The sequence below is a fragment of the Pseudonaja textilis genome, chromosome 1 (assembly GCF_049901715.1).
Source record: "Pseudonaja textilis isolate UNSWEBS1 chromosome 1, rPseTex1.2, whole genome shotgun sequence".
Lineage (NCBI taxonomy): Eukaryota > Metazoa > Chordata > Lepidosauria > Squamata > Elapidae > Pseudonaja > Pseudonaja textilis.
Genome location: NC_141990.1, coordinates 138,769,607 through 138,913,785, shown reverse-complemented (window position 1 = coordinate 138,913,785; position 144,179 = coordinate 138,769,607). Strand labels below are relative to the sequence as shown.

General features: G+C 42.1%; 1 protein-coding gene and 1 long non-coding RNA gene across 2 annotated transcripts in view; one reads left to right on the top strand and one right to left on the bottom strand.

Annotated features, from left to right (window-relative positions):
• The window catches only part of SDC1 (syndecan 1), a 25,506-nt gene extending 3,483 nt beyond the window's left edge, over positions 1-22,023 (top strand). The window contains exons 2-5 of the mRNA XM_026695332.2: positions 16,786-16,873; positions 17,729-18,255; positions 18,643-18,778; positions 19,958-22,023. Coding sequence (XP_026551117.2) covers positions 16,786-16,873; positions 17,729-18,255; positions 18,643-18,778; positions 19,958-20,124 — 918 coding nt within the window. The 3' untranslated portion in view covers positions 20,125-22,023. The remainder of the gene's footprint in view (positions 1-16,785; positions 16,874-17,728; positions 18,256-18,642; positions 18,779-19,957) is intronic.
• A 62,673-nt stretch (positions 22,024-84,696) lies between these two features.
• Positions 84,697-143,785, bottom strand: LOC148127840 (uncharacterized). Its single transcript, XR_015741150.1, has 3 exons — positions 143,706-143,785; positions 126,139-126,255; positions 84,697-84,769 (listed from the first exon to the last, which is right to left on the bottom strand). It is a non-coding gene; the product is annotated as an uncharacterized LOC148127840 (long non-coding RNA).
• Positions 143,786-144,179: the final 394 nt, after the last annotated feature.

The window sequence follows — 144,179 nt, the reverse complement described above, 5'->3', positions numbered from 1 at the left end:
AAGGTAAAAAGAACAACCACAATACTTATTGTAACTTCTAAGCATCGGTAGTAGACAGCTGAGAGATAGGTGAATAAATTAAAGATCTCAGTTTTCCCCCCAAGTTACTGTGATTAGAGAAACTAATCAATCCTCAATGTAATTGTAGAGGTAACCTAAAGAAACATATTAATAATTCAGCCTATGTTGGATTCCTAGTACACTAGTACCTATAAGTGTTTTTTTAACAAATACAAATTTCAAAATAATTTCATGTGTTAAACACTTGACTGCTTTTAAAGCCTCCTTGATAACCTGTCCAGTTTCATCTGTGGTAAGATTGTGTACTCTTTTATCAAGGAAAAGTATGTGTTCTGTGGCAAATTTGGATTAAAAAGCTGCTTAAAGATTTATGCTGAAAATAGGTGTTTTTTTGGCTTTGCCACTGGAGAGAGGGTTAATTGTACAAGTAACTGAATGACTTAAATATTGCTGAACCAGTTAATTAGTACAGACTTTAGTTGACCAATAAATGTGTTACATTTATTTATATAGGTAAGGAAATACTGTGATCAAATTCATGACTTGTCTTAAAACAGAATTAAGTACAATGGAACAGAATTCTGGACTTTGATCTGACACTGATTTTGAACTTTGTATAATTTCTCTGTTAGGCTACTTAAGCAATGTAGTATATTACTTTAAAAGCTGCCACTCTGTTTCATATCTTTCTGTTTGAGGCTGTTCATTTAACAGTAAAGTAAAGGCAGTGCCAGCAAAGATTTTAAAAAGACCATAAAGACATTGTTCTGTAAGTACTTTGAAAACTATGTGATAACTGCCCGATATTAGCATGGCTTGGTTGAAAACAAATCTTGCAGACTAATCTTACTTTGGATAAGAAAAGTTGTCTGAAGGCTTGTCTGAAGTTATCTGAAGGGTTGCATCATTACACTGGACTAATTTTTAGTTTGAGAGACTTTTCACTGTCCATCCAGGCAGCTTCTTCAGTCAAAGCAAGTTAGGCAGAGAGTTGTTGGGATGTACCAACTCCTGCCACACATAGTTGAATCATTGCAGCTGTACACTCTGTGGAGGAAACCCCTGAGGTTGGTGTTGGCAGGAGTTGGTACATTCCAATAACGCACTGCCTAACTGTCTTGCTCTGACTGATGAAGCTGCCTGGATGGACAGCGAAATGTCTCTCAAACTAAAAATTAGTCCAGTTGCAATTATTCAAATTTCAGACAACCTTCTGTTAATTCTAACTGCATGATTGAGAATCTTCATCAAGTTATTTAGCAGCTTCTGGGAATGCTGTAAATGTAATTATGTCTTGATTTCCAGAAACCAATTGAGAAACTATTCCATAATCTAATTGGAAAGCTGCTTACATGTGGGCTGGTTAGCACAATAACTAAGTGAATGTACAATGCACCTGAACATAATATTCAAATAATGCAACTCAGTTGTAGGGCCTGTACTCTTCCCATTTTCATTAATTATTATCATAGTTACTTAGTTGGAATTGTTTGAGCCCACAGAAAATTATAACTTTCTGAGAATGTCAGTGTTATTTTTGTGATTGTACTGCACAGCAGGAACCTATCTCATCTTGCAACTTAGAGGTTTAGCTAGGAAGGAAAACTAGAGATTTCTAGTGGTTTTTGAGTAGCGTTATGTGCAGTACCTGATCAATCAAGTATTACTAGAAAATTCCAGTAGAAAAGCATTGCCAGGAATTGCAATGATTTGCTGTCATCAAATCTCAGCTATGTTAAGCAGGAGGGCCTTCACACAGAATCATTTTGTATACTAATTACATGCTTTTCTAGGCAAGCGGGCCATTTAGCCTGTCATTCAAACTAGAGTAGTCATCACAGGTGCAAACTATTGAAATGTCCTTGAAGGCCACTTGGAAGCTTAGAGCTCCTGCAGAATGAAGTGGCCTGAGAAGTTACAAGCATGGCATAGTGTGTAGTTAATTGAAGGGCTATCTGTGTCCCATAACATCTGCTTGTGCTGTGCAATGGACAGAATTGTCATTTGTCGGGGCTCAGGAAGCTCATCTTCGCTGTCCCTATTCTAACTCCATGGAATTGCATTCCCCCTGAGATTTGCATGGTCTCCACCTAGGCTCATTTTAAAAGGCCTTATATCCTGATTCATCTTCCGGCTCCTGGGCCAGTATGGGTCCTTAGCAGTGCTCTTTGCCATTGTGATTTTTCTAGGTCACTTATACTTGTTTATGAATTGCTGCTTTATTTTCTTTATCAGTTCTGAATCTTGTATGTATGCTCCAGAGTCATCCAGAAGTATTAGATCTTATAAATCAATTGACTTAAATTAACAGATTCATATTGACCCTACTAACCTGGCCTTGCCCCCCCACCCCCCAGGCCTTGGAATGGATGGGGTATTGGACCCTTGTCAGAAGCACCTTTTCTAACATGGTGCATTATTTAATTCTTTCCAAGTCTTCACTTGTTTCCTTTGTTGCACGTTGCTTAATCTGTTTGTCATGTTATACCCCAATCGCTGTCATTATGCAGTCAGGCAGACTTACAAATTTGATTGATAAACAGCTGTTCACGTCGGTAAAATTTCATCTGTAACTCTCAGGAAATATTTTAGTGAACTTCTGGAAGAAATATAAAACATAGTTATGTCCTTCTTAGTTTATTATTAGACTATTAGCGAATTAATCCTTTAGCAATGCAAGGGAGACTGTAGAATTATAAGTTGCATTTCCCAATTTGATGTGTTTTAAGGACGTTAAGCTGCAGTTCCCATTATAACTATAAGAAAGGCGAAGGAGGAGGGGGCAACTGAGAACGGGTGACTAAAGTATGAATGATAAATACTACTTAAGTATTGGAATCCTTTTAATGGGACCAGTCCCTCTCTCTCAGCCTTAGGAAGTTGGTAAGAGCAAAGCACTTCCAAATATTACCACAAAAACTCCAGCATTAGTTCAGGCAATCGCCAAGATTCAAAAACTGACTTGAGGGCACACATATACACAGGGTAATATAAATGCTGCCTGCTCAGAACCTGTGGACTAGAAACTTATATTTATAAATATGTGGACTGGAAACATATTTATACTTACAGAGAAATTGTTCTCTATTTTGCCATAATAGGTAATTTTCCGTGATAACATAGAAATTGAAGTAGAACATGTATCGCATTCAGTGTTATAGGAATGCTGAAAAACGTACAGTATATTTGAAATATAATTTTAAAAAAGCATACTAGCTCTAGTCATCAGAGTAATGTTTCCTTCTTCATAGACTCTAAAACGATGACTGGTTAATAGTTGATATCTTAGTTGGCAAAGGTCAATACAGGGACAGGGAAAAAAAGGCATAGGAAAAAAATTTGAGGAAGAAAACCTCCGTCAAGTAGATATAAATTGTAGAACTGTCTTGGCTTTGCTTACAGTAAATGACAAAGGGGAAATCTGAGCAGGAACAGAACAGTTAATTGTGAGGATGGAAACATTAAAGAATTAAACTTGATGCCAAATATAGATGAAGGCAGGAAGCAAAAGTATTCTCATTTTAGATGGCAAAATTTCATATGAAGACAGACATTCCTACATCTGAACGCAAACCCTGAGATGCAAGGAATGGTAGTGCTATGGTAGCAGTAGTAACTCTTATACATTAATATCCATTGTTAATCTGCAGTTAGATTCACAGTCTAAATCTAATAGAAACTTAATTCAAATCTTATCCTATCCAAGGATTTACTATTATTAAGGTGGCATCTAAGACTATAGCCAATTCCAATCAGGGTACTCTTCTAGGGTGGTGAGGTGTAATAAATTCAGTTGTGTCTAGATAATGGAGGAAATCCTTTGTTATTATTCAGAGTCTTAGACCAGAGCTAGCAATGTTAGCATTGCTGGCTGCATATGAAAGCAAGCATTACTATCAGTAGTTTCAAGTGAGCAAAGTTAACAGTTGGAGGAAAGAAAGTATCCATGTAGAACTTTATAATATCACGATGTTCTTTGTATATGATGTTTATTTGGAGTTTTCAAAAAGGTGTAGTTTCTTTAATAACAATAGCACTTAGACTTATATACCACTTTGCAGAACTTTACAGCCCTCTCTAAGCGGTTTAGAGAGTCAACATAATGGAGAACTTTGGGCTTTTAGAGTAATGAAAGAGAAGGATAGCAGTGCCAAGAAGTTTTAGTGATGGAATGTTAGCTTTATATGTGTGTAAAAATTAGCCAGTGACTAATGCTAACAGATTAAATAATTTGATAACACCACTTTCCCCTAAGAGTCAGTTCCATGATTCAAGCTGTGGAATTGATTGGCATTCTGGCATCACCTGGTATAGTTTGGCACAATATCAGGCTAGGTTGGTACTGGGTTACTTAAGTATTGGCTGGCAAGCAGGCAGGCAGTACAGTACTATTCCTTTTGTGGCCTACTGAAATTTGAAACCTAGGCGTCTTCCATGCCTATCTAAGAAACCCTTGAGTTAACTGAGGCGTTTAACAGTTCAGTACAAGATGACAAGCTGATGAAAGACCTGTATAATAAATTTATTTATTAGTAGATGGGATGACTACGAAGACCTGTTTGTTGCATTTTACATCTGTCCTTGATGTGTTCTTCACACATACATGTGATCTTCTTTTGAGTCATATGCTAATTGACAATATCTTTTTCTGGAGAAGGACGTAAATGGTAACCCATACTTGTTTTATTTAGGAATATTATTAAAGAAGGGAAACCACATTATTTCTTGTCCACTATCTGAGCTTCAGTTGCTAGTCACAGTAATTATTTTTCCATCCGTAAATGGACACTTTCTGATGCGCTGTCAGGAACTTCTAATTATTTTTGTGAAAAGCTGCTTTATGGCATAGGGAAATCCTCTTTTTAAATAGACTTCACGTAGGTGCTTTGTATCTTTGTAATCTTGTTGCTTAATTCCAGACACTTTCAGATGGACAAAACTGCTTGATCAGCTGTCATGGAGGTCATTTTAATTATACTGTCATAAAGATTGGATTGTGTAGGCAGATTGAAGTTCAACTAGCTTCACCTGTGTTCCTTACTTAGTAAATGATATGGGCAGATCCTTACATGTATGCTTGGAGCTGGCTTTCCTCTCTGTGAAGAATGAAATATTAATATTGAGGTCTTTACATGATTGAGGTCTTTATGTGACAGTGGATACACTGGGCTGTACATTGCTACAAGCCAAAGTCAAGTATACGTTCCTTACATTTCCAGCCAGTTCAAAGAGAGAAAACTCATTTCATGAAGTAAACGAGTTCCTTTCTTGCTTTCCCCCCTTCCCCTGTGCTCCTTCAGTTTCAAATGCTAAATGGTAATTTTGATTAAAATCTAGACATGTGGAAATAGCATTTGTGAAGGAAATTAATGATTGGAAGGAGAAAATAGAAATAACTGCCTGGTATTCAAGAGTCACCTGTTCAGTTTTTAAATGGCAGCCTCATAATTATTGCAAGAGGAAGACTATTGGCATGTACTGTATTGTAATTGAAGCAAGAAGAATGGTTAATAGCAATAGCACGTTGACATATACAGCTTTACAGCCCTCTCTAAACAGTTTACAGAGTCTGCATATTACCCCCAACAATCTGGGACCTCATTTTACCCACCTCGGAAGGATGAGTCAACCTTGGTGAGATTCGATCTGCCAAATTGCAGATAGCTGGCTGTCAGCAGAAGTAGCTTGTAGTACTGCACTCTAACCACTGCACCACCGAAGCACTTAGGTTAACTTAGAAAAGTCACATGAACTATTGTTTGAGCAAACAGTATTACAAAGTGACTGTGTGTGGGTGATACCACACATTAACAGCTATAATTTATGCTTGCCTGATTAAACAAGTTGTGAAAAATAGGGCATTTTATACAGGTACTACATGAGAAATTGGCACTATTGGCACTCCGTAAGCCACAAAGGAATATGTTTCTGCTGATTTCCTTGCTATATTCTGGCATTTGATTTAAGGTGCAAACCAATTGTACTACATGTAGCCCTCAACTTAACTGGGACTGGCCTTCCTGGCCTTCTCCTTTTCATCCCTAAAGAAGTTTGTTTACTAGATTGAAAAGCGTGTTTATTGTTGATTGTACAACTCTTGATCACTAATAGAGTTTCTCCTTTCTTCACAGTAAGTATTCATATGTCTTGTTCAATAAATGTTACTCAATAAACATTGTGTTATTATTCCTTGACGATATCTACCAAGTTTAGATGATGTGTGGTTGGCATCCAATTCGGGTTCATAACTGTAGCGCTGACTGTAGATTAGGGGAATGCTAAGAATCAGTCTTACACTTCAGCATTGTAAATTCGCTGCTTGTATAGATAACCTGAATGCTAATCCTTTAAAGACCAATGTCTAACATGCCTTGGGGTATGATAATTAGTGAGGAGACTTGGGTCTGTCTTCAACAGCCCCCTGTGGCCCTACAGGTCATTTCCTGTGGCCCACAATAGTATTTAGGAGAGAGAAAGTCCAGTGGCACAGACAATCCCTTGAGATCCTCCAAACTAGAACTACTCCTTGCCCAGTTCAAGGAGTGAAACACAATTGATAAAGCGTGTTGTGGGCTTCAGGAGATGCCTCAGAGAGCCTTTTATTTGATATTCCTGATATAAAATCAAATATTGATGTTCTGGTTAGTGAAAAATTGCTGGAAGTAAAAAAAAATAGCTTTGGTTTTTTTTTTTAATGACATGCTGTGATCGTTTTCTTTGTTTTTGGTTTTCAGTGGAATCAGTCTTCATATGGTGCTCACAACAATTTAACTTTGAGACCTCTGAATTAATACTTCTACCAAGAAACCACTAGTTTATAATTGACAAGGCACATGATAATATATTATTCTGTGGGTAGTTGCTGATTTGCTATGTGAAAGAGCTTCTGTTCTACCCTCCAGTTTAATTGAAACAATGCCAGTCAGGCATTCAGTATGGTTTTCTGTTGAATTAATAGTAATTCTAAAGAATTTTTTTGTTTAAAGATAGCCTATAACTATTGGAATAAAAAGTATTTTTTTTTAAAAAAAAGATGTGAGTTTTATTTTAAAGAAAGAGTAAGTTTGTTCTCTGTTAATTACTATTCCCTTTATATGTTTTCTAATTAGTGCAAAACATGCAATATACACTTAAATAATAAAAAGCTTTCATTTTTAATGTTAGAGATGGTTAAGACAAGAGGAATTAGGAATTTCAGACACGACCACAGCAAAAGGCTAAACTCAACATTGAGGCAATTGAAACAGCGGATAATGTAATAATGGAAGAGGAAAACTGGAAGTAAATAAAATATTTTAAATGTGCTGCTAAACATTGGTTAGTAAATTTCCAAATTAACCACAAATAATACAGGTAGTCCTCAACTTGCAGCCACTTGCTTAGTGACCATTCAAAGTTATAACAGCACTGAAAAAAGTGACTTACGACCATTTTTCACAGGTGGTTGGACTAAAGGACTTCTTAGCTTTCTTCCAGCCCTTTGATACTAGGATTCTATTGTGCTGTAAGAGTGGGAGAGAATATTCTTTTATATTGTACATTTCTGCAATGCTTCATTCTGCTGAAATGGAAGGAAGAATGAGAAGTGTAGCATACCCTGATGGTGGTAACCTGGGTTTTTTTTCCCAGGCATTGAGTAAAGGTGATAGAGGAGCCTATCTCAGGGATCCCCAAACTTGGCAACTTTAAGATTTCTGGACTTCAACTTCCAGAATTCTCCAGCCAGCCGAGTTGGTCCACAAATCTTAAAGTTGCCAAGTTTGGAGATCTCTGGCCTAACTGATGAATGATGGCCTAACTATTGAATGATTTCAGACTATCCCAGATTGCGTCTTGTTTCTACCATTGTTTTTATTCTGTTGGAATTGTACTTTATTGAGTTTTATCTTGTGTTAGTCCCCAGAATTTCGATTTTTGAATTGGGTGGCCAAATATATATTAACAGTGTGTAGGGGAGTTCCATAGCTTTTTTAAAAAAATCCTGTAATAAATATCAACTGCAGTTGTTGCACATTGGCTGGATTTACACATGCTGTATTTGTATAATGGTATAGTTAATATCAATTAAATTATGGTTTATTCATCAATTTTATATACTGTTAGTTTTAACCAGTTCTCATTGGCTTATAATCACAAAGTCAACATAATAAGAGAACAGTAACTTTGTAAAATTACAGTTTTTGACTTATAACCATTCGCTTAGCGGCTATTTGAGGTAACAACAGGGCTGGAAAAAATTGGCTGTCAAGCCAGTCGTGACACGATTGTCACAACCTCCCTACGATAACATGGTAGTGATAGGCAGTTGACTTGCAGTTACAACAGTTGTGGCAACCTCTGGATACATGATCATCATTTGTGACATTCCCAGCTGGCTTCTCACAAGCAGAGACAATGGGAAAAAGCTGGATTGAACGACTGTAGCCAAAAAAAAAAAAAAAAAAAGACCTAAAACCAGATGCAAAGATGTGATGACTTACTTGATCACAATGCTAAATGACAAATTTTCCATTCCCAATTATGGTCAAAAGTCAAGGGCTACCTTTACGATACACAAAATAAAGAGGAGGGAATCATGATATTGTACAACTGCCTAAACTGTCAGACTCTAAATCTCTGTAAAGGAGGTTCGTGGCCAAACTCTTCCTGAACAATGTCTCTGTGCACGCAACCCAAACCCTCCAGGTCTTTGTCCTGCAGTGTTTGTGTATGTGTGTGTGTATATGTGTCCACACCTCTCATCTTATGACAAATACCTCCAGCTTCTCCAGGTGGTACGAAAGCTCAGAAGACTGTTCCACCTGAAGGAGACACTCCTGAAAAAGTACCCTGCTAATAAGCTCTGGAGAGCTTTACGATGAGAGCGTTTTTGAGTTGCACTTGGAAGCCTCTCGACAGTTGATGCAGTACGCACAACTTGTGTTTATATGGCTGCAACGGATCTCATTTACCTGACCAACTGAGTTGATATTTCTCATCATCAACTTTACATTTCCAGGGGTAAGTTAGATTTTGAGAAAGGCACGACATAATTTTAATGCAGAGTGAGGTTTATTCCTCTGTTTATTCTTGGCATACACCCTCGAAAAGCAATTGAAGACACGGATGAGATCAGAATTGTTTTTGCAGATGGCAGTCCCCTATGACTTTATCAATAATCCTTGTGAAATTGGCTGGCTTTAATTGCAAACCTTGACAGCGGCTCGTGGAAATGGCAGGAAGAGGTCTAGGCACCGCTGTCTGTGCCAAAGCAAGAAGCTGGCTAGACTGCTCAAGGTCTTGCAGCTCAGCCACCTTGAGCTCAAATTAGTGACATCAGAAGATAACCTTCATGGCTCAGTACCCTTGCAGAGCTGAAAAGATCCCTAATTCGTTGTGATACCCAAGGCGCATTGGCATCCCCTTTTGTGAGGCCAGCTCAGAAAGATGTCTGTGTGCTCTCTGGATACAAATGAAACTCTGTGATCAGCTGCCAATTCTGTCTGCAGGGCCCTTGACAGAAAATGGATATGCACTTTGGGCATAATGCTTGCAATTCTTTTCCAGACATGGATAGCTAAAACAAACCATTGGTTATGCTCATTTATTATTCATTTAAAACATTTATATAGTTGCCCATATTATGCCCAATTCTGGGCAGCTCCCAATCAAGAAATTGAAATAACATAAAAAACCATATCAAAGCCAATTCTCCCTCATCCTAAAAGCCTCCAGGCACCTGACCAGCAATGCCACTGAATCACCTGTCCACTGGAGAAATATAACTGGCTATTACCAGCATACCAAATCCCATGCTGATGGATGGCATCCCCACCCCAAATCCTCCAAAGGTCATTTACAAGTACAACCAATGCCATTTCAGAACTGCGTCCCTGTGTGAAACCAGACTTAAAAGGTCCCAGCTTCATCCAGGACACTTGTAGTTGTGGGCCAACCACCTAAGTGTATGCAATAGTGATAGTCATGTTTTTTGCTTTTGCTTTATCAAATGTAGGAATAATAATGTCCTACCTTTCAGGATAGAGAAATATGCTTATTAGAGGATTGCAGAACATTTATATACAGAAACAGAATGGAGTTCTGAATATCTCTAAGGTTATTATTATTGGGTTTACGCTAGCCCTCTGCTTGAACTAATAGGTAATGCAGGATAATTTGATGAGGCAGATTATTAATGCCTTTTTATTAGCATGTGCATTGATTTGGGTCCAGATGCTATGTACCTTGATATCAAAATGTGGAGGTAACAGAATTGAACAATGGAGAATGGGAATTAAAGTTTGTAATCTGTCAAGGGCCAGGAAGAAGAGGAATCCTGTTAGCATTTGGATAGGGAGTTAGAGGACAAGTGAGAGGAAATAATGGTGCATTATTTGTCATATGATTCCGTACTTTGGTTTTATATACAGTGATAGTCCAAGTAGTGACCTTGCCAAGAAACTGGAGTTGATAGAATACATACTATGTATTTGGTGTCAAACTGTACAAAAATAGACCTTTTAAATACTGTACTGTGTAAAAAAAAAACATTTTCAGGGCCTATCCCATACTGTCCAAGTCTTCTGCCATCAGAATGCTGTTGTGCAGGGGGAATTTTAGAAATAAATCTGCGATCAGATATGGCTAAGTACTTTCTGCCACACTGTTTTGAAGGACATGTTCCTCATAATGTATTTTCTGCTGAAATGCTAAACTGCAATTTTATGGCCATGTTTACACTTATTTGGTAAGCTCAGAGGGAAAGAAGGGAACGTGCAGTTCTGCTCAATTTGTACTTCAGGCGAGACAATATGTATTGTTTTATTCAATAGGCTACAACTGGTGTTTAAGAGAAGGTGGGAAGTCTTCAAATATGAAGGACGTGCGTATGGCCATTCAGCCCGAGTTTTTGTGAACCAAACTCTTGAAACTGTTAACATTGTTATAGTAAGTTCTCTGTGGCATCTCTGAAACGTCATCTCTGACTTCGATGGGACGGGCAACTGTTCTTCTTAGAACTCAGGAGCCCTTAGACGTATTCCTGTAGGCCATGATTATATAAGTTTCAGAACAATTATTAGCCTTCTCATATGAAAGGGAAAAGCTTGCATTTCTAATTTTATGGTGTATTGGTGCAACCAGTCTTGTTAGCTCAGCAATGGTCAGTATTACTCAATAGCTCTGCTTTCTAGCACAATTCAAGTAACCTACATGTTTGTCATTTATTTTATGTTAACAGTTTGAATCAAATCATGTTTTTAACAGCCTGTGACAATTCAATGAAATATTATTTTAAAATGTCCTTTCCTTTTTTCTAAGGCAGAATTCCTTTCTTGTAGATTGGGGATTTCCTGTTGCTTCTAGCTTAATCAGTGAGGTTGTGTGCCTTCCTGTATAAAATAGCTGAAAATGTCATGGAAAGGCCTTGACTCCAATACGATGGTGTTGTCTGATTATTATAATTGTCTCCTTAATAAGACATTTATCATAATACCTCCCATTTACAAGCAGACGTTCTCCTATCAAGGATCCAGCCTTGCTTTGATATGGCTGAAAGAGGGAATCCTACCTCACACGATGATTCAACATGGAAATCCTATCGTGTCTGTCTCCTCCAAGGACAGCTTTCTGTCTGACTAGACCCATGCCAAAAGATGTGGGTGTTTGAAACAGAATAAGGAGAGTTGCCACAGGGAGTCTACAAAAACACACACAACTGAAATGAAAAAGCTGGAATAGAAAGCCAAGTGTTAAAGACACTGGCTTTTTTTCCAGATCCAACTCGTTCTAAGTCCTCTATCATACTAGAGGCAGTGCTGCCTTGACTCAGATGTGGTATTCAGCAGGTTCTGACCAGTTCTGGAGAACCGGTAGTGGAAATTTTGAGTAGTTCAGAGAACTGGCAAATACCTCCTCTGACTGGAGATTTTACAGTATCCTTGCCTTGCCACGCCCACCAAGCCACACCCACAGAACCGGTAGTAAAAAAATTGAATCCCACCACTGCCTTGACTATCCCTGTTCCTCATCCACATATGTTCCTCTCAAACACTAGTCCATTAACTATTTAAAATGTTAGCCATATCCTTAATGGGGATCACAGTATATATAGACTAGACTGGACTATCTAGACTAACATGAAGTCAACATTTTGGGTGAGTGGAATGTAGCACCTCACCCTTTGACGCTGAGAGATTTTGAATGATAAGGACATGCGATGTGAGCTCTTAAAAAATAGCTGCTGGGAGGTAGGGGGGCAGGCAGCTGATTTAAGACTATGTGATTCTAAGTTAATGTAGCCAGTCTCAAAATACCAATTGGCCAGGTGGTTTCCTACCCAATGCTATATTTGCCTTTGAGAGGGATGGGGAGGTAGACAATTTCCCAAACAAAGCATGATGTGGTCACTCGACGTTTTGATTTTTGAAGCGTGCCTCTTGGAGCCAGAGCAATTCAGGGAAACAATGACAGTGCCACAAGTCGTCTACTTAGCAGCATGGGAATTTCCCACAGAATTTTGTTTTAATTTAATGAATATTTTGAAAGTCAGCAGGAATAGGGGGCCTGGCAATTGCCCAGGGGGGTGTCTGTGGGCACACTGGGGCTCACAGACAACACACTGTTATCCTGGTGAAGACATTCAGGTTAGAATCCCAACAGGCAGGAGTTCATGCCTGTTTACTTACAGGCAAGCGACTACTTGACTGTATATATAAAATCCAATTAAAGAACTGTGGAATTTTTTTTAAACTAATCAGTTGGGAAGAATGTTTGAAATACAATTGGCAGTGGTTGAATGAATTATTAGTGCAGCTCATTAAGATTTTGCATTCAGGTAATTAGAATGCAGAACTTCCTGCCTCATTGAGCCGAAGTAATAAAACTTTTGCAGGATTTAAATACCCTTTTCTTTCTTTGGATTTCACAATTAAGACAAATGAAACTAAAGTGAGCTGACAGGAGTTGATGATGTACATCCAGCCATCTTAATTGGAGCTCAGAAAAAGAAAAGAAAAACTGACCTCCTTGTTATTCTTGCCTATGCTGCCAGGTGACAGGTTTATACTTGAATTGAGCAGAACATATTCTTCCCTTGCAATAATGGAATCCCTGCCAGCCAAAGACACCTTGCAAAGCCTCAAACCTTCCCACCCTTCCCCCTGCCCCACAGGCTAAAGCTGAGCGTTGCCTCCACCTCTCAGGCGCTGGTTCCTTCTTCACTGATTCCTCCTTCGCCCACTTGCAGGAATGGGCAGGAGCCCTGAATTGAGTACTGGTTGTCTCTGCCAACTGTAGGTGTGCCATTCTTCTTGAGGTGCGTGCATCGTTCGTTTCCTAAAATGGAGCAGATCAGACATTTTGGTTCCTTCTCTACCGTAGTCTTTGATGGAATGAATGGCCCAAAATATGTATTGAGTATCTGATTTCCTGCCTGAGAAATTGAAGATAGGTACCTGTGGCTTTTGGTTTACTCTGTTTAACGTAGTTGGCAAAAATAGCAGCCTATTATATTTCTGTTTCAGATATTCCTGGGAAGTTGCCCTTCCCACGTAAGTGCTTATGAACTGGAAAGGAAGAATAGAATTTACTGTATTTTTACCCCTCATTTGAATGCAACATGAGAAGAAAGGTGCTGGAGTCACTTGACCTCTTTTTAATTAATCGCTTCTCTAGAATTTTTGTGTGTACAAAGATGGGGTCACATTAACAGGATAAATACTTAGTTAAGCTAACATTTCTGTGGAGTCATTCTTACAATTAGGCCTCATATCAATTTGTCTTATAACAGAGTTTGAGGCTAAATATAGGAAACTTACAGTTTGAAATCTAATAGCTAATATGTGTGTGAGCAACTGACACTAAAATGTCTTGGCATGCAATAAAATCCAGTCTTTAAGAGCCAAGGGTTGAAAAATAACTTGTAGATCGTTGAAATTTAGGACCTGCTCTTTTATAATCTATAGTGTTGCCTTTTTTACCTACGTTGAAATTGCTTGGCGAAATAAAGTTACAAGCATGTCTGGCTACTTATGAGAAGATGGGTAAGCTCACTTTCTCTACCCAGAGGTCTCCCCTCTAGCTGTTTTCCATACTTCAGCTTCTTTTAACTAACTGCACACCTGTGTAGGACAAGCTTGTACAAGAAAAGATTCTGAATATACTTTGCACTGTGTGGATAGTAAAATTAAAATCGAATATTGTGTTTGCAGTTTCTTACTTTTAGTTAGGAGAGGGGCCGTTCAAAAGTAAATGGTTTCCTGTGCATTTTGTGCTGGGATTGGAATTGGTGGCACTCCAAATAATTCATTCAGATCTGCTTTTTTTTTCAAAGCTTCATTCTGTAGGTTTGTTTCTTGGATGAAAGAAGAAAAAAAACATGTCCATGCGTGATACATTGCCTAAAAATTAATCTTCTGGCTTCATTTAAGAGATGAAAATCTGATTAATGGCCATATCAGGTGGGGAAAGTCTGCTGTTGAATAAAACCACTGATAGGAGATAGATAGTTTTCCAGTTTTCCTATAGTTGAGAGTGGTATGATTTATAGCAGTGTTTCTCAACTGTGACAACTTTAAGACGTCTGGACTTCAACTCCCAGGATTCCCCAGTCAACCATGGAGGTCAGTCTAGTACCAGTATCCTCTATCTTCTGTGCCAAAGATGAATCTTTCAATCTTCCATTCAGTGTTCATAGCCAACCATGGTTTTACCTGTTCCTTGTATGCCTCTCTGTCAGAGTCACTACTACTGTTATTGTCCCATTAATTTTTACATATTTTACTTTAATCTTTAAATAGTGGGCAGACTATCAAGTACTGGAAGACTGCTATCATATCACCCCTAGACCTTCTCTTTGTTAGACTAGACCAGGGGTGACAAACTCACGTCCTCCCGGTAGTGTCATGTGACATATTGGGACTTAACCCCCAATTTCCTAAACCACGCATGGTCATGGCCAGCATATGACGCATCCAGCCCGAGGGCCAGGAGTTTGACCGCCCTGGACTAGACATACCTAATTCCCTCAGTGGTTCATCCTATAGTCCAGCCTTTTGTCATCTTCAGTGCTGTTCTCTGCACTCTCTCTGGGGTGCTTTCTGCACAGATAGCTTAGTGCAGAAAGCGCAAACGTGCTACTAGGAACACTTGCACTCCATTCCATCTCCAACTTTTCTTTCTTAATGGCAAGTAGGTAAATTATTAATGGCTGACTTGATTTCTCTGTGGAGGAAAGAAATTATTAATCCTGCTGTTCCTTTACAAGTGGAAAAACAATTTCAGTGACCTGCTGACATAACTAAAAGCAGAATGGAAATATACAATCAAGCAATATAGATAAGATGGCTCTGCACATGTGTTCCTCTGAAGAGCATTGTATGGAAAGGCCCAAAGGGAATATATAAAGCTAGCCAGAGTTGTGTTTATTTTTATTTATTAAATTTTTATGCCCCCCATTTCCCCAAAAGATGACTTTGGCCAATGTGGGTTGCATTGTGGCTGTTATCTCAAATTATTTGGGCATACCAGTTTATAAGCATTGATTCCTTCAGAGAGATCTGGGGGTATAAAATACTTTTGGTATAAAATACATGAGTGGAAGATACAATGGGGATTAGGCTTAATATTCTCAGTATGAGAGGAGCAAAAATATTGGGTATGTTCAAGTATGTTACTTTATTTGTAGGAATGTAATATTAAAGAACTTCAAATGGCTCTTTAGATTAGATTAGATTAGATTAGATTAAATTAGATTAGGACCCTTAGCAACTTTTAAGACTTGTGGACTTTATCTCCCAGAATCCCACAACTTGCAGTGGCTTATGTTTCTCAAAGGTGTTTTCATTCTTCCTAACATTTTCATCTTATGAAGGTGGTTGACCTCAGTAGAGATTTTAAGAGATATGCTGGTCATTTTATGAGGACTTTATTGTAATGATGCTGTTCCAATATGGACGAACTGGACTATATGGTTTTTAAGGCTCTGTGGCTTTATGTTTCATCTACAGTTGGGCTAATGCTGTTAAAAAAGTTCATCACACAAATATTTGAGGAAATAGAACACTGGCAAAAGTTTGCATGATATTTAATGGTAGCAGTATAGGAACAGCTTTCTGTGGGTTATCCCAGGGCCCTGTTGGAAGAGCCCATCTTCATCATAATTTAAGATCCATCAACGTGTAGAAGGGCTAATTGCTTAGATCCCTCCTCCAGAAACAAACCCATGAAAATTGATGCTGCATTGGTTAAAAGTGTGAGAACCAGTCATAGCTCACTTTTTTCAGTGCTGTTGTAACTTGAAATGGTCACTAAACCAATGTTTCTAAGTCAAGGACTAACTGTAGATATATCATCGAAAATCAAGTGTAAAAAAGTCTGTGCTATAGAATTTCTGCAAGTAGGATAATTTTAATTATTCTTCACTGTGGCCACGGATTAACTTTTCTCTTTATAGCCTATAGCATGCAAAGTGAAGTTTGAAAGGCTTGAGCCAAGTGTAGAGTTGATTTTTTAAAAAGGTTGGAATCATCATAGTATGGCCTTCGACTTATTTTCTTCTCCAAGCATTTATATTAGGTGCATTCACAATACAGGCAAGAACAATAGGCTTTCTTTCCAGAAAAAACACAGATGTGCTATGGGTCCATGCAAGCACCATGAGAGGGGCAGTATAAAATCTTGCATCCTAGCAAGCCTAATGATCAGCTTTTAATCAGTATGAATTAATTAAATCTGCTCAGTTAGCTAAATATATCCTAATATATATATTGATTTTCTATTCTAAAGCAACCAATGGACATCAGTCTACCCCCTGAAGACCAGGATTCATCTGGAGATGATGATGATTCATTTTCTGGTTTATCATCGGGTGCAGGTATGCTTAGTTCTCTTATTGCAAATAAAGCTCTTGCTTAAGTGTGTTAACGTAGGGAATTAACATTCGTTGCCATGAGAGCAATAATGATTCCTGCTTCAGAAAATTTGGAAAGGGGATTAAATAGATTCACACGAGATAAGGCTTCCAGTTGCTGAATTTCCCCATGGTTGTATGCTACCTTATAATATAAATCAGAGTTGTACAACCTGAAGCCACAAGGAGAATTGCATTAAACAAGAGGAAAGAGCTCTGCCAAGGAATGGTCAGATAAGAGGGACATCAGCCTGGGCTGAAAAACTAATTTCAGAAAACATCCCAGAAAAGCCCCTCCCCTAGTTTGCACAAAGATCAAATGAGGGAAGGGGAAGAGCACATTGCAGATTTGCAAGATTCTGCTCCTATAGCTGTTAAAGTAAAAGTAGTGCTGAACCTACATGGCATTTGTTTCTTAGTTTGGCCTACCGTGTAGAGTCAATAAATCAAAGGTGGCATTCCTTAAAATGGAACTGCTTAGGAAGGAGTAGTGGAGAAGGACTATCATCCTCATATCCTTTTTGTAAGCCTTTCGGAGGCATCTGGGCGGCCATTGTAACACAAAGGAGTGAGCTAGGTAGGTTTTGCTTAATCTGGCAGGTCTCATTTTAGCAAATGAATGTTGCAAAGGCTTGTAACATCTTAAAATACAGGGGAACCAAAGTGTTTTTGCAGCATTGGTAAGGAACATTATGATGACATCAAGTGGGATTATTATAAATGCAGGGTAGAATTCTTCAGACTATTTGGCCAAGCTTTCTCTTACTGTAGCATTATACTTTACTTTCAAACCCTGATTAAAATTAATTTTTATGTTAGGTTCTTCGATGGAGGATGAAGTGATTGCCTACAAGGTTCCATTACAAGGAAGCACAAATACTTCTCTGATGCCTGAAGTTTCTACCAGCTTGAGAGATACTCAAACAAAGGTTCAAGTAACAGATAGCCCTGCGGAAGATTATTCAAGGGCACCTGTCTCTACGGCAAGCATACCTGGGTTTCCAGATTCTGCTCTCCCATCCAAGGAACCACCAGTAACTCTGGAAGAGTTTGACTCGGTTACGGAGCCAGATACAACAAAACCTGCTGTGTTGACAACAAGCGTCCCAATAGCGCATCATGTTTCCACAGCCAGAATTACAACTTCTCATACTGCTAGCACAGTCAAATTCATTGATATTCCTGACCTATCTAATATTGATGAAACACACTCGTTTGGCATTGACCCAGAAAGTGAGAAAAATTTGAATAGTGCCCTACCCACTATAGTGTCGTCTACTGCTCCAATGGATAACTCTCCTCTGCCTGAAAATGAAATCTTCCCAGAATATAGTTCTGGTGATCAGGTAAGAATAAGATAAATTATTGACTGCAGTATGTTGGAATACAAGTGCTTTGGAATACTTTTGCTAGTACTTTTTGTCACTTCTTAGTTATCAGTTACTCCTGATACGTATTATAATTTAACTGTCCAAGGCAAAGGTCTTCAAACTTGGCAAGTTTTAAGATTTGTGGACTTCAACTCCCAGAATTTCTGAGCTAACATGACTGGAGGAGGAATTCTGGGAGTTGAAGTCCACAAGTCTTAAAGCTGTTAAGTTTGAAGACCCCTGGACTAAGATGTAGGCTTTGAAACATGTGACACTATGCTGGGTCCCTTGGGATACATGGGTGTGGGTGGCATATGGGTGCTTTAAAACACAACATAATTTATGCCTCTTTCTTCCAAACAGGGAGATTTTATATTTTCAACACATGAGGAAAATCAAATGAATGCAAAGGACCTTGAAACAGAAAATAGGAGGGCTGATACAGAAGCCAAGGATGCAAAATCTGAAGGATTAATGGACAGGAAAGAAGTACTAGGAGGTAGGCCTGTGTTTGTTTTGAGGTATATTAGGACTATGAAACACTTCAGATTTATTTCCAAAATATATTTGGAGCAGTGCATGAAGATAGATACACATAGGCCACTTATCTACAATTCTTTAAAAATCTTTCCCCCCAAGGTCAAGTAGTTGTCCCTATCCCCTCACACCTGCTACATATCCCGAAGAGAAAACACCATTGTTTTAAAGATCCGTAGATCTAAATTCATGCTCCTGCATGGCTGAACAGCCAACACTGTTTTCTGTATATTAATTGTTTTGTATTAATGTCTACGATGGACATTATTTCTGTCAGAATGTGACAGTTACTGCAGGGCATTAACAACAGAGCTAAAGAGGCTCACAGCTAGTTGGTCTTGGTCATGATTTTAAAGCCAAAATCTAGAATCAAATAGTTGAATGGCTCAGATAAAGGTGTGTGCAAAAGGAAATCACACACCTTTATGCAACTAGATTATTTCCACAGCTAATTAATTAAAATATAACTCTGATGTTGTGGGTGTCCTTTCCTTTTCCTTTCCTTCCCTTCCCTGCAATGACGAGGGAAAATCATTTCTTCCTGCTGCCCATCCATAGTTCTTTATATTGGTACATTTATCCTGCACGTTTCCTCGGAGAAGTCTGAATTTCCTTCATTCCACTAAATTTGTTCCATTGTGCACTATAGTCTCAAAGTTTCTTTTAGTGATTACTTCTAAGAATGTATCAAGCATTTTGAAATCATGACATTTTGCATTTGATTTTTCCGATGTTTTTAGGTGTTGGCACCCTTGAATACTTCAAAAGAGTATTGTCAGTCCAATGTGAACTTTCTCATAACAATATGTTTATACCTTTCCTAATACCTGGAGCATGGCAGATCATGAACCACAGAAGTCAGCTGTGGCAGGGAAACTAGTACCTGCTGAAGCAAATATTCATATGTTAAGGATCATAAAGATGTGCACAAAAGTCAATTGAAAATACTTTTACCATAAACAGGGGTTGCTTTTGAGGCTATGAAAAATAAAATAGATGGCTGTTTATTGCTTTATCTGTTTGAATCCAGTATACACAATTTCCTTGATGATGATCTCCTTTGGAACTCACAAAAGAGTCATCTCCCTCACTTTGGTTCTAGCTTGAAAATGTAAACGTTATCCTTTTCTTTTTCCCACAGGAGTCATCGCCGGTGGGCTCGTAGGCTTGCTATTTGCTGGATTCCTAGTTGCATTCATGCTATATAGAATGAAGAAAAAAGATGAAGGAAGTTATTCATTGGATGAGCCAAAGCAATCGAATGGAGGCTATCAAAAACCACACAAGCAAGAAGAATTCTATGCATGAACACACCGGGCGAAAACTAAAGAGGGTTTTCTTGTTCCTGGACATCTTGAGTTCTCGCTGCATTTTAAAAAGGGGGAAAACTAAAAGCCATAGGACTGAATCTAAGGCTCTTTCCTCCTTGCCATTGGGAACTATAATTTCTCCAAAGTCAATCGGGATTAATAAAAACCTTACCTGCTTTCTTGCACAAAAGATTACCTGTAAAGTGGGACCTTCCTATTGTCTGAAGACTCCTAGGGGAAGATAAGGAATCAACTGTATATATATATATATAGTCTTGATGTCTTACGAACGCACCGAGGAATTCGTATGGTACAATATGTGTGTTGTCAGAGATAACGCCCTCCCCGCCCCCCCAAAAGCAAAATTGGCTAGCCACATTTTAGAAAATAATCTTTTTAAAGACAACGGTGTGGCTTTCGGCAGTTATTTTCTCCATTTCAGCCATTAATGCTAAGTCCCTGAATAAATAAGTCAATAGCGTGTGGGAAGTCCACCTGAAAAGTTACAAATCTGACCAGAGAGGTGGAGTTCTCTAAACAGAAGTATGATTCCACTAGAGCTCAGTGGGAGAAATGGTGTTATCACCGATGCTTCAAATTCTGAAGCAACACCTAGGGAAGTAGATATTTAAGTCGTTCACCCTTTTCCTCTTCTTTTGATCTTACTGCAATATCTCTGCTGCTCGCTGCACATCAACCCCCACACCAGTCCTAGCATTGGGACCAGTACTTTTTCTCTACCTCTTCTGCGCTGAGTTTTTGATAATGGCTTCTCAACACTGCCGCCTTGAAACCTCTCTTGCATAGTACCTAGAATGCCAGGTGTGCCCTGCGACTTACAGGACAAAGCATGCCAAGGCTAATGAGGATTCCCATTCCTGCCCAAACCCAGGGATTAGAATCCTATTCGATTGGCGTTTGCAGTAGGAATTCAGGGAGCGCACCTTTTTTGGCATGCAGGGCCTAGGGGAATATGTACATGGGTGATGGACTTTTACCTCGGTCCAGCCGAGAACATTTAAAGAGATTTTGAAGTTCAAAGATCTTCAGAAATTATCCTGTGTAGAAGAGGGAGGTAAGAATGGATTGTGTGCCTTCATCCCCTTTGTGGTGCCCCCAATTTAATGCCGCGGGGTTATTGCTCGGTTTCGTATCACTGGGACCAAATCAATGAATGTTGGCACTTCTGAACCAGTATTTAAATGTGTTCACCATGTTTGGAGAAGACGATGATCTCTCCTAGCAGGCAAATTTCTGTTTAGAATAAAGAAGCGTAGACATATTATTTCCCTAACGCACATGGATATGGATGTGAATAATCTATACCGCAATGTTTTTGTAGAGGTTTGGGGTTTATAAGAAAACACTGGCATCCAATTTAGGCTCTTTGTTTCATCATTTTTTGGTTTGCAATATATTTTTCTGCTTCTAGCAAAGTTTAGATAAAAAGGATGGGGCTACACTAGTGCACTGTGAGGAAATGTGGAAGGTTAAGCCGGAGTAAATATTTCAGAAGGAGCATAATTGTGAGTTGTTGCCCACTGCACAGTTGGTGCCTTTCTTATCTCTTCCTGCTGAAAAGACCCTTGATGGGAACAAGCTTCAGTGAGTGAAAACAGGCTGCCAGCTTCTTATAGTACCAAGAAACTATATGGTGAAGTTTTTAAGTGATGTGTCCTTTTTATGTATGGAAAATATGATCATTGACTTTTTCAGGCATAGGAAACACTTCTCTTTTTTCAAGCAAAGAATAAAACTCGTGGGTTTTTTTTAAATGGTCAAGCTTGAAAATAGAATCTTGAAACTAAAAAGTACAATCAGTTGCTGATTTTTTTTTTGTTTTGTTTTGTATTCCACAACCATACACTTGCAATAAAAAGGCAGTCGGTCAAAATAAGTTTGTCTCATGTCATTTACCTGGAAAATATTTTTCTACTCATTTTCTACTTGATTCTTCCCTCCACATGTTTTGAATTGCAAGGTTATTTGGGAGAGGGTGGGGGTGGGGGGGGACTTAGAATACTGTAGGACCTGTGTTTGCTTGTTCCTGTTTAGCTTAGTTGACTGAAATGCATCTAAACGTGTATGCTTCCATTTAGTGGGAAAAGCAATGGCTTTCTCCTGATCTGTCTCCAGATGGATTGTTTAAGAAACGTTTAGAACAGTGATGGCTAACCTTTTCAGCTTGGTGTGTCGAAATCAGGAAAAAGTGTAGCCTTCCTCGGGTCGTGTGTCACTTCAAGAAATATCAATAATTTGGTAATATTTGCAGTCCCCCAATCATGCAGCCCAGAATTGCCTTCCCCTCAGGGGGCAGCAAAGATGCCTGGCGTTTCCCGAGACAAGAAGCTCCGCCGTGCGATGAAAGCGCCCTGGCTCTAGGCTTGCGGGCTCAGAAAACAATGCGAGCCGAGGTAGCTTCGGCTCTGCTTGGCTTCGTTTCCTTAGCCCCAGCTGCTTTCAGTCCACTCAGGAGGAGGGGGAGGAGGTGGTTGCGGTGGCTCGCGGGCTCAGAAAACAACGCGAGCCGAGGTGGCTTCGGCTCTGCTTGGCTTCGTTTCCTCATCCCCAGCTGCTTTCAATCCGCTCGGGAGGAGGAGGTGGTGGTGGCGGCTCACGTTTTCTGAGCCCGCGAGCCTACAGCCTAGAGCTCAGAAAACAACGCAAGCCGCCGCCACCACCACCTCCCGGGCGGACCAACAGGCATGTCAGTCAAAGTGCCTCGGCGTGTCACGAGTGACACGCGTGTCATAGGTTAGCCATCACTGGTTTAGAACTATTTGAAAAATGTACAATCCGAGCATTAAAAAAACCAAGATAGAATATTATCCCAACGTTCCTTTTCCAAAAGGTGGTAGAAGCTACCTTGGATGAGAAGTGAAATGTTTTCAAAGGAAAAAATAAATAAATAAACCAAGAAAGTTTTCAGTTGTCTTTTGGAAAAGTGTCTTTGGGACAACCATGATCTAGATCAGGGGTCTCCAACCTTGGCCGCTTTAAGAATTGTGGACTTCAACTCCCAGAATTCCTCAGCTTTGCTAAAGTGGCCAACATTGGAGACCCCTGACCTAGTTGATGGAGAATCTCCATAGACATAAAGGGTATAATATTGGTCAAAATGAGCCCACACATACCCTACCTTAGTCATACTCTGAAATCAATTGCCTGTTAAAGGCAGACAATTCGCAGAGAATTATTTTTAGTGTGAGGGAAGATGTGAAGGTCTATGAGGTAGACTTACTGGTCAGTTCAAATGTTTTTAAGGGAGGGTATAAACTCTTGAGTAGGGATGAAATCCTGTGCAAAAACAGCTGGTCCTCTGCCCTGGGAAAACTATGCTCTAGGAGCTAGGTAATTACTAACTTTCTAGATGGGGGCTTGTGTGGAGGTGAATAATAAACAAAATTCTTTATTGCAGTACAGTAGGGCTAGTCTGGTAGCAGTCTTCTGTAGAGGTGGTCAGATTGTCCATTTCTAGTCTGAAATTATCTTTAAGTACTTGATGAGAAATTGAAGTGATATAACAACTGTATGGGGCAGAATTTTTTTTTTTAAAAGAGGGTTCCTTCCATATTAGGATTTTGTTTTGGGTATGTGCTTGTCTGCAATCTTCCCACTTCAATTACTGGACTTTTCTGTGAAGTTTTCAGGGTTTTTTGCTTGCAATATTCCAGAGGTTTTACTCTATCTTTTCACAGCAATTCCAGAACATTTTTTCCTCCAATTCTTACCCAACATTCGTTCACTGGTACAGACTCGTACAGGGGCTACTATGCACACGGATAGTGATTGGAGAGCATTTCTGCCTGCAACAAAGATAAGATGTTAAGAGTAGCATTTCTAAAGTTGAAATGTTCTGTTTCATTTGCTCATACACAGAATTTAACTTTTCTCCTTGGAGTGATTTTTCAGAAGCTTACTGTCAAGATTGCTAAAAAAAGAATAAAAAATCTGCTTCCTCCCTAGTCATTGCTTTAAGATAAGGAGCAAAATGGCTATGTTTGTGTGGTCAACCTACCATACCGGAGGTTACGACTTCAAAGAATATGAAGTTCAGGAGAAAGCTGACTTGATTACTCCCATTAATATTTGATGGTGTTTGTGTGTTGGCCTTCCCCTTGCTCTGCTATTGTGATTTTTTTTGGGGGGGGCAGGAAGGAATCGTCCTGTACCCATAGCCGGCTGTCACAATTCATAGTAAAATATGCACAGAAAAAATAATAATTGGGGACATAATATTTAGATATTTGGAAGTTGCAAACTCCATCTATTCTTTTTATTCTATCTCTGCACTCATTAGTTTAATAAGTTGCACGATTTAAAGAGCAGTTACGGTTTTTTCACAAGTCAGCATTAGTCTGTCACATGTTAACCACAGCTATAAAATGAGTATGAGAAAATGGTACCCAAACTACAATGTTGAACATCATCAGTTTAAGAAGTAGTTTTCTGAATTAGAACTTTCTTCCCCATTCTTTTACATTACATACATCTTTGCTGTCATATACCTCTGTTTGCTATAGCAACCATTCCCAGCCAAAGGGTAAAACTTGCTAATGCATACAATATCTGAGATGTTTACTGATCTTTCAGAATGGAAAATAGGAAGCCTGATGCCCTCCGGTTGTTTTTGGACATCATTTCTTATCAGATCTGTGCAAGTCATAGTCCAAGTCACCATCACACCTGAGCTAGGCATTTTCTTTAACATTTCTTAATGATGAATGATGCTGTAAAACTGGGCTTACAGAATAAATCTAGAGAAATGTTGGACAGGGCTATGCTGAGCAAAAGTGTGTTCATCTTCTGTGTCTATTATTCTCATGTGGAGAAGAGCCAGGAAACCAAACTATAACACATAGCTTATTCCTCACTTGATTCGGTAATATAAATTTTTCAGAGGTGTATTTGCCCTAGCAAATGGCTCCTTGGCATCCCTGCAGCTGACATGTCAAAATAAAAATAAAAACACCAAGCCCTTAGAGAAGAAACTATGCCTATTTCTAGTTCCTAAGTAAGCATCTACAAAAAGGGGGCAGCTAATGATAAATGATTGTTGTCCTGGGTTGACTTCGTTGCAACCATGGGATCATAGCAATAACACCATTGCATTGCAACTGTATTGTAAAAACAATATCTTTATACGGTTTTGGAAGGGCTTCCTTGAAGCTATTCACAAACAGTTGACCTGAGTTCTGCATGGATTGCCACTATTCTCATCCTTGCATTGCCGATGAGTTTTGCCTTGGATCCTCCCAGAGAAGACCATTTGTTTCTACATGTATAGTAGCCAAGGTTGGAATTTTTGCAGCTTCCATCACAAAGCTTTTAATTATGGTATTTGCAGACTCCAAAACCAAGAAAATGTGCCAAGGTCCACCAGGTAAAGCTCATGCATATATTTATCGTTCCTCTTTGCTAAAGTTTTTAAATGGGGAATAAATGTTGAAAGTATGTGTGTACATTGGGCAGGCACCCATGTAGCAATAGCAGTTACACTTATCTACTGCTTTACAGTGCTTTACAGCCCTCTCTAAGCGGTTTGCAGAGTCAGCAATCTGTCCTTGACAATCTGGGTCCTCATTTTACCGACCTTGGGAGGATGGAAGGCTGAGTCAACCTTAAGCCTGGTGGGATTTGAACTGCCAAATTACAGTCAGTGGCAGTCAGCAAAAGTAGCCTGCAGTACTGCACTCTAACCACTGTGCCACTGTGGCTCATGGTACTTGCTGTACCAGTGCTGGTTAGTTAATCTTGGGGGTTTAATAACAATAACATATCTCAAATCCGTTTCTTTGTTTATCATTAGGTTTCTGAGGAAGATGGGGCTGTTGGAAATTATTTTATTTATTTGTTTGTTTAGAGAAAATGTGAGAAGTAGGCATGTGAAAGGAAAGCTACTTAGCTTTTTTCATGCTCCGCAAGAAATTAAACACCAGACAGAGTTTATATTTGTCCTCTCCATTTTTTTCCTCACCACAGCCTGATTGGTTAAGGTAAGGAAGAATGGCTGGTCCAGTGACTCAGTGACTTAGGTTGCTACGCTGAGATCTGAACTTTAATCTCCTTAATTTGTCTGGTCCTTGTCTTTGCACTGTAATCATGGCATAATGTAATTTCCCCCCTCTTTTAACCAAGTAAAATAAAGAGATAATAAACATGTCACACACAGCCTTGAGCCAACGAGATAAACTGCTTGAAAAAAGTTCTTTATGAAGTTGCCTACTTTATATATTTATGAAAAGGACAGGTGATAAATCTCTATGTAGCAATGGATTCTTTTCTAAAACATTGTTTCTGGATTAAAACAATAGCAACAACCAGAATGCATTTGATAAAATTCCTTTAGAGTTTGGCCGTGGGATGGGCAGGAGGAAGGAGGTATTTCAGTAACTGGAGAAAGGTGCGTCATCTCTCCAACAAGGCACAGGGGAAGACAAACAGGAAACATGAACTAAAATGAAATTTTAGTTTGAAATTTCTATTGAAAAGAGTTGGGTCCAGAATCACTTGTATTTATTTTCTTAGAAAATGTATATTACTTGCATAATCATAACTCTCATAACAACCAAAAAGGGATAAAAATATGTTTATGACTAAAACAATATCTAAAGAAACTCAATCCATTTCCGGACTATCAAACAACATATCGTGCAGCAGAAGTCAACCAGACATGTTAAAAGCCGAGTTCATCTAGGAAGCAGTGCAAATGCCCTCCTGATGATGGTGGGTACTACCTAGTCCTTGAGTAGGAGCCATGAGTCCAGGAGAACGTACAACTTGAAAACAAAGGGAAGAATGCAATTCCCTCCAGAACCGATTGTGGAGAATCCTGGGTACAGCTTCATAGAGATACATCTTGATCTTGTCAGGGTTAAGCTGATGTTTGTTCTTCCCTATCCAGACCCCTTTAGTCTCCAGACACCAGCAAATTATCTTGACAGCATCACTCGGTTGCCCAAGCACAGAGATGAACAACTGGGTATCATCCCATATTGTTGCTTCTTCACCCTGTGCTAATGAATGTCTGAATGAATATCTAAAATCTTGATGTAGATGTTAAGCAAAGGAATGGGTAGAACTCTGAGGTATTCTGCAAAGAAGCGGTTTAGGGGTCAGTGTTTCTCCCATCATAAATACTGACTAAAAGGAAGTGTTGATCATTGCAACACCATGCCTCCCACTCTCACGCCTGAGCTGGTCCACCATTCCAGTCCTGAAGACATCATCATGTAGTGTGACCGCAACCATCTATATTACAGTTTGAAAGAGGTCCACATCATCCAGTTCCTCAAGGGACCTTTGGAGTTGCAACCCAACCACCTCCTCAGCAACTTTCCTCCAAAAGAGCGGAGAGGGGATGACAATCGCCCAGTTCTGTTGGGACCAGTGGTGGCTTCTTGAGGAGAAGATGTACTGTTGCCTCTGACGAGGTGATGAGGAAACCCCCATATCTAAAAGATGCCTAAGACAGATGTAAAAAGGAACAGGGTTTCAATCACATGATCATGATTATTCAGTCTGATTTTTTTTTCAACCTCCCCCGATGAAACTCCTTTGACACCTTGTCTTAACTTGCTTATTTTATTTTTTATTTCTTATTTATAACATTTATTGGCCACCCATCTTACCATAAGGGTAACTCTGGGTGGCTTATACAGTTAAAACTGTATACACATATACAGTTAAAACATATAAAGTTAAAATCAGACATTAAAAGCAAGGACACATGGGGAGGACAGGGCTGGAGGGGAAGAGGGAGGGGGGGATCTGTAATCAACTACCTCCATTGTGCTGTCCCCCCACTGGGGCCCTGAGCTGACCAGCAAAGCCACGTCTTTAGGTCCTTCTGAAAAGATTAGTGCACATCAGGGGGTCAGATGTTCCAAAGAGCAGGAGCAACAGCCAGAGAAGATGGACTAATCGGGCTGTCACAACTGGTATGGGCCAATCCTGGTGGGGTGACACGGTCTTGTTTCCTTTTAAGAAAGGATGGGGCTGCTATTTAGTTAGACAAACCATGTTGCCTAACCAGACCTGGAGTCCTGGAGGAGATGCTGTTGTTGATGCTGGGTTAGATGTTGTTTTCTTCCCAATTTTAGTGACAGTTGTAGCGGTAGACATCCTAAAACTTCCAAATTTCTCTTAATTTCCTAAAAAAAAAAAAAAGCTTTCAATATTACCATCATTTTCATTTTCTAACAGGTTGCAGTGACCTCAGTTCTCTCATTTGTAGCAGCTGCCAGAGGATCAGCACCTCTGGAACAGCTTTCCTTTTTGAACCTTGGTGGAACATTGATCCTGGCCACGGTGCTTGTGGGCTTCCACGCAGATCCTGAAGAATAAAGGAGAAATTTCTCTGAAAGCCGTCAGTCGGCAGATGAAGCTTTTCTGCACAGATGTTTGTGAAAACTGAGAAGAGAGGGATGGATTTGCACTGTTGACTTCAAGCAGAAAGTGTGTGTGTGTGTGTGTGTGTGTGTGTGTGTGTCCATGGCTATGCATACATGTGTATGAACATTCTTTCCTCAAACCACTTATTAACATTCAGTCTCTCTTTGTCATCTACAGGCAAGCACTTGCCTTTAATCTGCCAGGCCTTCTGCCTCTTTGATGCTCCTTTCAAAAGGAAACAGAAGCATGCCTCAGCTGATCCTTCGGTGAAAAGAGAGCTTTGTTTCACTTGTCAGGATTCACATTAGCAAGATGCCCTCCCTCTTCCCCCTTTGACTTGCAAATGAATGAAACCTCCAGCTTTTTTTCTTTGGGTGTTTAAGTAGATTTGGAAACATTACAAAGCCCAGCCCTCTTGGTCATTAGTTATCGTAGTGCGGGTTTCCCCAACATGGTGCCATTGAACACCAAAGGGTCAGTGGACCTTCCCCTTGGTGCTTACTGGGTTTCCTGCCTGTCAGATTTCTAAAAATAAAAATAAAAATGTTTTTTTAAAGATGGATATTTCAGTGACAAGAACAAATGGAGTAGCATTTTGCAACACAAAGAACCATCCTCTAAGGCAGTAGCCCCCAACCTTTTTCGAACCAGGGACCGGTTTCACGATTATTTATTCTTCCACGGACCGGTACCTGAGTAACGCGAGACTCCACCGCCATTGGGACAGCTCTTCGTTCGAAGCCGCCCCCCCTTCGATGAAACTAAGGCGTGAACACCCCAAACACCGCTTTCCAACCGAAAACCCGGAAGCAACCGAAAACCCGGAAGTGCCATCAAAACAAGATGGCGGCGCCCAAGCTTTGCGGCCCGGTAAAAAATGATCCACGGACCGGTACCGGTCCAGGGACTGGTGGTCGGGGACCCCTGCTCTAAGGTCTGTAGGCATTCTTAGAAACAGGAAACAGTGGATGGTACTTTACTGCTATTATGGCACGTGTTTGGGTTTCAGGAGTGTTTGGTTTGTTTTTCCTTGTGGGGTGGGGTTCATTCTGTCCCTTGTAAACTGACTAGCCCTGAGTCGTATATGGAGTTTTGAATGAATGAATGGTTGCAGCCCAATAATTTGCATTCAAAACCGTCCACTTATCTAGAAAAAGATGACTATGTGAACTTTGAGAGAGAAGTCTTGACGGTGCACTGGACTGAGTAAACTGGGATTCTATGACTGGTTAGAGCCACGGTGGGGCAGTGGTCAGAATGCAACATGGCAGGCTAATTCAGTTCACTGCCACAAGTTGGATCCTGACAGGCTCAAGGTTGACTCAGCCTTCCATCCTTCCAAGGTTGATAAAATGCAGACCCAGATTTTTGAGAGGCAATATACTGACTTTGTAAACTGCTTAGAGAGAACCGTAAAGCACTATGAAGCGGTATATAAGTCTAAGTGCTATTGCTATACCCGCCATATTATTTATTTACACACACACACTACACACCAATACTGCCATAGCATATTGCTTACATTCCCTCTGAATGCTACTATAAGGGAACTCAGTTTTCTTCTTTCCTGATGTGTTCCAGATGAATGGATTTATGTTCTCCATCTTTTTACCAAGGAAGAAGTTAGGAGCTAGAACCCGAAGGGATCAGGAGAGAGAATTATGATCCTGAGCATTACCGTTTAGCATCCATAGTTCACCAAAGCCGCCTTCTCTGCAGGGTTATCTTATTTTCGGTGTTTATATAAACAGATTTTTTTTCCCACTCAGTGGAGATGGTACATCAAGCATGGCAGCAAAATGGTTGAGGTAATAACTCATATTAAAAGGCCATCGACTCACACGTAGCAGTGAGCAGCACCACTATATTCACAAACATGAGGCTTAGTGGTTGTGTTATCTAGTGGTTGTGTTATCAGAGTTCAAGGGTACTGTACCCCACCCCTTCTTATGTGAGATGCTCCAGGTGTGATTCTGGATACTTCTGGATATGTTGGCTGAGAAAAAAATGGATATGAAGCGAAAGTTAAGAAAAATGGTGTTATGTTGTTAATAATTAAATTAATGGATTTTTCATTCTGAATGTGCCTCATGTTTCACATCATTTGTCTCAGTATCTTATTATAAGGAAGGGAATGTGGCTCAATATGATGGAAGCATTTGATTCACATTGATTACTCCCCAAGAATATGAAACAATATCAAGCCACCCATTGACCGCGTTGAAGCAAGTCAACCCCACCGGTCTTTGTCTTTGAAACTTTATCCCAGAGGTTTGATGGATTTGTGTCTTCATCTTTAGATATAATACACCAGACTCTTGGGATTCCCGACATATATTTGTTGAGAGAAAATCTTTGTAGAGAAAATAAATTCATTTTATTCTCAACTATTCTCCTGGTTTTAATGGGGGCAAGGTCGGGGGGTGGGGGGTGGAAGGAACTCAGCAAAAACAGAGTGGAGAAAAAAAAGCCTTAGGGGACTAATTATCTCTGGGCAGCAGATAAGAAAATCTATGGTTATTCAATAAGGCAAAGTCTGGAGTTGATCTGATGAAGAAGTAAGAGATAAAAGGAAATATTAATCGGTAATTTAAAAATGCTCTCTGGTACCCTGAAGCAAAGAGTTTATATTTCTGAGCTTTTTTTAAAAAAAAAAATCTGTCTTTATTAGTACTTGTAGGATTGGAAATATTCGTGGACTGTGCAACCAGACTAGCAGAATCAGTAGAGGCCCTGTGTCTTGAATATTAACAAGTCCTCCGAGTTGCAATCTGGAGATGATGCTTCGGTTTTTAATGATCCACAGGCATCAGGAGAGGGACTACTGTTGCATCTCTTACCCTATTTGGATCCAGGCCGAGGCCCTTAAGTCCCTGGGCCTTCCATATGCTTCAGAGCAGATGAGGAAGAACATGACTTAGGCTGGAAAGAACTGGCCAAGAGAGGCACCAGTGATACATCTTTCGGAGACACATTCAAGGTTATTTATACAATGGGAAAAAACCCCACTAGATATAATAGCTACAGTGCCTGGGGGGAAAATATACATTAACAGTATGAAAGGCAGAACTTCATTTAGACTCACTGTGGAATGATTCTGTGGTGGGTCATTGACACAGTCACTCTTGAGTGTTCGCTCCGACCTTGTGAAGTACAAGTTGCTATTGAGTTCACCAGAGAAGGTTGAACAGGGAAGCAGATGGGACAATTACCTCACCACCATTGGAGAAATAAATGTGAAGCTAACTGGACATGTATTAGGGTTCATAATTGTGCCTGGTATGAGGCAGTGGGAACCATTTTTGGAGGCCTACAGTCATTTTGAAAATCAAATTGTATATTTTCCTAGTGCTGCACCAGTTAGTTTCAAATACAGATAATCCTCAACTTACAACACTTCACTTAGTGATGGTTCAAAATTACAATATCACACTGAAAAAAGTGACTTATGACCATTTTTCACACTTATGACCGTTGCAGCATCCTGATGGTCACATGATCAAAATTCAGGTGCCTTGGCCACTGATTCATATTTATGACGGTTGCAGTGTCCCGGGGTGATGTGATCCCCTTTTGTGACCTTCTGACAAGCAAAGTCAGTGGGGAAGCTAGATTCACTTAATAACCACTTTACCAACTTGACATCTGCAATGATTCACTTAACAACTGTGGCAAATAAGTTTGTAAAATGGGGCAAAACTCCCTTAACAAATGTCTCACTTAGCCACAGAAATTTTGGGCTCAATGGTGGTTGTAAATCGAGGACCACCATAAATTGTCCCTCACACTGCCTTGTTCAGTTCTGTGGCACAGTTACAGCTTTTGAGGTTCTGAAATGTGGACAAGACACTTGTAGCAGTAGAATACTTGAGCATGGTGATCTACTTGATCTCATTCATTCTGGATTCTGTCAGCCACAGTGTGGAGGACAGGGCTGTCCTGAAAGCTTATAGGTGTCTTTGATGGTGGATTCTGATCTATAGATAAAGCTGGTTTTGGTGGCCTGATGAAGTCCAATTCTGCAATTTTTATCAATATAGCTGTCCATGATATCATTTTTTTTTTTGAGTTAGTTGAAAGGTTTAGGAATTGGGGGCACCATCATCTAGTGGTTCTGCTCCTATTTGTGGAATAGGTTCCTGAAAACATTTGGAAATGGCTGACAGTCTTGCCGTAGCATCACCTTCAATCAATGGGATTCAGCTGATTCGCACCGGTTCAAGCGAACCGGTTGTTAAATTACCCACCCCCTACTCTCAAAGTGGATCCTGGGTGCTGCACTGCACTACAATGGAGAAATGGGCAACGGAGTGACTGGTGTGAGGGAAGAAGGCTGCTTTCCCTCTTTCTTCTCCCTCTTCCTCCTCCTTCCTTCATGCTGGCCTCTCCATTGCCTGTTTCTTCATTGCAGTGCAGCACTCAGGATCCACTTTGATAGAGGTGTGTGTGTGTTAATCTAACAACTGGTTCGCTCAGGGTCAGGTTGACCATCGCGAGGGGCTTATTCCACATATGCAGTGGAGCTGGAGGATGGGGATGGGCCATGCCTCCCATGACAGCCAACCTGACCCTGGGCAAACCAGTTGTTAAATTATTTGAATCCCACCATTGCCTTCAATGCTCTCTGATAGCTATCTAAAAGCCATTGAATATGGTGACCAGGAGATTTGGGATGAGGTGTCACAAATAGGCTGTCAACATTTAGGTCTGTAAGATGAGAAACAGAAGGGGCCATGGGGAATTTAACCAGTGCTGGAGTACAGTAGTGAACTGAATGAAGAATTGAATGAAGATCTGAATGAAGATCTCTAAGTTGAAAAAAATCCTGAAAAGAAGTTCAGGGTCTCAGTAGTTCCTGGAATTGAAAATTAGGGGAATTGCCTGGGCTGGGCAGAATTGTATTCCCCATGAAGGAAGAGGTGTGCAATCTGTAAATCCTTGGATCCATCATTGTTTACTGGAGTCCCACGTGAATTCCATGATTAGGAGCACTTATTGTCAGCTGAGTTTGATTCATCAACTCTGCTTTGGCTGCTGGCTTTAGTTCATATATGAGTTTTTTACAATGGATACACCAGTTTTTCTCACCTTAATGCTTCCAAACAGGGGTGGGATTCTACCAGTTCGCACCTATTCTCTAGAACCGGTTGTTAACATTCTAAGCAGTTCGGAGAACTGGTTGTTAGAAGAAATTACTGGCCTAATCCTGTAAGGAAGGCAGGAAGGAAACATTCTGGTGTTGCTTACAGAAACTGCCTCTCCGTTAATCCTTATTACATTCTTGGCAGGACTAGACTTCCTGTCTCAGGAACTTCTCTGGAGTTTTTTTTCCTCCTTTGCTGGTACTTTGCTTGTGTGGAGTGACCATTCAAAGTTACAATGGCACTGAAAAAAGTGACTTATGACCATTTTTCACACTTACGACTGTGGCAGCATCCCCACAGTCATGAGAGGCCAGGAGAGGAGATGCGTGCCTTGATGTGAGTGATATTGAGTTGGCCACACCCAGCCAATAACATGACCACCAAGCCATGTCCACCCAATCACATGACCACGCCCACCAACTAAGCCACACCCACAGAACTGGTTGTTAAAAAATTTGAATCCCACCCCTGCTTCCGAACATGATGAGTTTGTGCATCTAAATCTCCTCTTTCGGGATACCATGCAGAAAGGCTGTAGCAATACCTCTGTGCCCACGCACAATTCTCTAAATGCTGCTATACTTAGTACAATTGTGATGCTTGCATGTATAACCACTGGCTCAACAAGTTCATCATAATCTTCCCTGGTGTCTACTAATTTGCTCCTAATCTTGCCTTATGGGCTTGCACATTTCCATGAACATCGTGCTTTGTTTTGAAGACCCATTTAGAGCTTACGAGGCTTTCTTAAGTTTGGTTGTTCTATCAGAATTCCTGTTTCCTTTTCTGAAGGATCCCGTTCTCCCTGACCAACTCCATCAATTTCTGCTGGCAGTCCCTGTTACTTCTTTACATTCATACTTTTTTAGATCTTTGGGATTTTCTTCATTCTGATTCTTGGTCTGGTTGATATTGAATATCAGGAACCTCTTCTGATACTCTTTCAGATTGGAATAGGAATAATAGGGTAATCTATTCTCCAAAGCACCTGAGGGCAGGACAAGAAGCAATGGGTGGACAATAATCAAGGAGAGAAGCAACCTAGAACTAAGGAGAAATTTCCTGAAAAATTAATTAGTGGAATGACATGTCTCCAGAAGTTGTGGGTGCTTCAACACTGGAGATTTATTTTTTTTCATGTGAGATTGGACAATCACATGTTTGAAATAGTATAAGGTCTTCTGTTAAGGAAAGAGGTTAGATTAGAAGACCTCCAAGGTTCCTTCCACCTCTGCTAGTCTATATTCTACATTTTTCTCACTTAGTTTCAGGAACTCCTTCTGACCATGCAACCCAGTGTTCATGTTCAGGACTTGTGTTATTTGTTGCTTCCCTTTGTGACTCCTTGGATAGATCCAGGTGTGTTACTGGGAAAACTAGTATAATTTTGCTGAGAACGCAGCATCAGGAGTAAACCAAGCCATTGCCAGTATATGAGACTCCCGGCTTCACATACGAGCAGTGGGGACGGTCTCTCCTGCAGACTTGGTTCCTCTGCATCATCATTTGCATGAATCAATCATATGAAAGTGAGTCAGGTAATTTTTCCTAAATCCACTGCTGGGTTTGTGAGAGACCTACTTAAAATACAGCTGAGTCAAGTGAAATAAAATTACAGCAGGCTTTAGTTCTCCATTTCTTGGAGAGCTAAAAGGAACACAAGGAAATCTTATATCGTCCTGATGTTTTCTCTCAAAAAAATGTGCTGGATGGAGAAGCCATGCAAACAAATTGGATTGGAAGCCACTGAAGAGATCACTATGGGTCAAACTGAACTGGCCACTGGCTGTACAACTGACACAGACTCTCTTAAAGATTTGGGTGGACATTTTATTCATCTCAGGATTGTATGGTATTTCTTGATCCGTCTTACATCCCTAGTAGATATGACTACATCTGCTTTAATCTTCCACTTTTGTTGAGTGGATGTTTAAAAATGATTTCTTAATGGATTTTGTCCATCTTTGGCATAATTTGTATTCAGGGTTCTTCTGAACCAGGTGATAGATTCTACCCCCACTTCTAGTTGGAAAAATAACACATGGCTTACTTTTATTCTCTCTTCAACTTGATGGCAGCCAAAAATGTTGGAATGTAACCCTTTCAATCACAACCGGCATATGGCTTGATGGAAACAGGAGTTCAACACATCCTAGCATCCTTTTAGATTTTATTTATTTATTGGACTTATAGAATGCTCCAATCAAAACTGATTTCTGGGCAGCATAGAATTCCCTCTCTCTTAAATCAAGGTAGAAAACATATAAAGGAAAACAAAATTTCACTGTTCTTTGGCTGTTTCCCCCCCGTCCCCATTTCTCCTAGAAAGTTCAATGAAATAGCAATCACACTTAGACTTACATACTGCTTCATAGTGCTTTACAGCACTCTCTAAGCAGTTTACAGTTAGCATATTGCCCCCCCCAACAATCTGGGCCCTCATTTTAGGTATCAGATGGGTACATTTCAGGTTTCTGTTCTCAGGATAAGGACAGGAGGAGTGGTAGTCATTTGGAGATCAATCATCTATTGCCGTCTTCTCCCAAATCTCTTCTGTGTCTGATCTGACCCATTTTAACTCCATTTTAACTAAAAAGCTCTTCCCTGTTTTCCCCATATTGTCCTGCTCTGGTTTTTCTTATCCCACATTTGAAAGTTCTAAAGAGCATTGTGCTAAGGAGCAGGGATGGGATTCAATTATTTAAACAACCAGTTCTGTGGGTGTGGCTTAGTTGGTGAGCATGGCTTGGTGGTAATGTGACTGGCAGGGTGTGGCCAACTCAACATTACTCACATCGAGGCACACATTTCCTTGCCTGGCTTCTCATGACTGTGGGGATGCTGCAATAGTTGAAAGTGTGAAAAATGATCATAAGTCACTTTTTTCAGTGCCATTGTAACTTTGAATGGTCACTCCACACAAGCAAAGTACCAGCAAAGGAGGGGAAAAAACTCCAGAGAAGTTCCTGAGACAGGAGGTCTAGTCCTGCCAAGAATGTAATAAGGGTTAACAGAGAGGCAGTTTCTGTAAGCAACACCATAATGTTTCCTTCCTGTCTTCCTTACAGGATTAGGCCAGTAATTTCTTCTAACAACCGGTTCTCTGAACTGCTTAGAATGTTAACAACCAGTTCTAGCGAATAGGTGCGAACCCATAGAATCCCACCCCTGCTAAGGAGTAAGTGTTGCATTATTCCAAGAAGCATGACATAGGTGGATTTGAACCCAACCCCATTCCCTTGAAGCAGCAGGACTCCTGATACCATCTTTTTTATTTTATTTTATTTATTTTTATTTGTCAATTGCTTACAAGATAATAGGTATAAGTAAAAACATAGTTATGAATACATGGATACATATAAGAAAAAATATATACAAAAGAAACAATAGGACAGGGATGGTAGGCACGTTGGTGCGCTTATGCACGCCCCCTACAGACCTCTTAGGAAAGGGGTGAGGTCAATAGTAGAAAGTCTAAGGTTAAAGTTTTTGGGGTTTGGGGAAGAAACCACAGAGTCAGGTAGAGTATTCCAGACATTGACCACTCTGTTGCTGAAGTCGTACTTCTTGCAATCAAATTTGGTGCGGTTTACCTTGAGTTTGTATCTATTGTGTGCTCTTGTGTTGTTATGGTTGAAGCTGAAGTATTCATTGACAGGTAGGACATTGAAATGTATGATTTTATATACTATACTTAGATTGGACCGAAGACGGCGTAGTTCTAGGTTTTCTAGGTCTTCTGGTTGCTGTGAGAGATGTGAGTGATAGTGACAAGTTACAATCGCACAATGAAGCAATAGCTTGTGATGTATTTCATTGTATCACCATGGTGGTACAGTGGTTAGAATGCAGCAAGGTGGATGGATATTCCCAGCAGTTTTTCCTTCACCCACTGCAGTTTTCCCTAGCTGTCCAACTCCATTCTAAACAAGCAGCCAGAGCAGCCTTCAAACTGCTTCACTTTTAGCTCTGGATTTTACAAAGCAAATAAACAAATGAAAACCCATTAAAAGATAAATGTAACGTCTATGGTAAGTCTATAAAAATGATAAAGGTAACTTCTCTTTTACTTTTGGTTCTGCTGGCCATGCAGACACATCTAAGTAATTTTTTAGCAATAATATGGAAGACGTTTGCCACTGCCTTCATCCAAAATGTTTCCTCAACCATTTTGGCATATCTGGTGGACTCCCAACCAACTGCTAACCAGGTCCAATCCTGCTTAACTTTGCAAGATCAAGCAAAGGTATTTCTATCTAGCTGGGCATTTATTATGCTATAAACACCCCAAAGAGCAAACTTGTTCAACTTTCAAAATAATGCTTAAGGAAAAAGAAACTGTTTATGGGCTCTTTTGTTTGGCTTGTGGTCAATTTTTTCTCTCTCCTCCTTGTAAGCTGATGAGCAATCACTTCCAAGAGCTTCCCTTGACCTCTGGGACAGTTACTGCTGAATTAAAGTGAAATGATTATAGTGTCTCACTTGAACCCATTAAAGATTCAGCACTGTCTGGAGTGAATTGCAAGACTCACTGTCAGGAGGGTTTAACCCTAATGCACAAATTGTGGTGTGGTTATTTTCAGGTGCTGGCAATGCTGTGGGTACTCGTACAAGCATGTCTTTAAGATAGAAGCACCAAAACACATTGCTCCAGTTCAACAAAACCCAAAACTAGAACTACTTTGGCCAAGGGCAGTAAGTTAGGACTACTTCAGGAGACTGGATTTCATGACATTCATGACACCTTTTCTTGTATAGTTGGCCAACTCTCAACCATAACATCTCAGAGTTGGGGCTGAAGGGGAGCTTCTCTTTCAGATTTCAACAGATGGGCAGGAGTCACTGGGAGAAGGTAGTCCTACAGAGGCTCAGGTCCATCACCTGGATGGGCTTTAAAGATGATAAATGACATCTTTAATTGCCCCTAGAATCGAACTGGCAGTTTTCAGAGCAGAGATGTCAACTTTGTGAGTGGGGCAAAGGAACATTGTTCCCTTCCTGGTGCTGTGTTGTGGCTATGTGATAACAACAGTAGGACAATTAATGCAGAAGTCTGTAGAGATTTTCAGTCATCCAGGTCATTGTTGTCCCAAAGGTGCCTTTTCAGGAGACAACTGGACTTTCTTATTTTTTTTCTTTGAAGATGTTTCGCTTCTCATCCAAAGAGCTTCTTCAGCTCTGACAGAATAGTGGGGAACAGAAGGATTTATATACCTTACAGACAGGTGGTTTGGAATGCAAATGATCAGCTGTCTGCAAGGAGTATAAATCCTTCCGTTTCCCACTATCCAGTCAGAACTAAAGAAGCTTCTTGGATGAGAAGTGAAATGCCTTCAAAGAAAAAAACAAGAAAGACCAGTTGCCTCCTGAAAAAAGCACCTTGGGACAACTAATGGAGAGCTGTAGAAGAATTTTTAATCTGATTTGTGTAAGCAGAATCCAATATTTTTGAGGTGATACTTGTACAGAAATGAAACAAAGATTTCCTGTACTGTACTGGTTAAAAGTGTGCATCACTAGAGGGATACTTTTAAATGCTTTGCAGATACAAAGATCCAATAAAGAAGAATATTTATAGCTCAGAAACATTCCAAATGTTTCTTTTACACCCCACCCCCCACAATGTTCTATTCTCTTTCTCCTCTCCAAATTATTTTTGCACTGTTTACAATTTACAGTGGTTCTGCAACACTGCCTACAAGGCACATCAGATCTGTTTAACTGATCTCTTATAACCGCACAATGTAGAAAATAGTTCAAGTAGATGAATGAATACATCAATCTTTCTGCTTTTCTTTTCTCTTTTCTTGTACTTGCAGAAGCTGGATTGAGTCTGAAAGGCTATTTCAGGCAGGAACTAATTTGGTTGTCATACTGCTGCACTCAGTGACCTTCTGGGGCAGGAAAGCCAGAGGTAGAAGGGTGCAGAAATCATACAAAACTCAGCCACCTAGCGCAGCAAAATAATTTCCCTGCCTTTATCTGATGGAGACGAAGTGCTGATTCTTTGTCATTGAAAAGGTATTTGCAGAATTATTTGAGTAAGAAAGCAACAGACATTACTAGACCACAATTTGCTGCAAGGAGATATGTATAAGATTTTGATGATTATTTTAAGGTTTGTGTCATACGCAAGCTTTCTAAATAAATTACTGCAGCCATTAAAAAAAAAAGGAATCAATGACAGCAATAAATAGAAGGATGTACATTTCAAGCGAATGTATGTCTTCCTTCTAACAGTCCTGCAATATTCAGTCATTGTGTATTTGGAATGTGGTTATATGTTTTTTGACTGCTCGAAGGCTCCAATTACATAGATTGGCTGCATAGTAATTTGTGTATTCCTACAACAGGTCATGTAACTATCCCCATTTAAACAAACCAAAAGCTAAGATTGTAATAAAAGGTGACCAAGTTTGCAGACAAAGGGGAATTTTCTTGAGAGTTTTTGTACTGCCTACTCAAGGCCCTTTTGCCCTGAGGATGAAAACCCCTTGCAACAATTGCTACTTTTGATAGACCTATTAGCCAAACTTTTCTGTGTAATGGCTGCCATTCCTTGAAGATCTGCCACCTCAAGTGTGGGAAATCTGGGCTCTGTGCAGGTGTTGTTGGGCTACAACTCCCAGCACTTCTCATTATTGACCAAGTTGGCCCAAGCTCTTCCATTGAGGAACCAAGTTTCCTGCATTTTGATATGAAATTGCAAGACTTTGAGGTCAATTGGAATCCGTGTTTGAGAAAGGCTTTAGTTTAATATGATAACCAATTTTACCTCTCAGCATTGGTTACCATGTGTCCAAGACATTTTCCCCCCGTCATACAATTCTATTAGAAGCACCCAACACTTCTTCTTAGTAGAGCATATCTGCTCCAAGTGGACACCAATGACCTACCCTGTTAGGCTGGGCCCCATTTTCTGGATCTGTCTGTCCAAACGGCTGTGTGTTAGTCCTTTGGGAGGATAGGTTGCATCTGACCATATCGTGCTGGCTGAATAGTGTAATTAGAACCACTTTTGTTAACTTTCCATTTAGGGGTTGGAGGCCACCCAGAAGTAGAAGGGATTTCATTGACATACAGTTTCTGTGATTAGGTTAAGAATTGATTATCCTTGGACCACACCATTTTTATAGTATAAAATTGCACAACATAGGGAAAAAATTCTTTAAAATGCTTAAAATATTATGGTTTGGCTTCAAATTAAATGTACAGTTTCTCAGACCAAGACAATGCTAATAAGAAGCGGGACTCCAGCCATCTAGGATGAATAGCAATACCAATAGCACTTAGACTTATATACCGCTTCATAGTGCTTTACAGCCTTCTTTAAGCAATTTATAGAGTCAGCATATTGCCCTCATCTGGGCCTTCATTTTACCAATTTGGAAGGATGGAAGGCTGAATGTTATCTTGGGTAAAATTGGTGGTTTTAACTTCTCCCTGTCAGGGAGAAGAGTTCAGGATTGGAAGGCTGAAGACTCATCCTTGACCTGCTCATCTGTCAGATATCCAAGAACCCTTGCTTGCCATTCAAAACAGGTTATTAATGAAGACCAACCTAGACATTTGTGTGATATGATTGGTAGGATTCAATTTTTTTTACTACCAGTTCTGTGGGTGTGGCTTGGTGGGTGTGGTGTGACTTAGTGGCATGGCAAGGGAAGGATACTGTAAAATCCCCATTCCCTCCCCCTCCTGGGGGAAGGATACTGCAAAATCCCATTTCCTCCCTATCCCACTAACCTGCTTTCCAGCTCCATTCTCCTGTGCAGGGCAACCAAAGGAGACCCAGCCGATCAGCTGGGACTCAGGAGGCAGAGAATAGATGGGGACAGAGCCAGTCAGAGGTGGTATTTGCCGGTTCTCTGAACTACTCAAAATTTCTGCTACCGGTTCTTCAGAACTGGTCAGAACCTGCTGAATGCCATTTCTGGATTATGGCTTCAATGGTTCTCTCCTCTCATCCTTTGTAAACCCAAGGAAGGGTCTTTCTTTATCTCTCTCGAACGATGTGCTCTGCTTTGGGAGACAATAACTGTGCAGTAAATGGAATAAAGGTCTAACAGAAGTCATATAGGAAAATCACACAACAGCGTGCATTCTTGCAGGTAAGTTCCAGTGAAATGAATGTAACTTAGCTTAGCAATGATTCACTCTTCCCGAGTATGACTAATTTTGGATGCAACCCAACAGGTCTTATCTAAAATCCTGTGCAAATAAAGGCTGCCATTGCATAAGCCAGAAAACATGAGTGTGACAATTATATTCTAAAAGTCATCCCCATCCCCAGCTAAGGTCATCCCCATTGGCAGCTAAGGTAAGCGCTCTGGATCCCAGCATTACTGTACAAAGTTGATTATTTCACAGATTGTACCTTCCATGTAAATGTGGCTAGTCCTTAGCTTTCCCGGATTCTGTGAGGCCATATGCAGGTGTAAGACAGGGGTGGGGAGAAAGAAGCATCTTTCATTGTTTTATGAAACAACGAATCCAAAACATAAGAAGCAGCAAAGAAAGTGGAAATATCCCTTTAAGAATACAAGAGGTTTCAACCAGAGAAAGAATTGTTAATATATCTTAGGTGTAGCACAGACTTTGCTCTGTGGGAAACAGCTTGTGTTAGCAGACACATTTGGAACTGGAGAAGAACAAATCACTTGAAAACAAAGTGTCTTGGACCAATAATCTTTTACAATTTTTGCTACCTTCAAAATGAAAAAAAGACCTTTTGATTTTTTTTTAGGGATGTCTTTTTTATATGATAATATTGAAAAGGTTATGTCTATGAGTGCAATAAAGATTTGACTGGACGATTTTCATGGGCCAAATTCTGATTTTTGAAATGTTGCCTTTAAAACAACATAATAACCTTTTGAAAGATGATAACTTCACCCAAAATGACATGAAATACCTTTGGTTTTTTAAAAATTTATTATTTTTTTAAAAAAACAATATAAACCATGAGTACATCAGAAAAGTTGCAGCAATTCTGTAGAGAGTGGAGTGGCTGTTTGGGAATTTGAGACTTTCCATTATCACATTCAAGCTTTTATGAAGACATACATACATTTCAAGCATGTTTCCTATACGTATTATCTATTTATATGCTCTTTCCTTAATATTTAATAGCTTCTCATATACAACATTTTATTCTTTTTTTATAACCACCCTGTGAAATAAGCTGGTGTCTTGTTTTCCAGCTGGTAAATTATGGTTCAGCCCACAAGCAAATCAGCTGCTTTTATCCTGATAAGATTTAGTTCATCCTGGACCTTCTCTTGCATATAGTTTACATGAACTTCACATTCCTATCAATCTGAGTTATCAACCTGTGGCTTCCCTGAAGTGTGACTGCCAGCTGTTTCAGGTAGCATGGCCAATCTTCAGAGTGAGGTGAGGGGGAAAGATCAGAAACTTCAGGAAGTTGCTCACTCTTGCAAAGCAGTGAAGAAAATGTGGACAGTAGACTGATATTCCAGGTGGATAGGATTCTTTTTGAACAACCTTATTAGTGAATGAATCAGCTGTGATACGAAAAGAAAGGGGATCCTGGAACTATTTATTTACCTATTCTTTTTTTTAAAACCCAAATTTAATCTGCTTTTTTGTAATTGTAATGTAACAAACTGTCCAAAATGCCCAAAATCTATATATATATAAAAGCGAATCATCACAAAATCACATGCATCATCACAAAATCCCCAGAACCGTAAAGCCTACAAACTTGAAATTTGGCACGTATGTTCCTCTTGGCTTCTAGGTGCTCACGAAGAAAAGATTTTTCCAAATGATCATCAGAGCATTAGTATTTCATATATTATTATTAACACGCTCTGATGCTAAGGAGTTCTACTCCCCTGCCCACCTGAAAAGAAATCTCTTCCGAATGCAAAACAAAAGCAGAGGAGAGGAGTTGCAATTTCAGTTTTAGCTTCACAGCACCAAGCAGCTTTAGTACAGAACAGCCGAGCTAAGCCACACCCAGTTTCCTTGCTTTCTCCTTGCTCACACAGCAAATACGATTTCAGTTTCCAAACAGCCCTCAATTCTCTCACACACTGACAGGACGCTGGCCAGATGAATACTGATGGATGCTAATAGGCAGAGGCAGAATTTTTCCCCCTTATTTTCCTCCCCCAAAACTAAGCCCAACCACATAGTTTTGTAGCGAAGCACGGGTATCAAGCTAGTCTTTAATAATCTAAAACCTTTGACCATTCAGAATAATAATAAACAGTCATTAGCAAATCGAGCTCATGAAAAATCTGGATTATGTGCTACGTCCTGAGTTGAGGTGAAAATCGTAAAAGGTTCAGTACTAGTGGTAACTAAACACAGAGGGAGTCCCACAGCTGGAATTTCCACTGACCACTGCAAATACTATATTTACCACATTTGCAGCATTGTGATGGGGGCGAGGGAAGGAAGTAATTGCATCCCTCTGCAATTCAAGGAATTTCTACTCTGGCCTGCTGCCTCTCTCTCTCCCTGCCATGCGTTGGATTCCACCCATCCAATTAAAATCCTTCCAATTTGTCATGTGATGTATTGGATGAACAGTTAGGTCATTCTACCACCTGGACAGAGTCATCTTATGGAGTGGCAGGGACAGGGCCATCTTAAGAGCATTATGGGCCCCGGTCAAAGCAGTGTGCCTGGGCCCCCTATGATAACTATTCACAGGAATAAAACTGTAAACGGTCGATAAAATTAAACATATATTTATTTTATTGGCACTTCCAACAAATAAATATGTAATAAATATGCTGCTGTGTTTATACGATTCAAGGTGCACTGAAGGGTTAACACACATGGGGCCCCTTTGCTCGTGGGGCCCAGGAGCAAGTGCCCATCAGGTCCATGTGTTAAGACAGCCCTGGGCAGGGAGGCTCCCTGATTTGGAAGTAAGGGAGTAAGGGGCTAGTTTGCTGCAGAAAAAGATAATGTGTGTTTAAAGAAAATCTGATGAACCGAGCAGAAAGGGGGCGCGGGGAGTTGCAAGAAGTAAGTCCCACATACTTATGCCAACCTTGATAGAGGTAGTCCTGGACTTACAACAGCTCATGTAATGACCGTTCAAAGTCACAACAGCCCTAAAAAAAAAGTGACTGGTGACCATTTTTCACACTTGCGACCATTGCAACGTCACATGATCAAAATTCAGACACTTGGCAACTGACTTATATTCACAACAGTGTCAGTGTTTCAGGATCATGTGGTTCCCTTTTGCGACCATCTGACAAGCACAGTCAATGGGAAAAACCAGGTTCACTTAACAACTGTATCACTAACTTAACAACTGCCGTGATTCACTTAAGAACGGTGGCAAGAAAGGTCGTAAAATGGGGCCAAATTTACACATTAACAAATGTCCCACTTAGCAACAGGAATGTGAGGCCCAGTTGTGGTTGTAAGTCAAAGACTACCTGCATGGATAATCTGGACCGCTTCTGTTTGTTGCCCTATCCCCAAGCACTCTTTCCAAGGGGCCATTTTAGAGGTCCTTTGGTTCTGGGGTCCTGGATTGTGACTTGAGGTCCCCCCTTAACTTCATTTCATGCTTTAGTTCTTCTGCTGTGTTTGTCTCCTGTTGAAAGGCAACAAAAAAGAGACACACTAGTATTTGCTTGCAGGGGTGGGATTCAAATAATTTCACAACCGGTTCTCTGCCCTGATGATTTCTTCCAACAACCAGTTCACCAAACTGCTCAGAAAGTTAACAACCGGTTCTCCAGAAGTGATAGGAACTGGCCGAATACCACCAATGCTTGCTTGTTGGTTGAAATGCTAAAGTAAATCTGGTGCAGCCAGGAGAGTGCTAACAGGGATTCCCCACATCAAGTCACAATAATTGAGGATTTGGGGATTCGAAGAAAGGGTGGGGTTTTTTTGGTAGAAGTACACTACGCCTTCAGAGACTTCACGAGGGGACGAGATCTGCAAATTCTTTTACTTCCTTTAAGGTCATGAGAGGAAAATCAGCTGTGCCTTTCCTTGGGGGAGCGTGACTCATTATGAGATAATTGCACCTCAATGGGATGCCTTTCCCCCTGTAATTTTCCCACTTTAATTCAGAGGGCTTCTTTAGGGCTCAGGGAAAAAGGGCAGGGCACTTCCCAACAGCTGTCCAGTTGCAACTCTGTCCTTTCATTTCAGCACTTTGGGAGTGTACAAACTGAGGCTGAAGCATCACCTCTTCTTAATTAGGGCTGCTTCAGGTTTCTACCTAGCTTCTTTGAAAGGGCCAAACTGGTCTTGCCAGTGCGAAACTCAAGAAAAGACGTTCACACATCACACTGGTGTATCGGTTCAGGTCAGAAAGCCAAGGATTCACAACTTTTTTTTTTTCCCTGATTGTCCTTTCAGAACAACTCCCAATTTCTGGTTGTCCTTTCCCTTTCCCTTGTTTTTTGTCTTTCACCTTTTCTCCCGCACATGTAGAACGGAGACATCTGTAACGTATCTGTTAAGTTTGAGCAATGAGAGGCTGAACCAGAGCATGAGTGCAACAATACTTTATTATAACAATAAAGGGCTGACCGTTCTTGCCACGCCTGGAACTGGCTCGCAGCAATCAGCGACTGGTTGGACCCCGCAGCCTGCTTTTATAGCTGGCTGCTGGGGAGAACCAACCAATGAGGAAAGGGGGAGGAACGCCCACACAAGTGCATGGACCTGAGTGAGAACTCCTAGAGTTCTCAGGACATAACACCCCTTCCCCCCAGATGCGAACATGCATAGTCTTTGAGGTAGGCAGGAGGTTTATGTTGGCGCCCGGAACGGCGTAACTCTGGAACATCGTCTGTCCGTCCGGGATCTGCCTGTGAAGGCAGAGTCGGCAAAGTGTCCCCAGTGTGCTCCTCGGTTTGGGCCTGCCCGGGGCTCGTAGGGTTGATCACTGGGGGTGTGCTCCTGTAGACTGGATCGGGCTGGTCAACTGTCTGGGCGCCGCTGTCTGTGTTCGGGCTTTCGGAACCGGCTGTAGGTGTGAACTGATCGCCGGGCGTGATGTGGATGTGAGGCTGAGGATGAAGCCTCCCCTCGTCTTGTGCCTCTGGGTCTCTGCTGGCGATGGTGCTGAGGCGTCTACGCAGTTGGTCTATGTGCCTTCTCCAGGCGCGCCATCCTCCAGTCTGACCCGATACGACCGCGGCCCGGTGATGGCTACGATCTCGCCCAGGATCCACAGGGGTCTCCAGCGAAGTTCCTCGCGAAAACTGGTTCCTGTAAGATAAAATGTCTAACCCCGATGTGGAAGCGAGGGGAGAGTCAGGGCAGTACTGTGGTGTAGTCTGTCCAATACAGTCCTCAGGCGCCTGCCCATCAGTAACTCAGCTGGGGACTTATTGGTGACTGAACAAGGAGTTGAGTGCTGGCTCATCAGGAACCGCGAGAGTTTGTGGTGCCAGTCATCCTTGTTGAACCTTGCCAGGGCTTCTTTAGTGGTCCTGACGGCCCTTTCAGCCAATCCGTTACTGGCAGGGTGAAACGGGGCTGTGAAAATGTGGCGGATACCCAGGTTGGCAGCGAAACGGCTGAACTCAGTAGATGCAAACTGTGGGCCATTATCGGAGACAATGGAGTCGGGTAGCCCGTGCGTAACGGAACAGGCGTGTTAACACGTTGGTGATTGCTAGTGTGGTGGTCGTGGATAGCTGTGCTACGTCAATCCATTTGGAATAGGCGTCCACGACCACTAGGGAACATCTTCCCGTGCAGAGGGCCGGCTAGGTCGATGTGGATTCTGGACCACGGAGCGCTGGCGTTTTCCCATCTAGTAGGGGTGGCTATGGGGGAGCAGGACGGGATTCCTGGCAATTGTTGCAGGAACTTACCCAATTGACAATGTCCTCGTCTAGACCCGGCCACCACACGTAGGCTGCGTGCTAACGCCTTCATTCTCACAATGCCAGGATGTCCCTCGTGCAATGCTTCCAGAACTCGGGTACGCAGTGAGGCCGGGATGACCACTCGAGTGCCCCATAGTAGACAGCCCTGCAGACTTGACAATTCCTGCATGCGAGTCTTAAAGGTGTGAATTTGTTATCAACATTGCCACCCGGCCACCCCTCCTCACCCAGTCGAGCACCTGGGCGGTGTTTGGTCTGCCTTGGTTTTAGCAGCAATGTCCAGGGCAGTGATGGGTAGGTCCAACTGGGTGATCTCGAAAATAGCGTGGACAGGAGCAGGGTCTTCAGCCGGGGCAGGCAAGGGGCAGCGACTGAGTGCGTCGGCGTGGGACAGTGTTTTACCCGGGCGGTGTATAAGTCTGTAGGAGTAGGCTGCTAGGAAGAGAGTCCACCTTGTCATCCTAGGGGAGAGGACTTGAGGGGTCTGCTTGTCCCCAGCTAGGAGGCCCAGGAGGGGTTTGTGGTCCGTGACCAGCTCGAAAAAATGGCCGAAAAGGAATTCGTGAAATTTTTTCACGGCTGCAACAGCTGCTAGGGCTTCCTTATCAATCTGGCTGTAATTGCGCTCCGTAGCAGAGAGCGTCCTTGAGAAAAAGGCGATGGGAGCCTCGGCGCCATTGGGAAGCCTGTGACTTAGTACCGCCCCAATCCCAAAAGGGGAGGCGTCTGCTGCCAGTACTAAAGGGAGGTTAGGGTCGAATTGAATAAGCACCGCCTCTGACGTGAGTAGTGATTTGACGGCGTGAAAGGCATGGTCTTCTTTGTGCCCCCAGTGCCAGGGTGACTTTTTATCCAGTAATCTGTGTAGGGGTTCAGCCACTGATGCCTTATGGGGCAAAAAGGATGCGTAAAAGTTCAAAAGCCCCAAGAACGCCTGTAGTTCAGTTTTGGAGGTTGGAGTGGGTGCCTCGTGGATTGCCTTAACCTTGGACTCCAGGGGTGAATGCCAGAGGCATCAATTTTATAACCCAGAAAGTCCACCTGTCTAGTGGCAATGGCACATTTTTCTTTTTCAACTTGAGGCCATGCTGTCTGAACCTCTCTAACACAGCTCGAACTCTTTGGAAGAGTTGGGGTCTGTCCCTGGCCGAGACTAAGATGTCGTCAGTAGGGTACTACACCAGGGAGGCCCTGCAAAATCCGCTCCATGAGGGATTGAAAAATACCAGGGCAACACTTACGCCAAATTGGAGACGCTTGCATCGGAAAGCACCCTGTGAGTGACAATTGTCTGAAGTTCCGCTGTTTGGTTATCTACAGGGAACTGTTGATATGCTTGAGAGACATGTCCAATTTAGCAAAAATGCTGCCTGGTTCGAATGTGTGTAATAAGTGCTGGATGACGGGCACCGGATAAGCGCTAACTTGTAGAAATTTATTGATTGTCGTCTTGTAGTCCGAGCAAATTCTCAGGCTACCGTCTTTTTGAGGGTGTGACAATGGGCGTCTCCCACTTGGCGAAATCTGTTGGCTCAATGACCCCTTGTTTTAACAGTTTATCCAATTCCGCATCTAGTTTTGGCCGAATAGCAAATGGGACCCTCACGCGGTTTTAGCCTAATTGGGACTGCTTGGGGTCAACTGAGAATGAGATGGGGGTACCGTTATAACACCCCAGCTCTTCGCTGAATACATCTGAGTAATCAGCGAATAAGGAGTCAGTGTCTGAGGTTGAGACAGCATGGACTCCTGTTAGCCCTAGGCCGAGATGGGGAAACCAATCGAGCCCCAATAAGGTGGGTAGATTGCCGTTAACTACCACTAGAGGTAGGTGACCTTTAAAAGTTCTAAAACTGACAAGAAACTTGCCTCTGCCGATTACAGGAATGTCCTTCCCCTGGTAGTCCTTCAGGCCAAACTGGCATCTCTGGAGCCGGCTAGTGGATAGGCTTGGTTGGAGCCTCTTAAGGGTGTTCCACAAGATAATTGAGAGCGCTGACCCTGTGTCAACCTCCATGCGGCACGGTTTACCTTCTAGGGAAACGGAGAGAGAAATTTTACTAACAGTGTGGCAAGTGCGCTTGGCAAGGTGGTGCGTGCGACAGTTCAATACTTGCCTCTGTGGTCCCGAGTGCGAGGAGGGTGTCTTTGTGCTGCGCTTTGGGGGCTTGGCAGACTCTCGCGATGTGCCCCCTTTTATGGCAGTTATTGCAGGTGGCTCCTTTAAACTTGCAGGTGGCCCTCTGATGAGATCCCCCACAGGCTAGGCACAAGGTGAAGTGCTTGGGTGGACCGATGTTTTCTTGTTTGGCTCCTACCTGTGGCCGTCTGTCGTTGGATAGGCGGTGGACTTCGTTTTCATCACTGATGGTTTCCTCTGCTACCACCTCCTCGGAGTGGACTGGGAGTGATGTTGGGCCCTGGATTTCGGTGGCTGAGTTTGTTGCCAGCTCAGCTGCCAAGGCTTCCTTGACTGCTTGTGCGAGGTTGAGGTCTTTTTTTGCGAGAAGGCGCCTTTGCAGGTGGAGGTCCTTGACCCCGCAGACTAATTGATCGAGGAGCATGTCCTCCAGGTAGGTTCCAAACCCACAATGCAGTGCTGCTGTTCTGAGAGCGGCCATATATTGATTGATGGTCTCCTTGCTTGATTGCTTCCTCATACGGAAGGTGAATCTCCTGGCAATCTGTGAGGGCCTGGGGGAATAGTGGTTAGTGAGAATTTCAAGTAACTCAGACCACGGGCGTTTTTCAACTCACGAGGAGCCACGAGCGCTGCGGCAGTATCGTAGACGGTGGCTCCGCAGTAGATTAGGAAATATGATTTTTTCCGATGCTCCCCGCATCCGCCAGGCCAACTGCATCGATATAATGATTAAAGCGGTTCTTATACGATTCCCACTTCTCCTCGTCTGGTTTGAACGCCGGGAAGACTGGATTGGAGCTCATGGTGCTGGGACCGGTTGAACAACCTGAGAAAAAATCTCTCTGGGGCAGCAGACAATGTTTTAGTGCCCGTGGTGGGCAAGTGATTTCAGCTCAGGAGAGGCTGTTTGCAATCCTCTCTTTCTCTCTGGGTTAACCACGTTAGGCTGTTAGCCGTTGATGGCGTTTGGATTCGCGCCTGAGTGGGCGTCAGTGACTGGCTACAGCGCTGTGCTGTACCTTTTAGGTTTGAAATTCAAATGACAACCGTTTGAATTTCGCGCCTGATACTGAGCGGCTGCGGCTCGCAGCGCTTCACTTTCCCTGTAGCTGGGCTAACAAGCGGCTACAGACGCTTCTAACTTTCGATTCTGACCGCTCTCTCTGGCTGCGGATCAGCGTTCGCTTCTCATCGCTTGCTGGCCGCTTTCTCTGTCAGCGGATCAGCGTTGCTCTTTTTGTTTGCTCTTTTTGTTGGCTGACCGCTCTCTCTGGCTGCGGATCAGCGTTTCTCTTCGCCGCCGATCGCTCTCTCTGGGCTGCGGATCGGCGGCTAGTGACTCAGCGGTTGCATGGTGCTTCTGGTAGCCATCCCATCCTCGTCGCCAGTGTTAAGTTTGAGCAATGAGAGGCTGAACCAGAGCATGAGTGCAACAATACTTTATTATAACAATAAAGGGCTGACCGTGCTTGCCACGCCTGGAACTGGCTCGCAGCAATCAGCGACTGGTTGGACCCCGCAGCCTGCTTTTATAGCTGGCTGCTGGGGAGAACCAACCAATGAGGAAAGGGGGAGGAACGCCCACACAAGTGCGTGGACCTGAGTGAGAACTCCTAGAGTTCTCAGGACATAACAGTATCTATGGCAACGATGACAACAAATCTAAGGCACTGTTCAACAAATAGAAAGGGATAATATAACATGTCTAATAGATAACATAACATGTCTAATATTAATGGATAATTTTAGAATTTTGTTCACCCAGTAGCATGAAAAATCATATCTATTTTTATTTATTTATTTATTTATTTTGTCAAACGCTTACAATATAATAGAAATAAGAATAAACATAAGTTTAAATACATGAAATAGGAACTAATAATTGGGGGCAATAGGACAAGGACGGTAGGGACAATTGTGCGCTTTTGCACGCCCCTTACAGGCCTCTTAGGAATGGGGTGAGGTTGATAGAGGTTAGTTGAGGGTAAGGGAGTGGGGGTTTGACAACAGAATCAGATAGTGAGTTCCAGACATTACTGAAATCGTACTTCCTGCAATCAAGTTTGGAGTGGTTTACATTTAGTTTACATCTGTTGTGTGCTCTTGTGTTGTTCTGGTTAAAGCTGAAATATTCATTAACCGGTAAGACGTTGTAACATATGATTTTATGTACTATGCTTAAGTCCAATCTTAGCCAGAATAGTTCAAAGTTGTCTAAGTCTAGAATCTCAAGTCTGATGGTGTAGGGCAGGGGTAGGGAAACTTGGCTCTTTTATCATTTATGGACTTCAACTCCCAGAATTCCTGAGTGAGCCATAAAAGGTTCCCCATCCCTGGCCTACTGGTTTTTCAGTTGTGGGGGAAATCAATTTTTCACTTGAATGGGACTGTTTAATATACAAATGTAGGACATATTTTAATATACAAATGTAAGACATATTCTTTATATGTCCTACATTTGTATATTAAACAGTCCCATTCAAATCAAAAAGTGATTTCCCCCACAACTGAAAAACCAGTAGGCCAGGGATGGAGAACCTTTTATGGCTCACTCAGGAATTCTGGGAGTTGAAGTCCATAAGTGATTGAAGAGCCAAGTTTCCCTACCCCTGGTGTAGGGTATTCTGTTGCGAACAGAGAAGTGTAATATGCTGTATTCAAGTATTAGTCTAGCAAAGGTTTTGAATGCCCTAGTTAGCAAAACAGTATTACCAGAGGAGAAGCCTCGTAAAATTATATTGACAACTCTTAAAGCCTTTCTGGCAATACTGTTGCAGTGAGCTCTGGCGCTTAGGTTATATCGCTAGGAATGGATGATTTGCCATTAAATGTCAGTTGAATGGGGACGGGGGATGCTGGCAACCAAAAACATGGATCTGGGGGCGTGGGGGCATCTGGTATGTGAACTATGGGTTGCACTGTGTACTAACTCAGGATGTTTGACTTACAACCTGGGAAGCTGATCTGGGAAACTGTAACCCAAAATGAGCTCTCCTTTGACTGAATCCCATTGCATTTATTATTATTTACTTCTGTCTAACTACGCATAGGATAATGCTGTAATTTTCAAAGCAACTGGCTCCAGGTTTTTAGTAGAATTCCATCTTCTTCAGAAAATTATAGTGTTCATTAAGCCATTTTCAACCATTAAACCAATTCTGAATTTGACATAATTATACAATGCAGAGATTCATTCTTAAACCCTGGATTTCCCACAGTAGAACTCTGTCCTGAAACTAAGACAAATTGCTTTGAGAGGGAAACAACTTGTGTTAGACACGAAATAGAGTATACGTGCAAACTGCCAGACGTGAGTAGGAGTGGAAAATACAGACATACCCTCAAGTGGTGATTAATGCATTAATAAACAATAGGGCTTGTTAACTGGATGCAAAATTGGGAGTGAAGAAATCAATGGTGAGTCAACAAGCTTTTTTCCCCTGGGTTAAGTACCTTGGAGTTATCTGCAAAGCTCTAGATGTTTGGCTACCATGGAAACCACTCACTGCATTCCATCATACAAGGTAGTCTGGGATGAAAGAGACATCTCTTACCTTTGCAGTTTGTACAAGTGGGCCTTCTCTGCTGAATGGGGTGATGATGCAGCAAGCTACCATAACAAATCATGCACTTTAAAAATGTTATTTCAACTCAGAGAAAACAAACTGCTTTTGAGATGGCATATTCCAAGTTGGTCTGTCACTCTTTTCCCTCCTTCCTAGTAATTGCGTTAATTTGGAAACTCCATCTTCAGAGGACAGAAGACATTAGCTAGTATGGCACTTCTCATAGTGTGGTTTGCCTTGTTTTGATTTAGCATGCTTCATAATCTAGTCACTGTAGACCAAAAACTAGGGTTTATGGCTCGTCATAAAGCCTTGCCCTTGTGGCTTATTTAACAAAATGTGGTCAAGAAAACAAAGTATAGACAGAGATGGCACCTAGCCAGTAAAGAAACCAAGTAGGCTTGTGCAAGGCAACCATCCTTTGACTTTGCAAGATACTTTGTGCTGCATCAGAGGCCTCCTGTGACACAACCAACAGCTATCTGGAAGAAGTAACAGAAGGCCTTGGATGGTTTTTTTTTTTTAAGAGGCAGAGATCACGGACTTCCCCAAATCATTTCAAAGAGGGATCTCAAAGATGCTTTCTTTTTCTTCCTTGAGGAAGAAGAAGAAAACGTTTCGCTTCTCATCCAAGAAGCTTCAACAGTTCTTTTTATATATATATATATATATATAAAATTGTATTGAATAAACATTAAAAAAAAATTGAACACAGTGCGACTTTCTTGGCCATCATTTTGGCCATACAAGCTATATTATAGAGATACAAATAACAGTTAATTTCCTTTTTCCCTTATGTTATTAGTATAGTGCTAGCTGCATATTATTTCTATTTACATTTATCCACATTTATCTACAATTATCTCCATATTTATACCCATATTTTATACTCATGCATTCGTATCATCTCATATTTACCCATTATATTCCATTCTCTTTGGTTTAAAAAACTTTAACTTTCATTCTTATAAAGTGTCAACCCTTTCTTTCTTTTTCTTTGACTCAGCCATTGATATATTTTACTCCAGACTTCATAATACTCTGTCTCACCCTTATCTTTGATTTCTGAAGTTATTCTGTCCATCTCTGCATAGACTAATATTTTCCTTATTTTTTCATTTTCTGTAGGGGTATCTTCATTCTTCCAGTTTTGGGCATACACCAATCTCGCAGCTTTTATTATATGTATCGTTAAATATATTGTTCCTGTACTGTATTTCTCATTAATAATTCCCAGTAAGGTTTCTGCTCTGAACTCTACTTTCTGGTTAACCATCTCTTCTATCCAAACCTTTATTTTCCACCAGTAAAAGCTTCTTCAGTTCTGATGGTAAGGGGATAGAAAGATAGGTACTGACAATTGAGAAGAATGGTGGGGAGGTGGAAGGATAGACTTTGATATGGTGGTAGGGGAGAGATGGAAGGAGTGTACTCCTTTGCAGTCATCTGGTCATTGGCACTCTCTCTGAGAGCTCTTGATGCCACTTAGGGGTTAATCTTTGCCCTAAGGGTGCAATTGGTTATGGAACTGCAAGGGCTGAAAACTGGAGATAGGTGGTGTCTTATTCCTCCCTCTCTGTTGAGGGAGGGGTGTTCAATTCTAGCATAGATGGATTCTCTTACCCCTCTTTGAAACCAATCATCCTCTGAGACCACTCTGACTTGGATTGAGAATCTCCAAAGACATTCAAAGAGGGATATTGTAAAAGTGAAGCAGAGCCACCTGTTTGGCAATTCTCTTAGCTACACACACACAAATACACACAAACACACACACCAGCCACCCATTCTTTAGCAAGTCAACTGCAATATAAAAAGGTGGGAGGAGCATGGGAAAACAAAAAAACAAAACAAAACTAGAAACACAGTGGCTGGGGATGACTTCATACCTATCTGGGTTACACACATCTTCAAAGGGATGCTCTGGTTTGACAAACTTTCAAGGGAAACACCCTTTTGAAACACCTCTGCGAAGCATCATATTCCCTTGATTCTGAGCATAGCAGGGGTAGGCCCTTTGCTCAGCCAAAGTGGCTTGTGTCTATGCTCAGAGGTTAGGCCCTCCGCTCCCCATGCTTCTTCAGTTTGAGGCAGAACAATATGCCTCCTTGAAGTAGATTGTCTTCTATTTACAAAAGCTTAATGTAAGCGCCCCAGCAAAAGGGAGAAAACAAAGCTAGGCTCTTCCCAGGCCTATTTCTGGAAATAGGCTTAACAACTCTAGTCAATCTCAAAAAACACAGATGTGGTAAATGGTGAGTTAAAATGTATGATGTCATGCTAGAGTTATTTTAGAATCTTCTCCATCAAAAACAAATTCTTCCCAAATCGTGTTTTCCTAGGGAGCAGCCTGACAAGGCATTTATTTGGTTTTCATGGGAGTGTCAAAATAATGCTGTGAATTCTTTCTGTTGAAAATAGAAATTCATACTCCTGAGGGAAGATGAAATAACATCTTCATATAAGAGAATTCTTAAGTGTAAAATGGAGAATGAGCCTCAGCTACTCTTTCCCTGTATAGGACAAGGATTATTGCTCTTCCACTGTAACTCATGCTGGTTGGCTTTTAACTAGCCTAAATAGATGCTTCCAATTCACACCTTGATTCTGTGACTAAGATGAATCTCTGAACTGCCAGGAGAAGCCAACATTCCCAGGGTTTGCAGGATTTTGACTCACCAACATTCTGCTTGTGAGACAAAAATTAAACCTTTGAGCTACGATGGCACTTCAACTAAAAAGACAGCTTTAACAGGCATTAGAAAACCCGGTGAGTGCTGCACACAGTCGAAAGGGCATTTGCTCTTCTGCAAAAGAGGCAAATAAATTGCTCAGATTAGCCTGTAACAGATTGAAATGCTTTCTCCCAAACTGACAGAAATATTTGAGGAAAAATATTTTTGGGGAACTGGAGGAGAAAAAAAAAATGCACCCAAAGGTTGCTTTGAAGGAGAATGGGGGATTAATAGAGACAGAGGTAGTATTCAGCAGGTTCTGACCAGTTCCGAAGAACCGGTAGCAGAGATTTTGAGTAGTTCAGAGAACTGGCAAATATCACCTCTGACTGGCCCCATCCCCATCTATTCTCTGCCTCCCGAGTCCCAGCTGATTGTCTGGGTCTTCTTTTGTTGCCCTGCACAGGAGAACGGAGCTGGAAAGCAGGTTAGTAGGGGAGGGAGGGAATGGCATTTTGCAGTAACTGTCCCCCAGGAGTGGGGTGGAAATGGAGATTTTGCAGTATTCTTCCTCTGCCACGCCCACCAAACCATGCCCACCAAGCCAAGCCACGTCCACCAAGCCATGCCTACAGAACCGGTAGTAATTTCGTTCAAATCCTATCACTGAATAGAGGGCAGAATTATTTGTTTCTGCCCTCCAGGGAAAAAAAAATAGTTTGCTTGTTTTGGCAACAAGGCAATTGGGTAGAGCAAATAAGCCCTTAGGTTCTTAAGCTAGGTGAGGGTCAAGCTGGCATGAGTGTGGGACAGAACCAAAAAGGGAAGGTATGCTCTCAGATATCACACAGTTCGACTTTCGCACGCATGCTTTCTGAATAATCCTATTTGTTTCTTCCATTTAAAAAAAAAAAACTGGTTTCCATAAATCTCTTCTTTTGAGTTGCAGTCTGGAGGGGTTTTCTTGCCGGTTTCAGGAAATAGTCTTCCTAAGCTTAGCCTAGCATTCTGCCCATGCTACGGGCCATGAGGAAGTAATCCTGGAAATTACAGACTGCGTTAATGCCTCTCATCCAGGTGTGAGTTTGTTGAGGGCAGTCATTCCCTCTCAAATCCCGATTATTACCTGCCATTGTTTTTCTACCCCGAGCCAAGGGATATTCTTAAAATGTCTCCCAAGAGTAATGGAAGGAGTAAAAGAAAAACCAGGACACTTTGCCCTATTTAACAAGGAGGTAAATACGTTTGTTCCTGGTTTTAAAAAAGCAGGGGTTACTCTTGTTCAAAGGCAATATAAAAACATTTTAGTACGTACTGCACACTTGGGGGAGATGGAGAGAAAGGGCTCATTTCAGTGTAGTTTAGCCAATGTTTGGCAGTACCTTTTCAAAATCTCTTTATTGGGTATGATTTTTTTTTTAAATAAAGTTTTATTTGGGTTTTCACACATACAAGTAAAACATCTTTTTTTGAAAATAGCATGGTCCTGGGTTCAACTTCTTTATAGACACAAAACTCAACTTCATGCTCCTTTTTGTATTCTATTCCATATCTTATACTATTCTACATTTTCTATATAGTTTTTCCTTTTAATTTTCTCAATTTTATTTTGATTATCTCATCTCAATTAAAATCATTATATTTATACTTTTGTCTGTTCTGTTTCAATTTCATATTATCTTTTCTCATTAAACAAATTTTCTCCTGTAGTACTAATTGGAGTATGACATCGTTATATCTTTTAATTACATCCATTCAACTCTTATTTAAACTTCAATATATACCTTAAGGTTATGACCTTCAATATAATACATAATATATAACTTCCAGTTGAATTCTGCTTGGTACATTCTTATAATACACACTATATTCTTTAAAAAAAAAGATTTTAAATATATGTAATTATAAACCCTCATTCCATTCCAGTTCAGTTCTATCATTAATAATCATTAAAATCTTAACATCTTTAACACTTCTTTTCAATTAAATATCATACTTCCTTAAAAACACATATAATCTCCAGAATTATTTTTTTCCCTTATTTCTCTTCACATATGTTTTATAAATCATTAAATATACCTTTTATTACATTTAGTTATCGACAAGCATTCCACTGAATTACAATAGCATTTTATCAGACATTTTAATCATACATTGTTTTATATTTTCTAAAATTATTTCTGTTTCTAATATAACCATACTATCTTATGTACCTTTGCAGAATCCCCTTTTCCATTAAATTTTCACCCATTATCTTTAAATAGGCCCTGTTTCTCTATATTTTGTTTCTGTCCTTTATGACTTCTTTTCCTTCCTTTATGATTGACAGAAGGATCAGAAGCCTCTGCAGTGAACCACATCACAGTGATGCCAAAATGACAACCGTGAGATAGCCTCATTCTGCAAATGCAATCTGGACATATTTGTGTGCAGACACAAATGCATAAATTCCAACAGCGTTTGTGTGATGATACAATCGATCATATGCTATCCTCTTCAGTTTCACCTCTCCCAGCAGATGCTTATGAGAATAACACTGGAAAATGTGGCTCTGTTTGCACTCCATCTGTAACACTGTCTTCATTAACTATCATACTGGCAGTGTAAAAATCTTAATTTGGGGGATTTCCTGAGCCTTTTTCCCAGGAAGTGCTTGATATCCCATGAGCCTTTGCCCCAGAGGAATATTAGCAAGTACTGCATCATTAGCAATTTCCTTGGAGGCCATGAACTGACAGTAAGTAAGGCTTTGTTGAACAGGCAGAGTTTCAGAGCTATATTCTGTGCTATTCTGCTCCACTTTTACCAATGAGGCCTAAAAGGCCTTTTCCAACTCCAGTTCTTTTTCTTGGAGGACTAGGAAATAAATTAGGGTGATAGACAGTCTTGGTGTTCTCACAGCATGGCTGATGGGTAGAATTAATTTAATCATGTTGTCCGCACTGGGCTAAATCTAATTCCTTTGGGATTAGTTGTTGGTGTTAATTGGCCCTTCTTTCATGTTCCTGCAATGCACTAATTACCCCCACCCCCACCGACCCAATTAAGCATGTTGTTGGGACACAAGTTATGTGGCTTTGAAGGAATCTCCATATGATTCAAGTTATTTTTTTTTACCACACTTCCAAAAATTTTGTTGGCAATCAATTTTTCTGAGTGGCTTAAAAATAACTCAAACTATCTGAATGTTTCCCCATTGGTTAACATGAAGGTCCATCATTTCCTGAACACATTTTAGTAAAATTTATTATTATTTTTTAAAAAATGCAGATTATGGAAGACCATGCCTTTGGGATTCTCAAGCCTTTTTTGGCCAACAGATGGAAGTTATCTTTTGGTCAACCATCCGACTGTTTTAACTTCAGGTTTTGCAAAAGTGTTGAACTAAGATAATGAAAGAAAGAAAAAAGATGAGTAGAAAAGTTCAGTCCTGTTTTGCCAAAATAATGCATTCAAGATAAATGTCCGTGGATATTTTCAGTCATCCAGGTCATTTTTTTTCCCCAAAGGTGCTTTTACAAGAAGCAACTGGACTTTCTGGTTTTTCTTTGAAGACGTTTCACTTCTCATCCAAGAAGCTTCTCCAGCTCTGACTGCATGGTGGGGAATGGAAGGATTTATACTCCTTGCAAACAGCTGGACATTTGCATTCTTTTAGCAGAACATTAAGGTCTCCTGGAGGTTTATCTGTGCCATCAGGGTCACTTGAGTAGTGAAAATTGGTGTGGAGCCTTCTTGGAACTGTTGAAAAGACTGTTTTATAGACTGAAGATAGATGTTGTATCTCTCCCCTCTGTTGAGAGAGGGCTGTTCAGTGGTTTCAACTTTCTCTAAAAGAATGCAAATGACCAGCTGTCTGCAAGGAGTATAAATCTTTCCATTCCCCACCATCTAGTCAGAGCTGAAAAAGCTTCTTGGATGAGAAGTGAAATGTCTTCAAAGAATAAACAAGGAAGTCCAGTTGCCTCTTGAAAAAAGCACCTTTAGGACATTCAATATAAATTTACCCATATAAATAACCAGAAGCAAAGAGAGAGGAGGAAACTTGTCCTTTTGAAAATCAAGTTAAACATGGAGCTTTTCTTAGTTTTGCATACCAAGGGTATCGTGGTTAAAGGGTTTGACTTAAAAAAAAAAAACAGGTTCAAGTTCATCTTCACTCGGAAAATTATTGGGAGACCTTGATTTGGTTATTATCTCTGAGTCCAATCCACCCTACCTTATAGTGTTGTTGCAGAGAAAAATAATGGAGAAAGAGAAGCCTATAGAAGAGATATGAGCTAGGAACTGAATGAAAATCTAACTCATATCATTATGCTATTTATGGAGCAGGCTCATAGATGGAGTTTGTAACTGATTCATACTATTGCTATGCTAATTGCTATTTTCTGGTCCTGTTATAATGTTGGTTATTTTGTTCTCCTGATTAGCAATGAGTTGGCAACGGTAGTTTTGTATTAGGTTTTAAGGTACTTTTAAAAGGTGCTGAAACTGGATTTTATCAGTTTGATAAGCCAGTTAATGAAATTAAATATAAATTTTTTTACAGGCAATGTTAAACTAAGGAGAGGAAGGCTCCACTCAGCTCATAGCTATAAACTTTGACCTGCCTAGCTTCCTGTTGAAAGCCTGGCTTATTCAGACAATTCAATTTTATCCTTTCAACAGCTGATTTCTGGAGTCTCTAGATTTTCAGGCATAGTACAAATAGTTCTCATTTAACAACCACAGTTGGGACCCCACAATTTGGTCCTTAAGCAAAGCAGGTTGTCAAGTCTCCAACAAATCCACCCTCATCGAAATCTATAGTCTCTAGCCACTAAGTGAAACCAAAACTGTGCTTATGATCTTATTTCAGGTTTCCTTTGCAAAGGTTCATTTAAGGATTGATTGCAAAGTTACTTTTTCATCACTGCTGTAAATGAGGCAGTCACTAAACCAGGATTACCTCTAGTGGAACTTGACAATCCTGATAGTCTTCTAAATGACTGGTGGCATCATGTCCTTTCAGTTTCTGCCCTGCCTTTTCTAATTTAAAAGGCAGCTGGAGACTCCAACATCTCTTACGTATTAACTTCTTTTGTGGAAGCTATTAGGATGGGAGATGATGGCTGCCAAATGCAATTGGTTTCTTTGAGAAGTGAATGATGGTTATCTCTCTCTCTCTGTGTGTGTCCATGTGTAAAAGAGAGAGGGAACTTGGTATGGTCCAGCAGGTTAGAAAACTATGGGAGATAGAAAATTCAGCCCTGTGCAGCTGATACATCCAGAAGGAAGCTGAAATGGGTGACATGATAGCAGTGTTCCAATATCTCAGGGGCTGCCACAAAGAAGAGAGAGTCAAGTTATGCTCCAAGCACCTGAGGGCAGGACAAGAAGCAATGGGTGGAAACTAATCAAGGAGAGAAGCAACTTTGAACTAAGGAGAAATTTCCTGACAGTAAGAGCAATTAATCAGTGGAACAACTTGCCTCCAAAAGTTGTGAATGCTCCAACACTGGAGGCTTTTAAGAAGAGATTGGACAACCATTTGTCTGAAATGCTATAGGGTTTTCTGCCTAGGCAGAGGGTTGGACTACAAGACCTCCAAGGTCCCTTCCAACTCTTGTTATTCTGTTCTGTTATTCCGAAATGGTACTAAAGATGTTAAATGTACATATCTCAGGTTACTTTTCACACATGTTGCAAAATATGTGTGTGAATGTTTTTATCCATTTTACATCTTTTTACAAAGAAAAAAATAGGTGGGGGAGGAGGGAGGGAGGGAGAGAGAGAGAGAGATGTGAAATGCCTATTTCCTCTGCCAAAACGAGAAATTCGGTAAAACGTATTGACTTAACCTGGGCACCAGACAAGCTCACCTAATGCAGAACTGACAGTAGATGGGTGAGATTTGTCAGATTCTTCCACTTCTCACTTTCCTCTTTCCTTGCTGGAGAGAAAAATAGACTGGCAAGTGCAGGAGACACTTATCTTTAACTTGAGCTTTCGCTGGTGAACCTAAGCACAGAGCGGGAGAGGTTAAGAGGAGGGCACCCACTGTTTCGTAATGCGAATACCCAATGGGTGCTTTGCCAAGTGGGTGGAGGCTATAGCTGAGCTTATGGTGTGACTGGAGCCAAGGTGCACAGCAAGAGAGAGGGTGTCTATTTCAGTCTCCAGCTGCCAGGATCACGCAGGGCAAAGTCTGGGCCATAGGCCGGATTGCCAATGGCTAGTGCTAAGTATGCTTTCTCTCAGCCCTTTTCCACCCAGTACTTCTCACAGGAGGGAGGCCTCCTCCTGCTCTCTAAGCTTGTGGCCTGGCACTGAGCCAAGCTTGCCTGTTAATTCTCACTGAAGTCTCCTCCCCCCCCCCCAACCTGTGTTTTTCTGAAGTCAGGTCTATGTTACACCGAGAGAGGCTGGGATGATAGTGGAAGAGGGGCAGAAGGTGGAGGAAAGGTGTGATTGTGGTTTGTGTGGGTTGAGATGTGGAATGTTGGCATAAAACTACCAAGGGGGGCGGGTCACCTGAGCTACATGTTCTGCCTTTGTTACTAAACTTTGCTAGCATGATGGAACCCAGGATTTTTCAAATTGCAAAATGCACTTAGCGTTGTTTAAAAACAAAGACTATATATAAGTCCATATTTGGCTCTAAAGCTACAAATCTTGCCTGCCCCTGTCATATGAATTTGATAGTTAGCCTAACTGTGGTGAGGGAGAATCTATGATATGCATGTTAGAGGTGATAGGCCACATTGTTTATAATGACAAGCCAGGCCTCCAGAGTCCAGACCCTCTAGAAGTTGCACAAGAATGTTTCTTGTGTGATTTTTTTCAGAGGCTGCAAGAGAACACGGCCTTCTCACACAACTTCTAGAGGCCTCATAAGAGCACAATGGATTCTTATGTGGCCTTTGCAGCCTCCCAAAAGTGTGAGAAGTTCTCATGTAGTCTTCAGAGGCTCCACGGGTCACATGAGAATGTGGGGTGCTCTCATGCAGCCAGATCCTCTAGAACAGGAGTCTCCAACCTTGGCAACTTTAAGACTTGTGGACTTCAACTCCCTGAATTCCTCAGCCAGACCCCTGCTCTAGAAATCATGTGGGAGGGCTTGGCTTTTGCATGGCCTCTGGACCCTCCCCAAAATGCACGAGAATCAGGGCGTGCTTTCCCGCTCTTTTTGGAGGCTGCAAGTGCACAGCCACCCAAGAGCACTCTCCAAAGTTTCCAGAGTGAAGGCCTCGCGTGAGCCAGAGTTGCCTTAAATAAACATTGTTTTTCTGAGAGTTACCTGGGGCTGGGGCAGAATGTTTATTTCACAAAGTACAGTACTGTACCATTGCAAACAGTAATGAATACTTTGGAAGTGATCATTTCAAATAATAATGAATACATTAGAAGTATGTTCCCTTTGCTGCCTTTTCCAAACTCTCAACAAACCATTGTCCTTTTAAATGTTTGATTGAAAGTTATATCCACCACAGCTAATTGACCTGGCATTGCTTTAAATCAGGCAGTGACATGAAAGACACTCTAGCCACTTTCAGCTGTATCTTTCCTTTCAGCCTCACCCTACCTCAGTTTCTTAAAGCGTTACTTATACTTGTCGGGGGTAGGGGGGAGCTGTGATGCTCCAGGAGTGTCCAGTTTGGCATTTTCTGAAGTATTGACATGTTGAACCCAAAAGGTCCATCATCACTATTAATGCTTCCCAGAAAACTCCCCCCGCTGCAGTGTAAAACAGGCAATGTAACAGAAGATTGTTCCTGGTCCCACATTACCGTGTTCTTTGATGGCCTGTTTTCCTTTTAATGCTAACTCTTCCAAACCTGGGTTGATTTTAAAAACCTAACCAGAATCGGTCTGTTAGTAACTGGTTAGGAGGCCACTTAGAAATCAGGATTGTAGGCTAAGCTGAAAGGTTGAAAAAAAAATATCCTGGAAGGAGGTGGTGGCAAACCACTTTTCTATTGTGATCAAGAAAACTGATGACAGAAGTAATAACTCCAACTTCTTTATGACACACAGCAATTGTCAGTTGATAGAAGGTGTTTATCTGTTTTCATGAAGAGAATACTAATAATCTGCTGAGGAGCATGATGTAATCCATGTTCACCATATTTTCGCAGAATAGCTCTTCGTTATAGATTTTTTTATTTAGCTTAGAGTAACATATATTAATGGATATATTTTATATTCTTTAAAAAACAAAACTTCTGCCTTTAATTCTTTCTTTTGCCACACTGAAATGTTCTTGATTTTAGTGAAGTTATGAGTTTGAGCAAAGGAAACAGTGAACAAGGGAAGTAATGGACAGTTGTTTATTTGTACTTAGCACATTTCTTCGTTGTTGTCAGCCATTCAGTCGTGCCTGACCCTTGATAACCCTATGGATCAGCACTCTTTATGTCTCTGTCTTGCACTGCCTCCTTCAGATCCTCCATAGTCATCCCAGCGTCATCCTTTATAGTGTCCAGCCATTACGTAATAGAGTCTCTTGTGAAAAGGAAATAATTACAGCTAATGGAAACAACTTAGCACTTACACTTGGAAGAGCCTTTTGTATTTAGCTTGCATGCACACAGAAGAAAACCCTTTATCCTATCGTTAGAAACTTACAGGCATCTGGTTATCAAGTCAAAAAGCTTCTGTGTTTCCTTCTACATTACAAGACAATGATTAAAAAAAATAAAGGAAAGCCCATGAAATAGTTTTATCTTCAAATTTAAGCTCCTTGACCCTTAGTGGCTCCGCCTCTGAAGGAGAAGACATGGCGTTCTTTTACATTCATGGGTACTACTCAAATGGGCAGGTGGAGGCTGTGGCTTCTTTACCCAGCTTTGGCACTAGCCAAAGTGGTGTGGTTCTTTCAGGAGTCAGAGAACATAGCAACATTATCTCATCATTATCATCATTTCTGCAGTGGTATTTGGGTGTGTGTGTGTGTGTGTGTTGCTTTTCAAAACCATTTGAAATTGCAAATGGTTCAAAACACAGCAGACTTTCTTCTGACTGGATGTTCTGACCAAGGCTTCCTGAGACACCAACAAACACATATAAAATCCAAAACGCTTTTATTTTAATTCAATAGCTGTGAATTATCGTCATTCACAGCCTGGAATGAGTCTTAACCGGTTATAATTAGTCCCAGGGACATCTGCCAAAGTTCTTCGGAAGACGTCTGATAAGAACCACCTTATCTTACTTGAAGTGCTTCCAAAGTCACAATTAGTCTTTCCAAAACCAAACAGAGAACAAATTTGCCACAGAGCTTTCAGAGTCCAAACCAATCAGAGCGAACGACTTTGCTTCCTGCAAAGATTTTCCTACCTTTGCACTTCCTTTATACCTTATGGGAGGGGCAATAACCTCCAAGCCTTACTCCCAAGCTCCCCCTTTTGTCTTAGCTGCTCTTGCCTTCTGGCAGCTCTGCGCACACACGCACTGGAAACAGGCTCCCTGTTATGTCTGTGGAACTGGTTGGAGTTCCCAACCAGGTCCGCTGTTTGAGCGGGAGCATCAGCCGCTCCCATTGGCTGGCTCCGTTTGACAGTAGGCTATAAAAGCCGGCTGTCGAGCAGAGCCAGCCCCGTTGTCGCCAGCTAGTCTGCTAGTTAGCAAGCAGACGCGACAACCCTTTATTCTCTGCAATAAAGCCTTGTTTGTTGTACGCTCTGGTTTCTGCCTCTTCCTTACCATCGCTCTACAACACTGGCGACGAGGATGGGATGCGGTCGAAGGCTAGACAGACGCATCTGCTTCAAAGAGCTGTAGTCACTGAGAGCGAAGCCACGAGCGCTGAAGCCGCAGCCGCCAACGCTCACAAAGAGCGCGAAATTCAAAAAACCGCCATTGCTTTGAGATGTACTTACTGAAGCGAGCCACGGGCGCTGTAGCCGCAGCCGCCGGCGCTCACAAAGAGCGCGAAATTCAAAAAGAGCTCCGTAGCCTAGAGAGACAGTCACAGCCTGCGCTCTTTAAGAGCGCGAGTTCAAAGACGACTGAAAAAGACGAACCCTGCATTTTCACAATGAATGCTAATCCAGCATTCCCACCATTCAAGCCAAACGAGGAAACGTGGGACTCCTACAAAATCGCTTTCAGCCATTTCCTCGATGTCATCGGGTTAGCTGACGCTGCTGAACATAGGAGGAAGTCCTATTTCCTCAGCTATTGTGGGGCTGCAGTTTTTGACACCGCTACAGCGTTAGTCGCCCCACGCGCTATCAGAAGCGTCCCATGGGATGAACTACAAGAAATTCTCTCCAACCACTACGCCAAAACCATCCCAGATAGCCAGGAGGTACGCCTTCAGAATTAGAAAACAGGCAGAGGGGGAGTCAATCAACGAGTATATGGCAGCCCTGAGGACAGCTGCCTTGCAGTGCGGGTTCAAAGACTACTTAGAAGACATGTTGTTGGACCAGATCGTCTGTGGGGTTAGAGACCTGAGACTCCAAAGACGTTTGCTGGCAAAAAAGGACTTGAATCTATCCCTAGCCATGGAGGAAGCCCTAGCTGCTGAGCTCTCTGCCCAATCAGCAGCTGAGATTCAAGGCACTCCATTAAAGCCCAGCAGTTCCACCATCCATTCAGAAGAAGTGCTCAGTGAAGAAGACCCCACAGACTCATCAGACATTAACCGCCTTAAGCATCAGAAACCTTCACAGGTAGGAGCGGGACAGAGAAACAACTTCGCCCCCAAACAACCTCCCATTTGCCTAACCTGCGGAGGCTCCCACTCTAGGGCATCCTGCAGGTTTAGAAACGCCATCTGCCTGAATTGCCAAAAGAAGGGTCACCTCGCTAGAGTCTGCCTAGCAGGGCGCATTTGCCCAAAGACCTCCACCACCTTCTAATTCCCAAAGGCAAGTGGAGGACTGCTATACCTGCTACCACGCTAACCATACTTCCCAAACCCCTGATAAAATCAAAATTTCTGTTTTCCTAGAAGGTAAACCCTGCAGGATGGAGGTAGACACGGGATCTGCGATCTCAATCATCTCCTGGGAAACCCTGAAGAAGATCCAGCCCAGACTGTCAAAGAAGCAGCTACAAAGATGCCACCTGACACTGCGGACTACCAGGGCAAGAACATCCCTGTCCTCGGGAAAGGCAAGTTTTTCATTCAATTCCAAGCCTTTAAAGGCCATTTGCCTTTAGTGGTTGTTAATGGTGCCCTCCCCAGCCTGTTGGGGCTAGATTGGTTTCCTCCCTCGGCCTTAGTGTAACTGGAATCCATGCTGTCTCAACTTCTGACGTAGATGCATTATTTTCAGATTATTCTGATGTGTTTAGTAGCGAGCTGGGTTGCTACTCTGGCACCCCCATCTCATTCTCTGTAGACCCCCAGGCAATCCCTCTTCGCCTAAAGCCACGCAGGGTGCCTTTCGCCATCCGTCCCAAATTGGACGCAGAATTAGATAAGCTACTTAAGCAAGGGGTGTTAGAACCTACTGATTTTGCCAAATGGGAGACCCCCATAGTCACCCCACTCAAGAAGGATGGCAGTTTAAGAATCTCGCGAGACTACAAAACCACCCTCAACCGTTACCTACAGGTCAGCGCATACCCTGTCCCTGTTATTCAGCACCTGTTACACACCTTCGAACCCGGCACCATTTTCGCCAAGTTAGATATGTCCCAGGCATACCAACAGTTCCCTGTGGATGATCAGACAGCTGAATTACAAACCATAGTCACTCATAGAGGGGCATTCAAATGTAAACGCCTCCAATTCGGTGTAAGTGTGGCCCGGTATATTCCAATCACTCATGGAAAGGATTCTCCAAGGTCTTCCAGGGGTTGTTCCTTATTTCATGACATCTTAGTCTCAGCTATTGACCGACCTCAACTCATACAGAGGGTCAGGGCGGTTCTAGAGAAGTTTAGGCAGCATGGCCTCAAACTTAAAAGGGAGAAGTGCGCCATCGCCACTAGGCAAGTGGACTTTCTGGGTTATAGGATAGACGCCTCTGGCATCCACCCAATTGAGTCCAAGGTAAAGGCCATCCATGAGGCACCCACACCAACTAACAAGACGGAGCTCCAAGCTTTTCTGGGGCTACTAAACTTTTACGCCTCATTTCTCCCGCACAAAGCATCAGTCGCTGAACCCTTACATAGACTGTTAGATAAAGACTCACCCTGGCATTGGGGACCCAAAGAAGCCCATGCTTTCAAGTCAGTCAAATCCTTACTCATATCGGAGGCAGTCTTAATTCAGTTTGATCAACCATGTCCCCTGGTCCTAGCTGCTGACGCATCCCCTTTTGGGATTGGGGCTGTCCTAAGCCACAGACTTCCCAACGGCTCCGAGGCACCAATTGCCTTCTTCTCTAGGACCTTCTCTACGGCAGAAAGGAACTACAGTCAAATAGATAAAGAGGCCCTGGCTGCGGTTGCTGCAGTTAAAAAGTTCCATGAATTTTTGTTTGGGCACCATTTTGAACTTGTAACTGACCATAAACCTCTCCTGGGACTCTTATCTGGAGATAAGCAAACCCCAGGTACTCTCACCCAGAATGACCAGATGGACCTTGTTTCTGGCCGCTTACTCATTCAAGTTGGTGCATCGACCTGGCAAGAACTTGAGTCACGCCGATGCCCTTAGTCGCTGCCCCCTACCAGTCCCAGTCGAAGACCCAGCACCGATTCACGCTATTTTTGAGGTCAACGAACTTAAACTGCCAGTGACTGCCGAGGACATTGCTGCGCACTCAAAAAAAGACAAGATAATTGCCCAGGTTCTGGACTGGGTGGGAAGGGGGTGGCCGGAAACTCAATGTACAGTTGACTTAGCTCCTTTTAAAACCCGTCAGCAGGAACTGTCGAAGCTACAGGGATGTCTATTGTGGGGTACAAGAGTAGTCATTCCAGCCACCCTGCGTGTACCCATCCTGAAGGTGCTTCACGAGGGCCACCCGGGCATCGTAAGGATGAAGGCTTTGGCCCGCAGCTACGCTTTGGTGGCCCGGCATGGATGCCCAAATCGCCAGCTGGGTAAGCTCATGCCAACCTTGCCAAGAAACCAGGGCTGCCCCACCAGCTGCCACGCCCACCAGGTGGGAAAGTGCTAGTGCCCCTTGGTCTCGCCTGCACATTGACCTGGCTGGACCGGTGCATGGCAGGACCTTCTTGGTGGTCGTGGACTCCTACTCCAAGTGGATAGACTTGACCCTGCTTCCCACAACCACCACCCAAGCAATAGTTAAAGCCCTGACCCATTTATTTGCCACCCATGGACTCCCTGACATGCTGGTGTCAGACAATGGCCCGCAGTTCACATCATGTGAGTTCAGTATGTATGTTGCTAACTTGGGCATCAGACACATCCTTACAGCTCCCTTTCACCCCGCTAGCAACGGGATGGCTGAGAGAGCAGTCAGGTCAGCCAAGGAGGCACTCGCCAGGTTTGGCCAGGAAAACTGGCACTCTAAACTGTCTCGTTACCTTCTCAGCCAACATACGACGCCTTGCACCACTACTAACAAATCCCCTGCCGAACTCTTGATGGGGAGACACCTTAGGACCACCCTGGACAGGTTACACCCCACTACTGCCCAGACACCCTTTAGGGTCTGATAGTCTGGTCAGAGACTTTGCCTTGCATGACCTGGTGTACGCCAGGAACTATGCGGGGATCCTTTGTGGGTACCAGGTCAAGTCGTGTCAGTCACAGGTCCAAGATCCTACAGGGTCCTCCTGGAAGATGGACGCCAGGCGGAGACACGTAGACCAACTCAGAAGGCGACGGAGAAGTGCGGCGATACCGACCCAACCCAACCTGCCAGCGCCAAAATCTCCTGCCGGTGCCAGACGGAAGCTCCTGCGGGACCCGGTCTTCCCTGGTCGATCAGGAGAGTTGGCTGGAGGACCCAAGTTTCCGGCCAGAATCACCGAACCAACAGCCGAGCGAGCCAGTTTGCCAACCGGACCTAGCGACCCGCCCAGGTCAGCCCGAACAGGGGGAATCACCGAACTCTCAGAACACTACGCCAGGTCAAGCCCATGCCCCAACGACCGTCGAGGCGTGTCCCGAGGGCCTGGACTTGACACCAGCCAACAGTTTACCCGAGCTGCGACGTTCTGGTCGCCAGCGCAGACAACCTACTTACCTACAGGACTACGCATGTTCCCAGCTGGGGGAAAGGAGTGTTATGTCTGTGGAACTGGTTGGAGTCCCCAACCAGGTCCGCTGTTTGAGCGGGAGCATCAGCCGCTCCCATTGGCTGGCTCCGCTTGACAGTCGGCTATAAAAGCCGGCTGTCGAGCAGAGCCAGCCCCGTTGTCGCCAGCTAGTCTGCTAGTTAGCAAGCAGACGCGACAACCCTTTATTCTCTGCAATAAAGCCTTGTTTGTTGTACGCTCTGGTTTCTGCCTCTTCCTTACCATCGCTCTACAACACTCCCCTTGTTCCTCTGCCTTGCTGCTGTCAGATTCTGGAGGCTCCAGAGTCAGCACATAATTCCAGATGGTTCTGGTCCCATCTATGTATCAGATGCAGGATCCTCGTCCAAGTCCTCCCCAGACTCCCGGAATGGTCCCTGTTCTTCCCCACTATGTGATTCTGCTGCCATCTGCACAGGCTGCTGGCAAACCACAACGCTGGCACTAGTTTCTATGATTATATTACACCTATCTTGAAGCTATGCATTGGCTACCAATTGATTTCCAAATGCAATTCTGATTTTGACTTATAAAAACAAACAAACTCTTGACGCCTATCAGGGGAAGTTGCAGTTTCGTAAGGAGATGGGATAAGGGTGCAATGTGTATGCTGGAGCCAAGAAATACTCTTTTTTCCAATGTTGTGGAACTGATTGATTATGTGAAGTTCGTCCCAATTCTTACTGACCATATAAATAGATAGATTTTCTCTACGACGCTCTGTCTCTAACTTGGTCTTTTCTGGTGGCGTACCCATTGCCACTGTGTAACTGAGTCCAACTGTCTTGCTGCTGCTAATCTTCTTCTCTATTTTTTTCCACCTTTCACAGCATTAGAGCCTTTTCCAGAGAGCTGGATCTTTGCATAATGTGTCTGAAACAAGAAAATTGGATCCTGGTCATTTATGTCTTGAGTGATGATTGATTTGTTGATTTGTTTTGATGAACCATATGGGGTTTTCTTTGGCTGTCCATGATATCCTCAGATGCCTTCTCCATTACCCAAATTCAGAACTGTCAATACTCTTCCTAACCTGCTTCTTCAAAGCCCACCTTTCTTCTTCTGACTTTTAAATGGCTTCCTTTAATAGTTGGGCTTTTCCTCTTGCTATACACTACCTAAAGCTGGATTTTATTAGGTAATGTATGCATTTTATACTATATTTTATTTTGTACACCAATGTGAACTGATTACGGTTTAGTGGCGTCTGAGTTTGACCAATGAATTTTTAAAAATGGCAAATTAATTATTTTGCTCTAAGTAAGGAATGGGGTGACTTCCATGCAAGCCCCAGTGCTTTATTTCTGCTCCCCCAATGCTCCAAGATTCAAATGTTCCTCCAATTTGACAAGAAAGTTGATGCTCATTCGGAGGCAAGGTTTTTTTTTTCCCCCTGCAAAATAAATCTAGGAATAGGATTAATGTTAAACTTGTTTTTCTATAAAATACCATTTGAAATCCCTACATCTACACCCCAAATAGCTCAAAGCACTCAATTGAAGCATTATGAGCTTTGACAATTTTTTAAAAAGCAAGAAATTAGAGGTGGTTGACCGTCCTATGATCAAAAATCTTAGCTTGGTCTCCCACCCTTAAAAATCAGTAAAAAAAACCATACATACAAAACATACAAAACCCACAACATTGGGTTTTGCTCTTCTGGTGCTATTACCATTTTACTAGAAGGCTTCTTGTAGCTCTTAGGCTGATCAGGAGAAAGAATTGAGGTCCCTGAACTCATTTCCTACCTCAGCTGTAAGTACACATGCAAGGGGTACAGTGGATATGATTCTCCTACATTTTTATTAAGAGCAAGAAAGGGAAAGAAAGGCATCAGCTCAGAGACAGAACTTTTGCTTTGTATGTAGGGATCTCAATTTCCATTCTTGGCATCCTTAGATAGAAGAGCCCTTTTCTAATCCACTGTAATTAGAAGGCAGCCAAACTCCTTGGGCTTCTGATTGTTTTACCCTTTACCCTCATGGCTTTTGGCCTAAGCTTTTGATCATGTAGCGTGGGCATATAAAACTTGAAGTATGAGAAATCTGAAGGGAAAGGTTGGGAAAGTCTGGTGATATTATTCCTGGTTATTCCTGAGATAGGTGGCCAAAGGTCTGGTTCAACTTCATATGTTTCTTCCTTACTGCCATTTTTGCATTTCACTGACTGACCTTTTCTCAAAATAGCATATTATGGAGTTCCTTGCTTGAAAAAAAATATATATATATAAAAATCAATAACAATTATAAGGAACATTTTGCTTAGCTTATGCAATAGAATGAGAAGGAAAGGCTATATTAAATGGGTTTTTATTGCACTGTCAAGGAGAAATATGGTTAACACCTGTAGAAAACAAATCAATTTTAAAAAAGGAAGTAGTAGAAAGTCACCATTCATCCAGGAACAATGTAAGTGAATAAATCAAATTGCCTTTTGGCTGTAATAGATTTATTTCCTCCTCTTGACTGAATAGAGTTTTTCTCCCGCTGTCTGAAAAGGAAACACAAGTGCAACAGGCATTCCGAAGTAAGAATCCATGGGAATCATTCCACAGATAGGCAGAATTTCATTAATAAGGATTAACTATACTTTGCAAAGCTTCTGCTTTAATTTGATTTCTAATGAGAGAAGCAATTGCTAAATCTTATTTAGATTAGAATTTATTTAGATTGAAAACTCTTATGCCCCCTGACATGGGAGTAAGGCTCACTAAATTCAACAGGTCCTACTTCTGAGTAGACATAGGCTGTCCATGACAGCCTGCGGAAGTCTGTAAATATGATCTGAATTCTAGAGATAATCAATATGTGGAAGGCAGGAACTGAAATATCATCTTCTGGCCTCATTGTGTATTTTGCCCTATAATTATAAAAAAAACATGTTTTCTCTCCTCTTGTTAGTATTTTTACATTAAGACCACAAGGTTGCATATATTAGGGATTTCTGTGTAGAATATAATAATAGGACTTCGACTTATATACCGCTTCACAGTGCTTTACAGCCCTCTCTAAGCACTTTACAAAGTCAGCATATTGCCCCCAACAATCTGGGTCCTCATTTTACCCACGTTGCGAAGGATGGAAAGCTGAATCAACCTTGAGCCAGTGACATTTGAACTGCTGGCAATTGGTAGTCAGCAGAAGTAGCCTGCAGTACTGCATTCTAACCACTGCGCCACCATGGCTCTATAGTCAAGTTTTTGTGAATTACTATTTTAGTAATAAAAATATCCATAATGCTTTCTGAAGCGATAAGGAAGAAACTCACCTCTATATAATATAAATTGCCTGGGGAATTTACATATTTATCTTATACTGCAGTTCCTTATCCCATTCCTATTTATATCACATATATGTAGTATATTCATAATGTTCATGAGGGACTACTCTAGTTTGGAATGGGTTAGGCTTATGAATAAAGATCAATTTCAACCACAGAGAGCCAGGATGATGTAGAGGTGAAGGTTTCTTTCTTTCTTTCTTTCTTTCTTTAGGCAAAGTTAGGCAAAGTTACATTAGCCAGCAGACTAAAATGCTAATACAGAATAGTAGCTTGGCTGCCGAAAACTACTAGCCCTGTTTGGCTCACACTCTCATGCCTTCCAAGGTGCATCCCAACGGGCTAGCTAGCTCTGGATCAAAAGAAAAGAAAAGAAAAAGATGAGTTTGAAAAGAAAAAGATGAGTTTGAAAAGAAAAAGATGAGTTTGAAGCTTTATTTTAGTTTGAGGCCCTCTCACTCCATCAAAGCCGCCTCACAAATGAGTATTGCAAGTTTTGCAACCAGGAAGGTATTGGACTAAACTCAGGTTCTTGAACTATGCAAATCCATTGGCCAATCATTCTCTTTCAGCTCCCACATCCCAAAGAGTTGTTCTTGTGGGGGGGGGGAGGGAACAGGAAATGGAGCATAGTGTAGACTTGAGGAAAGGCAGTCTACAGTACCTGCCTAGGCAGTTAAGGCTATCATGATGTCCCTTCTCCTTGGATTTAAACTTCTTGTTGTTTTTGCCCCCGAGTTGTCACTTGTGCAATATTGCATGCAGAATCTCTGATCAGCAAGGAATCAGGAAATTCCTCCAATATACTGGCTAACATCCGAGCAAAGATTACGGGAAAACCAACTGTTTACATTTCATTGTCGACTGAAAGTGAGTCTAGCTCTCCAGTGACTCATTTGTAAACTGAAGGGCATAGTTCTGAAATCAGTCTGGGACTCTCGCTGGAGAAGGAAAGGCCACTGGCTTCAACTTCTGTGGGAGGAAAGGAAACAAGACATTGGGCTGAGGATGAGGAGGATTAAGCCCACTTCCATCCTGGGTAGCTTTGATGAGACACATTCCCTCCCCACCACCACCAAAAAAAAAACCCCAGGACGAATTTTAGCTTTGTTTTCCTGTCCTTTTCCCTCCCTTCTCCCTTCCTTTTGCGCCATAAGCTCGAGGGCAGGGGTTGTCTAGTTTTTGTCATCCCATAAGCTGTTTGAGGAGCCTTTTAGACTGGAAAGTAAGGTGTCAGTGAGTAAAACAAAGAAACCAACTGCGTCAAAAGGCTTTGGGCCCTCTATTAGGAATATAACTTGACTGCCTAGTTTCTAATCCATCCTTACTAATCTGAAAGTGTTTTTATACTGCTTCCCTCCCTCTGACCCATCTCCCAAGGGGGAGAAGACAAACAAGGCTGGTGTTTTTTCTGCCCAAAGTTCAGAGGCCTGCAATTTCCCAGCTGCCTGTAAAGACACAATTCCTCTGGCTATCAGGGTTTCAGGAGGGAAGGAAGGAAGGAAGGAAGGAAGGAAGGAAGGAAGGAGATGGATAGATGGATAATCATCCATCTATTTATTTCTAGGTCATCCAACCCAAATGACTCTGAGCAAACAGCAATGCAAAGAAGGATTGTCTGAAGACTATAGCAAGCAAACTCACCTGCCATGGGGTTTTGGGGAGCCATTGCTAATCTCCCACTGCTAGAAGAGGAGGGGGTGTTTTGTTACATGAGTGTCCTCCCTTGTCCAATGAGCTCAAGAGAGAATCCTCCCATCTCAACTTCGGAACAAATTGGAGTGGTAAGTTATGAGAGAGGATGCTTAAAGCCTTCTTAGTTTAAAGAGGTTTTGAATGCTAGTCTCTTCAGGCCCAGTACCATCTTGAAATTTAGGAAGGTAAAACTTGGGATCCCAAGGCCCCTTACATCCTCCAAAATGTGGCCGCCAGAGCACATTTAAACTTTGCTATCCAATTGCAGCTTTGAACATGGCAAGGAGGATAAACTGTGTAAAGGTTTGAACCAATTGCACACAAGTTACATTCAACTTTTATCTTAATTTTAATCTAATTTAAAAAAACACATGGAGTTAACTCTGAGGCTATCTCCTGCTTTGTCACACCTCCATCAAACCCCGTCATCATGATATTTGGAGAGCAAGTGTGGCCCTCAGCTCCTCCTTTTGTTAATCCATTATTCTGGCTCTCTTGTTGTTAGTGGGTAAATGTGAGTCCTGGGAAACATTTTCTTTTCTTTTTTTAAAGTTTTTTTTAAAGAACAAACATAGGCAAACATGAACATAAAAACAACAAATAAAACCTTCTTTCAATTACGCAGTGTGTCAGCTGGCACATATTTACTGTGCACAAAATCTATAGTCTTTTCCTCTTAAATTTAAGTTTACATTCATATTACATTAGTCAACTTTCCATATCATATTATATTATTGTTACATCATCATTAGACTTTTAATTTCAAATCCACATTATCCTTTAGAGCAAATCTCGATTCTTACTGATTTTAATACATATTATAATTCATTCTATAATAAATTATAACATATTATTGTTATATTATACTTCAATTTCCTCCTTTTCTATCTAACTGGGAAACATTTTCAATGCTTTGAGGTAAGAGAAGTGTTACACTGAGACATCCCTTGATTCTACAGACCATCATTGAAGATGGAGTCTGTACCTGTCAACAGTGGTGTTCCCCAAAGCAGTGTTCTAGGACCAACTCTCTTTATACTTTACATAAATGACCTCTTTGATCATATTAAGAGCAACTGCATTCTCTTCGCTGACGGTCTAAAGCTATTCAACACCACAGAAAATACTGCTACCCTTCAAAAAGACCTTGACTATGTATCAGAATGGTCAAACAAATGGCAACTTCAAATCTCAACAAATAAATGCTCTGTCTTACATATTGGCAAAAAAATATATCCGAAAATAAAATACAAGCTGAATAGTCAAGACCTTGTTGATGATCCAAACTCTGTCAAGGACCTTGGAGTACTCATCTCTAATGATCTAAGTCAGGGGTGTCCAACCTTTCACCTTCCCTGGGCCACATTAGAAGATGAAAATTTGGTTTGGGCCGCACATAAAATAAAATAACAGTAACGATACCCAATCATCCCCAAAAACCATAGAAAACATAGTTAACATATTAAATTTATTTGGAAATAAAGTTAGTGAGATGTTTTTATTATTTATTATTAATTATTTATTTAAAATTATTTATTTTTATCACCGTTTTTTTATCACAGTTTATTTTCCGGCCAAATTTTGCGGGGAGCTCGCCTGCCTCACGCCTACCTCTCCTCCTGCAAATAGCCGGGCTGGATGAGGCAGGACTGGAAGGCAGAAGCAGCAGCAGCGGCGGCGGGGGCAGAAGCAGCGGCGGGGAAGGCCGCCGCTGCTGCCCCCGCCGCCGCTTCTTCCCCGCCCCGCTGCTGCTTCTGCCGCCGCCGTTTCTGCCCCCGCCACCATCCCCGCCGCCGCCGCCGCTTCTTCCCCCCCCCCGCTGCTGCTTCTGCCACCGCCGTTTCTGCCCCCGCCACCATCCCCACTGCTTCTGCCGCCGCCGCCGCTTCTTCCCCACCTCCGCTGCTGCTTCTGCCACCGCCGTTTCTGCCCCCGCCACCATCCCCACTGCTTCTGCCGCCGCCGCTTCTTCCCCCACCTCCGCTGCTGCTTCTGCCGCCGCCGTTTCTGCCCCTGCCACCATCCCGCCGCCGCCGCCGCTTCTTCCCCCCACCCCCGCTGCTGCTTCTGCCGCCGCCATTTCTGCCGCCGCCACCATCCCCGCTGCCACCACCTCTTCTTCCCCCGCCACGGGGGAAGCGGCAGCGGGGTGGCGGCGGGGGCAGAAGCGGCGGGGGTGGCGGCGGGGCAGAAGCAGCAGCAGTGGCGGGGGCAGAAGCAGCAGCAGTGGCAGGGCAGAAGCGGCGGGGGTGGCGGTGGGGCAGAAGCGGCAGGGGTGGCGGCGGGGCAGAAGCGGCGGTGGCGGGGCAGAAGCGGCGGCGGCGGGGGCAGCAGCGGCGGCGGTAACAGCAGGAGGTGGCGTTCTGACGGCGCCCGCCTTTTCTCTTGCTGCTTGGCCTGGCGCTCGCCTCGCCCCGCCTCGCGCCTGCCTCTCTTCCTCCTTCTCGCTGGCTGTGGCACGATGGTTGGGGTGGGCATTGGGCCGCATTACGAGGCGACCTGGGCCGCATGCGGCCCGTGGGCCGCGGGTTGGACAAGCCTGATCTAAGTGCTAGAGCACACTGTAACTACATAGCCAAAAAGGCATTAAGAATTGTTAACCTAATCCTATGTAGCTTTTTCTCTGGTAATATCACACTACAAACTAGAGCATACGAAACATTTGCTAGACCAATACTTGAATACAGCTCATCAATCTGGAACCCACATTATGTATCTGATATTAACACAATTGAGAAAGTCCAGAAATATTTCACAAGAAGAGTTCTCCACTCCTGTACTCATTGCATAATACCTTATGACACCAGACTGGAAATTCTAGACCTAGAAAACCTAGAACTATGCCATGTTCCGTCCAATCTAAGTATAGTATATAAAATCATACATTGCAATGTCCTATCTGTCAATGAATACTTCAGCTTCAACCATAACAATACAAGAGCACACAATAGGTACAAACTCAAGGTTAACCGCACCAAACTTGACTGCAGAAAATACGACTTCAGCAACAGAGTGGTCAATGTCTGGAATACTCTACCTGACTCTGTGGTTTCTTCTCCAAACCCCCAAAACTTTAACCTTAGACTGTCTACTATTGACCTCACCCCTTTCCTAAGAGTTCTGCAGGGGGCATGCCTAAGTGCACCAACGTTCCTACCATCCCTGTCCTATTTATTTTAATTTTTCTGTATTCATAACTATGTTTATACTTATAGCTATTATCTTCTAAGTGATTGACAAATCAAAAAAATAAATAAACATGACTGGAGGAGAAATTCTGAGAGTTGAAGTCCACAAGTCTTAAAGCTGTCAAGTTTGAAGACTCATATTTAGCTGGTTGTCCACTAAGACTCCAAGACCCCTGCCTTAAAAGAAGAACAATTTAATTCTTTGACAGAGTATATCCCTATCTTCCTGAAAACAACTCAAAAATCAAAATGCTGATATATTTTTTTTGTGACTATGAAGCTGGCTAGTGTGATGTTACAGTCACATTTTCATTAAGGTTCAGAAGAGACACAGACTAAAATTCTGAGATTTTTGGCTGACCTTCATTCCTCTCCCCTCATCTCCAAAGCCCCGGGGAGTCAAGTTACTTTAGGGGAAGATGACGGGGCAAGGCGAGCTTGTTTAATCTTTCCCTCCAGTTGTTTTTCAGCTCAGAAAATCACCTTGCCGACCTGTTTTTTTACCCAGGAGTGGAAAGAAGCACGGAAACTATGGGAATTCCACAGGTGAACGAGCAAGCCGGGCAAGCATGAGATGGCTGAAGATGGCTCAGAGGGAAAGAGGTTATTTATCCTCCGCTATCGTTTGTGCCCTCTACAGTGACAGGCAACCCAAATAAAGCAACATATTGGTAGAGCCAGCGAACAAGCAAATACTTATTTTGAGAGATTATTACTTTACAGGTTTTTTTTAAAAAAATTATCTCTTTGATTTGGGCCTCACTGAAGGTGAAAGCTGAGCAGAGAGGACTGAAATGCCATTTTAGTCACAGGGGTTGAAATGAGTAGTCCTGCAGCAGAATTACAAGGTATATTTGAGCTGCGTCTATAAGCAACGTTTGTGTACGAGGAGCTCTCACCCGCAATAACAAGTAGGTACCCCAAAATGGCCTCCCAGATATTGATGATGTCCCTTGTATTTTAGATCTTTATTGAGGTCAGTTGGTGGTTAAGTAATAGGTATTTATCTATGAAGCTGCCCATATAAATATGAAATAGGGGGAAAGGCCGTAAAATAAAAATAACATTTTAAAAAAACAAGTAGTCTTCACTGTCATTGTCACAGCATATAGTGCTTTAGGGCAAGTTAAGAATTGGGGAGAATTTTGTTTTTCTCTTCACTCTTACACAATTTTGAAGGGTGGAGATATTATTTTTTTGGCTGAAGTCATTCAAGTTGACTTGAAAGTTTGCTTGACAAACAAACTGCCCAGATGGGAAATCCCTTTTCCAGATCTTGTTGTGGTTGGGTTCCAGAAGGAAATAATCCTTAGGCAAACAGTATGGCTGCACCAGATTAACAGGAAAAACCAGACTGTACAGGAGCAGATAAACACTTTGAAGTGCATCCTAATTAAAACCAATTTAGAGCTAGTATCGTTGTTGATTTCCCACAAAACTAAAGAATTAAAAACCCCAAGTATTGGGTAAAGGTATCCTAATACTGGAGTAGACAACTAGTTGATTGGAAGGACGGGGGGGGGGAGTTAGAATTTCCTTCCCAGAAGTTGGTTGTGGATGCTGGGTCTGGAGATACATCTCCCCACCCCCCCTTTTTTTTGCCTAACTGGGTTACCTGTGTGCGATTATTCTTTGAAGAAAGGATGGGCCTATGAGGGCGTGTTCGGGACATGTTACAACTTTGTGCTTTGCAATGAGAGCGCCTAAGGAAGGACAAGCATGTCTTGAATAATCTACATTATTACGATTTTTATCTTTCTATGATCCCTTCGAAAGTACTGAGTGCAACAGCTGAACACCTTTTAAAATTATTACCCGACTCATTCTCACAACAGTCTTTCGGATAATAAGGTGAACTCAGTCTCTTCCAGTATCCCCATCGTAGCTCCACGATACTGCAGGGAAGCTGGGTAAACCAAACTGAACCAAATCATCAAATTCCACGCCCAAAGCCACAGAATGTGTGTGGCCCAGTAGGAAACTTAACAGAAGTTCCCTGCCCTTCATTGTTATTGCTGCAATCTTATTTTAACACAACTCTTGTCAGTTTGATCCACCCTAGCATGTTACATTTTTTTCTTCCTTCTTTTCATGAGATTATATCTTCTATTGTGGGGGAAAGAGAAATTAAAAAAAAAAACCCACTATGCTTCACCTATATCAAGCATGTTAATGAACTTAAATCAAGGGATTCTCTCCCTACCCCTTGTTTCCCAGAGTACTCTGCAGTAATTATAGCCTGTCATTCCGAAGAATGTGACCAAAGCTGAAAAGTATTGTTGTATAAGCACACTGGAAAAGCCACACTCTATTTCTTATGGGTCATCCTTGACATGCAATTTGATTGTCAATTGTGAGATGATCAAGATTCATTTTTCTGCCATACAGTCTCTGAACCCTTTGTGGTGTTGCTTTTAGCACTCTGTGCTAGAGTTAATACAGGATACCTTTTTTTGCCTGGAGCAAATCCTCCAACCCTTCCCATCAACAGAACCCCCTAGTTGAGAAAGTGAATCTTACTTCTCAATTGTTCCTGAGAATAACAGGATAGTTTATGGATCCCGGGTCAAGGGCATGGCGTGCCCAGCTCCATAAAGCAATATTATATTTCAACATCTGCCCTGTGTGATAATTGGCAGCCACCTCCTTATGCCACATTGTTGTAAGGCCAGCCCTAACTGACATTTACAATGGCACCAACCTCAAACTGGTGATTCTGTAGGGCTAAACTATGGTAGCGGTAGGTTTGGTCCTAAGTTGATTGCATTTATGACTAAATCTACATAATTATTCCCCATTGGTGACTAGGGAGACATCATGTTGTTGGAAGTTTTCATAAGGAACTAAGGTTCAGTTGAAAATGGGTCCAAACAATAGTTCTGTGAGGAGAAGCAGTGGCTATATTTTCATCATATTTTAATTTCATTTCTGTGCTGTAAAGTAGTATATACAGTATAATAGCTATTTCTATTTTGCATGGGGGAGAACTGCATCTCCCAGATTTTATGAATGCTGTATGGTCTTATGACAAATTCCGGTCACATTTCTTTAAACGTATTATATTAGAAGTTCAATACCTTCAGTCGAGAAATCACGACAACCATTTTCAGTCACAATTGTTTTCAAAGCAGTATAGTTACACTGGGTATATTAATTTCCCGAGTTGCAATCCCTATAATTAGTTAAGAAAAACATAGGAACTCATCCAAAATTGTTTCCAGTTGGGCTTGTAGCATATAATATCCTGATCAAAGATGATTAGTGAAACATTAGAAACAATAATTCTAATTAAATTGAAATTTCAAATCTCGGGCATTTACAATGGAGGCCTTATAGCCATTCTATTATTTAGTGTTTGTGGAGAGCTTGACTAAAATGTGCCTCTTGTGACTTAGAGCACCCAGATGTATCCCTTGGCTATAGACAAGAGAGAAAAGGTGAAGACACTTTTTTTCTTCTCTCTCAAGAGCGCTCCACTATTCCGTTGATCCCAGGTAATTTGAGAATGCAAAGCCACTATGGAAGAAAAATCAAAATGCAATTGAACTCATTTCTGATATTATTCTTTATCTTATTTAAAGTATCTTACTGTATTATTCAGACCAAAGTATTTCCCAAAGCAGTTTTCATACTTACCTCAATCAGGCAAGCCCTGCCTGTATTCTTACAGTCTAAATATATGCAATTCTTCAGGAAATCTATGACAGGGTGGCATAAGAGAAATCAATCCGTCAATCAATGTGAAATGCAATGTTTTCCAATAATGTAACTGACATCACAAATAAGGGAATATTGGGTATTTTTGGCAGGGTGCCATTAGCCCAGGAGGTCTCATTTCTTTTAGACTAGAACTGAATTTGGCTTTTTCAGATACATGGCTGGGACCATCCAGAAGGGTGGGTAAGAAACACTAAATTTGATTCCATGTTAATGTACTTAAAATTTAATTAATCTGCTTAAAAAGATGACTCGGTGTGTCTTAAAAACCATTTCTTCCTTCAGCTCTATTAAAAGCTACATCTGCATTTTTGGCGGCATTCTGGAGAGGCTGCCTGAGGCCTTGAGGAGCTCCTAATTTAGGTGTTTCATATCATTTTTCCTAAATCTGGTACTCTCCCAATACATCAGGATCATGGCTGGCAGAATTCTTGATCTGCGCAGCCAATTGGCTGAGACTTCTGAGAGACAGCACCAATATATTGTGTGTGTGTGTGTGTGTGTGTGTGTGTGTGTGTGTGTGTGTGTGATGCTAGATTGGGAAAGAGCACTCAGAAACTCAGAAAGAAAAAAAATAAAAAGTGAATGAGGCTTCACATAGGGGAAATGGCCCCCGGCTGTCATTATTGACACCAGTTTTGTTTTGCACCAGTGTGAACAAATTCATTTAAGAATCTCTCTTTGGATGGTTGTGCTGTGGATGTGGCAACTCAGAATAGTCTATGGGAGATGTTTGGAGCAGAGCCGGTGCTTATGGCCCTCCATTGTATTCAGGCATTTTTTTGAAGTAATGCCCGAACAAGGCTTTGGGTCCCTAGAGAAACAATTGACTTTTATGCCATTCAGTAGCAGACATGAAATTTCCCTACAGTACTTCAAAAAGTTGTAAGTGCATGTGAATCAAGGTTAAATGCTACCAAAGCAATACTCTATTGTAATGTGAAACCATTATTTTCTATTTAAACTAATTATCAGGTTCCTCTTTCCTGTGTTTAGTTTTGGATAAATTTATTGCTCTTAAGCATCCGGTTAATACAGAGGTAAACCGTTCAAAGTCACAACGGCATTGAAAAAAGTGATTTATGACTGTTTTTCACACTTACGACCATTGCAGTATCCTCGTGGTCACGTGATCAAAATTCAGATGTTTGGCAACTGATTCATAGTTATGACGGTTGCAGTGTCCCGGGGTCATGTGATTCCCTTTTACAACCTTCTGTCAAGCAAAGTCAATGGAGAAGCCCCTTAACTTAACAACTGCAGTGGTTCACTTAAGAACTGTACCAAGAAAGATTATAAAATGGAGCAAAATTCATTTAACAATTGTTTTCGTTTAGCAACAGAAATTCTGGGCTCAATTCTGGTCGTAAGTCAAAGACTACCTGTACTTTGGCTTTGAGGGGGAACTGGCAACCCATGAAGCAAAGGCTGGAGAATAAACTCAGTCTTATCCATGAGGTCTGCTGAGAAGTCCAAAATGGTCTTAGTTCTGGGCAGGAGCATCTTTAACGAACCACAATGATGCCAAAATGATGACATGTGCAATGATGTCATGGCACAAATGCCAATATACCCTGACATCTGCCATAAGCATATATGCTGCAACATTCATATGAAGATGGTGACACATTCCTTATTACAGTTCCCGCCTGATTCAGCAGATACTACTAGTAAGCACATCAAGATACTGTGCCTTTGTATTGCATATTGGGATTTTTTTATAGTTTTGAGTAAAATAGTTCTTTTTCCATATTAAGATTATATGTTACACTGAAATTGTTGGAGGAAAAGGATTTCTAGTGTGTTGGAGGAAAACAATTTACATAAACACACACACACAAACACACACACACACACACAGAGGGAGTCTCCGGCTTATGACCACAAATTTCTGTTGTTAAGTGAGACATATGTTTGCTGAATTTTGCCCCATTTTATAACCTTTCTTGCTTCTATTGTTAAGTGAATCATCAGCTGTTGATAAGGTAGCAGCCTGGTTGTTAAGTGAAACTGACTTTGCTTGTCAGAAGATTGCAAAAAAGGGATCATGTGATCTTGGGACACAGCGACAGTCAGAAATATGAACCCGTTGCCAAGCATCTGAATTTTGATCCCATGACCATGGGGTTGCTGGAATGGTCATATCTGTGAAAAATGGTCATAAATCATTTTTTCCCCAGTGCCGCTGTAGGCTGAAAAACTGTTAGGCTGAAAAACAGCTTCTATCCCAGGGCCGTAGCTCTTTTGAATTCTGCTGTATAGTGCAGTGTTGGTATGGTGTCAGGGGTTTCCGGTTCAATGTGTGGAGGGTGAAGGATGTGTGTTTGTGTTTATTTTCATGGTCATGGTCATGATGGGTACTGAAGATGGTGTTTGATTTCGTTGTACGGGGTGCAATGACAATAAAGTAAACTAAACTAAACTAAGTTGAGGACTACGTTGTATTCCTTTAAAATGTTCTGCAGCTCTAGACTACCGTTCCTTTTGGTTTGGCCATGGACCCAAGCGGTCAGGATGAAGCGTGTGTTGAGTTTTTGAAGGAGAAAATACAGCATCATCAAACAGTCCTACAATCAATCAAGAGTCTCGAGCGGTAGACATGAACTGTGGCTCACCAACTGGACTGAAGCGAAGGATGGTATTACTTAAGTCAATAACTGAGCTGACCCTGGGAGAAAACAGAGAGTGATTAAGAACTTCCTGACTGACCAGGCAGCGCAAGTTGCACATATTACACATCTGAAGTTTTTGTGGTCATATGGTTGTGACCAAAAAGTCCACTCTAGTCTGAGCAGATGGCGACGCAGATGGATGCCGTCAAATCTGGTGACCCTGCAAACACAAAGGTTTGTTTTTCAGCGACTGATCTTTCTAGACCACGTCTGCTCTTAATCATACCTTGGTGTACCCGGCTGACTATTTCGGTGTCTTCAGTCAGAAATGGCCTGAATGATTACTCTCAGGAATTTCCTGCTTCCCATTAAGGCATATCCTGGTGGATCAGAGAGTTTGGTGACCTTGGTTCTTTTAGCTTGATTGCAAGCAGGCCTCATTATTCTACAGCCTGATCCTCCAGCTTGGATAAGTTCGCTTGTTATGAGCCTGCGTTGTTGCGTACAGCAATATAAGTGTACAATTAACTAGCTGTAGAGGCTCGGATAATTACGGGAGCAACAGTTTGCAGGTCAAACAATGTCCTTGTCGTGATCTGGATGGGAGTAATCACCTCCCTACCATCACCCCTCTAGTTTTAAGATGTCAGAACAGTGATGGGATTCAAATTTTTTTTACTACTGGTTCTGTTTATTGAACTTCACTTGCCATGCTCAAAGCATGTGTTATAAAAGCACAGTAAAGATAGACTGATTGCTTTTGCAGACTGTGCAACTTCATGAGACCAGCAAGACGGAAAGGCCTTGTGATAACATCCTTGTCTTCACACCTAGGATCATTGCTTGATTACCTTCCTCTTTATCTCCATTACATCAGTGCAAAACATTTGGGCCACATTAAATCACTATTTTCTGAGTGACTGCTAGCTATATGTAACTATCACTTCCTGCATTTATTTTTACCATTCCCTGTCCTACTTATTCACATGTGTGTTCATGCTTCTACCTTGGGATAATAGTTCATATCCGGAGGTGGTATTCAGCAGGTTCTGACCAGTTCTGGAGAACCGGTAGTGGAAATTTTGAGTAGTTTGGAGAACCACCAAATCCACCTCTGACTGGCCCCTCCCCCACCTATTCTCTGCCTCCCGAGTCCAAGCTGATTGGCTGGGTCTTCTTTTGTTTCCCTGCACAGGAGAACAGAGCTGGAAAGCAGGTTAGTGGGGTGAGGAGGGAATGGGATTTTGTAGTAACCTTCTCCTGACATGCCCACCAAGCCACATCCACAGAATCAGTAGTAAAAAATGTTGAATCCCATCATTGCATACATCTAATTAAGTTGGCTATAAGCCATGAAAATCTATACAGCGTTGTATTTCTTCCCTTTTCTTTAAAACATGCCGTACTGTTGTTTTTCTTCCTAACAATCTGATAAAGCTGTTTTTGAGAGGGGTGGAGGATATAGTGTTGATGTATTTTTCCTCTGCTTATTATAAAATTTTCTGTCCTGGCCTTTTCAGTCTTCTATTATACTAGAACATTAATAGCTAACCAGGATTGTTTTATGTATATTCTTTGTTTTAAAAAATTGTGGATGCTACTTTTTGACTTTTTCTTAAATGGAAGAATATAAAAATAGTCCAAAACAAATAAAAACTGCTGTGAAGTGAGGAATCGTATCTTCTTGATTATTTCTAGCTGCTAAGAATTGTATCATCAGCATAATAGCCAATATTGCTAGCAGTCACTACTGTGATACGATAATATTGTATGTGGTCTTGTATTTCTAATGTTTCATGTTTTCTTATCATCATCATCTTAAAAATTGCCTATCCACTGCAAGAAGACGGCCTCTTCCACACGTTTCCAATCAATATGGTCCTGAGCCAGTGGTGGTATTCTACTGGTTTGGCCCGGTTTGGCTGAACGGAGGATCATCTGTGAGTGAACCGGTTCACTCCAACAATCAGCTGCTGGGCCCTCCCACCCTCCCACCCGTTTCAGCTCTCTATGACCTTTATTTCCTGCTTTTCAACCTCAGCTCAGAGGTGGCATTCAGCAGGTTCTGACCAGTTCTGCAGAACCGGTAGCGCAAACTTTGAGTAGTTCGGAGAACCGGCAAACGCCACCTCTGACTGGAGATTTTACAGTATCCTTCCCCTGCCACGCCCACCAAGCCACGCCCACAGAACTGGTAGTAAAAAAATTTTAAATCCCACCACTGCCTCAGCTGCTTCATGCGGCACAGCCGATTGTCGCGCATCAGCTGTTTTACACACAGGCCGTGCAGCAGAAGGTGAGTTGCAAATGCTGCGCACGTGCAAAGCATGCGTTTGGTGTACACACATTCACACTGAACAGGTAGGAAATTTTTTTGAAAACCACCACTGTCCTGAGCTTTCTTTTGCCAGTTAGGCCCACAATACTTGCTGATGTCATCGATCCATCCCGTTTTAGGTGTCTTTCGTGATCGCTTTTTATCAAGTGGGATCCATTCTATGACTGCTTTGCCTGTCCACCTGCCATCAGTCCTTCTTGTTCATTTATTTATTTATTTTTATTGGGTTTGTCAATTGCTTACAAGATAATAGGAATAAGTAAAAACATAGTTATGAATACATGGATACATATAAGAAAAATAAAAGAAACAATAGGACAGGGACGGTAGGAATGTTGGTGCGCTTATGCACGTCCCCTACAGACCTCTTAGGAAAGGAGTGAGGTCAATAATAGACAGTCTAAGGTTAAAGTTTTGGGGGTTTGGGGAAGAAACCACAGAGTCAGGTAGAGTATTCCAGACATTGACCACTCTGTTGCTGAAGTCGTATTTCTTGCAATCAAGTTTGGTGTGGTTAACCTTGAGTTTGTATCTATTGTGTGCTCTTGTATTATTATGGTTGAAGCTGAAGTATTCATTGACAGGTAGGACATTGCAATGTATGATTTAGTGGGATCCATTCTATGACTGCTTTGCCTGTCCACCTGCCATCAGTTTTTCTTGTTATGTGCCCATTTCCCATTTCCACTTCAATTCTTTTATTTTCTTGCCGATATTGTATTCTTACATTTGATCTTTAATCCATGTGCAGGTTTTCCTATCTTGTCTTTACTATCTATGAAATAAGATAATTTTATATTCCAATGAATAATTGGAATGTCATTTACACCACAAAGAGAATTTTGTAGTATGAGAATCCTGTCTATTTTTCTAATCAAACACTATATTCCACTTAGATCAGGGCTATGCAAATCTAGGCAACCATTAGATGTTAATAAAGAGATTTTAAAATGCCACTTTTTTACTGCAATTTAGTGATCATCTGGATGGTTGCAGTCTATTCATGGTTGCCTTATCCTTTAATTCATCAAGACATTCCCTACATAACCTACAGACTATGATATTCTTGAGAATATTTTGAAGTTACAGCTGCCATATGAAAATCCCTAATCTCCTTTTTGCTATCTTGAAGGCTACTGAAAATCTCTTTCCCCATCCCATCAGTTGTTTTCATAATCTTCCATATAAGTATGGTTAATAAAAAGCATTATTTACCTTTGGATTTGGTTTAGATAGATGACAAATAGGTGATAGATGGTTTACTACTGCAATTGCTTTTGATGCAGTCTTGTCATAATTAAACCAATTTTTAAAATATATTTTGTTGATATGTTTTTTGAAATTTAGAGATAGAAAGATCCCTATCTATCCCCCAAACAATAGTGAGGATTCAGTATTCTTTTTCTTTATTGTGTGAAATGTTTACCACAAAAGAAGTGGACTTCTGTATTACATGAATAAACCAAGTGCATCATTTAGAGTACGGATGCCCAGTATTAGAATGACTGAAAATGAATGCACTGCAATTTAAAAGCAAACAACAATGATTGATCCAATCTGGGTCAGTCACAGAGACCAGAGGTTTAGTCTTCCAAGCTTTTGGACTTGTGCTGGAGCCCAATGGGTCCTCCAGCACAAATCCAAAAGCTTGGAAGACTAAACCTCTGGTCCCGGTGACTGACCCAGATTGGATCCTGCAACATTATCCTGGGACATTTTCCTTCATTCATAACAGTGATTGAATCCTGCAAAACTGCAGTAATGTGAAGACATTTTAATAACTAAAACTCCTCTATATAGGTTCTTATCCTTCATATCAGATAGTATGAAGAACTGGTCTACACCAGAACCTTGAATGATTAAATTGTTCTTACATAATGATATTAGTTTATTATTTCAAAACTTAATGAATCCAGCCTCACTTGCCTAAAAGACATCCCTATTCACTGGCAGCTTAGGGTTAATCCATTCAAGTCCACCACAAATGTACTCAGTACTTGGTGGCTTGCAGGCAAAACTATAGACTCCTATGAAAACCATGATGCTTACATGGGAGGCAACCGCTTCTAATGTATTGCAAACGTTACTGCAAAATAAAATAATTTCAAATGATGAAAAATTAATGGTTGAACTCATCTTCGTATCCACATCTTTTAGACTACAACTAATGAGCCAATCCATTATGGCCAGCTAGACACTTCCACCCAAAAGTTAAGCTGCCCATACGAGCCCCTCCAGTCTTCCTCTTTCTTTTCAACCTCCCAATCCACATCTTATTGTTGACTGCCAGCTCCTTCTTAAGACTTATGTTTATGGAATTCAGCAGGAAAGGACTTCCTACAAAGACTCATGGACACACAAATGACTTTTTTTTTTTAATTCAAAGGTATGGACGAGAGGCAGAGCTTATTTTTATCCATGAAGAACCAGAAAAAGAGGGGGATCAATGGAAGAAGGGACAAGGCCTTGCTGAAGATATTCATATATCAAAGAGAGCAACAAAATTCTCTGGAAAAACCCCAAAAATTAGAGGTAGGCAACCTAGAGAAGGTATGCTCCATTTTCTTTGCATGCCCCTAAGAGCTGGAGTGCTGGCCAGTTTGTTGTGGCCGGTTCCTAACCTATAATCACATTCTAGAGGAGACAGTGCCAAAGGAGCTAATGACACCTATTCAGAGTCTTTGAATACTATTTTTCTAACCTCAGAAAAATCACACAAAATACAGACAGGGATAAATATCAAGCGTTGTATGTTTTAAATTTTAGAAACTATTTTCCCCTTTCATAAAAGAAAAAAAAGTCAAGTTCTGTCCAAATTCCTTTATTAACTGGAAACTAGGAATGATATTCTTTCTGGTTTGGGCCTTTCTCCCTTCACTTTTAAAGATGAGAGAAAGATCAAAGTAGCTGTCATTGAGTGCTTCCTACCCAGTGATGTAATTCAAATTTTTTTACTACTGGTTCTATGGGTGTGGCTTGGTGGGCGTGGCAGGGGAAAGGATACTGTAAAACCTCCAGTCAGAGGTGGTATTTGCCAGTTCTCTGAACTACTCAAAATTTCCGCTACCGGTTCTCCAGAACTGGTCAGAACCTGCTGAATACCACCTCTGCTCCTACCCATTAATGAAAAAGACAGAAACCATTAATCCATATACCAGGAGATTGAGAAAAAGACAAACCATCTAGCTGTCCCAAAGACGATGCTCTGTGTATGTTTGTGTGTGACATGCAATTTGGTTATATGAACTGAATCTTTTTCGGAACACTTTCTTGTGCCTAAGTCTTCCTTTTTTTTAATCCTAGGACAGCAAGTGTGACTGGCTGGAAAGAGGGGGCACTTTTATTGTCCTCTCGTAGAATAAAGTAGGATAATAAATAGAACCGTAGGACCATTGAAAGACAGTCTTTTTAAATTTTATGAATTTACACTAGAGTCACGGTTAAGGAGGAGGAGGGGAACCAAACTACATCAAGTTGGCCTTGCTTCCTTACCTCTGATCTGTCTGTCTCAGTGACCCCAGTAAATTCAACCCCGGGGTCTCATTTAGACTGATTTATAGTGGGATTTAGGAGGGCTTATTTCTAAGGGGGCTGGTTCTTTTTATTGCAAATCAGAGACACCACTTCCTGCTCTGGTAGTAGAATGTTTTGGTGGCCTATCAGGTAATCCATAGGCAGATGGAAGAAAAATAATATCTTGGATGAAGGTTTGCATGAAAAAGAACAGTAACAGGTGTCAGTAAAAAAACAACAACAACGAGGCCGCACTTTGTACTATAAAAGAGGTGGGATGAAATTTACCACTTTAATTCTCACATGAACATTCACCCAGTTGGTCTGGTGGAGAGAGTTGCAACCATTTTGAACATCTTTGTCTCACTAAGCCTTTATGTTAAAACTTTGAGAGTCTTGGTTAAGTAGACTTAACCAAGACTCTCAAATCTACCAAGTTTACTACATTTATATGGCTGTGAACCATTTAATGCTACAAAGTCCAAACAAGTACTTTGAATTGACTCCAGAAACAACCTGGTAACTTTAGCAATGTAGTTATTTTAAGGAGAGATTTTAATACAACTCCCAGGGGGCGGGGAAAACTGCAGATGGATTAAAGTTCTCCTGTAATTTCCAATTTCAAAGGCAGGTGACTATAAAAATGCATGAAAATGGTTAATCCCGCGGGGGTGGGGTGGGTGGGTGGGAGATGATTTAGGTGCCAATAATAGCAAGCTTTTGTAATCATAAGAGGATGAAATTCCCCAAGCTTGAAATCCAAGTTTGGGATTACTGTCAACGGCAACGGTTTATGTTGAACTGAAAGGAAATTCATCAAGGTCAATTGGGACCACGGTGGCATGTTAATAAATAGAAATGGGATACAATTCATTTCATGATGTGCTCTTATCATTGATTTTATGCGTGGGTTTGAGCTTTATAGCATCTCCGCACAATGTGCCCATTTTTCATCTTAATTTTGATGCCATTGAAGGATATTAGGCTAGTGGCAAGGACTTATTGTTGTAACAACTGCCTGAAAGTATTTTTCAGGTCTTTATTTCACTTTGTTAAACATTGTGTCATTTAATAATTCTATAACTCTCTTGGAATGTATGATAGCAACCCGGAAATCAATGACTTTAAAGGCATTTTTCAGACTTTCCTATAAAGGTAGAAACAGAAGGTAACTTCTCTAACATGGGGCAGCGTTGGTAAAAAAACAAAAAACAAATAAAGCTTGTGTGCCTTTCCTGAACATGGGCTGCCCAAGACTGAACAAGCAAGTTTTACATCAGTTCTCAAAACAAAGAGAGTACTTCCGTAGTGGAAGCTGAGTAGTGCTGACCAGTATCTTACATATGTATGCTTTGTCTGTGGGATGCCAGGGTGGGGATATTCCACAAGGAAGAGATGTGGCAATGTCTGGAGTCGGGGAAAAAACCTCAGCGTGTCTGAATAAAGAGTTGTTTGTGCAATCAGGAATGTTAAACCCTGAGCTGAAAAGGCTCTGAGATAACCAGAACAGCCTCATCATCATCAGTCCACAAAGAAAGCTTCCTGAATAAAGCTGCCTGGAAAGATTGCAACATGCGAACGGGGCTGAAATCTGTACAGGACAATAGCCTTCCTGGCCATAGGTATTTGGCTAAATTGTGTGGGAGTGGAGGAGAGAGAGAAATCATGTGATGTTTTTAATCTTATTTAATTGACCCTTTGGGAAGTATTCGTCAGATTCTTTATAATCTGTCAAAGATTATATTTATATTATATCCAGAAATATTTCACAAGAAGAGTTCTCCACTCCTCGTTGCAGAATACTTTATGCCACCAGACTTGAAATTCTAGACCTAGAAAACCTAGAACTATGCCGCCTTCGGTCCGATCTAAGTATAGTATATAAAATCCTACATTGCAATGTCCTATATCCATATAGGAATATCCATCCACCTTGCTGCATTCTAACCACTGGACCACCATGGTGATACAATGAAATACCAGCTATTGCTTCATTGTGCGATTGTAACTTGTCACTATCACTCACATCTCTCACAGCAACCAGAAGACCTAGAAAACCTAGAACTACGCCGTCTTCGGTCCGATCTAAGTATAGTATATAAAATCATACATTTCAATATCCTACCTGTCAATGAATACTTCAGCTTCAACCATAACAACACAAGAGCACACAATAGATACAAACTCAAGGTAAACCGCACCAAATTTGATTGCAAGAAATACGACTTCAGCAACAGAGTGGTCAATGTCTGGAATACTCTACCTGACTCTGTGGTTTCTTCCCCAAACTCCAAAAACTTTAACCTTAGACTGTCTACTATTGACCTCACCCCTTTCCTAAGAGGCCTGTAGGGGGCATGCATAAGCGCACCAACATGCCTACCGTCCCTGTCCTATTGTTTTTTTAATTTTTCATGTATTCATAATTCTGTTTATACTTATACCTGTTATCTTATAATCTCTTGACAAAATAAATAAATAAATAAATAAATTTCAAAAGAGTTTTGACAATAAGCCTTTCCTAATTATTGCTGAAACTGCCGAGGAAAGTTTGGGTAGGCAGCAAGCATTTCTGAGTGGAGTGTTTGGGGTAAAGGACCCATGGCTCTCCCAGTGTTATAGAGCAAGGTAATCTTGGCTGGGATTGATAAAAGCTGAGAGAAATTGAACCTAGTTTGTAGACGGACAGGAAACCACAAGGTAATCCAGTTTCCAGTAATCAATCCAGTAATCCAGAGAGCCACTTTGGCATGGGGATAATAAGAACATCAGGCTAGAAACCAGGAGCAGTGAGTTCTTGCTCCACCTGAGCCATGAAAGCTGGGTGGGAAACTTTGGGCCAGTTGCACTCTTCTTTCTCTCAGCTCTACCTACCTCTCAGGGAAAAATTGTGGGGAAAATAGCAAACCAAAGAAATTACGGCAGGAGATAAGAAAAAGATAACTAAAACAAGTTTAAAGCGTCACATGTGCTAAACTTCTCCATACCTTCCATCTTTGAAAACTTTCCTCGCTTCCAACAATACTTCCTAGTTCACTTTTTAAAATTCTCGGACGTCTTTTTGAGGCTCTTCTCAATTCATGCTGTTCTTATCCTCCTCTTTATTTATTTATTTTTGTTTATTTATTAGGTTTGTTCAAGTTGCTCCGTCTGACTTACAAAATACTCTGGGTGAATCCTGTATCTGAAGAGTGGCTGTGTAGGTACAGGTAGTGCGTTACTTGCAGCCATTTGTTTAGTGACTGTTTGAAGTTACAACTGAAACGGTGTCTTATGATGGATCACGGCATCCCATGATCCCATGATCAAAATATAGGGGCTTGGCATCCAGCATGTATTTATGACAGTCATGCAGTCCCGGGGTCATATGAGCACCATTTGTAACCTTCCCAGTCAACTTCTGACAAGCAAATCTGGAGGAAACCAGATTCGCGTAATGACCATATGATTCACTTAACAAATGCAATGATTCGCTTATCAAATGCAATGATTCGCTTAACAAATGCAATGATTCGCTTATCAAATGCAATGATTCGCTTAACAAATGCAAAGATTCGCTTATCAAATGCAATGATTCACTTATCAAATGCAATGGTTCGCTTATCAAACGCAATGATTCGCTTAACAAATGCAATGATTCGCTTATCAACTGCGGCACAAGAGATTGTAAAACGAGGCACAATTCACTTAACAACTGCCTCACAGCAATGGAAATTTTGGACTCAATTGTGGTTGTATGTTGTTGTCTACCTGAGACACAAAACAGTTAGGAATCTGGCTGCTACCATACCAGGGTGCAAAACAAGGCCAGACATATGCAGGAGAGGAAGTTCCTTAAAATTGGATGGGCATATTACCCAGGTCAAGGCTCTGTCCAGCTCAGCGGATGCCTGCTCCTGTTCCCACGCTCCAGCCGCCTCTGCCTCCCGTGTGGCCCACAGCCCCACCCTGTTTCAGGGCTGCCTTTGATGGAATCCCAGACAAGTTGGCTTTAAACTTGGAACCCTGACACCTAGCTTTTGAACCTTTAAGTTTCAATGTCTGTGGAGATCCTCTGTCATCCAGGTCATTTGGTTGCCCCAAAGGTCTTTTTTCAAGAGGCAGTTGAAAAAGACCAGATGACTGCAAGGAATATAAATCCTTCCATTCTCCACCATTTAGTCAGAACCAAAGAAGCTTCTCGGGTGAGAAGCGAAACATCTTCGAGAAAAAAATAAAAATAAAGAAAGTCTAGTTGCTTCTTGAAAAAGCACCTTTGGGTTTAGGTTTCAGTATTTATATATTGAGAGCAGACAGTGAGATGCTCACGAGCTCCACATGCCTGCAGGCTATGGACATCCACAGAGGATAAAAGGGGTGCACAACATGTGCCTTGTGATGACATCAGGCAAACGATGCAGTCTACCTACAGCATGGGTGTCAAACCCGATCGTGTCATGTGATGTAACATATCACGTTTTCCCCCTTCTTGAAGCTAGGGTGGGCATGGCCTGCACCAGTGGTGGGATTCAATTTTTTTTTACTACCGGTTCTGTGGGCGTGGCTTGATGGGCGTGGCAGGGGGAAGGATACTGTAAAACCTGCAGTCAGAGGTGGGATTTGCCGGTTCTCCGAACTACTCAAAATTTCCACTGCCAGTTCTCCAGAACTGGTCAGAACCTGCTGAAAACCACCTCTGGCCTGCGCATGATGCATCCAGCCCAAGGGCCGTCAGTTTGACAGGCCTGGCCTACAGAGATAAGTCGGTGAACACATCTTTTGTGCAATGATGTTACAATGTACATGTTGTCCATTGGACATCCTTGTTGTTTGTCTGTGCCCCAAACACCTCCCTTTCCCCTTCAGACATTTTCAAAAACATTCCTTGTAATTTTAAATATTAGCTGGAAATCTGTCCTCCTGCAAAGGAAAACAGCGCCTTTGCCTCCACCTTGGATTTTTTTTTTAAGAGGAATGCTTTGCAACACAATTTGGTTTCCAGAAAAAGGCCTCTATTTTCATTGTAAAATTACTGTGTGTACTAACAAAATTATAAATCATCTACCAATACATATAGAAAATGTTTGTGGATGTCTAATTTATGTGGATGCATATTTAGTCTGCTACAGAAAACCAAATCTGCCTAGAGATCCAACTCGGGCAGGGTACAAATACTGCAAACAAATTAACAAATAACACGTCAGTTATTCCTTGAGTGGATCTGGTTAGTTAAAAAAAGAAACTGTCATCAATTTTGCTGGACTTTTCATGCAGTTACTACAGGTAGTCCTCAACTTACAACGGTGTAATTTAGTGACCGCTCAAAGTTACAAGGGCATCGAAAAAAGGGACTTATGGTCGTTTTTCACACGACCATTGCAACATCCCCACAATTCAGATGCTTTTCAACTGACTCATATGTCCAGTGTTCAACATTAAAATTACAGGTAATCCTCATTCAGCGAACACAATGTGGACTAGCAACTTGTTTGTTGCTAAGACAACTGTAAGTGAAACTATGATGGTGGTTAGGTCATAAATCAGCTACTTTTGCCTTACAGACCTGCAAAGGTCATCAATGTAAAAAAAAAATCTCAGAAAGAGGTTCCCTCCTCTTCTTAAAAATAGAACAATTCCACGTGGTTTTTAATAGCCTTTAAGTCCCTTGAAGCTTATTTTTGTTTGAAGCTGCAGTCTTAGAGCGGTTAAAACAATTGTATAATGGAATGAGATCAAGGAACCGAATCACTCAGGCTCCCTATGCTGTCTTGATGTTTCTTACAGTTAATCGCTTTTTAAATGACTATGAAATAGTATAGAACAAGTACAGCACAATAACGGTATATTGTATGCAGAGATGAATGCAGAGGTCTGATATCCTTCAAGGATGTTGGACTTCAGCTCCTATATACCCAAACAACTATGTCTGTTGACAGGGGATTATGAAAGGTGTAGAACCAAAGATCTAAAGAACCGCTGCTTCACCACTCCCTAAATCTTTTAGAATACTATCGATGTGAAATAGACAGAAGGGATCCTTCTTCCCGTAAGGACTACCCATATTTAAAATATATACTATACTTAGGTAACTTGCTCTGTTTTCCCTTCCATGCTAAGGTGTGGTGAGGAGCTGCCTAGGAGGGTGTATTTTCAGTAATGGACCCCTGATCTCAGAAGGCCTCTCTGGTGAAACACATCTGGCATAAGACACAGATCTTTCTATCTTTCTTTTACTTCATTGTTGCTTCCAACACTGATATATAATATAGCATGATACAGCATAAAATATGACATATTTCTAAAACTATAGCCTATCAGTTATATTTGTGAGACTCTTCTGAAGGAAGGTAAAACACAAATGAGAAGGAAAATCAGCCAGAGCTCTAGCTGTTGTGAAATTGACAAGGGGTTGAAAGCAAGAAAGAGAATTAAAGCTGGTTGTGTTCAGTGGTAATACTGCTGTAGTTTGTGTAATCCCCTCATGAAATCATCTAAAGGGCAGGCATGTCTCCAAGGGGAAATGGAAGGCAGAGGTTGTGCTGATTTTTATATCCCCAAGGGATTCATAGCCGTGAAAGATTTCATATATATATATTTTATAAATGTTGCTCAACCTTGGCAGCTTGAATGTGTGGACTGCAGTTCCCAGAATTTCCCAGCCAGTGTTGTAGTTAGCCAGGATCAGGTGCAGATGGCTGATGACAGCGAGGATTCTGATGAGTGGCCAGGATCATCAGGGAGTGGACTGCTGTCTTCAGAGATTGTGGGGGCTGGCATCAGTGATGAGGAGGTTCCCGAGGAGCCTGTGCCAAGTGCACGTGCACAAAGGATTACTTGGAGGAAAGAACAATTATAACAGCATAGGCAACTCGGGAGTAAGGCTGCAAGGTAATGGCCCGTCCCTCAAGAGGATAAAAGCCAGGTTTGAAAAAGCGTTCTTTGCAGAAAGCAAAGAAGCTCTGAAGCTCAACTTATGGACATCTTAGTTTGTGTTTGGAGAATCTTGTAAATTAGTTCTTATCTCTGGGTTTTTGGAAGCATTAACGAACACCTTGGCAAGGCTCTTTCTTGTCGGAGCTAATTAGTGGAAAGCAGCCTTTTATCTGTAAAGGAACAGAATTCGTTATTAAACCTTAAAAGGTGGGGGCTGCTGCCTTTGTGTTTGCTCTTTGGGAACCCGGTTGGGTCAGAACAATCAGTCTCAGAATTCTGGGACTATTAAAGGAATAAGAGTTGGAAATTATGCAAATTGGCAGGTAGAAAAAGGATTTAGAAATAAGAATATGCACAGGCGGAACTGGGGCCTGCATTTGTAGTGTTATTGATTCCCAAAATATATGTTCCTTCTAGCAACTTCTACTGCTCCCATAGGCAAGTTCTATATGCAGTGTTTGTTGTGTTGTATGACTACATTTTGTATTTCCTCCCCTTGAGAAGGTCACCTACAGAAATCCTTTCCTTATTCTCTCCTTTCCCCCATTCTCTCTCTCTCTTGACTCCATCCTCTTCTTGTCTTATACCACATCTAATTGTACAGTTAGCATTGCGTGTACACCAGTCAGAGGTGGTATTTGCCGGTTCTCCAAACTATGCAAAATTTCCACTACCGGTTCTCCAGAACTGGCCAGAACCTGCTGAATACCACCTCTGATGTACATCTTTAAAAAGCAAATACAAAAAAACCTGGCCAAAATAAAAAAGGATATTCTTAATGGGGTCACGATTCCTCTCAAGTGTCAGATCTGCAGTTGGTTGGTGTTGTTGGATTCATCCCTTGGCTGAATTTTCCCGAGCTTAAATAGCTCTTTTAAACAGAACTTTGCCACAATCAAGCAGATTGTATTATTTCCCACAACTGGGGCATGGCCACAGAGGCCTCCTTTACTACTTTCTTTGATTTTGGGTGAGAGTCATTTTTATCGTTCTGACCATTGCATGGATTTTGGGGAGGTCATTTTTATTCTGGTTGCTTCTTTTATGTATTGATTAAATTTATATGCTGCCCATCTCACTATCAAGTGACTCTGAGAGGTTTGCAACATCATAAAAACACACCATAAAAGTATGAGAACATTGGCACCATTAAAAGATTCAGCACTAAAATTAAAACACTAAAAATGAAATCGAGATAATGAAGGTCAAATACAGAAATGGGGTAGGGTTACGTTTAGGAGTGAAGTTAGGTTCCTTATTTTTATAATTGAAACTACTGCTTACTTATTTGTGATATGAATTTAATATCTAATTTTTATGATAGAACTTTGATTGTGTATCATTCCTGTAATAGATGTTGTTGCAGAAAAAGAAGAATGGATTTATTTATTTTTTTAAAGTCGGGGGAAGCACCAACAAAGACTCAAGGATGAAGCAGTAACATTGGATGGCTTCTTGGAAGCCAGTATCTGCATAATAATTTCTTTCTTCATTTTAGTTCATGGGATCTGATCCAAAAAAGAAAAAACGTGTAATTCAAGGACTTTGCTGCTTGATTGACTGCTTATTAGCTGATAAGCAGCCATAAAGTTTTTAGTTTTGTGGGTTAAATGTGTTATTTTATCTGATCTTTCTGATCATAACGCTATGAAGATGATCAGCAAAAAGCTATGCTAAGCCAAGGATATGCTTGTATGTCATGAAGAATTTCACAACTCGACTCCATTTAGAAAACAAATACCTTTTTAATCAGGTATCGAACCACTGGTATCTGGTCTGTTGATCCCACGCATAAAGGAGGCCGACCTACAGCGTATCTCACTTACTTAAAACTGAGCCTTTTGGAAAAAAAGTGGGGATTGGCAAAACTCTATTCACAATATTTGTAAATAATTTGGAATTTCATAATGCAATCCTAAAATCATTTTTATGAGATATTCCCATGAATTGAATGGGTCTTATTTACTTTGGACTAAATAGAGCAAACCTTGTCTAGAAGGAGGCGTTATGTTATATTATGAGGTTTCTTCTCGGCAAGCAGCCCCAGTTATGTGCCTTACTTCTGAATTAGGGTGGTCTTGTTTAGGAAGAATGCTGTTCTGAAAATTTCTGGCATTGACAAACATACACTGTCATCTACTCCTAGCTAGAAGGGAATCTCTATATTGTCTCATCCCAGTGCCCCGTTTCTGCATTTGGTAGACCATGCCCAAAGTGAGAAATGTCCTCAGACAAACAATTCTTGCACAGTCTCTAATGCTCAAGATGAAAAATGACCTCAACAATAATAAGATAAATTGAGGACATTGTTTGGGTCTTCTCTTATTGTCATCTTTCATCCCTTTTTCCCATCCAAGCTGTAGAATTCCTTATGGGTTTTTCTCCGTTCCATTCATTCTTCTTCTTTTTTTTCATCACCTTTCTTTTCTACCCTCCTCAAGAATCTCCTTGGGAATCTGTTTCTGTTTTCATTGGTGGTGTCAGGTTAAGCCCTGGCCTTTTACTTTAAGCATTTATTGATGGATTATTTCCTGTTATGTTTCGTAAGGTCCAGTTCTGCAGCTTTATTTGTTCTTAAGGGGCAAAACATGACTTTGCTAATTTAAAACAAATGGTAGCCCTGGTAACCTGCTCCATGATTGCCTCTAAAATTCTTATATGTGGGAAGATGAGCTGATTCTTCCAAATCATACTGACTAGATTGGTCCAGTATGCTTCAGCTGATGAGTAAATTAACTCATTTTCTTGATTTGTACAATGCTTTGAATAATAAATGAATATTATATAGGCTGTGTTGATGTAACACTTTCAGCTATGAAAAAACTAACTAAGCTTAATACCAACTAAGTAGATCTATAGTACATACAGGTTCTCATCTGACCTTATCAAGCAAGCTGTGTAAAGTTGCTTTGATGCTATTATTACCTGGAGGGAGGCTGGGGCTTTAGGAAATTAGACTTTCTTTGGGTTGTTGTTGCTGCTGCTGTTGTGTAGCAGCAATACTTCTGATTAAGAAATAACATTTCACTGACTGCTAATTTGAGCTCTGTATAAATATTTTGCAAGCAACCAGGGCAACCACTGCTAGAAAGTGACAGCAGTCCTTTCCAAAGACTCAGTTCTTTGCCTTTGTGAGAAATAAATGGTTTAATTTGCATGCTTTGCGTTCTACCTCTTTGTGTGTGTGTGTGTGTGTGTGTGTGTGTGTGTGTGTGTATGTATGTATGTATGTATTTATGTATTTTTATTTGTTTTATTTATTTATTTATTTATATTCTGCCTTTATTATTTTTACCAATAATTCAAAGTGACAAATATACCCACCTTCCTCCTCCTAATTTCCCCATTACAAGGTGAATTGGACTGAGAGAATGACTGGGCCAAACATACCCAGCTGGCTTTCATGGCTAAGTCAGGACTAGAATTCATGGTCTCCTGCTTTCTAGCCTTAACCCCTGGACCAAACTGGCCCTTGTCATCTTGTTTCCCATCCATTTTTGTTGCTTTTGGAAGATGGATCTCCTCGTCTTCTGACCAACAGGGCAGCACAGTCCAAACTAAGCCCATGCAACTTGATCCCCATAGCAAAGCTAAGCCCACTCCCCACCTAGTTACTTAGAGCATCTTCATAGCATCACCCAGCCATCACTGAAAAGATGGAAATCTTCTCATTCCTGTTATTTTTGGCACAACTACAGTTGGGCAACTCTCGAAGATGCTTTAAGTCACCAGCAAGGAAAGTTATCAAAACTTGGTCTCATAGAAGCTATTGGCTCATGAGGGAGGCTTATCTGAATATAGGTAGTCTTCAACCTACAACAGTTTAGTGACCATTCGAAGTGACAACGGCATTGAAAAAAGTTACTTATGACTGTTTTTCACACTTATGACCTTACAGAATCCCCGTGGTCACGTGATCAAGTGCTTGGCAACTGACTCTATTTATGACTGTTGAAATGTCCCAGGCCATGTGATCACTTTTTGTGACCTTCTAACCACAAAGTTAATTGGGAAACCACATTCATTTAACACGCGTATAAGAAATTTGGAGAAAAATACTACTCTGAGCAAAAACTGTTGGCCAGTTTGTGTAAAGTTGGGGTAGCCCTTTGGATGTTGCCCAAGTACAACGTAATTTCCCCTCACAATTGATAATTACAAACTGTTGACCTGTTGAGAATTGCAGTTTGGTACAACAAGGCAAGCAAGCAACAGAATCTCGATAATGAATGTAAGGAGTCAGAAGTTGGATGCAATCTTCTTTGGAAGGAGAGGAATGATACGGGTTTCTACATAAGTAGATTTCAATCTATTGGCTTTCAATTCAAAAGGGTGTGTATGTGCAGAAAAGTGACTTTTTTCCCGTGGGATCAAAGGTTTCTCTTTTTCCTTTTTAATGATGTACATTGAGGTGGACATTGAAATTTAAACAATTGATGCTCACTTTGGGCTTCACCGTCAGAGGCCCAACTTCATGTTTAAGTTTATACCATACTTTCAGGAATGAAGGCAGACAGGGGAGGGAAGGTGGGAGGAAAGTCACCTATGACAATCTTTGAGAAACATAACACACCTCTTGATTCCGACTTATCAGGCTTGGATTGTAACCTTCCTTTGCATATTTTCATCCCGTGAATTATGCAATTTCATCCTGTGAATTCATGCCATTTTTCTGTTCTTTCTTCTGTTGGGCAGTTAATTTCCTAGATATCCCAAAATGCAGCATTACTACATGGAGGGAAAAATAACGGGTCTTACAAAACATTCAGATAGGCAAAGAAGAACTGTGGCAATTGCAAAGGGCAAGGGGAGGCATGTTGGTCAAGCTCGTTTTGATCTTTTTTTTTTGTTTTGGTTTAGGGCAGATGTCTAGTCTTGTGGCTGAATTTCTCATTTTAATGAGCAAGTTTCATTTGGTCATCCGCAAGCCATGACTGCGGGATGGCAGTGCTGCCTCGGTTTCATTATTGGAACGTACAACAATAAAGTCCTCCTTTCTGTCTCCTTTCTTTTGGAACCCAGAGGGTCAAATCTGGGGAATGATGCAAAAGGCCAGCATCTAATACAAATGAGATTCTCTTTCTCTAAGCTCAGGATGTGTTCCTGGCATTGCACGACAGCCAGAGACAAGAAAAAGGCTCTGTTCATTTCAGGGAACAGAAATCATATTCTCTAGACCCAATCAGCACCTTAGCTGATCTCTCAGACCTTGGGAAAGGGTGTTTGTGGAGTTCCTATGATTTTGGTTTGTTTGATGCTGAGTTAGCTGTTGGTTGGTTGTGTTGTCTTCTGATGTGTGTTACTTTTTATTTTAATTGTATGCCGCCCAAAGCTGGACAGCTTTGAAATATATACATGCTACTTTTAGAGCTCAGTCCTCTCCTATGCCTGCTTATTTCCTATATAAAATACCATTAAAATCCATTGACCAATTACAGTTTATCAATTAAATACTGAGACTCTACTTGGTTGAGTATCTGGCTACATGTCAATTAGTTTTCCAGACATAAAGAACCTAAGCAGAGGAAAGCAGAGGAAAAGCACAGCTTTTCTAGAGTGTGGTAATATATCGTATAGTAATGCAGATCTCAGTTATAATAATGTTTGGATGCATGGATTTGGATCTCTCATATCTAATATATGTAGAAGGGGTGTGTGAAAGATCAGGTCCACAAGTGAAGGTCTAATTAAACTGATTTATTGCTATGTAAGCCTATGCACAGGAATATTCTCAACTAATGGTTAACATCCACTAGGATTTAGATAAAGTTCAATGGATCTCAAGAGAGGTTAGACTTAGTTCACTTGTGGCTACATACAGATTCTAGGCTGATTACTCTTTTAACCCCATCCTCAGGTTCTTGCCACTCCTTCCCCTATAGGGCATTGCGTTCCAAAGTTCTGTTAGGTATCTGATTTCAGGCAACTGCAAACAAATTGATTTGGTGGAGCTTAGGATTAGCCAAAACCATGACTAGAGCTCCAAAGGATATTTTTATATACTGGTGTTTAGGACTCAGCATGTTGCATAAACCCAGAGAAATGATCATCTATTAATTTAGCCCGTAGGAAATGACTGTTCTGAACTTTATATCTAAAAATTGTTTACAAAAAAGTTATGTTTGAGCGTTGTGCAATATGGGGTAAGTAGAAGTGAAGCTCATTTAACCAAGCCAGGGATGTACATTTTCTGGATCCAGGCAACTTGGGTTTGTGGTGAAGTAGTTAAAGCAAGTACAGTCCAATCTCTTCATTTTCATGTCAAAGAGTGAATCAAAACTAAGATGCTAATAGAAATGATTTTTTGAGGTTTTGATTCACTTCTCTTTTAACAAGGAAAAAGAAGTGTGTCAGCCCAGCAAAATTATTTTAGTTTGCTTGAGTTCAGTGGTGGTATTCTACTGGTTCGGCCCGGTTCAGCCAAATCGGTAGTAAAAAATCCTACTGGTTCAGTCGAACCAGCAGAAAAAAATTGCTACCGGTTCAACTGAACTAGTAGTAAAAAATGTTACTGGTTGGGCCGAACCAGTATTGCCAACGATCAGCTGGGCGACCATCAGTTGTGCCGTGCGATTTAGATTAGCTAGAAAGTAGGAAATCATTGGATTTCTTGCTTTCTAGCTAATCTAAATCGCAAGGCACAGCTGATTTCCCTCCCCACTTCAAAATGCTTCTTTTTCCAGTGCTTCCCTGAGGCCCGCTAGGCCCCACTAGGCAGGGGGGGGGGGTGAAAAAGAAAAAAAGAAAGAGAAAGAAAGAGGGAAGGAGGGAGGGGAGAAAGAAAGAGAAAGAAAAAAAGAAAAATAAAGTCAGAGAGAGAGTGGGAGGGAGGGAAAAAGGAGAGGAAGGAAGGACCACAAACCTTGCCACTTGACTGGATGCAGCTTCAGAGGATGCTTTGAAACAGTACAGCAATCCAGGGCTGGAAGGTACCTGGAGGTCATCTAGTCCAACCCCCTGCTCCAGAAAGTGAGTTTCTGTCTTTTGAACCCCCCCCCAGTCATATGACCACATAACCCCATCTACCCAGTTACATGACCACATAGCCATGCCCATCCAGTCATATGACCACATAGCCATGCCCACCAAGCCACACCCACATAACCGGTAGTAAAAAAAAATTGAATCCCACCACTGCTTGAGTTAATCATTTTCCAGAAAAAAAAAAAAGGGTCTTCTTAACGTTTCAAAAATAAGCTTATGATCTGAGTAGAACCAACCTTGAGGACCAATGGCAAATAAAGTTTTTGCCCCAGGCAAAAAGTTAAAGACCCTGAGTCTTGCCTTCGTGGTCATGCCTTACTTACAAAGCCAGCTGGGTGACCTTGGGCCAGCTCCTCTCTCTCATCCCTGGGAAGAAGGCCAGGACAAACCATTTCCACATTTCTTGCATAATATCAGCCTCCTGCCACCAGAGGCATTTGCCCATGTAACTTGCCAAAGTCTATCAGGAAAGAGGTCTTTTTTTCTCTCTCACAGAGTCTGATGCTACTTGGGCTTCTAGTGGCATTTCTGCAATTGCACTGATCATATTCTCTGCTCCCAGGCCCTTAAAGTACTGCTTCTGCCAGCATGTGCTTGTGGAAAAAACAAGAACCTGCACTGTTCCCTCTGCTTGTCTTGGAGATTGATGATCAACCTGAGGATGAAGGAAAAGTTGGCAGGGGAGTATAATTGCTGCTGAAATGCCCAACTGGTAGATGGCAATGAGGCATCTAAGAAGTACTCTTGAGAGCATTATGCTCAGATGCCTACCTAACGCCTTCCCAAAATCTGAAGCTGTACTTGGCTCTTCAGCTCCTTTCCTCCCAGAACCTCCTCTGATCAAAACCTGTTTCCTCCTGGAGGTACCAAAGAGGAGACAAACAACATTTTTTCCCTCCAATGGTCTAGTGTAGACCAATTTATGTTTTTATTCCTCCGCTTTTAGAAACGAATCGCTGCGTTTTTTTTTAAAAGCCATAAATAGAAAAAAGTTGTATACATTTTCATGAACAGCTTTTGAAGCTACACTTCTTTTTTTCTTCCTCCTTCCTTTCTCCTTTGACATTAGGTCTAGCAATTTAAACAACTGCTAGCCAGATCAGATCAGATCAGTTCCGCTTTTCTCCTTTTTTCCTAAGATCCTGGAAGATACTGCATATTGATATCAAAGCTCTACGTTGCCTTGAATAAAAATGGCTGGTTGAATAACGGAATTGGTAAAAGTATCTATCCCTATTGGTTCCAGTGGATTATTGAATTTGGTAACCTCAACCTACTTGGAGATTTGGTTCATGGAAGAAAGGTGTTTTATCATGGCAACTATCTCTTTTTGTCAGAGCAAGTAAACATGAAACACCACTAGAAAAGTAGGTTTTCCAAGGCTGTTTTTGTCCTCCAGATTCTAAAATCTAGAATCCTCTGGATTAAGAGACTACATTCATCTTAAAACCACTGACTGAATTCACTGTTAGAACTACAATCCAAAGAAATGAGGGTGCCCTCATTTCGAAACGCCTGTTATGGCCTTGGTTCTTACACTGCTTCTGAAAAAAAAACAGATGGTCACAGCAGACAGGAGTACTATTGCCTAGTTTTGCCTGGTACCTCAGATGCACTTATGTTATGAGGTGAAGAAAGTTGTTCTTGATGGTCTCTTCTTTCAAATCTATTAGGGGTCACCCCTCTGTGAAGTATTTGGAAATTATAACTGGTTCAAAGTACAGTACCTTTTGCAAAACAAGGCTCTTGCCCAACCTTGCTTTGTGGATCTGTACCGAATTTGAAGCTTGTGTACAAAGGTCAAGACTTCTTGCTTGCACTTAAGGAGAGAACACTTGAAGTAACTAATGGCATAGAGAAGAAAGAAGGCAAATATCAAGGTGTTGATTTTCTTGTTCCCTCTGCAAGGAATCAGTGGGAAATAATTTCTTTCCTTATAATGACATAGGTCTATGTCAGTGATGGCAAACCTATGGCACGGCGTGAGAGCCATCGCCCAGAACTGATCCACTGCACACGCGTGCGCCCTCTCCCACCAGCCAGCTGATTGTCAGCATCTGCCACGCATAAGTGAGGGGAGACACGTGGGGGGGGCGGGTTTGTACACGCATGTGTAGGGGCATGGGGGGATCGTGCATGAATTGCATTATGTGTTGGCACACGACGACGAAAAGGTTAGCCATCACTGACATAGGACAATAAATGACAGCCAATGTGCTCTAGTGGTTAAGACAACAAACTAGAAAACAGAAGACTGTGAGTTCTAGCGCAGCTTTAGGCCCGAAGGTTGGCTGATTTTGGGCCACTACTCTCTCTCTTTCTCTGTCAGCCCAGTTCACCTCACAGAATTGCTGTTGTGTGGAAAATAGGAGGTGGAAGGAGTATTGCGCATGTTTGCTGCCTTGAGTTGTTTATAAAGTTAATAAAGGTGAGATAAAAATAAAGAAATAAAAAATAAAAGGGATAAAGATAATTCCAATTTTGGGTGCCTGTAGTGACTGTCTCTCACTCCTGATTTCCATAGGTCTGCTAAGATTTCTGAACATGTGGAGTTACATACAAATTGTTTGTTAGGAGTTTTCATAACTGAAGTTTCATTCATTTTTGCATTTAATGCCTCCAAAATAGCTTCATAGATGTGAACTTGCTTTAGAAATGACTCTTCCGTGTTGTGTCCCTCCATAATAACATTTAGATAAGATCTGAGGAACATGGCAAAACCAGTGATTCGGTGGCTAATCAGTCAAGTAGGTGGCATCTAAGAGGATTATAGGAATCTTGGCTGGTTAGCTAATAGTCACAAAATTGTGGAGGATTTATGCCATTCTTTTCCATCCCTTCTTTTCTTCCTCCCTTTTAAAGCTCTTTGCCTGTTCTTCATTATTTCATGCTCCCTGCTAGGAACAATGTGGAGAGCCATCTAAATTGATCCATGTTGCTTCTCTTTTGGATAGAGAATGAATCAGCAATGTGGATGTGACTAAACTCGGTGTTTCATGGCATAATGAGCCACTGGGCAGCCAGCCATCTCTGAGGTGACTCATTCCTGGGGGTGAGGAGGTTCTGAGCAAGCTTGCTTCCTTTACAAGCCATTACATGAACTTCTGCTCTTTCATGTTTATTGGGATTATTATGGCAAGGAATTGGGTCATGAATGGAGGACAATATGTCATACTTCGGTGCCAGAGAGGGAGGCTTTTTAAAACAGCCTGAATGTTAAACTGTTTCCTGCTCACATAATATGAAATCTGCCAATATAAATGGAATTAGAATCTCATAAATGTTGCTGGCGTATATGTTTTCCCCTTCAAAAAGGAGCCAATTATTTCTTTTCCCAAAGAATTTAACTGCCACGTCCCATCAGGGTTTCACATACATGGTTCTCCAGCTGGAGGTTTTTGTAACAAACATCTGTAGATCAACAACAAGAACTTACCTTAGTTTACTCTTTATAAGGAGACATTATCACTTTAATCATTGGGATGCATGCCTTTCAGGTGAAGTGAGGCAGAAATCTGTATGTGTTTTATAACGCATGTATCACTCCAGAACTTATGCCCAGATGTGCCAGTCATGCAAAATAAAACAATATTTTTAAATGTTTATAATCTACAGGTGGCCCTCGACTTACAACAGTAGTGGCTGTTCAAAGTTACAACAGCGCTGAAAAAAGTGACTTATGACCATTTTTCTCACTTATGACCATTGCAGCATCCCCTGAGTCACATGATGAAAATTCAGATGCTTGGCAACTAATTCATTTTATGACAGTTACAATGGCCCAGGGTCATGTGATCAACTTTTGCGAGTTTCTGAGGAACAAAGTCAATGGAGAAACCAGATTCACTTAACATTACTAACTTAAGAACTGCACTGATTCACTTAACAACTCTGGCACAAAAGGTCATAAAACGGGGCCAAACTCACTTAACAAATGTTTCACTTAGCAACATAAATTTTGGGCTCAATTATGTTCGTAAGTAGGTGCACATATAATCCTAAAAATGGTATTCATGACTTCTGCTGGCACAAGTAGTGCTACACAGTACAGTCTGTTGTGCCAGCCTGTATTGGTGCTGGCAAACAAAATGGCGGGTAAGCCTTTTTTCATGTGGTGACTGGTAGCTGTATACTGTTTCATCCTGAATTGCTAAGCTATCTTCCCCTTTTCAAACCTTCCCATGTAAAACTTGACCACAATTCATTTTGTGAGATGCATCTCAGGCCTTCAGTGGTCTCTAGATATACCTCAGAACACTGGTGTTTTGCAATACCAGTATGGTGGTTCCTGTAAGGGCAGGGCACTAATGTATCATTGAAGTGTTTAGCTGGTCAGAATGGGCAGTGAGAGACTTGTTTTCATCTGCTTGTCCTGCCTATTGTTCTACAGAGGAATATCCAATCTAACTGTAATGGGCAGTGCCATTGGAATGGTCCATAAGATACTTTTGATGAAAAGATTCCTCTCAATGTTCACTGATGTAGGATTGACGGTAGTTCTACCAATTTCACCTCCTAGGTAAAGTGACCTGAGAAAGATAAAACCATAACCTTAAAGGAGCCCAACTGACAGGTTGATAGGGGAAGAGATATCTGGGTGCTTTACTCAAAAGTCATCCCTATCCCACTGATCTGTCAGCGTAATTATTTGTAGGACCAGGTTGTCAGTAGGGCTTTGAGAAGAGAAACTGATAGGCAGGGGTGGGATTCAACCGGTGTTAATACACGTGCGTGTAAAAAAAACCTTACGCTGTGCTGCCCGAATAGCTGACAAGTGCTGCGTGTGGGTGCACAGCATTTGAAAAGCCTCTTTTTCCCTGCTTTTTCAACCTCAGCTGTGCCGCACAAAGCAGCTGAGCTTGAAAAAGCAGTAAATAAAGGACAGGTAAAAGCCCGGGCAGGTGGGTGGCCCAAACAGAGCAAACAAAGAACCAGTTTGTTGTCTGCTGCTCTTCAGAGCTACCGGTTCTTTAGAACCGGGCAGAACCAGTAGCATCCCACCCCTGCTGATAGGTTATAAGATTAGAAAACTTCTCTACCAAAGTTTGATCACTTGGGCAACTTGAAAAATGTCCCAAGCCTTTGTTCTACCAACTCTCACCCAGGATTCATCCTCTTCACTCACTGAAATTCACCTGGGCAAGTAGATCTTTTGCTGCAGTAACTGGTACCAAGCATAGGTGAGCATCCGTATGGGACTAGCATCTTTGGAGCAGCTCGAAGGATTTCTGCTGGTTGTTGTTGAAGGGTTACCAGATTAAAAATGGCTGCAATAAATGAAGTAGTAGCAACCTAATAGCATGTTCTGCTATAGAGGAAATATTAGGCATGAGCAAAGAGTTGGACATTTTACAAGTCGAGGCGATTTATTCTCTTTCCAGCATTGTGCACTTTGCCTATGCTTCCTAAAGAGTCCCTTCAGAGTAACAACTCAAGATGCACCAAGAGCCATAATTACAGTGAAATGTCATCTTTTGTTATGCAGGTCCAGATGTGCTTTTCATTTGGGCACAGAAGAAAGATCAGCTATCCTTGGCTATGCCCATTTAGAAAAAAGGAAGATATTCAGAAAGTGAACATAGCGACAATTCTTTCAGATGCTACCTTTTGGAAGGTTACTATTCCAAAGAGTGATATTTTGCCAGGTTTCAAGGCAAGGGTGGTGGAGTGATACATATGAAGCAAAGGACCATAGTAATTGCAAGGATCACTGTTTCCACAGGTTGAGTTGAATGAATAAGCTGAGATTGTATTCTGTGATCATCATCATTATTATTGTATTGTATACTTTCTTCAACATTATTGAAACGTATCCCCATCTGAATAGCAACATCCCTTTATAAGCTACTTGATCTTATTGCAGGATTTATTATGAATTCAGCTAGGTTATTAGTGGCTGGGTAATTTAATGTCTCCTCTCTGGGTTGGAGGTGGTATGAGAATTCATTTCAAGAATTTGATTTCTTTGCCATGATTAGACCTTTGCAATTCTTCCTGTTCTACCTTTCTAAATATTTTATTTCATATTATAAATCAAACCAAACCATTTTTTATGGTCAACAATTAGCATAAAGAATTGGGCTAAAAAAAGGTAAAAGCTTCAAGAAACAACAGGAGACTGTGAGTTCTAGACCAGTCTTAGGCATGAAAGTTGGCTTGGTGGCTCCGGGGCACTCACGCTGTCTCAGCCCAACCATTTCACAGGGGTTGTTGTTGTTGTTGTTGTGGGGATAATAAGAAAAGGAGGGAGAATTAGATATGTTTGCCCCTTTGAGTTATTTATAAAGAAATAATAAAGGCTGGCGGGGGGGGGGGGAGTCTAAAAAAACCTGGAAGGACAAAATCCTCAAAATAATATAATTGTACCTGAATAACTTAAGGGACACGGTGGCTCAATGGCTAAGATGCTGAGCTTGTCGATTAGAAAGGTCGGCAGTTTGGGGGTTCAAATCCCTAGCACCACGTAACGGAGTGAGCTCCCGTTACTTGTCCCAGCTTCTGCCAACCTAGCAATTCGAAAGCATAAAAATACAAGTAGAAAAATAGGGACCACTTTGGTGGGAAGGTAACAGTGTTCCATGGTGGCCACATGACCATGGGGACATCTTTGGACAGTGCTGGCTCTTCGGCTTTGTAACGGAGATGAGCACCGCCCCCTAGAGCCAGAAACAACTAGCACGTATTTGCGAGGGGTACCTTTACCTTTACCTTTATCTGAATAACATATAACATAACATAAATGTAACGTAATGTAACGTAACATCATTAACATAGATTGGGAAATAAATTCCCCTCTGTGCAATATTCTGAGGAAATGGGCTTAGGACTGCAGCCTCCCATGTGATGTGCATCTATATAAAAATTAAAAGAAGCAACTTTGTAAGACTGAAATGTTTGCACAAATGAAGCCTACAGCTAAGCAAGTTGTCTAGCGTGTGGAATAAGGCACAAAAGAAAGTGTGAGAACAAAGGCCATTTAACGTAAACTATCCCTGCTCTGCTGGAGAATTAACACTCTGGCTGAGGTAATTGTGAGACAGAAACCTTCAAATATGAGGAAAGAGAAACTAGAATTTCAGTGCTGCCCAGATGTTGAGAAAGACAACGCTCACTCCTTTCCCTTGCTGGCAGAACTGCTATCACTTTATCTTGCATCATATCCCACTGTTGCAGTGCAGGGTTGACACCAAGCCCTTGCACACAAAAACCCGCAGAATCCCAAAGGGTGCACATACACCAAAGCTCGTGTGCTGTGTGACTCTTTGAAATGGTAGAGGAGTCCTAGGAACCAATGTTATCTTGCTTGCTGATGAGATTAAAGAGATGTCATTATTTCAGCACACCCAGCAGAGTTTCTCTCTTACATCAGACAAAGATGGCATTCATTCCCCACCAGAACTGAAGTTCACCTGATGAAGTCCTAAGAGTCCATCAAATTGTCTACCAAATGTTAGCAAAAGCTGTACAAACATTCAAACACTAGTGAAAAAAAAGCATTGCTTGATTAGATTCAACCTCTGGTTCTGGACTCCTTAATGTGATCATTGATTGTACTGTGACAGTCAATAAACAGGATATCTGTTGATACCACTTATTTTTTCTTTTGATATTGGGAATATGGTTAGGTAAGGTTCAATGCCTGCTACACACTGGTGATTTGTAACTGATTACCACTAAATTATTATTGAACTGAACCAAACTTCTAATCAAATCTATGGACCCACATGAATATTTGTCCTAGCTCATGTATACGAACTCACTTATGTGCATGTATGTTTGATAAATCCAGAAATACGGGTATTGTTTCCAAGGCATGGCAGATACATAGTACATGATGCCCTAGGCTCTTGGAAACAATATGGTTAATCAAGCCAATTAAAAAGACAACTGCTCCACTCATGTAACACAACATGCCTGATTATTGTTAACAGCGGTCAGGTTATATATAATGCGCTGTGTTGTGCAAATACAGCCACTGTGGTTAATTTACTATTTACTGTATAATGAGCAAATATGGAGATATAGCTCCAGACATAATGCAAGAGATTTATCTGAACAAACTGTCTACCCAAAAGTAACTCTAAACACAAGAGGGAATTTTTTTGATTTAATTCTAGAAAGATGGGATATGCAACAAAATGAGAATGCATGGTAGGAAGGATCATGTAGAACGACAAAGATGACTCTGAACATTTAAAAAAGAAGGTGCATGAGAGTCTATCTATCCATGCTGAGATCCCCCTTGAAAAGAAGATTAAATAATGTGTTGGCTCCCTAGATTCTGCAGTCGTTTCATCTTTCAGAATGGAAATGCTATGGTTCAGACTCAGAATATGTCAGGATAAAGGATTCAACCATTAGATGGTCTGGAGAGCAGAAGAAGACTGCAGGGATTCTCTGGCAATTTGATCAAATTACAGTTCCCATCATTTGTGAAGCTTGATCAAGATCTATTTGACATGGGAACACCATGGTGATTGCACTGTCGGGAATCACAGACAAGGTATAATTACTGAACGTGTGCAATTTCATATTTTAAACTCTGTTAAGTCACAGACCATTAGCTCACTGAAGTAGACAGTGAAGTTTATTTCTGCAGTCCTGATGGCAACCACATTTTCTTAAGAATAAACACCAATTCCTTCTTTAAAAAGAAGATATCTTTTTACAATAACAACCATACAATGTGCATCTGTACCTGTAGAGCATGACCAACTGTATAAAATTTTGTAAATGATGTTCCAGCAATGTCAGCTCCAGTTCACTCCTGCACACAGCAATAATATACTGTATGCCTACATTATCCATTAAATGTAAAACTAAGGTGTCAATAAATTGACTTGAAATAAAAAAAAAAATACTTTCAGACCTTTCAGCTGATTTTTGATTCTAAACTGTGTGTATGTGTGCACAAGAGAAGGATAAACCAGAGAGGGATAGAAATGACGTTACAGTGTCAGTTAGTGTAAAGAGTGCTTCTAAGAAAAGCAGAATAACAGCGTTGGAAGATATCTTGGAGGTCTTGTAGTCCAATCCTCTCCTGGAGGAAGAGATCCTGCATCTTTTCAGATAAAGCTATGATGTGCAATGAAAATTTCTTTTAATTTGTTTGTCAAACATGTACAAGATAACAAGTATAAGTATGAACATAACAAAGGGAGTAAATACAGATAAATGGGGAGAGTAAGACAGGGACAGTAGGCATGCTGGTGCTCTTATGCCCGCCCCCTTTTAGGACCTCTTAGGAATGGGGTGAGGTCCACTACAGACAGTTTGAGGTTGCAACTGTGAGGGGTTGAGGCTGTAACAACGGAGTCGGGTAGGGTGTTCCAGGTGTTGATCACTTTGTTGCTAAAGTCGTATTTTCTGCAATCGAGTTTGGAGCGGTTTATCTTGAGTTTGTATCGGTTGTCTGCCCCGTGTATTGTTATGATTGAGGCTGAAGAAGTTGTTGACAGGCAAGATGATATAGCAGACAATTTTGTGAACTATGCTTAGATCGGACCGCAGGTGGCACAGTTCTAGATTGTCCAGGCTCAAAATGTTGAGCCTGGAGGCATAAGGGATTCTATTGTGAGAATTCTACTGCTCGAGGTTGGAGACCCTGTATCTTTTCAGATTAAAGCTATGATGTGGAATGAGAATTTTCTTTTACCCACACAGCTTCCTTGATAATATTTAAACTTCGTGTGTTTGCAGTTAAACGCAGAGGCTGAACTGTCCAAATCCAATAGAAAGAATTGCTCCCAACCTTAGGGAGCTTAATCTGAAGCAGGCCAGAAACGTCCTGAAGTGTCAAGCTTGCAATTCCTGCAAGAATCTTAACTGCTACCAGCTGCAGGGGAGAAAGACACTAGAACAATATTTCTTTTTCTCTCTGCCCTTTCATTTATATTTTAGCTTGGGCTACAGAGCTTAGGCTGGCATCTTTCTTAAGTACTGGGGGCCTCTTTCACATCAAATAAAGCTTCTGAAATAAAACTCCCAGCAACCAAACGTCCTGGGAATATGTACAAATGAAAAATCCAGAGATTTCCCAACTTTCTTCAAATGGCAAAATTTGATCTGTGCATTGGAAGCTTTTTTCCTACCCAAAGCTAACCTTTTTACCAGAAAATTATATCATAGGCAACATCCATCTTCTCTAACAAACTTGTCTTTTAGTTTAAAGGTGGAATGGCAGAAATATGGAAGTCTGTATTACACATTTCAGTATAAAGTTCTTTGGCGCTAACTGAGTTACATTTTCATAGCATATTCATCTTGTTAGAATTCAACTCTAGCCAAAAGTTATATGCATGTAAGCTTCCAATTTCATATTTGATCCCTTTGTGCACATAGTGATATCAACGTTGAAAGAAAAGATAGATTCCTCAAGGCTATGTCCTCGTTTGCACCTAACCCTGGCACAAACATGTTCTAGCAATATCTTTTCTCTGTTTCATCTCCAGGTGTCTGTTTGTCTTGGCCCCAGCTCATAAATGGCAACCTTAAGCCATCCTCAGCTGCACCAGAGCTAATATAGCGTTTCCCCCTTACTCCAATATTTTCAAAAGGTACTTCAAGATCCACAATATCTGATAGACTTTATCATCCATTAACTGGCAATAATGGCATGGTAATGATGGACAACGGAAAGAGGAATGTCATGCCAGTATAATTTTCTGTGAATTTCCTTAATGATAACATGAACATGATTAGTAGCCAGTTTTATATGCTATGTGTTATGTCCTCGGGGCTGACACAGGTTCCCCCTCAGGTCCGTTCATACTGCGGGGGCGTTTGCAGCCCCCATTGGCTGGCTCCCTTCGACAGCCGGCTATAAAAGCCGGCTGTTAGGTCGAGCCAGCCGCTGTTCGCTGGAAGGTCTGTTGTTAGCTTACAGACGCGACAGCCCCCTTTATTCCCCTGAATAAAGTGTGTTATTGAGATGCTCTGGTGTGGCCTCCCCTTTGTTCCGAACTTAACATTGGCGACGAGGATGGGATCTGGCCAACCAGCAGCATTACCAAAAGAGCTGAATCACACACCAAAACGCTGAACCGTAGCCGCCGCTTGAGAGCTCGGTCAGTTATTGATTGCGGAGTGAAAGTGGAGCGTGTAGCCGCTCCGTTCAAAAAAAAAGCTACGTGAGAGAAGTGGGGCACTGAGAACCTCAGTCACCCAGCATTGAGCACAGAATCCAACCGCTGCTGTTCGGATTCTGCCTGTTAGCAAAGCTTTCGGCGCTGCGCCTCAGCCGCCAGAACACAGAGGCGCGCGATTTGAATAGCTGTCAGCACGACGCTACAGCTATAGCCGCCACGCCCTTGTAAGGGCGCAAAATTCAAACGGAAGTCAGTTGCGGGCGCTACAGCAATAGCCGCCATAATCACTCAGAGCGTGTAACCCAGAGAGATCCTGTAGAGCTGAAGCAGCGCCTGCGAGCTGCAGCTGCCATTTTATCAGGGCCTTGTATTCCCAGAGAGAGAATTGGTCAGTCTACCAACAGACTGAACACCCAATATGAATTCAACCGCGCTTTCCGCCATTTAAGCCAGATGAAGACAAGTGGGACTCTTACAGAAACCGCTTCAATCACTACCTTTGATGCCATCGGTCTGGCGACGATGCTACAGAGAACAGGAAGAAATCGTACTTCCTGAGTTATTGCGGAGCCACAGTATTCGATACCGCCACAGCGCTACTCGCCCCCAGGGAATTAAAGAACGTTCCGTGGTCCGAGCTGTTGGAGACCCTCTCTAACCATTATTCTCCAAAGCCATCGCAGATAGCGAGACGTTTGCCTTTCGCATGAGAAAACAAACAGATGGAGAATCTATCAATCAATATATGGCCACCCTGAGAACCGCAGCTCTCCACTGCGAATTTAAAAACTACCTAGATGACATGCTCCTGGATCAGCTGCGTCTGTGGAGTCAGAGATGTAAGGTTGCAGAGGCAGCTGCTGGCTAGAAAGGATCTCAACCTCACCCAGGCAATCGAGGAAGCCTTGGCCGCTGAACTAGCGACACAATTGGCCGCTGAAATACAAGGCAGCGCAGTCAAACCCAGTCCGGTCACTGTCCATTCCGAAGAAACAGTGAGTGAAGAAGACTCCACCGAACACTTAGAAGTACATCGCTCAAACCTTTCAAACAGCCACAGGTAGGAGTTAGACCAAAGAACGGCAACGTGCCCAAACACATCTTGTTGTGCCTCTCCTGCGGGGGTCCCATGCCAGAACGACTTGCAGGTTCAGGAACGCCACCTGCAACAATTGTGACAAGAAAGGCCACATCGCCAGGGCCTGCCAGGCAACGCACGCGGCTCCACAAAAGTCATCATCCCCTTACTCCCCTCCGGGCCACCCAGGCAAGTAGAAAATTGTTATACGTGCTACCAAGCTAACCACACTTTTTGACTCCTAATAAAATTACCCTCTCTATTCATTTAGAAGGTAAACCCTGTCTTATGGAAGTCGATACCGGATCGGCATTATCAATCATCTCTTGGAGCACACTCAAGAAAATACGACCCAACCTCTCCAGGAAGCAACTCCAGAAGAGTCGTCTTACCTTGAAGGATTACCAGGTGAAGAATATTCCAGTACTGGAACAGGCAAGTTCCTCGTTAGATTCAAATCCTTTAAAGGCCATCTGCCTTTAGTGGTAGTAGATGGTGCCCTCCTAGCCTTTTGGGGTTGGATTGGTTCCCCTATCTCGGCCTTAGCTTAACGGGAGTACATGCTGTCTCACCTTCCGATATCGACTCACTATTTTCAGACTATGCTGATGTGTTCAGCAATGAATTGGGTTGTTATAATGGTACACCCATTTCCTTTTCGGTGGACCCCCAAGCAGTTCCTTGTCCGTTTAAAACCACGCAGAGTACCATTTGCTCTGCGCGCTAAGCTGGATGCAGAACTGGACAAATTGCTCCAACAAGGGGTGATCGAGCCCACGGATTTTGCTAAATGGGAGACTCCAATTGTCACACCCTTAAAAAGATGGTAGTATCAGAATGTGTTCTGACTATAAAACCACAATTAACCGCTATCTACAGACTAGCGCATACCCAGTCCCAGTAATCCAACACTTACTACACACATTTGAACCGGGAACCATATTCGCCAAATTGGATATGTCACAGGCTTATCAGCAATTTCCTGTGGATAACCAAACGGCCGAACTGCAAACTATTGTCACCCACAGAGGGGCGTTTCGATGCAAGCGCCTCCAATTTGGCGTTAGCGTCGCCCAGGAATCTTCCAGTCATTAATGGAACGGATACTGCAAGGCCTCCTGGCATAGTTCCGCGTGCTGATGACATTTTGATTTCAGCCAGGGACAGGTCCCAACTTTTTCTCAGAGTCAGAGCGGTATTGGATAGGTTCCGCAGCATGGCCTCAAATTAAAAAGGGAGAAGTGTGCCATCGCCACCAGGCAGGTGGACTTTCTTGGGTATAAAATAGACGCCTCTGGCATCCACCCCGTGGAGTCCAAAGTCAAAGCCATTCACGAGGCACCCACCCCGTCTTCCAAGTCAGAATTACAAGCTTTCCTGGGTCTGCTAAACTTCTATGCGTCATTCCTACCCCACAAAGCCTCAGTAGCTGAACCGTTGCATAGACTTCTAGACAAAAACACGCCGTGGCATTGGGGTCCCAAAGAGGAATACGCCTTTAAAGCAGTCAAATCGCTACTCACTTCGGACGCTGTCCTAATACAATTTGACCAGCGCCTTCCTCTAGTCTTAGCTGCAGATGCCTCACCTTCGGGATCGGGGCTGTTTTAAGCCACAGACTTCCCAACGGTTCAGAAGCGCCAATCTCATTCTTTTCTAGGACCTTGTCAACAACCGAGCGTAATTATAGCCAAATTGACAAAGAGGCCCTAGCCGCCGTTGCTGCGGTCAAAAAATTTCATGAATTTCTTTTTGGTCACAATTTTGAACTTGTCACAGATCACAAACCACTGTTGGGGCTCCTGTCAGGAGAAAAACAAACACCTCAAGTCTTGTCCCCCAGGATGACTAGGTGGACCCTATTCCTGGCGGCCTACTCGTACAAACTGGTTCACCGCCCAGGAAAAAACCTCAGCCACGCCGATGCCCTCAGCCGCTGCCCCTTGCCAGCACCCGTGGAGGACCCGGCCCCGGTCCATGCCATTTTCGATGCCAGCGAGTTCGACATCCCAGTCACCGCTGGCGACATCGCTCTCCACTCCAAAAAGATAAACTTATCACCCAGGTGCTGGACTGGGTACGGAGGGGTGGCCGGGCGGCAATCTCTCAACTGAATTCTCACCGTTCAAAACCCTCCAGCAAGAACTTTCCAGTTTACAGGGCTGTCTGTTATGGGGGACCAGAATTGTCATTCCGAAACCTCTGCGCACACCCGTCCTGAAGGCGTTACACGAGGGCACCCTGGCATCGTCCGGATGAAGGCGTTGGCCGGAGTTACGTCTGGTGGCCGGGCATGGACGACGAGATCACGAAATGGGTAAGCTCCTGCCGCCCCTGTCAACAATCCAGACCAGCACCACCGATCACCACCCCAACCAAATGGGAAAGTACCAACGCACTGTGGTCACGGTTGCATATTTACTTGGCCGGACCATTCCACGGCAAGACCTTCCTGGTGGTCGTGGATTCATTCTCCAAATGGATTGATGTAGCTCTCCTACCCACAACCACCACCCGAGCAGTTGCCCAGGCTCTGACCCGTTGATTCGTTACGCACGGTCTGCCTGACACCATAGTCTCAGACAATGGGCCCCAATTTACGTCCACAGAATTCAGCCGATATGCCACCAACCTGGGCATCCGGCATATCCTAACGGCCCCTTTCCATCCCGCTAGCAATGGGTTGGCGGAGAGAGCCGTTAGGTCAGCAAAAGAGGCGTTGGCAAGATTCACTCAAGACGACTGGCACTCCAGACTCTCTCGTTTTCTCTTAAGCCAACACTCGACCCTATGTACTGTCACAAACAAGTCCCCAGCCGAATTGCTGATGGGCAGATGGCTAAGGACAGTGCTGGATAGACTGCATCCCCACTATTGCCCAGACACACCATTGGGCTCTAACACTAGGGTCAGGAGTTTTGTATTACAGGACCAAGTTTTCGTCAGGAATTACGCAGGCGACCCCCTGTGGGTACCAGGGAGGATCGTGGCCATCACCGGGCCATGGTCATACCGTATCCAGCTGGGGGACGGGCATATCTGGCGGAGGCATCTGGACCAGATAAGAAGTCGCCAGGGCGAGCATGCCGACGCTGATCCAGGGACTTCAGTGACCCTCCAATCGCCGCACCCGAATCCTAGCTGGGACCTCCAGAGTGACCAGTCGCCTCCAGCCGAATCGAGGGAACGGACGGTAGACCGGGACTGTCCTGCGGAGTCATCAGCCGTACCAGCCGACGACACCACCGGGTTGCGGGACAATGACAATCCAACAATCCAACCCGAGGGCTGTGACCACTCCCAGACTCCAATCCGGACTCCTGATCGACCCTGTTGACCGGCAAGGCCGATTACAGACTCCCAGAACTCTATGCCACTTGGTGCATCACCAGAATTGCGCCGGTCGGGCGCTCACACAAACCACCAGCTTACTTAAAGGACTATTCGTGTTCGTATCTAGGGGAAGGGGTGTTATGTCCTCGGGCTGACACAGGTTCCCCCTCAGGTCCGTTCATACTGCGGGCGTTTGCAGCCCCCATTGGCTGGCTTTCGACAGCCGGCTATAAAAGCCGGCTGTTAGGTCGAGCCAGCCGCTGTTCGCTGGAAGTTCTGTTGTTAGCTTACAGACCGCGACAGCCCCTTTATTCCCCTGAATAAAGTGTGTTATTGAGATGCTCTGGTGTGGCCTCCCCTTTGTTCTGAACTTAACACTATGCCTTTGTGACAGTGGTAGGATTCAAAATTTTTTACTACCGGTTCTCTGGGCGTGGCTTGGTGAGTGTGGCAGGGGAAGAATCAGGGGTGGGATTCTACCAGTTCGCACCTATTCTCTAGAACCGGTTGTTAGCATTCTAAGCAGTTCGGAGAACCAGTTGTTAAAAGAAATTACTGGCCTAATCCTGTAAGGAAGGCAGAAAGGAAACATTCTGGTGTTGCTTACAGAAACTGCCTCTCCATTAACCCTTACTATATTCTTGGCAGGACTAGACTTCCTGTCTCTGGAACTTCTCTGGAGTTTTTTTCCCCTCCTTTGCTGGTACTTTGTTTGTTTGGAGTGACCATTCAAAGTTACAATGGCACTGAAAAAAGTGACTTATGACCATTTTTCACATTTACGACTGTTGCAGCATCCCCACAGTAATGAGAGGCCAGGTGAGGAGGTGTGTGCCTCGATGTGAGTGATATTGAGTTGGCCACACCCAGCCAACTCAATGGCCACCAAGCCATGCCCACAGAACCGGTTGTTAAAAAATTTGAATCCCACCTCTGGGAAGAATACTGTAAAATCTCCAGTCAGAGGCGGTATTTGTCGATTCTCTGAACTACTCAAAATTTCCGCTACCAGTTCTCCAGAACTGGTCAGAACTGCTGAATACCACCTCTGCTTTGTGATGTTGCTTTAGTCCTATAGATAAAGCTGTGTAAAGTTACCAACTGCTGTTCCAGGTTTCAAGTAGTGATTTCCCTCTTCTTCTCCTGACACAAGTTCTGTTGAGGACACAATCTTGGACATTTTATGGATGACATGATTGACGACATGGTCTGGACTCTGAGGTCTGCCTAGCGCTTATAGATTACAGATACATACTTTCTCCTTGACACCTTAGTTCTGAAGAGGTACCTTCGTGTATCATGACAGATTAATATTTTCTTGTCAAGTCTGAGGTGGGCTCCTTATATTCACAAGTTTAAAATTCTTTTTTTTAAAAAAGCCATGAACCTTCTTTTTCACTAGTTCTATCTTTAAAAAAAAACAGGACCAGTCTTATTATGAGAGAGAGTACTGCACAGAAGGTTAGTTAAAATCAAATTTTAGAACTATGCACAGCTGGTTCTGTTGTCAATCATTTTAGTACAGGTTTTCTGCTGCTTCTTTGAGAACGGATTTTGCATCAGTGGACTTTTTACTGTTTTTATTATTTTGGAGGGAAAACATTTGGCCTACTCACACGTTCTTTTCAGGAGATGGTCAACTCTGGACAGGATCCGTACCCAACATGGTGTCTGCCAGGACTCATTGTTTAAGTGGGGTCATGTCTCTACCCCACAGTGTGACTGTGATGCTCCATGTTGTATCTGGCTGTCCATCAAGATCTTGTACCAGCCCAATGTCTGATTTTTTTCAACATAGACCACCCTGTCATTGAATGGCTAGGTGGACTGGACATTAACATTTGAACTACTATAAGTCCACATATTTGCCATACGCTCAATAAAATAAATAACCTAGGAGCTGCTGGCCAGAAAGTCTTATTACCAGCACTGCCAACTGCCTTGTAGCACTAGCTGAGCTCACTTGTTATCAATCACTCTCTTCTGCATCCTTCTGCATCCTGTTTTTCATGTCAAGAACTTTTCCGTTCAACTTTTCTGGACACAGCTTTAGTGATCTTTTAGAAGAGGGTTAGAGCTATGTCTTGAAATAGCCCAAGTGACGGGTTACAGGTATAGAGGCAGAGGTAGTATTCAGCAGGTTCGGACCAGTTCTGGAGAACTGGTAGTGGAAATTTTCAGTAGTTTGAAGACCCGGCAAATACTACCTCTTGACTGGCCCTGCCCCCATTTATTCTCTGCCTCCCAAGTCCCAGCCTGATCGGCTGGGTCTTCTTTGGTTGCCCTGCACAGGAGAACAGAGCTAGAAAGCGGGTTAGTGGGGCCGAGAGGGAAGGGGATTTTGCAGTAACCTTCCCCCAGGAGTGGGGTGGAAATGGAGATTTTACAGTATCCTTCCCCTGCACACTCACCAAGCCACACCACGCCCACCAAGCCACACCCACAGAACCGGCATTAAATTTTTTTGAATCCCACCACTGTACAGAGGGTTACTTAACCATTACTTAGGCAACTTGACAAAGGGTTAAACGAAAGATTCTAAATATGCATCTGCCCTGGACGAAATCTGATTTCTGTTAGATATGAAGGAGAATGGCTAATGGTTGTTTCTACCTTCAGTAAGTGATGCTCAATGGGAATGAAAATGAATTCAGGGGATTCCACCAATCACTTTTTTAACTTGTCCTGCATCGAAACAAAAATTCTAATGAAACATAACCAGCTCCTAAAAACTAAATAAGAGCTGGGAAGCAATGCCCATTTTGCCAGCTGGGATTTCAGAAAGCCCCAGATCTATTAAAAATGATGTACTCAGACAAGGCTAATTATAGGAATACATTTTTAGTCCCCTCACCCCATAATACCTGCGTGAAAGCAAAGAAGGGCAGCTGATGGAATTAGGTGGTGTTTGCAAGTCCTCAATCCAATCATCCTCTCCACATGGCCTCCTTCTCTCCAGCTGTTGCTTTCAAGAAACATGGAGGTGCTTTGGGGGCTAAGGGCAGGATCATCCACTCATCTTCTCATCATGGGAGCCAAGAGGGAAGCCTCAAGAATTACTTGCCATATTGTAAACGCTTTGTGCTGCTTTCACTTGAGATGGTGGGCATATATGTTGTTGTTTTTTTTACTCTGCCGTTCATCTCCTACCCTCAACCTCCCCTCCCCCTTTTAGTATATGAAAATGACACTCAGGGCATCTACAAAAAAACCTAGAAAATATCTTGTGAGGTAAATAAAACACAGAAATGCCAAAACAAGCAGACAAACAAAACACCTAATATGGATAGCATCACATCTCTGGTCTTGTTAATGCAGCAGAATAAGATTCAGTGTAATATTCCAGCATAATGGAACAGCACTTTAACACAACTGTTGGGATGTGCCCAGTGAATTCAGTTCACTGATAGTTACAAATTATACAGCTGGGGGGGATAGAGGGAAGGAATCAAATGGAGGCAAAGCATTTGCAACAAAATTTTGATTCGATCATGTCTACAAAAAAAAAAAAATATCTGCGACAGGAAAAAGATCCCTCTTTACATTCTCCTAAATCTTTCATGAAGGGACAGCCTCTTGTGAACGCTATGCTTTTCGTTAAAACATGTGAGTCTCAAAAGCTGGATCTGGGAATCACCAAAGGAAGACTCTGCAGTCGCAGTGCTGTCCCTGGGAATCACGTTGTCTAGCCTGATCAGTAGCTAGCAAAAGTCATCCTGTGCCTAAGAAATGTTGCTGCCATTTCTGTTCATGGTTGCTTAGCAGCAGCAGCATCTTCCATAACGTGCCATTGGTCATTAAAGTCAGGGGGAGGCCATTATCTCACTTTCACCTGCCCCCCACTTCTCCCAATTTGTACTCCTGGATTATTATGGATTTTTCACTGGCTAAAAATAGGCATTTGATTACAAGATGAGAGCAAGATGTGTTCCTTTAAACAAACTGTAATTTCCAACAAGCTTTCTGTTTGGCTTTGGTGCCAGGGACTGTAAAGGAGCTACAGAACTGAATGGGCATATTTATTATGTAAACGGGAAGGTATCAGCTTTGTCATTGGTAATAAGACATTTCCCCACCTTATTGCAGCTCCTGCCAAGGAATTAAGGAATGCAAAAGGGGCTCTTTGCATAGTGTGTGGCATGCAAGCAGAGTAACTTTCCCTGAAACCCCCAAAACTATAACATTAGACTGTCTACTATTGACCTCACCCCTTTCCTAAGAGGTCTGTAGGGGGCATGCATAAGCATACCAATGTGCCTACCGTCCCTGTTCTATTGTTTCTTTTATTTTTTTTATTTTACTTATACGTATCCATGTATTCATAACTATATTTTTACTAACTATACATAACTATATTTTTACCTATTATCTTGTAAGCGATTGACAAATAAAATAAATAAAATAAAATAAATATTAAAGCACCAGAGGTGGGTATTCAGCAGGTTCTGACCAGTTCTGGAGAACCGGCAAGCAGAAATTTTGAGTAGTTCGGAGAACTGGCAAATGCCACCTCTGACTGGAGATTTTACAGTATCCTTCCCCTGCCATGCCCACTAAGCCACACCCATGGAACCGGTGATAAAAAATTTTTTGAATCACATCACTGTAAAGCACACATGCCTTTCAGAAGACTTGGTGCACGGGTTTGTGGGAATCACCAAGAAAGTCTCTGAAGTAGTTGTCTGGAACCTGATGGACGACGTGGCTACTTTAATGTTTCAAGGAGGGATGTTTTACAGGGGTCGGATACCACACGGTTAACTACCGGTTCGGGATTTATGAGGTTCGGTGATTTATGATGTGCTTCCCTGCAGGCTGCAAGCTCGCACCTGTAAATCGTCATCAGCACGCTGCGTGCAGAGAAGCAGCCTTTGAAACAGCCCTCCTTTCCTGCTTTTTTAATTGCAGCTGTGCCTCGTTCGGCAGCTGAAGTGGAAAAATCAGGAAATAAAGATCAGAGCCCAGGTGGGCGGGTGGGCAAAAACATCAGCAGACATGGAACCGGTTCTATGTCTGCTGCTCTTCAGAGCTGCTGGTTCTATAGAGGTGGACAGAACCGGTAGAAACCCACCGCTGATGTTGCATTCGCGTTTTGTGAAACTCCCCTTTAAAAAGTTTTCTCTAGCTTTACTAATGACAAACTCACCTGCTGCTATTGCTGCAAGCTCTTGAAGATTCCCCAGAAAGGAGAGTGTTTGTAACACAGGGTTGAAAATGAGGGAGATGCAAGAAAACAACCAAGCTCAGAAAGCATCAAGGACCCCTTTTGAAAAGCAGATGTTAAAAACTAATCATAATACTTAACTACTGTAATACTTTCTCCAGAAATAATTTCCAAAGTAATTTAACAATACCAGGGTACTGGTTCCTATCGTCTATGAATCGAAGGTGCTTGTGTCTGAAGAGGGGTGTACCCGATCTAAGTCATTTCAGCATTTCCTCTCTGTCGAGGAGCAAAGTCCATACAGTTATGTGCTAGTGTCATTCTTCTCCTTTACTTTGACAGTCCTTCAGAAAGGAAGGGCTTAATGATCTGCCTGAACTTGTAGGAGGTGACGTGATTTTCTGTGGGATGGGAAGAATTGTGAAATTTGCCTCCTTATAAGCTAATGGCTGAAACTGAGGTATTTTATAGTCTTATTCATCTATGACGGCTATTTGTTTGGTTATTCATCTATGAGGAATATTTGTTCTTATGTAAATGTGCTGACATGTTATGTCCCCAGAAGAAGGATATTCAACTGCGGGACTAAAACTCTACCCTAGTTAAGGGATGGCATTTGTTTGCCTCGATAAGCCCTCCAATTAGATCCTTAACCTGGTTTTCCAGATAAATCCAGGAAAGACTTGGCTTTGCAACTCCGCAGGGGCCCTGCTTGTCATCATAAACAACCTTGTGCCAACAAACTAACTGGAGATAAGGCAGTTTCACTATTGTGTCTCATTAATGTGCACCGTATAATTGTGATGGTGGCTGGAGCAACATTTTCCTTTGTTGAACTTTTGTTCCAGGAAAAGCTATATAATATAAGCTTTATATTATGTAAGCTTATGGGTGTAATATAAATCTATAACACAAGCTGCTCTGGTTGTTTTGTTGCTCTTATGAGACCCAGTTATGTCCCGCATGGATTTATTTATGGCTTTATGAATACATCAATGAAAAACCATGCTTTAACAGACACTGTAGGACTTTTGATCTCACACATAAAAATCAAGGGAAGGAGAGAAGTGGCCCATCTCTGTTGAAAGTTCAACTTTCTAAAGGGCCACTCATAGAATAACAAGCCTGTGATTCAGGAGAAGGAAAATGTTGCCATAATTATCATGTCAATTATACTTACTTTTGCCCACTGACTACACAGGTCCTGAGGCCATGAATTCTGAGACAAGGGACATTCCAAGGCTTGTAGGCTCAAGGAGTGGCAGGAAGTACAGCCAGATGTCATCCATAAAATGTTCTGTGGGGTTAAACATTGGGGGATTAGTTATGGCAGCTTTGTGCTTCCAACGCAGTTGCGTTACAAAATCCTTTCTCATCCTATGAAATCATCTTCCTTCAGCTCTGCCCATAGCAAAATTCTCCCTACCTCTTACAGCTCATCTCTGATCATAGGAGATCCTCTGGTTTCTTTGGGAAGCAAAAGGAAATGTTCATGTCTAAGTGCAATATGCCAGAAGATATTAGATCCCGGGATAAAGTCTCTTACTTGATTCATAATCTCCCATGAGCACTTGCCTAGTTATTGTTGGAAATAAATGCACTCTAAGGGAAGCAAGGGATTTGCAGAGGGCTACTTAACTGAATAGAAAACAGGAGGGATAGAGTTCCAAATATTGAGCTACCCCCTTTCGCTCAATAGTTATTACAATATTTTGTTGCAGGGTGTGTGTGAAAGGAAGGGAATTATTGAAAAAGTTCATTGCTAACACACACACACAAGCGCACACTAAATCGAATGCCAGCATATGCACACAATTAATATTTAATTTGAATGCTGTCTCTGCCCTTTTGACAACAATTCAGCATGTACTGTATATTCAGAATTTTACATTAAACAATGTAATATTACTTCTCAAAGTGGCATATAAAAACTAGACGTATCCACTTTCCTTCTCTGGAACAGGGTTTGGGAAGCCAGCCGAGCTGGCTATTAAAAATAACAGCTATTCAAAATTTATGGATCTCTAGAGAAAGCAAAAAAAATGATCCCTTCCTCGATTCTCACCAAGCTCACCATGACTGTAGGCAAATATGCTATACGTTGATTTAATTATTTGCAGTCACATCCAGACAGTTGCTTGTAAAATCATAGGGTAACAGACAAAATTGTACTTGAGTGATTCCATAGAGGGAATCAAACATACCAGTCTTCAAAAGTTTCCAAGTTTTTATGTTTTATATATATATTTATTATATTTATGTTATATATATATATATATATATATATATGGTATTCAGCTTTGTTCGGGTATTTTCCCACATCATTGTAGTTGTGCTTTTAAAGTTGCAGCAACGTTTCGGCAGAATCTCATCTACCATCATCAGGCTTCTGTATAGTGTTCATCTGCGAGTCAGACTTTCACAGCCGTTTCTGTTTTAAATTTGGGGCTAGCCTACTGCTGTGCCAGAATGGTTTTTTCTTCATCCTGATTGGTTGGGAGTCTTGGTCTGTGTTTATTGGTCTTGGAGTTTGCTGTGTTCTGCTTGATTGGTGTTTCTAATATCTTCTGTCTGTTTTGTGGCTTTTTTTGTCTTGATTGGCTGGCAACATTGTGTTCCTGTATTGGAGGCTTTTAGTGCAGCTTGGCTCCGAGTAAATGGACAGCGGAGGAGTGCGATACTGTTGTCTTGTTCTGTGTCTTGGTTTTTGGGCAGGATCTCTTTTCAGATTAGATTGGTGATAGTGTTTCTTTGGAATTCGTTGGAAATTAATACATTAGTGAGAGTGTGTAGTTCTGTTCTCAGGTGGTCTTTGTCAGCTAGGCGTTTGGTTCTGGAGATGAGGGTCTTGGCTACAGAGTTGATCTGTGCAGGTGGTGATGGGATATCACATCAGAAAACTCAGGAAATTACACCACAAGAACTCAAGAAGTTACAATACAGCAAATGAGCCAGGATATCACAGCACAAGACCAAGGATACCACAGCAATAAGTCTCACAAGGTCATCACACAACCCATTACCCAAGCTGTTACTACACAGGAGGCTAATGGAAAAGAGATCAAAACACAAATGACCCAGGAGATTACAACGCAGGACCCAGGATACCACAACAAAAGAACTCACAAGCCCATCACACAACCCATTACCCAAGCCATTAAAGCACGAGAGGCTAATGGAAAAAAGATCACTACAAAACAAACGACCCAGGAGATTACAGCACAAGATCCAGGATATCTCCACAACAAAACTCACAAGGCCCTCACACAGCCCATTATACCAACATCAACTCCATCAACCAATCAAGAGGCAGCAGCACAGCCAACCAGCCCAGCACATCAGCTCCTCCCCCACCAGTATTTATAGAGAGACGGCAGCTCCGATCACACACTGCTTGCACTGGCACGAAGCCGAAAGCACCAGCCTGAGGAATGCGAGTGGGACCTAGCTTGCGAAGCCGAAACGTCGCCAAGATACTCTTAATCTTACATGGTAAAAGACCCGAACACACCTAGACCTATATATATATATATATTCCTTTGACATAGATTATGTCATGGTGGTCAAAGCCTATCTTCACTTAAAAAACAAAGAAAATATACTACCTATGTGCTCTGAATATTCAGCCATTCAAGAAGGGTCCTTAATATCCATAAATAATATTTAATATTAATATGTATAGCTGCAAACCTTGTAATAGTATTTAATATTAATATGTATAGTTGTAAATCTTGTACAGTCACAATCCTTGAATCTTAGTGTTGTATTTCGAAAGGAAGGAGAGGCTTAGACCAGGGCATGCAATTAACAAGTTTATTGAAGGAACAGTGGTTGTCGCGTCTGCCAGCCAACGGGCAGACTAGCTTGCAACAACGGCTGGCTTGGCGACAGCCAGCTTTTTATAGCCGGCTGTCAACGGCGCCAGCCAATAAGGAACGGTTGTTGAACCTGCTTAAAGAGCGGACCCGGTTGGAGCCCCAACCGGTTCCCAAGACATAACACCCCTTCCCCTAGATAGGAACACATATAGTCTTTGAGATACGCCGGTGGTCTGTGTTGGCGACCCGACGTAACTCAGGAGAGTCATTGGGCGAAGACAAGTTCGCGGACCCCTGGTCAGGGTGCGTGAGGGGGCAAACAGGGCTCGGTGCAGGAACTGGAGCCAGGGAAAAGTCTCTGCCTTCGCTGGGGATAAACGGTGGTGCTCCCGGCTGGCAGTCCCGGTCTACTGCCTGCTCCTCTGCTCCGTTGGTGAATGGTGGTCACTCTGGGGATCACTAGCTGGACCTTGGAGTGGCGCCCACGGCTCATCTAGTGGAGACGGGTCTGGGCCGGTCAGGCTGCTCCGTCGTCTCCGCAGCTGGTCCAGGTGTCTTCGCCACACACGACCGTCTTCAAGTTGGACCCGATAAGATCTCGGACCTGTGACAGCCACGACTTTCCCGGCCACCCACAGTGGGTCCCCCGCGTAGTTCCTAGCAAACACTAGGTCCTGAACTGCGAAATTCCTGGCCAGACTGTCAGACCCCAAAGGGTGTCTGGACAGTAGTGGGGTGCAGCCTGTCTAAGGTAGTCCTCAGGCGTCTCCCCATCAGCAGCTCAGCCGGGATTTGTTCGTAACTGTGCACGGTGTGGTATGCTGGCTTAGGAGGAATTGAGACAGTTTAGAATGCCAATCCACTTGGCCGAACCTGGCTAACGCCTCCTTGGCTGATCTGACTACCCGTTCAGCCAACCCGTTGCTGGCGGGGTGGAAGGGGCCGTGAGGACGTGTCTGATGCCTAGATTGGTGACATACCTACTAAATTCGTTCGAGGTGAACTGGGGGCCATTATCGGAGACCAGTGTGTCAGGGAGTCCGTGAGTTACGAAAAGGTGAGTCAGGGCTTTAACAACTGCCTGTGTGGTGGTCGTGGGAAGCAAGGCCACATCTATCCATTTGAATAGGCGTCCCACGACCACCAAGAAGGTCTTGCCGTGCATTGGCCCGGCCAGGTCGAGTGTGAAGCCGTGACCACGGGGCATTGGCACTTTCCCACTTTGTGGGTGTGGCGGTTGGCGGGGCTGCCCTAGATTCCTGACAGGGTCGACACGAGCTTACCCACTTGGCAATCTGATCGTCCATCCCGGGCCACCAGAGCGTAACTTCGAGCTAACGCCTTCATCCGCATCGATTCCTGGATGGCCCTCGTGCAGCATCTTCAGGACGGGTATGCGAAGGGTGGTTGGTATGACCACTCTGGTACCCCACAATAGAGCATCCCTGCAACTTAGAGAGCTCTAGCTGGCGAGTTTTAAATGGGACGAAATCAACTGAATAGTTAGTTTCCGCCACCCCTCCCCTACCCAGTCCAGAACCTGGGCGATTGTTCTGTCCTTCTTGGAATGTGATGCTATGTCGTCTGCAGTCACCGGCAGCTTGAGTTCGTTTACATCAAAATGGCATGCACAGGAGCTGGGTCCTCGACTGGGGCTGGCAAGGGGCAGCGGCTGAGGGCATCAGCGTGGTTTAGATTTTTTCCGGGACGATAGACCAGTTTGTATGCGAGTAAGCCGCCAGGAATAAGGTCCATCTGGTCATTCTAGGCGACAATATCTGTGGGGTTTGCTTTTCCCCTGATAATAATCCTAAAAGCGGCTTGTGATCAGTAATAAGTTCGAATTGGTGTCCGAATAGAAATTCGTGGAATCTTTTGACTGCTGCTACTGCAGCCAAGGCCTCCTTATCAACCTGGCTGTAATTACGCTCCAGTCGCTGAAAGGGTTCTTGAAAAGAAGGCAATTGGTGCCTCGGAGCCATTGGGAGCCTGTGACTTAAGACAGCTCCTATCCCAAAAGGGGATGCGTCTGCGGCTAGGACCAAAGGAAGGCGTTGGTCAAATTGTATTAAGACAGCCTCAGAGGTGAGTAGAGATTTGACTGCCACAAATGCTTGGTTTTCTTTGGGTCCCCAGTGCCATGGTGTGTTTTTGTCTAAGAGTCTGTGCAATGGCTCAGCAACTGACGCCTGTGTGGGAGAAATGAAGCGTAGAAGTTCAATAACCCCAGGAAGGCTTGTAACTCGGTTTGTTGGTAGGCGTGGGCGCCTGCGTGGATGGCCTTGACTTTCGATTCCACCGGGTGGATGCCTGAGGCATCTAGCCTGTAGCCTAGAAAGTCCACCTGTCTAGTGGCGATGGTACACTTCTCCCGTTTTAGTTTGAGGCCATGCTGCCTGAACTTCTCTAATACTGCCCTGACTCTCTGGATGAGTTGGGGTCTGTCCCTGGCTGTGACTAAGATGTCATCGAAATATGGCACTACGCCGGGAGACCTTGGAGGATTTGCTCCATCAGTGATTGGAAAATACCTGGGGCTACACTTACGCCAAACTGGAGGCGCTTACATCTGAATGCCCCTCTGTGTGTAACTATGGTCTGTAAGTCAGCTGTTTGGTTATCCACGGGGAACTGTTGGTATGCCTGTGACATGTTCAGTTTGGCGAAAATGGTGCCAGGTTCGAATGTGTGTAACAGGTGCTGAATGACTGGGACTGGATGTGCGCTAACCTGTAGATAACGGTTGATTGACGTCTTGTAGTCAGCACAAATTCTTAGATTACCGTCTTTTTAGCGGGGTGACTATTGGGGTCTCCCACTTAGCGAAATCTGTGGGTTCTATCACCCCTTGTTTTAGTAGTTTGTCTAGTTCGCGTCCAATTTGGGGCAGATGGCGAAAGGTACTCTACGTGGTTTTTAAGCGAGCAGGGGACTGCCTGTGGGTCTACTGAGAAGGAGATGGGAGTGCCCTTATAGCAGCCTAACTCACTACTAAAAACGTCAGAGTAGTCTGTAAATAAGGAGTCAACATCAGAAGTTGAGACAGCATGGACTCCTCTTATACTAAGGCCGAGAGAGGGGAACCAATCCAACCCCAAAAGACTAGGGAGGGCACCATTAACAACCACTAAAGGCAAATGGCCTTTAAAGGTTTGGAATTTCACGAGAAACTTGCCTTTCCCGAGGACTGGGATGTTCTTTCCTTGGTAGTCTCTCAAGGTGAGATGGCACTTTTGAAGCTGGTTCTTTGTCAGTCTGGGCTGGATCTTCTTAAGCGTGTCCCAAGATATGATTGAGAGTGCTGACCCCGTGTCTACCTCCATGCGGCAGGGATTACCTTCTAGTAAGACAGAAAGTGTAATTTTATTGGGGGCGTAAAGTGTGTGGTTGGCTTGGTAGCAAGTATGGCATTTTTCTACTTGCCTTCGGGGAACAGGAGAGGAAGGAGATCTTTGTGGAGAGGTGCGCGCTGCCTGGCAGACTCTTGCGAGGTGACCTTTCTTGTGGCATCTTGCAGGTTCAGTGACAGCCGTTAGAATTTTCGCGCCCTTTTTTTTTTCCGCGCGCGCGGGCGGCTGCGGCTTCAGCGCCCGACTTTCACTATCCGTGGTGCTCTAACCGTCGCGACTTTCACTGACAGCGCCCGGCCTTCTCTAATCGCGGCAGATCTAACCTGAGCGGCTCTAGCACTTTCACTTCGGCGATGACAGGCTGCTGGAGTCCGAGGCTCGGTAAGCAAACGCAAGCGGCTGCGGCTTCCCGATGACAGGCTTCTGAGTCCGAGGCTCGGAAGCAAACGGCAAGCGGCTGCGGCTCCGATGACAGGCTCCTGTTCCTTGGGAAAATGCTCCTGGCTAGCCTTCACATCCCATCCTCGTCACCAGTGTTGTATTTCGAAAGGAAGGAGAGGCTTAGACCAGGACATGCAATTAACAAGTTTATTGAAGGAACAGTGGTTGTCGCGTCTGCCAGCCAACGGGCAGACTAGCTTGCGAACAACGGTTCCCAAGACATAACACTTAGGAAGTTTAGAAATCAATGACTTTCACAAAGAAGAGTGGGAAAACATGAACATGATAGTCTAACTCCATAGAAGAATGTTGAATTTATTATCATCTCTCTCTGTCTCTATTTCTATCTCTCTACACAGATTGTATCTCCAAGGCCACATATGGCTTCCTGGTGTCCCCAGAAACTTCTAAAAGTGATCACCAGTCAGAAGAAGGAAAATGTTAAATACATAATTGGGGGTGATAGTAGATAGATTAGATTAACAGAGTTGGAAGGGGCCTTGTAGGTCATCTAGTCATCTATTAGGTGCATTTTATCTGACTCTCATTTAGATATGCAATGAAGTCAGATTTTAAATTTGGGCCTTAGCATACCCCCCTCCCCGCTTTTTTTTAAACACGGCTATCTAACTCAGAATTCACACATGACCCTTGGCCCAGAAAGAAATTACACATTGTTATTTTATCATAAAAATGGTGAGAATTGCAGCATCTAATAAAACCTGAGAGAAACTTCACCTCTGTCAAAGGGCTCCTCCCTGCAGCAGGGTTACCAACACATACAGTATAGTATTACTACAATGGCAGAGCCCTATTTGGTCTTGGTATTGAGGCTTGTCCTTATAGTTTTAATGCAACACAACTTAAAAAAGGTGTTTGATGAGTCTGTCTCCCCTCCCACTCAGTGCCTCTCATCTTATGTGGAGGGGCAGGATTGGGCAGTATAGACAGGTGCTTGAAATGTGTTGAAGTGTATTTCACATTGCCTAGGCCAGGGGTAGGGAAACTTGGCTCTTCTATCACTTATGGACTCTAACTCCCACAATTCCTGAGTGAGCCATAAAAGGTTCCCCATCCCTGGCCTACTGGTTTTTCAGTTGTGGGGGAAATCAATTTTGACTTGAATGGCACTGTTTAAAATGCAAATATAGGACATATTTTAATATACAAATGTAGGACATATTCTTTATATGTCCTACATTTGTATATTAAACAGTCCCATTCAAGTCAAAAGTGATTTCCCCACAACTGAAAAACCAGTAGGCCAGGGATGGGGAACCTTTATGGCTCACTCAGGAATTCTAGGAGTTGAAGTCCGTAAGTGATAGAAGAGCCAAGTTTCCCTACCCCTGGCCTAGGTGATCTTCTTCCATGCCCTTCCTCCACACCAGCAACTTGTCAGATGGGCCATTTGAGAATATACAGGGGTAGGCTTCAAAAATTTTAGCAAACGGTTCTCTGCCTGGTTTCTGGGTGGGCGTGGCCATGCTGGGTGTGTGGCCTAGTTGGCCTCCTGCAACATGGCAGGTGGGGGGTGTTTTTGCCCTCTCTGGGCTCCGGAGGCATTCCCTGAGGCTCCGGAAGGGCAAAATGGCCTTCCCAGGCTCCAGAAGCTCTCTGGAAGCCAGAAATGGGCCCATTTCCAGCCTTCACGAACTTCCGGGAGGCCCGCTTTTCACTCTCCTCGAGCCTCTGCACGTGCCCTGCATTTACCCGCATCCAAAACAGGCCACGGGAGGGACTCCTGGAAGGGCCAGGGTGGGGTGGACGGGGCCAGCCAGGAGTGGGATTTGGGAGTTTTCTGAACTGCACAGAATCTTAGCTAGGGGCTCTCCTGAACCCCTGCGAACCCCCAACAGCCCACCCTGGGAATATAGGTTTATCCCTCTTTCAAAATAGCGCTAGATTCATGTTCATAAGTAGACCAATGGACAGGCCGCAGCTAAAGATTAAGGGATTTAAGAAACATTGGGAATCCATTCTCCTACTTCCTCCCAGGGCCCTCCACCATTACTGTGAAATGTCTGTAGGGCAAACAAGTACAGAGGAGAAATATGGGGGGATGTGGGAGATCTTGATAACGAGCAGTTAGACTTGCAAAGGAACGGTTATGTCCAAGGCCAGAATTAGCCAGTGGAGTTGGCAGAACCAGGATGGTGTCAGTTTCATAATCCCAAAGTAGATTTTTTTTTTAATGCAATCATGTGAAACTCCTTGTTGACAGAAGCATCAGAAAATTTGACCTTCTAAGCAAGCACAGGACTAGTACTTTCCAAAGAGAATGTTAAACAAGTCAAGCACTTTTACATCGGGTCTGAATGTTAAGTCTCTACATAAGGATTTTGCATAAGACCTGACAGGTGCTATGGAAAGTGCCAGTCTTAGTAAAAATCTCAAGCTAATTCATATTCTCTCTCAGTATTATCAGCTTATCAGCTATACAGTATCATTGGAAAGACTTTTTTTTAAAAAATGTATATAATTGTTATGAAAAATTCTTATTACAATAGCAAAAACTAACAAACTGCATTTTTTTTCTGCATTGAATTGTTAGTCCTATAAGATCCAGCTTCTAAAATCATAATTTATTGTTTTTAGATTTACAACAGCCAGGATAGCCAAAATAAGTGTGTTTCCCGCTGTTTATTTTTTACAGTTAACTCCACAATCTTATAGTAAGAATAAATATTCAAAATTCATTTGCATCCTTAATTCATCCATAACTTTCTTAGATCAAACTAATTTTTAGCTTTTTGCTGCTTATTTTAAATTATTTAATTTCTTAAGCCTATAATTAATTTTTCCTTTGTTTAGAGTTGAAAATAAAACTCAGCCAATGACTTTTCAAACTTGTCATTCTGAAGGTCTCTGATAGCTTTAAGATGGTAAATTGGCAATTTCCAAGTGAGGTTTGCAAACAGTGTCCTTTAAAAGACTCCACAGTAGTTGTGAGCAAGATAGCTAATTCTAGGTGCTCAAACTGCCTCAGAAAACCCACTGTCTCCTCACAAGGAGCAACTGTCCAGAGCATATGTGGGCAATCTGCTGTCCTCTCATCCAGTGATGTTCTAAAGCAGAGGTCCCCAAACTGGGCAACTTTAAGACTTGTGGACTTCAACTCCCAGAATTCTCCAGCCAGCATAGACTCCGGTTCTAAAGCACCAGCCAACTCATCAGTTCCTTGGTCTTTGCCATGGTCATCAGTTCTGCTTTCACTGAGATGTCTTCAATTCATCACACCTCTCTCAGAAGTCCATTTTTAGCACAAACTTTAGTTGAACAGCCAGAGGGTTGTCACTATGAAAACGGATACCAGGAGATTTGGTCACTTAGTTGTTCAAAAATTAGTTTTTCCAGGAGAAAATGCTTTTAACCTAACCAAGGTTCTTCAATAGGCACTCTTAACAGCCACACATCATGAAAGAGGTATGACCATGTCCTTTCAAGGAAAGTGTAGTGTGGATGATCCACAAGAATTAAAAATACATCCCCCCCCCACTTATATTTTAGATCAATGGTGCTATGAGGAAACATATATCTAGAGTTGTCCTACCAACCAAGAACCCTCCAATGAATCTCAAAGAATGATTGGTCTAGAGTATGAGTGTCAAACTTGACCATGTCACGAACTGGATTGTGATGTATGTTTTTTGCCTTTGAGGAGCCAGGGTAGGAGTGGCCTACCCGTGATGTATCCGGCCCACAGTTTCACAGGCCTGGTTTAGAGTGCCAATGGCAAAGAAACCTTATGTCAATCTAAGAGCTGATATGGACTATCTCCTTGAAACCTAGTAAAGGAGGTCCCATTTGCTCCACCATTTCTGAAAGTTAAGCTGGTCTTGATAGCTGCAGGTTTCATGATTACTTTCATTTATTATATCTGTTGCATTGCTTATTCTACTGTTCCCTTGAGGAAGAAATGTTTCTTTCCCACTTCTGGTTTTCAACCCTTCCACTCCCCTCACAACAATACGGCAAAGTTGATTGGCCTGCCTGGAAATGGCTGAAATTCACTGTAGAAACTTTGTGCATTATATCAGAGATGGGAGCATGAATTTGTTCTGATCTTCTTCCAACATACATTTAACACCTGCAAAGTTTCTGTAGTTATATTTACAGTACAAGAGTCCAGAGTTCACTTTTGGGGCAAGAAGCAGGCATGCTGGCGGTTTATTCAGGAGCCAAGTTGGCAGTACCTTCAATGGACACACCTCCCTTTGTACAAGTCACAATCAAACAACAGTGAAGATTTGTTTCGTTCCAGATTAGTGGAAATCAGATTATTTTCTCCCACCTGTGCATTGTAAAGGGCTAGAAGCTATTCTCTCCTTTGGGCAGGAAATATGATTTTCATATTTCTCTTGCTTTAGTATCAGATTGATCTGCTACCAGGCTGTTTACCTGTAGCCATGTGAGAACCTGCTCTCTTACTAGATCATAGGAGGCTTAGACCACCCCATAATCCAGCAGTCCTGGATTATGGAAAAAGGATAATCAATCGACTTTCCTGATCATGGCACTTGAACACACACACACACACACACACACACACACACCAGTTGTATAATTAAAGCCTTGAATACTTGGGTATCATTTGTGATGACTGGACTTTGACTAGAGCTACTAGATCAAACTTCTGCCAGCAGTTTGAAAGCATGCAAAAATGCAGGTAGAAAAATAGGGACAACTTTGGTGGGAAGGTAACAGCGTTCTATGTGCCTTTGACATTTAGTCATGCTGGGCACATGACCACGGAGACGTCTCCGGACAGCGCTGGCTCTTCGGCTTTGTAATGGAGATGAGTACTGCCCCCTAGAGCCGGAAACGATTAGCACATATGTGCGAACCTTTACCTTTAATTTACTAGATCGAAATCAGCAAAGATCCAGCTTTTTTTCCATGTCCAGTTGCTGCCATCCAGGGGTCATCCAGATGTTTGCATCCCAGATCTGGCAGTTCCAACTTTGACAATGAAATCTTCATAGGTAAGATTTAATTTGCCGGTCTTTTGCCATGCAAAAGTTAGTTTAAGTTTCCAGAAAAAGCCTGTTACATTTATGTTTGTTTTTTTTAAAGCATAACAAAGCAAAGCAAATATTTGGTAAACTTTCTCTGAGGAAACCATGGCTCAGGAAACTTGATATTACTCTTCAAATGAGTATGTGGCTCCCGGGAGGGGGAGAATGTGGGTGAAGTTTGTGTTTCTTGCTTGACCTGGAATTAGTACCTTCTCACCATAATTAGAAAGGTGAATCTATTTTACATGGGCTTTTTTCCAGAGCTCGCTTCTATTTGTTCTGCTCTGAGAATTCTTTGTGTTTCTTTTTTTCTTTTTTTTAAAAAAAGGCAAATTCTTTATCTTGTGATCAGTTGCAATTTACCTTGCTGAAAGAAGTAGCCGAATAAATTACCCAATTATTCTCCAAGCTCTGCTGATAAATCTCTTTCACAACTGTTGCTGCAAAGTGAAACTGTGGGCAGATTTGCACATTGATAGCTATTGTGCCTAGATTTACATGTTAAGTTTACATCAGCATTCAAAGAGAACCTGAATTGGATATAGAGAAGCCTGAAGGAAGTCCTGCTCCCAACGTTCCTGTTCATATTGCAACAAAGTTCTGTATTCAATTGAAAGATGCTTTTAAACAACTTTGAGTTGGAGCTGTAGTCCATTACAGCAGGGTTTTCCCAATCTTGGCACATTTAAAGCATGTGAACTTTAATTCCCAGAATTCCCCAGTCAGCTATGCCGGAAGAGGAATTCTGGGAATTGAAATCCATGAATCTCAAAAGTGCCAAGTGTGGGGAAATCCTGTACTACGGCATCTTGATGTGAAAGTGCTTGTAATATCTTTGGCAGCCATCCGCACAAAACCCAAGTGTCATTCTGAGTTAATGCAGAATTATTCCTGTATTTTGCATGTCATCAGCATGGTGCATTTGTGTCCCAACTGAGTGCCAAATGACAAGAGGGCATGTGAGAAAAGAATATGGTTTGTAGGCTGTGGGCCAAAGCAGATTTTTTTCCCCCTCTTGTCTTAAGTCGATGCATAAACACATATTTCTTGGCTGCTGAAATAATAAACTCCAAGAATTGTTGCAGTCTGACATGGATCCTACAGGGATTTCCCAGCTATTGCAGTTCAGTTGATCTTTGAGTTACTTCTTCAAATGTTTACAGTATGGTGAAGATCCAAATATGGGCAGGCAGTGGAAGTCCATATTTTGTTCTGAGGCATTCCTATCAAGGATAAAACAAAACCCATATATTGGTGGCGGCAGCGACGGGGGGGGGGGGGGATTTCCTGGGTTGTAAGCACTAAATAAAGTTAAGGTATATATAATGAAGAATCTTTTTTTTAAAAAAAAATCTTTCTTAATTGCTTTCTGGGATCTTATCACACAAGAGTCTTTTTTTTCTAAATTGAGAATTACTAATGATTTTTTTTTTTTTTTTTTGGCCCAGGTCAGGACTCACAGGTTTGGTGAGTCTCCTGACTTGTTCTTACACCACATTTCTTGGGAAATACCAGCATTTAAGAATTATTACTTTGTTTATCACTGATAAAGTAGATTGTTCAGTGAGGTTTCTAGATACTTCAGCAATATATGCAGCAGAAAGAAAGCAGCTAACTCTTTTACTTTATTCCGATTGTGAAAATTTAGATTTTGCAATAATCAACTGGGGTTTGTTTGTTTGTTATCAAATGTCACCCATGTCAAATGGATTAAGGTTTCTTTAAACCTGATCCCATGCAAAGAAGGGTTGAATGATGTGCAATATATGTGTGGGAGAAAGTGTATATGTATCTCACTCTGTACTTTTGTAATATGGCATATGTACACATACATATTGGTAATCCCCGTTTTACAACCATTCGTTCAAAATTACAATAGTGCTGAACACAAAGGGACTTACAACCTTTGCCCAAGGTTACAGCCGCTGCCACATGTGCTGCCTTGAGCTGAGAAAAAAGGCGGTTATAATATAAATATAATAAATATACATTAATAAGCAAGAGGTACAAAGGGCATCCCAACGGAGCATATTTGGTTTCAGTTTCCTTTATAATTCTTCTGGGGATGAACAGATGAAGTGCCCTTTTGTGCTTTTAAGTTTAGTACTAAACGCAGTACTGTAATGAGAAAAAATCCTATATTCCTTCCTGCCAACTGGGCTGCACCATAATCTTGCTCTGATCCTAAGCAATAGCAATAGCATCTAGACTTCTATACCACTTCATAGTGCTTTACAGCCCCCTTTAAGCAGATTTACAGAATCAGCCTATTGCCCCCAACAATTTGGATCCTCATTTTACTGACCTCGGAAGGATGGAAGGCTGAGTTAACCTTGAGACAGTGAGACTTGAACTGCCAAACTGCTGGCAGCCGGCAGTCAGCAGAAGTAGCCTGCAGTACTGCATTCTAACCACTGGGCCACCATGGCTCATACTAAGCAATGCTAAGATATAATTGGATGCAAAAGAAAAATGCCTGGGATTCAGTGGTGGGATTCAATTTTTTTTACTACCGGTTCTGTGGGTGTGGCTTTGTGAGCGTGACGTGGCTTTGTGGGCGTGGTTTTGTGGGCATGGCAAGGGAAGGATATTGCAAAATCTCCATTCCCTCCCCACTCCAGGGGGAAGGTTATTGCAAAATCCCATTCCCTCCCCACCCCACTAACCTGCTTTCCAGCTTCGTCCTCCTATGCAGGGCAACAAAAGAAGACCCAGAAAATCAGCTGTGACTCAGGAGACAGAGAATAGATGGGGGCGGAGCCAGTCAGAGGTGGTATTTGCTGGTTCTCTGAACTACTCAAAATTTCTGCTACCAGTTCTCCAGAATTGGTCAGAACCTGATGAATACCACCTCTGCTGGGATTGAAATGTGTCAGGAAGATCTTATATATCTTCATTTATACAGGTAGTCCTTGATTTCCAGGAGTTCATTTAGTGACCATTCGAAGTTACAATGGCACTGAAAAAAGTGACTTATGACCATTTTCCACACTTACAACCATTGCAGCATCCTCACAGGGAAGTGATCAAAATGCAAGCACTTGCAACTGACTCATATTTATGACAGTGTCCCAGAGGTAAGCCACATGATCCCCATTTGCCACCTTCTGACAAGCAAAACCAACGGGAAAGCCAGATTCACTTAACAACCTTGTTCACAACTGGAGTTATTTACTTGAGAAAGGACATAAACTGGGGCAAAACTCACTTAACAAATGTTTCACTTAGCAATGGAAATGTTGGGCTCAGTTGTGGTCATAAGTCGAGGACTACCTGTATTGGGTGGTGGGATTCAAACATTTTACTACCAGTTCTGTCGGTGTGGCTTGGTGGATGTGGCAGGGAAGGATACTGCAAACTCCCCATTCCCTCCCCATCCCACTAGCCTGCTTTCCAGCTCCGTTCTCCTGTGCAGGGCAACAAAAGAAGACCCAGCCAATCAGCTGGGACTCGGGAGGCAGAGAATAGATGGGGGCGGAGCCAATCAGAGGTGGTATTTGCTGGTTCTCTGAAGTACTCAAAATTTCCGCTATTGGTTCTCCAGAACTGGTCAGGACCTGCTGAATAATATCTCTGAGAAGGAAGAAAAAGGGATCTCTTGAAAACCAAGGTGGAGGAACCCAAGAGGGGAGAGTTCTACAGCATGCAGGATTTTTGGAATGCAACAGGCGCTTCTTCTCATGACTCAGAAATTGAGGTAAGCTAATGTCCTCCATGCAATGCCCTCCCATTAGCAGGATGATCTTGTCTGCCCTGAAATGGATTTCCCGGAGGAAGAAGTGTCAACAGCTCCTATGCCAATTAAATGCTGGTGTTCCCCAAAGGGGAACTATTCAAAGGTGGCGTAAGAACAGGATAGGAGACTCACTAAACCTGTGAGTCCTGACCTGAGCAGAAAAATCACTGCTATCATCCTGTTCACCTAGTCTCTCCACTTCAGCTCATTTGGATTGTTATAAAAGGGGCTCCACTGATAGTCAAGTGTCAGAAAACCACAAGGTAGCTTCTGTCACCCTGCCAAACTAACAGAGAGCAGTTGTAGAATTTTTCTTGGCTCCGAACACCTTGGAACATAATTCTTCTGTACCAGTGGTGGGATTCCAAATTTTTTTACTACCAGTTCTGTGGGCGTGGCTTGGTGGGCGTGGCAGTGGAAGGATACTGTAAAATCTCCAGTCAGAGGTGGCGTTTGCTGGTTCTCTGAATTACTCAAAATTTCCGCTACCGGTTCTCCAGAACTGGTCAGAACCTGCTGAATGCCATCTCTGTTCTGAATGATAGGAAAGCAACTAATATGGGTTGCAAATATTTTATTAAGGGAACATGCAAACAGAATTTTTCATTGGTCAGATCTAGCTCTTAGCTATCAGACCATTAAGTTGATTTTCATTTCCCAGATCAGAAATAAAAGCAACGATCATGTTGTAATTGATAAAAGAGCAATAAAACAGAAGAAAATCACACTAAAGAACCACTTACAAACTAAAATATACACCCACAGCATATATTGGTGCTCTAGTCTCATAAGCATAACTTGTTTGAATTGATTAATGATGTCATTTTATAATTCCTTGGGGGCGGGGTTCTCCTTTGATCTGAGTTAAAATTTGCCATTGTAATGTTATATATTCCTCCTATTAGATAATAAAAGTTGTGACAAATAAAGTGAAACATGTGACAAAATATATGCAAGTAATTAAATTATGTTAAATGTGCATGTTTCCCATTTCTGTTGTGGTTATCTACTCCTCAGAAAGAGATGGTTTTAATCGTTATTTTTTATTGTGCATACATATAGCTCTGCTACTGCAAGGGATATTTATTTTACAGATAGACCTCATTCAACTACCACAATTGGGACCCTCAATTAGGTCATTAAGCAAAGCGGTCGCTAAGTCAAATTGTGAATGTGCTTATGAACTTACTTCAGCTTTCATTTTCTTTGCAGACCCGAAAGCTCATAAATGCAAGGACTGGTTGCAAAGTTACTTTTTCATCATAATCATAAATGTGAATAGCTCCTAAATGAGGCACTTACTAACAAGGACTGCCTAGATCAAATTGTTGAAATTTTGTTCTATTATTACTGTAAACAAAAACAGATAGAGGTCTTACCAATACCTGAAGACCAGTGTAATATAAAGGCTTTTATTTGGACCTCCTTGGCCTGGACTAATTGTTTAATCTGTTTAAAACCCATGATAGCAAAGTGGTTAGAATGCAGTATTGGAGGCTAACTCTGCTCACCGTCAGGAGTTCGATTCTGACCGACTCAAAATTGACTCTGCCTTTCCTTCTGAGATTGGTAAAAGGAGGATCCAGATTGTTGGGGACAATATGCTAATGTTGTAAACTGTTTAGGGAGTGCTGTAAAATGCTATAGGGTGGTATATAAGTCTATTGCTATTAATCACATTGGCTTATGAAACTGATAAGTTTGCTTCAAATATTTAGAAAACTATTTCTCAACCTTGACAACTTTAAGATGTGTGGCTGGGGAATTCTGAGAATTGAAATCCACATACCTTAAAGCTGCCAAGTTGAGAAACACTGATACAGAACACAGAAGTATACTTTTTCTGATTGCTTTCCTGCACTAACTTTTTGCCATAGCAATCATTAAGGAATCCTACCTGTCATCTAACTACAGGCAACATAGGTATCCTCTGAAACAGAGAATCTCACTGTGTTTAGCACACACACACACACAAGAAAACATTTCTCTTTTCTAATTCAGGCAGATCTGGCTTTTCAAGGTTGAAGTGCAAGCCACTTGTGGCTGCTGTCTAGAACACCACCACTTTCAATGCCCACAGCAGTTTTGCAGTGAGAAAAAAGAAAATTTCTATTTGTGATTGGTAAAACTCACCCCTACACAAACACTCGCGCCCACAGAAAGCTATATACACACCTACATTCTTTGGTTAATTAATTATTTTTTTTAAGGGCAGGCAACTGGCCTGACCTGTAAAGGTAAGTTATACAGCTAAACTAAAATTACAATTTGCAGGTAACTTACACTGATCATTCAAACTCCACAACTGGTAGAAAGTTGAACCTGCAAAGATTCATTCTCCCTCCCTCCCTCCCTCTCATATTTTAAATTTTTTTAAATTGTACCTGTTTTTATCCTCAGAGAGCTCTGGCAGTGATAATTATAAAGTGGTGAACAAACAGCGAGATATTTTTCCTACAGGAAGGAACACATATTGGGTCACAAAGGTCAAAATAGCGATACCTTGCCAAATTAGATAACTCTGAACAACTTTTGTTTGTGTCGTTTTTCACAGAAAAGAGAGATAGAGAGAACAAACACCTATTATGTCTGGGAACAAACCATATCCAGTTTTTCCACAGAGTAATACTATTATCACCTGTCCTTATGACCATCTGATAACCAGAACAGTTACATATTTTTCATGTACATAACATTTTATTTGTGCACCGAAGTATATGTAATGGCAAGTATATTTCTGCAAGGACATTCACATCCATATCACAGATGATCACATTCCTTTACCTAGCACCATCTGTTTAAGTGAAAGGAAATTCAGCTTCCTTTAGAGAAGAGGACAATTAACTAAAGGAAACTGG